Source organism: Lacerta agilis, chromosome 6 (assembly GCF_009819535.1).
Source record: "Lacerta agilis isolate rLacAgi1 chromosome 6, rLacAgi1.pri, whole genome shotgun sequence".
Taxonomy (NCBI): Eukaryota; Metazoa; Chordata; class Lepidosauria; order Squamata; family Lacertidae; genus Lacerta; species Lacerta agilis.
This window is the reverse complement of record NC_046317.1, coordinates 92,956,424-93,098,745: the sequence shown is the minus strand read 5'-3', so window position 1 is coordinate 93,098,745 and position 142,322 is coordinate 92,956,424. Positions and strand designations below refer to the sequence as shown.

General features: G+C 48.3%; 4 protein-coding genes across 4 annotated transcripts; all 4 read right to left on the bottom strand.

Annotated features, from left to right (window-relative positions):
- Positions 1 to 31,508: 31,508 nt before the first annotated feature.
- Positions 31,509 to 50,922, bottom strand: LOC117049263 (WD repeat-containing protein on Y chromosome-like). The gene is made up of 12 exons (XM_033154003.1): positions 50,875 to 50,922; positions 50,054 to 50,124; positions 49,118 to 49,325; positions 46,871 to 47,137; positions 45,687 to 45,824; positions 44,640 to 44,861; positions 41,981 to 42,145; positions 41,102 to 41,270; positions 38,741 to 38,873; positions 36,500 to 36,698; positions 35,207 to 35,302; positions 31,509 to 31,807 (listed from the first exon to the last, which is right to left on the bottom strand). The coding sequence occupies exons 1-12, from the start codon at positions 50,920 to 50,922 to the stop codon at positions 31,595 to 31,597; spliced, it is 1,929 nt and encodes a 642-aa protein (XP_033009894.1). The 3' UTR covers positions 31,509 to 31,594.
- Positions 50,923 to 52,023: 1,101 nt separating this feature from the next.
- Positions 52,024 to 78,688, bottom strand: LOC117049262 (WD repeat-containing protein on Y chromosome-like). The gene is given in 15 exon segments (XM_033154002.1): positions 52,024 to 52,064; positions 52,067 to 52,238; positions 54,250 to 54,345; positions 54,643 to 54,780; positions 55,350 to 55,498; positions 56,499 to 56,566; positions 58,924 to 59,054; positions 60,184 to 60,257; positions 62,117 to 62,229; positions 65,161 to 65,245; positions 66,507 to 66,612; positions 69,059 to 69,227; positions 75,453 to 75,556; positions 76,629 to 76,747; positions 78,520 to 78,688. Coding segments are annotated over 15 exon segments (1,722 nt in total). The 5' UTR covers positions 78,677 to 78,688.
- A 9,784-nt stretch (positions 78,689 to 88,472) lies between these two features.
- On the bottom strand, positions 88,473 to 103,569 carry MAPRE1 (microtubule associated protein RP/EB family member 1). Its single transcript, XM_033153889.1, has 7 exons — positions 103,479 to 103,569; positions 101,182 to 101,305; positions 96,738 to 96,883; positions 94,461 to 94,668; positions 93,442 to 93,560; positions 92,405 to 92,557; positions 88,473 to 91,457 (listed from the first exon to the last, which is right to left on the bottom strand). The coding sequence occupies exons 2-7, from the start codon at positions 101,300 to 101,302 to the stop codon at positions 91,401 to 91,403; spliced, it is 804 nt and encodes a 267-aa protein (XP_033009780.1). The 5' UTR covers positions 101,303 to 101,305; positions 103,479 to 103,569; the 3' UTR covers positions 88,473 to 91,400.
- A 5,941-nt stretch (positions 103,570 to 109,510) lies between these two features.
- DNMT3B (DNA methyltransferase 3 beta) lies at positions 109,511 to 138,500 on the bottom strand. The gene is made up of 20 exons (XM_033153888.1): positions 138,356 to 138,500; positions 135,548 to 135,630; positions 134,091 to 134,243; positions 133,118 to 133,264; positions 130,891 to 131,049; positions 127,468 to 127,575; positions 125,759 to 125,900; positions 125,216 to 125,365; positions 123,734 to 123,778; positions 122,603 to 122,682; positions 120,960 to 121,072; positions 119,376 to 119,559; positions 118,896 to 118,980; positions 117,577 to 117,722; positions 115,916 to 116,006; positions 115,657 to 115,805; positions 113,718 to 113,803; positions 112,862 to 112,931; positions 111,228 to 111,346; positions 109,511 to 109,788 (listed from the first exon to the last, which is right to left on the bottom strand). Exons 1-20 carry the CDS (start codon positions 138,492 to 138,494, stop codon positions 109,647 to 109,649), a joined length of 2,391 nt encoding a protein of 796 aa, XP_033009779.1. The 5' UTR covers positions 138,495 to 138,500; the 3' UTR covers positions 109,511 to 109,646.
- Between the last annotated feature and the right edge of the window lie 3,822 nt (positions 138,501 to 142,322).

Genomic DNA, 142,322 nt, shown 5'->3' with positions numbered 1-142,322 from the left:
ATCTGGAGGCAACAGGAAAGTCACTGGCTGGAAGAGGACCCAAGGCAGGTCCAGCGGCCTTTCAGAAGGCAGGTAGGAAGGTCAGAGCACCAACAGCTAAAGGAACTGCCGGCCCGGAGAGCAGCAAGCTGCGATTCCTGCACTGCAGCCGGTTGAACTAGATGACCCTTGGGGCAGGGGCATAGCATGGGTTGCTGGCACCCGGGATGGGGCAGGTGTTGCAGCCCCCTGGTGGACTGGTCAGTCCCTTCACCGGCCAGCGAGTCTCTCCTTGCAAACTAGCCCCAACCTGGGAGATGGGGGCTAGAGCAGAGATAAGGCAGAGAAACGCCAAGCCACACCCTCATGTCCTTGGAGCGAGGTGCTCTGGGCAGCTGGCTCCGACAGTGGTTTCCCACCTTCCTCTTCCTCCACCCCTCCTTCCTCGGTGTTGTGGCAGCGGCAGTGGTGGCACCCTCCCTCTCCCTCCCTCTCAGCGTGGCCAGCCACGAGAAGGAGGCCGAGGCGCAGCTCCATCCACGGAGGTCCGGCCTGGGCACAGCTTGCCGCCCCGCAACTCCGGCATCAATGAGGAATCCTGTCATTGTGCCCGGGGCCATGGTCCTCCTGGGCCCCCCCCCCCCCCAAGCTATGCCTTGGCGTCCCTTCCCACTACAATTCTATGAGCAAGACAGCTCCAGCCTCTGCAACAACAAGGGGTGACCCTATTATAGTGGTACGCACCACCCCAATCTGCTAGTGAGAAGAGACTCCAGGGGGTTCGAGGCGCTTCATAGAATCAGAGAATTGTGGCGTTGGAAGGGAACCCAAGGGTCATCCAGTCCAGCCCCCTGCAATGCATGCCCAGGTTCAGTTTCCTTGGAGCGAAGTTCGGTGGCTTTATGGCTTTAATTTCCCTTACATGCAATCCGAATCTAAGACGCAGCGGCTCACAGCATTAGTTATGGCTCATTCTTTCGGAATGCTTTGGGGAAGCTTGATTGGCAGTAAAGGTCCTTGTCCTACAAAGACTAGTTCAGGAATTGAATCCTCTGGTTCTAACTAGGGCTGGGCAATATATCAATATATAATCCAAAACCGGTTTGAAGTCCATATCATGATGCCGGTTCCATAATTTTTGGCCAGGCAATTTATCGTGAATCATGATGTGTCTTAGCGCTGAGTGATGTGTCATCCAAAACTGGTTTGAAGTCCATCTTGTGATATCGGTTTCGTAATTTTTGACCTGCCAATATATTGTGAATCACGATCTGTTTGCGTTATGCAAAAATCACGATGCAGGGGAAACCGTGAAGCCCGCCAATGCGTCTACATAGCTTCCAGGTCATGTGGCCAGCATGACTAAGCCACTTCTGGCGAACCAGAGCAGCACACGAAAACGCCGTTTACCTTCCCACCGGAGTGGTACCTATTTATCTACTTGCACCTTGTCATACTTTCGAACTGCTAGGTTGGCAGGAGCAGGAACCAAGCAACGGGAGCTCACCCCGTTGCGGGGATTCAAACCGCCAACCTTCTGATCGGCAAGCCCTAGGCTCAGTGGTTTAACCCACAGCGCCACCCGCGTCCCATTGCAATGTTTAGCTGGCGATATATCACAATCTTGAAATCCAGATACCGCCCAGCCCTAATTCTAGCCCTCCCTCCCTGCGTCCATCATCCAGGCTGACCCCCCCCCCCATAGCCTGTAACAAGCCTCCCAGAAGATGAAGCCACTCACCGCAAGAGGGAAATCCAGGAAGGAGTTGGTGAATTGAGGAAGGTAGGGCCTTGCCCAGGTGTACTGGCAGCCAGTAGGGAATGGCAGTGACTCTGGGGGAGAAAGATCAGGAGTTTTCCAAAGCTGGACCACAGCAGAACAGAAGCACAAACAGGGATGGCTGGAAGCCCTTGGGACTGATGGGGCAGGAGGCAGGGAGTCGGGCAGTAGGTGGCGCCAGAGAGCCAATGTCAGGCAAAGGCAACAGGGTCTGGTCTCCATCTTGCCCCCCACCCCCGCTGAGTTCTGCAAGGGACAGCCCTAAGACTAAGGAGGGGGGAGCCGAGAGGCTGTACTAACCTCTGGGCTGGGAGTACATGAGAAAAATGCTTTTGGAACCAAATGGCCACACCTTTAGCATTCGTCAAAGTATCTGTGAGGTATACCTGCCCCCCCAAACTTTCATTCATAAAGATTTATCCTGTTCCATTAAATGAAACTCCTGTAAATAGGCAATGTCTGCCCTAACCAGGGACATGGCAAGGGGGCAGGGGGGTGGGCTGCCCCGGGTTCCATAATGGAGGGGGTGACAAATTATCAAGGAACAATTTTTTTTGAATATTTTTTTTAATGCCTGCTCCGAAGGTCTTATCTTACCATACTAGGGATTATATAGCTATATATGAAATTTCATGCATATCGGTTAATATCTTGACCCTCCTCCACCAAAATAGCTGTTCACTTGGCTATTATGTCATGAAGGCTGAAATTTCAGTTCAGAGAACACTTACTGTTCCCAACCCTAACCCTGTGGAAAGCCATCTAATTAGACTTTAATTTGATTTTGAGATGTTTTTAGGAGGTAATTTAATTATTGTTTGCTTTTATACCAATGTTATGTATCTGATGTTAGCCACCCTGAGCCCGACTTTGGCCGGGGAGGGCGGGATATAAATAAAAGTTTTATTATTATTATTACTTGTTATTATTCCTTTGTAAGAAAATATGAAATAACGTAAAACCATTTTTGTGGGGGGGATCAATGGGGGGGTTGACAAGAAATTTTCCGCACCGGGTACCACCTGACCTTCCCATCCCTGGGGGGGGGGGGGGGTTTGACACACACAAAAAATTGCCCCCGGGTACCAATTCACCTTGCTACGCCCCTGGCCCTAACAATTTTAAATTACGTTAAATTACATTTTGCTTCTCAGATCCTCACAACCCTTTTACATTAAGACTAACTGCATCCATTTATTTGATCTCGCCCCCTTATCAATGTTTCCCCAATACCAATTCATGTTATGACTTGTACCATTAAACAAATATCTAATAATGAACTTCTCTATGTTTGAACATTTATCTTATTTTCTTATTTTCTAAGTGTACCCCATTAGCACTTACGTATGTTGAGGGCAACGATGAGGTTCAGTTGCGTGGCTATCCTCCGGCCATGGTCACAAACCTGCAGAAAAAGAGAAGGTCCGGTGGGTCAGAGACTTGGAACTCCCTGCCTCTTGATATCAAGTAGGTGCCTTCATTTACTCTTTTGGGGACCTCCTAGATGTGGGATGTAACCCACTGGAGCAGTCAAGTGCAACATCACCTGTATTGCTAGAGTGGACATGCAGGGGATGATCGTCCAGCCAGTCGAACTTCCTGTTACACCTGGCTGGAGCATCCTTCCTTTGCAAGTGACCAGGAAGGCGGGTGTGACCTTTGCAGACCTGGCCAAAGGCCAAGTCACATGGCCACCTCCTCCTCCTTCCTTCTTTTCTGTCCTGCCTGCTTCCAGCTTCACCTGGACTGGACTGCTGGCTCTCAGCCTGCAGTCCCATGGTCATCTCCCATATGGGGGTAAACCTGTTTGTATATGTTTGTAACTTTAAGTCTAAAGCCTGCTTCAGGGATCACACTGTGCTCTGAGTAAACTTATTTTTGTTACTTATGAAAAAGACTGTTGTGTCTTTATTCTTTTAGAGGGGATTCAAGGGGTCTTACCAGGAATAGTGGGACATATTTCAATCTGGGCAAGCCAGATTGAATTGCTTATTATCTTAAGAGATTCTTAACGAGTCTGCAACCAGCTTCCTGGCGTGTAAAAGGGGGAATGCACTCTGCTGTATGAATAAACTCACTAGCATGAGTTAAAGGTAAAGGTAAAGGGACCCCTGACCATTAGGTCCAGTCGTGTCCGACTCTGGGGTTGCGGTGCTCATCTTGCTTTATTGGCCGAGGGAGCCGGCGTATAGCTCCCGGGTCATGTGGCCAGCATGGCTAAGCCGCTTCTGGCAAACCAGAGCAGCGCATGGAAATGCCATTTACCTTCCCGACGGAGCTGTACCTATTTATCTACATGCACTTTGATGTGCTTTCAAACTGCTAGGTTGGCAGGAGCTGGGACCGAGCAACAGGAGCTCACCCCGTTGCGGGGATTCAAACCGCCAACCTTCTGATCGGCAAGCCCTAGGCTCTGTAGGTTTGACCACAGCGCCACCCACGTCCCAGCGTGAGTTAGGAAGGATAATATTAGTCAATTAATCAATATATCCTCTCCTGTTACCCACAACATTCCCACACTAGAAACATTCTTCTTTAGACAGGCCTATCCAGATGCTTAGAAAGTTGAGGTGAATTTGTACCCGCTTTAGTATTTTAACTTTCTGCGTGGTTTAAAGTTAGGTTGCGATTCGCCCCTCAAATTTATTGCTTCATCTTTCCGCAAACCACTTTGAGGTCTTTTACGGTGTGCAGATTTTACAAAGTAAAAATAATAATAACAAATCGAATCTGTGATCCTTTGTGCTCGTGGTGATCTTGGGGCATTCACGCAGAACTCTGCTTTCAATGCTCTTTCTGCTTGCTAAAGCTTTGAGCTGGGTGCCCTTCTGGATTTCCAGCTTCTGCAAGCCCCATGGCCTCCAGCTGAAATCCCATAAGTTTTCATAGCACACATGTTCAGGGGGTCAGGGGGGTGTCCCCCTTTTGTTGTGCCCTATAGTATAAAAGCCCCTGCCCAGCCAGAAAGCAACAATGCCTTGGGGAAGCATCACTGGTCAAATATTAAAACCTGTGAACAGTTAAGGTGCAAGTCCACATTTCCATGTACTTCCCTTGATCTTCCTTCTACTTCCCTTGATCTAGATGCTATACTCCTATTGATGCAGCCCAGAATTGCATTGGCTTTTTTAGCTGCTGCATCACACTGTTGACTCATGTCAAGTTTGTGGTCTACCAAGACTCCTAGATCCTTTTCACATGTACTGCTCTCAAGCCAGGTGTCGCCCATCCTGTATTTGTGTCTTTCATTTTTTTTGCCCAAGTGTAGTACTTTACAATGAATAGCAGGAGAAAAAGAACCCCAAGATCTCGCAGAAATAAGGACCAGAACAATATCAGAGAGCAATACTACTAACAGACAGAGGCCACCAAGGAAGCAGCTGGATATGAAAGGGGAAAGTTTTAACTCTCTGTAAGAAAGCATAGATGCACAGAGACACCAGATTCCCCTGAAGAGAGCATTGGAGAGGCCTCCGGTCAACTGACTTTGATTCCTGCTTTTTGGCACTACTCTGTTGATGTGGGGCTGCTAGCAGAGGAAAGATAAAATGCTCTGTGAGACCTACCACAGGATTCAGCACAGGGGCCAGAGCTTCCGCCAAGACTGGCAGCTGCAGACTACAAAAAAAGCAGGAATTAAATTAGCAGAGAGGTTCTTTGGAATTATAGAACGATATATCTAATATCGTTCTAATAACGTTTAAAGTATCAATGTAGATACTCCATAGTCTCCAACTTGTCCCCCAAATGCCGGGATTGTCAGAAACTCCTTAAGCCATCACGGCTTCAAACTTTGCTTTCGTTTTTCCCCCTTTTATTTCTTTGAAATGCAAATGCTGAAACTTTTTGCTAAAATATTATGTACACCAAGAGTTGCTTCAATTCCTGTTTGGTTGCCCCTTAGTCCGGTCTGCTCTTCTCAGGGTGCCTCTGCCCACCATGGGGGGGGGGGGCATGACCCCAGACCTAGGAAAAACTTGGGGAAAGCCATACAGCAACAAGTTCTCCCTTTGTCATGCAGAGTCCTGAATTACTAGAATCCTAGAGTTGGAAGAGACCACAAGGGCCATCCAGTCCAACCCCCTGCCAAGCAAGCCTTTTCTCCCCCCACCCCCCACCCCCCAAAAAAGTCTAGCGATAGCTGTTAAAACCAAACAAGTCTCAAGCATGGGCTCATCCACACTTATTTTTTGATACCAAGAACAAACTTAGTTGGTCTCTAAGGTGCTACTGGAAGGATTTGTTGTTGTTGTTGTTGTTTTATACCCTGCCCATCCGGCTGGGTTGCCCCAGCCATTCTGGGCAGTTTCAAAAAGAATAAGAAATTTTAAAAATATATATATATTAAAATTTCTGTATACAGGGCAGCCTTCAGGCGTCTGCAGAAAGTGAGATAGTTGTTTATTTCCTTGACATCTGACGGGAGGACGTTCCACAGGGCGGGGGCCACCACCGAGAAGGCCCTCTGCCTGGTTCCCTGTAACTTGGCTTCTCGTAGTGAGGGAACCGCCAGAAGGCCCTCGGAGCTGGACCTCAGTGTCCGGGCAGAACGATGGGGGTTGGAGACGCTCCTTCAGGTATACTCGGCTGAGGCCGTTCAGGGCTTTAAAGGTCAGCACCAACACTTTGAATTGTGCTCGGAAACGTAATGGGGGCCAATGAAGGTCTTTCAAGACCAGGCAAAGGTATTTAAAGGTCTTTTAAAGCACAGTGGGTTGTTGTTGTTTTTCCCTGCAAAAAACCACGCTTTAGCACTCAGTAGCACTCTTTTAACAGCGATTCAGGTTTTTTGCAGATGGATATATGCTAAAGGCTTTTTTATGGAGAAAGCGCCAGGGATAATCATCATCATCATCATCCGCCCTTCTGGAAGGGTATAAAAAGTGCTCCGACAGAGAGCTTCAAAGCGCAAACCTATGCCTGGATACAAAGCACCAAAGGAAGTCTGGATGAGCCCTAAGAGGGCTTTTGGCATCGCAGCCCCTGTTCCGCAGAACAGCGATCCTGCCAAATGATGAATAGCACCAGCCGCCTGCACTTTCCAGAAACAATGGGAGACATTTCTCCTCTGACAAGCTTTCCTAACCAGATGGATAGGTCAGTGCCAAGGGGTGTCTACTTTGTGGTGGTTGTTTTTTTTTTAAGTGTGTGCTGCGATTTTTAAAATTAGTGTTTTAATTAAGTTTTGCAAATCGCCTCGAGACACTCATTTGGAAGGCAATGATCACGATGTAAATGCTTGGGAGCAGAATCGGGGTGAACAGAGTCCTTACCCTGAGCTACCTCCGCAAGCAACTTCTGCCACCTCCCCCTTCCAGGGCTCCCCAACTCCAGTATCTTTTCCTGGGGGGAAAGGCAGCTTCAGAGCTTCCCTAACCTTCCCCTGGCAAGTACTGCACACATGCACCACACCCGTTCCCCACTGGGATGCTGTCTGGCAGAAGTTCCTGCTGGAAGATGCTCCCCCCCCCCCGCAGTGGTGTAGCAAGGTCAGGTGGCACCCGGTGCAGAACAATTCTTGTCACCCCCCAACACTGGAATTATTTAAAAAAAGAAAAAATAAGATACTCCCCCCTCCCAAAACAGATCCATGTAAATCAGACGTCCTGCAATGCTCAGTTGCTAACCAGTTTCCACTAAGAGCATGAAGGGGCCATGGGAGCCATTGCCCGAGACGCACAATGGGGGGGGCACAAACCAGCCCCTCCCTGGGAGAGATCCCCCTTGTGCTGGAGAGCATGGAGGGTGAGTGAAAGATACTCGGAGTCCAGTGTGACTTTCATGCTCTTTATTCAGCTCATAGTAGTGAGGAATGTAGTTCCCCCAAAACGTTTGCTTTATATACACTATTTACACAATGGGCCCCACGTGATTGGCTAATTCCGGGATACTCTTGTATGCCAATCAGAGTGTGGATTCACTTCCACCTGGAGCTGGATTGGGTGGCTCCTGCAGACCAATCAGACTGCTGCAATCTCAATCCTATTGTTCTGGGACCAATCAGACTGCTGCAATCTCAATCCTATTGTTCTGGGACCAGTCAGACTGCTGCAATCTCAATCCTATTGTTCTAGGACCAATCAGACTGCTGCAGTTTGGATCCTATTCAACTCAGTACATAACAGTGAGGATCAGTTCCTGCTTCCTCACGGCCGGCCCAGCAGCTCTGGCAGAAAGTGTGTTAGGGTTGGGGTTGCCACTCCCCAGGACTGGGGTGCGTGAGTGAGCCCCCCTTGTGCCGAGGCTGCAGCAGGCTCCCTCTGCACCACGCCCCTTGCCCACCCCACCTGGGCAGCATTTGCATACATCCCACCACTGCATGGAAGCTGTGGCCCTTTGCCTTCCCGGGTCCTCCGCCCCTGAACATGCTGCTTTCCTAGGTCTGGTGAGAGACTTTGCTGGAATCTCACAAACCTTTGACGGCTCAGGGCATTTGCCCTTGTTGTGGGGAAGAGAGGCGCTCGACCGACCGACCCCCGCCTCCCCCGCCCCCGCCAAGGAGAGGAAGGTGTGCATCACCTACCTGATCAGTGGATCCACAGTGGCTTCCACGTACTCCGCAGAGCAGCTGTCGACGTTCAGCCCCGAAGGTACCACCTTCAGCCCGATGGTAGCACAAAATCCGATGCGCACTGTGGCCGGTATCACCCTATGCAGAGAGGAGAAGAAGGGCGTCTGCTATCCATCCCTGATTCGAGGGGCGAGGCCTAAACGAGGGCTGGGGGGCCAAGGGCCTGGCAGCTGATGATGCAGCACAATGGCCGCCCCCACCCCAGACGAGGAACGGCTCAGTGGCCCAGCGTTCGCTCTGAACACAAATGGTTCCAGGTTCAAATCATAGCATCTTCAGGTAAGACTGGAGAGCCACTGCCAGCAATGTGGCAGAATCAGATTTAGGGCATTGCCGGCGGTTCCTCCGCGCAGGGTGCCTAGCCAAGGGGGCACCGAATTGTGCAGATCTGTAATGGGGAAGATCCATCTGGGGCAGCCAAATTTGGGACTTTTACAGGGCACCATATTACAAAAGATTACCTCCCCCCCTTAAAAATTTAAGGGTTTAATTTGAGTCAAGAGTGCAGAACTATCCAAGTCCGTTAAACACACAAGCCAATATTTGTAGCCTATTGAAGTGCTCAAGGAAATGGAATCTGTAAAATGTAGCCACTAATTTTACTCTTCGGTTTAATTTGCATGCAAAAGCCCGGAAAATGTCATTAGAAATACTCATCTAGACAAAGATGAGAAACGTCAAACATTTTATTATTCCCTTCTCTTGTGCTCAATATTTCTTAGAAAGATAGAAAGATAGATAGATAGATAGATAGATAGATAGATAGATAGATTAGATGATAGATGATAGATAGATACTTATTCAAAGACATACAAAAATACAAACCCACAGCAAATATCTTTTTATAACATATGGAATTAAAACAGCTCCTTAATTGTGGGGGGGGGGGGAGAGAGAGAACAAAGGCAGAAAGAACAAAAAGAAAAGAAAGACCTTAAGAGAAAGAGAAAGAAGAGAACTATGGCAATATTATCAAAGGAGTGTGGACAGCATGCAGTTAGATGACCAGGCAAAAAGCAGCTCCTGGTGTTTCTATGCGCCCTTAGCCATGCTGTCAGGGGATGGTGTGAAATGAAAAATCATCTGGAGAGCCACCCTCCCGTCCGATTTTTGTTTAGTGCTCTTAAATGCAAGACAGGGGGTGCAATGAGCCAGGCCATGTATTCCTTTCCTTTCATTGCCGTGCATATTTCTTGTTGGCATGTGGAGATGTTCCTTCCCTTGCCTACAGAGCAAACCTTTCTCTTTGCAACTTTCGGCAAACGAAGGGTCTCCCAAATCTGCCCAGCGACCCACGACGCATCTTACTCACAGCGCAAAGCACTTGATCTGGAGCGCGAAGCACACAGCAATGTCCACTCCGTAGGGCGGCCTCATAACCACCCCCACGCGCTCACAAGTCAGGATATCGAATCGGCAGCTGCACAAATGGAAAAGACGAAGCATGTGGATTACAGCATGTGAGGAGGCCTGGGCTGTTTGCTCCAGTCGCATGGCTTTAACTTGCCCCTTTTGTTTCACAAAGAATGGAGTCTGGAACTAGCATCCCTGCCCTCCACTTTTACCTTTTGTAACTAAGCAACATTTTAAACTGCCTGTGCATCTTTTCTGATTGCTGTATGGAAAAGCACATGAACCTGACCTTTGGACAGTTTGTAAGTAAAGCACTTGATGACTTACCAGGCATGTGGCCTCTCTCTGTGCTAGGGAAGTGGTATAGCTTGGGGAAAGCTTTTAAAAGGGGACATTTTGCGACTCGCCAGAAGGGCACATTTGAAAGGTTTCATAGCCTGTGTTTCTGCACTTCTCTTTGCTGCATGTTTTGCCATGCTAAATCTCTGCTGGGGGTCTTCTCGCCAAAGAGCGCTTGCCCCAAACTTTCTTGGCTTCCAGAATTCCAACAGAAAAAAAGAACCCAGAGCAACTTGGAGAGGGGAGCTTGTCTCCCATAAAAGCATCTAAACTTAAGACTCCCCAGCAGGAAGATTGCTACTCACCTAACCAGGCCAGGAAGGGTGGGGACAGGGAGCTGTTGGATAGGACCTTGCAGGGCATCCGCCCACTTATTTTTTGTGGAAAGGCCATCTGTAAAGACAACACAAACAGGAGATTATTGGAGATGGCAGAGGCAAGGATCAGGTTCTTCAATGCCCTGGGACAAGCCAGGGTTGGAGCAAGCCAGCAGTCTCCCACCTCCAGCATTGAGAAAGTCGTGGCCGTCAGGCAGAACACGGATTAGTCATCTATTTATTATAAAACATATTTATATGCTGCTAATCTTCTTTTTTTAACGGAGCGGTTTACAACAGTTATATATAAAGCTGTATAAAAAAAATTAAAATCAGAGATCAGCTAACTCTTACAGAAAGGTGCAATTCTTAATTGCCTGCTCAAGCCTGATGGAATAATTGCAAGAGTTTTCAGCAGGAATCTGGGAGTTGGAACGTCTGGCTGAACCTTGCCAACCTGGGGAGGGAGCCCATCTAGGAGAAGGAAAACTCTCATCCTAAACCCCCACTGCCTTGCATTGTATCTTTGGGAGAAGACTCAAACACATTGCTCTGCTTTCCTTTGGACCACATCGGTGGGGCCATGAGGGAGGCCTTGTCCTCTGGGCCTCCCAGGACCTCCATCCCCACTGCCCGGCCTTGTGCCCCAGAGAGGTCGCTTTGTTGCAGCTAATGCAGCTGTTTGATTTCACCCCCGGAGACACACTCCATTGTCTCTGAAGGCAGACAGGTGCCATTAACAAGCCTACAGATGCCACACACCTTCAGAATGTCTTAAAGGTCGTAGCTGGTGGTGCACAAGGAAGGAGTCCTAGGAAAGAACTCTTTGCACCCTCACAAAAACTACAGTTCCCATGGTTCTCTGAGGGAGGGGAGGCATGGCAATGAACCATGTCTGGAACCTGTTCCTATGGGTTGTTGTTGCATCCGAGAAACACACCAAGCATTGAGCTACCCGGGGGTTTTCTGCAACATAAATGAATTGTTGGCTTGGGGATTTTAAGTGTCACATCAGATCAGCAGGGGCAGATTCCCTTACAGTTTTCCAGCCCTCTTTGACTGATTCTGCAGCCACTGGTGCCCAAGGCGCCATGGAAGGAGAGGACGGCACTCAGAAGGGCGACACTCAGAAGGGCGGTCTGGGCCATGGCGGCTTCTGCAGCAACCTGGAGAAAGAGAGACAGCCAAAATGCATCAGTGGGCTTTGTTTGGCCTCCTTCATTAAAGCAGCACGTCTCTATCTCACAATTTTCCCAAGCAGAAACGGGGTGCAGAAAAGACAAATCTTGATGGGCATGTAAGCTTTTATGGGGTGTGCCTTTGAGCTGGTCCAGACTGATGCTTCACAGCGTCAGTCTCACTTGCATTTTGATATTTAGAAAAGACACTGTGGCCTTCCACGACCTCCTGGAATTCTTACTGTACTTTATGCTGTTCCTCACGCAGGAAGGCCATGGACTTTCTGGATCAAATTGATGACTATTCATCTAGCAGGAAAAAACGACTTTATCAGTCGTTCCTCCACCGCTACCCTGAAGGAGGAGGTCTGGCTTCACACAAACAATAAAAAACGTAAAGGTAAAGGGACCCCTGGCCATTAGGTCCACTCGCGGACGACTCTGGGGTTGTGCGCTCATCTCGCTCTATAGGCCGAGGGAGCTGGCATTTGTCCGCAGACAGCTTCCGGGTCATGTGGCCAGCATGACTAAGCTGCTTCTGGCGAACCAGAGCAGCGCACGGAAACGCCGTTTACCTTCCCGCCGGAGCGGTACCCAGTGGCGGAGGAAACCTCTTTGCCGCCCGGGGTGGTGGAGCAGAGGCATCCCCCTGGGGGCGGGGCATCACGATGCATGCATTGTGACATCATGATGCACGTCGGCACTGCGCATGCGCAGAATTTCTGGGCATGCATAGTGCATCCGGGCCAGTGCTGCGGCGAGCCGGCAAGTGAGCGGTGGGTCGTGGGGCTGCCCTGTCCGTGCTGCTTTACGGACGGGGCACCACCATGACCCGCCGCTCACTCGCCAGCTCGCTTGGTCGCCATGGGAGCCGCAGAGCCAACTCGGATGCGCTACGCATTTCTGGGCATGCATAGTGCATCCGGTCCGGCGCTGCTGTTCCCTCAGCGAGCCGGTGAGCGAGCAGCGGATTGTGGGGCTGCTCTGGCCGTCCGTAAAGAAGCACGGATGAGGTGCCAGGCGGTGGGGGTGTGGCGGGAGGGGCCGGGGAGCGTCACCCCCCTCCCCTGGAACCCAGGGCAGCCCGCCCCCTATGCCCCGCCCTCCCTACACCACTGGCAGTACCTATTTATCTACTTGCACTTGACGTGCTTTCAAACTGCTAGGTGGGCAGGAGCTGGGACCGAACAACGGGAGCTCACCCCATCATGGGGATTTGAACCGCTGACCTTGTGATCGGCAAGCTCTAGGCTCTGTGGTTTGGACCACAGTGCCAGCAGCGTCCACACACAAACAATAAAACCTGCTTTATTCCTGACTTGCGAATCAGGATACGGCTTGCTTTCCCCAAAACGTAACGTTCGCCCTCGTCACCCAAAACTTATCTCATGTAGGCATAGTGGCAATTTGCAAGAAGCAGGCATTGAATGGTGCATTTCAAAGGGAACTTGCTATGTCCTTTGCACAAGTTAGCAAGGAAAGAATGGATGTCAAGGGTGGGTGCTGGAGCTAGCTGGGTTTGGGAGGTTTCTGTATCATGAAAAACTTTAATTTAAAAAATGTAACATGCAAAAAAGCAGGGCGGCAGTGATACTGATGCAGAATACAATGTCCCTATTTTCATCTGAGGACTGTTGCAGGGAATGGGCATGGTGATTAGAGTGTCAGACTGAAACCTGGGAGAGACCAGGTATGCCACCTTGAGCTCCTTAGAGGAAAAGGTGGGCTGTAAAAGGTAAAGGTAAAGGGACCCCTGACCATTAGGTCCAGTCGCAAACTACCCTTGGGTTGCGGCACTCATCTCGCTTTACTGGCCGAGGGAGCCGGCGTACAGCTTCCGGGTCATGTGGCCAGCATGACAAAGCCGCTTCTGGCAAACCAGAGCAGTGCATGGAAACGCCGTTTACCTTCCCGCCGAAGCGGTACCTATTTATCTACTTGCACTTTGACGTCGTTTTCGAACTGCTAGGTTGGCAGGAGCAGGGACCAAGCAACGGGAGCTCACTTCGTCATGGGGATTCGAACCGCCAACCTTCTGAACCGCAAGCCCTAGGCTCAGTGGTTTAGACCACAGCGCCACCCGCGTCCCTTCTAAATACAGGGTGTAAATACAGCAAAATAAAGGAAGAAAATAAGACAGACGAAAGAAGGAGAGGTTTTGTTTTCGTGGGGAAACAACCACCAGCCTCGGACACGGCGGAGCTTTTAAGCTCAGGCTTGTGCCCGGAAAGAGCAGAGCAAGAGGCAAGTGTGGGTGAGCCCTGAGTCTTGACAGTCTGCAAGATAAGGTTGATCCCAACAGCTTGGTCTGCAGCTTGATTTTGCCTGCCTGTCGGGGATATCCCAGCTCTAGATTTCCTCCACTGAGCAGGAGCTGAGACTAGATCTTGGGTAGGTTAAGCCTGGACAAGAGGGGACAAGAGAACCATCTTCAGATGCCTGAAGATCTGCCACACAGAAAACGGAGCAGAAATTGTTTTCTCCTGCTCCAGAGAGGAGGACCTGGAGCAGCAGATTCAAATGGCAAGACTCGACATCAGGAAGAACTTTCTGGTGGTAAGAGCTGTTCAACAGTGGAATGGGCTTGCTTGGAAAGGGCTGGACTCTCCCTTCACTGGAGGTTTCTAAGCAGAGGTTGGGTGGCCACCTGTCAGGGTGCGATTCCTGCATTGCAGGGGGTGGGACTACATGGCCCTTGGGGGATCCTTTCCAATGCTACAGTTCTATGATTGTGCGATCAAACACAAGACCCCCTGTCTGCCCCACCACTTCATATCGAATCACCCCTCCTCCCAGTCTCCTTACCTTCCGTTTCTGTTTGATCTGGGCTGGATGGTTGGTGGCTGCCTTGGACAGCCCTCCCCCAGGTGGCAAAAGGTGTGCATTATATAGGCCAGTAGGGCAAGGCCAGTGGAGCCTAAAATTAGGAAGGCGTGGCCAAAATAAAAGCTCGGATAGAGGGGCGGCCCCACAAAGAGCCAAGCCACTTCCGACGGTGAGAAAAGGTTGAAGGTGCTCCTTAGCTATGAACAGGCCATTCAAACCAGGAGCAGCCTTGCTGGTGCACAACATGGGCTCTGAATTCAATGCTTGTTGAGTGTGCTGTCTTTGGTGAGCTTAGGGTAGAAAGAAAGAAAGAAAGAAAGAAAGAAAGAAAGAAAGAAAGAAAGAAAGAAAGAAAGAAAGAAAGAAAGAAAGAAAAGTCAGGGTTTTTTAAAAACAAATTTCCTCCCCCAAGTTCTTCAGGTTGTTTGGCTGCTACCTGCAGATTATGTTTCTATCCATTAAGCCTGATGATGTTTTTCCGCTCCAGCTTCCAGTGATGCCATTTGTTCTAGATAAGAATCAGCAGCGTTTTAACTTTGAGGTGGCATCACCAAGCGCTGCAAGAATGACAAATGGAGGCATTCCTTAGTTGAAGGCAAACCTATAGAATCCACACTTTCCGAGACAGTGCGCAAACAGAAATGCTGGAGCCAGGCTTTGGAATTTGCACTTTCCTGACTGTTGCAGTGCTGTGTGACAACCCAGCGATGAGTGCGAAAGCGAATATGCCAGGGCTAATTGTGCATTAAAACTACATGCAAAAAATATATTAGTGGGAAATGTGCACGGTAGGAGAACCTGACACTAAAAGGTTGGTGTATTTTCATGAGGACTTAAAAGAAAAGATCACATGGAAATGTGCACAACTGAACTCAAGACTGAAAAGTCAGAAAGATTCACCCATCCCTAATTACGTATTGTATAGTTACAGACCTTTTGTGTTTATATATAGTTTTAATTCTATTGATGTTTAGCTGTTTTTTAGTGTTTGGGTTCCCCCCCCCCCCAGGGCGGAGGAAGGGGTGTGTGGTGGGGGCGATCCGCCTCGTGTGGCACCACTGAGGGGGGTGACAAAATGCCGGGCGGCACTCACCGCAGGGCCTGCAGCACGCCCGAGCCACGCGTCTCTCCTGGTCCGCCCGCTGCCTCCCACCCACCCCCCCCCCAGCTGTAGGGCGGCTGAGTGGGAGGAGGCAGGCAGACTCCTCGGAGGCCCCACAGAGCATCCTGCCCCGGCTCACCCCGCCCTGAGGGCGACTGGCCCCTGGCACCGCCCCTGGGCACAGGGCACACGAGCCGCCCCAGGTGCCCAATTGGCTTGCTCCGCCGCTGTCCCCCACCCCCATGCTTTTAGCTGGCTCTGTTTCATGTGCAAGCCGCCTTGAGTCCCTGTCGGGGGGGGGGGAGGCAAAGCATAAACCACTATATAACAAATAATGATGTTAATAATCAATACCACTGCTGTGACCAAGAGCAAGACCCCGTATGCTTCAGAATATTTTGGAAAAAAAGCAAGAAATGTTTGGGATCTGATTGCAGACCTTCTGCATCACACCTGCTTTGATGCTAACCGGCCAGGCATGCTTCATTGTGGGGGAATGAATAGGGTTGGACTGGATTCTGTTAGCAGCTCCGAGAGCTGACGTTGTTCCGTGCTCAAGGTTGCGCACGCCAGTTTTTCATTAGCCACAAGTGTCCCTCTCCAGACAGATGACAGATTGGACTTTGATCTGTGGAGTTTAGCAATGCGCCAGAAAAGGCCACGCGGCCGATAGCATCTCCAGCCGGGAGCACTGCACGCCACCTGCTCTGGGACTATCAGCATGGACCAGCTCAAATGCACACTCCATAAAAACTTGCATGCCAGAATATGCAGGCTTAACATACAGAATAAGAGAACAAGAAGAACATACGTTTAGAAAAGATTGGAAAACGTTTATTGAATATATTAACACAATAGCAGGTTTTTTTAAAAAAAAAATGCAACACTTGTAATATTAAGCAGAATGTTTAAATTTGGAAATAATTAAGGATAAGTAAATTACAGACATGTATAATAGAAGATGCTCCAAAAGAACCAGGGGCGGGAACGGAGGGAAGTCGATTGGATATGAGCAGTCCCAAAATGTGGATCTAATACGGTGAGAAAATGTTTTCTTTTCTAATTTTTTTATTATTATTTTTCCCCCGTGGTTTATATTTACTGTTTAATTGTGAAAATTCATAAAAAATATTATATAAAAAAGAGAAGATTGGGAAAAGTTTATTGAATATATGGGGGGGAATTGTGTACACACAAAAATGCGGGCAGCATTAAGATAAATTCAACAGTGTAAATAAGTTTTCTTATTGTTTAGTCATTTAGTCGTGTCCGACTCTTCGTGACCCCATGGACCAGAGCACGCCAGGCACCCCTGTCCTCCACTGCCTCCTGCAGTTTGGCCAAAGTCATGCCAGTCGCTTCGAGAACACTGTCCAACCATCTCATCCTCTGTCGTCCCCTTCTCCTTGTGCCCTCCATCTTTCCCAACATCAGGGTCTTTTCTAGGGAGTCTTCTCTTCTCATGAGGTGGCCAAAGTATTGGAGCCTCAGCTGCAGGATCTGCCCTTCCAGTGAGCACTCAGGGCTGATTTCCTCCAGAATGGATAGGTTTGATCTTCTTGCAGTCCATGGGACTCTCAAGAGTCTCCTCCAGCACCAGAATTCAAAAGCATCCATTCTTCGGCGATCAGTCTTCTTTATGGTCCAGCTCTCACTTCCGTACATTACTACTGGGAAAACCATAGCTTTAACTATACGGACCTTTGTCGGCAAGCTGATGTCTCTGCTTTTTAAGATGCTGTCTAGGTTTGTCATTGCTTTCCTCCCAAGAAGCAGACGTCTTTTAATTTTGGGACTGCTGTCACCATCTGCAGTGATCACGGAGCCCAAGAAAGTAAAAATCACTCACTGCCTCCATTTCTTCCCCTTCTATTTGCCAGGAGGTGGTGGGACCAGTGGCCATGATCTTAGTTTTTTTTTATGTTGAGCTTCAGACCATATTTTGCGCTCTCCTCTTTCACTCTCATTAAAAGGTTCTTTAATTCCTCCTCACTTTCTGCCATCAAGGTTGTGTCATCAGCATATCTGAGGTTGTTGATATTTCTTCCGGCAATCTTAATTCCGGTTTGGGATTCATCCAGGTCAACCTGTTCCTCACTTCAACTGTGTATTCATAAAGGATTTGATTTAGATTGTATCTGACTGGCCCAGTGGTTTTTCCTACTTTCTTCAGTTTAAGCTGGAATTTTGCTATAAGAAGCTGATGATCTGAGCCACAGTCAGCTCCAGGTCTTGTTTTTGCTGAGTGTATAGAGCTTCTCCATCTTTGGCTGCAGAGAATATAATCAATCTGATTTCGATGTTGCCCATCTGGTGATGTCCATGTGTAGAGTCGTCTCTTGTGTTGTTGGAAAAGAGTGTTTGTGATGACCAGCTTGTTCTCTTGACAGAACTCTATTAGCCTTTGCCCTGCTTCATTTTGATCTCCAAGGCCAAACTTGCCAGTTGTTCCTTTTATCTCTTGACTCCCTACTTTAGCATTCCAATCCCCTATAATGAGAAGAACATCCTTCTTTGGTGTCATTTCTAGAAGGTGTTGTAAGTCTTCATAGAATTGGTCAATTTCAGTTTCTTCACCACTGGTAGTTAGTGCATAAACTTGGATTACTGTGATGTTAAAAGGTCTGCCTTGGATTCGTATCGAGATCATTCTATCATTTTTGAGATTGCATCCCAGTACAGCTTTCGCCACTCTTTTGTTGACTATGAGGGCCACTCCATTTCTTTTATGGGATTCTTGCCCACAGTAGTAGATATGATGGTCATCCGAACTGAATTCGCCGATTCACGTCCATTTTAGTTCACTGATGCCCAGGATGTCAATATCTATCTATAAGGGAATAGAAAAATGTTTGACATTTCTCATCTTTGTCTAGGTGAGTGTTTCTAATGACATTTTCCTGTCTTTTGCATGCAAATTAAACCTAAGATTACAAAAAACATTGTGTGTGCATGTGTTTTATAGCTTGTTTGAGCAGACCATACCAGAGTTATGACCCTGCCCTCATTTTACAGTTTCTGACCTTCTTGTCCAGTGTTTCTCGTTTTTTATAAATAATAATAATTTTTATTGGTTTTTACACATATTTTCCAGCATATTTTCATTCTTTTAAACATCATTTCAAAATCTTTGGCTATCACAGCCTAAAACTTCCTTCAGCCTCAACTGATGGTTTTCTAAAATCCTTTCTAATTATGCGTTTTGTTACTACAGTTATTGCTATAAATTCAAATCTTATTACCTATTCTTAATTCTTTTCACAATAATTTCTATATTACTCCTTACAAAACTTCTTTTAACCCTACAAGCGATGTCAATTGGTTACATTTGCTTTCCAAATATATTGAAAACGTCTTCCATTCCTTTAGGAAAGTCTGGTCCTACTGGTTCCGAATTTTCCCAGTGAATCTCACCATCTCAGCATAGTTCATCAATTTCTCTTGCCACCCTTCTTTAGTTGGCATTTCTTCTTGCTTCCATCTTTGGGCTAACAATATCCTTGCTGCAGTTATCACATATAAAAACATTTTTTTTATCATTCATATGTATTTCTGTACCCACAATACCCAATGGAAGGGCTTCTGGTTTTTTACCAAATGTATATTTCAACATATTTTTCAATTCATTATAAATCATTTCCCAGAAGTCCTTCACTTTCTTACATTCCCACCACATATGGTAAAAAGTACCCTCCTTTTCTTTACATTTCCAACATTTGGAACAAAATAGAAAATTCTTTTCAGTAGCACCTTAGAGACCAACTGTGTTTGTTCTTGGTATGAGCTTTCGTGTACATGCACACTTCTTCAGATACACTGAAACAGAAGTCACCAGATCCTTAAATATAGTGAGGGAGTGGGGAGGGGTATTACTCAGAAGGTATTACTCTTTAATTATAATGTCTGGGTTGTTCCTGAGATTATCTATGGCTCTCCTTTCAGCATGGTTTAGATTTTGTTGTAAGCGGTGGTGTTTTCTGGTCACATCTGTTTGGATTCTGCGGCAGAAGCAATCGATTTACAGATCTAGTGTGGTATTGCGTCCATCAGGAGGGGTCCATGTGGAGTCCCTTTTAGTGTAACATTTTTTCGGTGGTGGTTGGTGGTCAATGTTCTGTTCATTAATGTGTTTGGAGGGTGGTGGATGTTCCCCAGTAGGTTGAGAGATGTTGTGCTGTGAAGATGTTTGTTCTTTGTCTTGTTCTTGTGTGTGTTGGAAGTACTCCTTCAGGCGTAAACGGTGGAAAAATGCTTCCAAGTCCCCATAGAACTGAATCATGTGTGGGGATTTGGCAGGGCAGAATGATAGTCCACGTGAAAGGATTGATTCCTCAGCTGGGCTGAGAGTTTGCTGTGAGAGATTGACGATATTGTTGATCTTGTTGTTTTGATTGGTAGTGTGCTGGCCCCAAGGGTTTGTCCATGAAGCGAGGTCCAAATCCAGTCCTGGGTCTAGGGGTCCAAAGGAGGTCAATCCGGCAGGGAGCGAGGCAGGGAGCAGATCAAGGTCCAAGGCAGGTTCAGGCACAAGGTTGCAGGTTGAGCACACGCTTGCAACTAAGTTGCTCACGCAACTTGGGCTGGGTCTGGCTGGCTTTTATCTGGCCCTATGCTTAGGGCGGTCCCGATCCTCCGGAGACTCGCCTCTCCTCCGGGCCTGGAGGCGAGCACTCCTCCTGCAGACACTTAACTCCCTTCGCCTCTCTGCCCTGAGCCTCTGTAGCTCAGGAGAGGATGGTGGGTTACTGGACCCAGGGGATGCCTCAGCTTCCTCTGCAGAGGCTGGGAGTGGAGCACCTGCAGGCAATGGGTCCTCCCTCCCATCAGGAGCCAGAGCAGACTCTGCTGATGCCTGCACCTGGGGATCCAGCACAGGTGGGGATCCTTCAGGCTCAAGCCCTGGCCCCGGCTCAGCTGGTTCTGGAGGCGGGGAATCCCGTGCAGGCTGGGATCCCTCAGGTTCAGCATCAGAGTCTGACTCCCAGGCCATCACACCATCCCCCCTCCCAGGCCCCCCCCCTCAACCGAGGGGCCGGACCAGGCTTGCTGGGGTAAGCTGCATGGAAATCACGGAGGCAGGCAGGTGCGTGGACGTTTTCCGCTGGTTCCCATGAACGATCCTCAGGCCCATACCCCTTCCAGTCGATGAGGTATTGGAGCTTCCCCCTGCGGTATCGTGAGTCGAGAATGCGCTCCACCTCGTACTCAGGCTCCCCCTCAACCAAAACTGGCTGCGGTCGTGGATTGTCTGGGTGGAACTCGTCGGGCGGGGTGACTGGACTAAGTAGGGACCGGTGGAACACTGGGTGAACCTTGAGCGATGGAGGTAACTGGAGGCGAAACGCCACCGGCGACACCTGCGCAGTGATGGTGAATGGGCCGGCAAACCGTGCATCCAGCTTTCGTGAGGGCCGAGAAGGATGCAGGTGACGGGTAGAGAGCCACACCCGATCGCCAACATGGAGTTCTGGCCCCTCCTGACGATGTCGGTCAGCCTGGGCCTTGTATGCGTCCTTGGCCTGGCGCAGTTGCTCCATCAATAATTGTTGCTGGGACTGAAGCTCCTGAAGCCAGCCTGTCACTGCGGGGACCGCGGAAGCTGGCAGCACGTCCGGGAACAAACGAGGATGGTAGCCGTAGGAGGCCTGGAACGGGGTCTGCTGGGTGGAGGCGTTCACTGCATTGTTGTAGGCGAACTCCGCCAATGGCAAGTGATCGACCCAGTCATCCTGCTGGAAACTGCAGTAACACCGGAGGTACTGCTCCAGCACCGCATTTGCCCGTTCCGTCTGGCCATCGGTCTGCGGGTGGTGGGCCGAAGATAGACAGACCTCCGTCCCAAGGGTCTGGTGCAGGGCTCGCCAGAAGTGGGATGTGAACTGGACGCCGCGGTCAGAAACCACACGCTCGGGCAGGCCATGCAGGCGGAAGATGTGCTGCAAGTACAGTTGAGCCGTTTCCTTAGCTGTGGGTATGGACGGGCAGGGGGCACAGTGCACCATCTTAGTGAAATGGTCCGTGAAAACCAGGAGGCAGGTACAGTGACGAGATGGGGGCAAGTCCACCACAAAGTCCAGCGAGACCGTGTGCCAGGGACGCGGTGGGACTGGTAATGGCTGGAGCAGACCGGGGGGTCGCCCGGTAGGACCCTTGGCCCTCCGGCAGACATCGCAACCAGCAACATAGCGTGCCACATCAGCCTTCAGGCGGGGCCACCAGAACTCCCGGCTTACCAGATGGGTGGTCCGGTATCGCCCAAAGTGCCCTGCTGCTGGGGCATCGTGGGACATCTGGAGAACCTCAGCCCGCAATGGTCCTGGTGGGATGTATAGACGACCCTGGTGCAGCAGTAGGCCCTGGTGCAGGGCCAGCCCCGGATATCGAGGGCATGACCCGTCAGACAGTTCCCGGAGCCGTTCCTGTGCCCAAGCGTCGACCCGTTGCTGTTCTCGCACCCGAGCCTGCAGCGGCTTGGCCTCCTGAGTGGCCAGGAATGCGGCTGGTGGTAAGATAGTCGTCGGTACTGCCTGCTGTACAGTGTCTGCGACGTCCTCAGGTTTCCGGGACAGGGCATCCGCTTTCCGGTTTTGGGAGCTAGGGATGTAGCGGATCCGGAACTGGAACCGGGAGAAAAACAGCGCCCACCGGATCTGCCTTTGGTTCAACTTGCGGGTGGTCTGGAGGTACTCCAGATTCCGGTGGTCCGTTCTCACTTCCACCGGGTGTCGTGCCCCCTCAAGATGATGGCGCCAGACCTCAAAGGCCACCTTGATGGCCAGTAGTTCCCGCTCCCACACGGTATAGTTACGCTCCGCCGGAAGGAGCTGCCGGGAGTAATAAGCGCAGGGTAACAGTGGCGCATCGGGTCCTTGTTGCTGAGACAGGATGGCACCGAGAGCCGTACTGGAGGCATCAGTCTCCACCACGAAGGGACGAGAGGGATCAGGATGCTGTAAAATCGGCGCCCTCTGGAAACAGGCTTTCAACCCCTGAAATGCCACTTCAGCCTCCTCATCCCAGGAGAAGGGCGTCTTGGGGCGCAGCAGTCGGGTTAATGGGGTGGTGCGATGAGCATAATCTGCAATGAAGGTCCGGTAATAGTTGGCGAACCCTAGGAACCGCTGTAAGTCCTTGCGGTTCCGGGGCGCTGCCCACTCTCGAACCGCAGCCACCTTCCCAGGGTCCATCTGCACCCCGTCAGGGGAGAGTCGGTGTCCAAGGAAGTCTACTGACCGCTGGTGGAACTCGCACTTGCTGAGCTTGGCGTACAGTCGGTGCTCCCGCAAGCGCTGCAACACGGACCGAACATGACTCTCGTGACGGGCTGGGTCACGGGAATAAACCAGAATATCATCTAGGTACACCACCACGTATTTGTCTAGCAAGTCCTGGAACACGTGGTTGATGTACCGTTGAAACACGGCGGGCGCGTTGCATAATCCGAACGGCATAACCAGGTATTCAAACTGCCCATACCGGGTCCCGAATGCAGTCTTCCACTCGTCCCCGGCACGGATCCGAATCAGGTTGTAGGCCCCTCGGAGGTCCAGTTTGGTGAACATCTGCGCCCCCTGCACCCGCTCCAGCAATTCTGCAATAAGGGGCAAGGGGTACCGGTCTGGGATGGTGATCTTATTCAGGGCCCGGTAGTCATGGCAGAGGCGAAGCTCCCCACACTTCTTCTTAACGAAGAGTACAGGAGCGGCAGTGGGTGAGGTAGAGGGCCTAATGAACCCGCGTTCCAGGTTCTTGCGAAGGAAGTCCTGCAAGGCTTCACGCTCTGGCTCCGAAAGAGAATATAAGCGGCTCACAGGCAGGGGCGCCCCAGGCTGTAGGTCTATGCCGCAGTCGAAGGACCGATGAGGCGGCAGCTTGTCTGCTCCCTGTTCCTCGAACACGTCTAAATAGTCCTGGTACACAGCAGGGAGCGTTGACAAAGCCTGACCCATGGGGGCAGCTGCTACTAACTCGGACTGAGCATGGGAACCCGGGTCTGGGAAGCGTACCGTCCGATTGACCCAGTCGATCTGAACATTGTGCGACTCCAGCCAGTCCATCCCAAGCACCAGGGGAAACCGGGGCATGGTGGCAATGTCCAGGGTTCGCACCTCCCGGTGCTGCTGGTAGCACAGGACCAAGGGCTGGGTCTCCCGAGTAACAGCGCCCGAGCGTAGGAGCCGTCCGTCAATTGCCTCCACCTGTACTGGTTCCGGCTTGTTCTGAAGCGGCACCTGATGCTGAGTGGCGAAGGCAGAGTCCATATAGGAGCGGGTTGCCCCCGAATCCACCAGAGCGTGGGTGAGAATCCAGGGCCCACCGGGGGGGTATAGACGCACCGGTATCATGAGGTGTTGCAATTCCACTGGTGAGGGCCCATCATGCGATGCTTGGGACCCCAGGTAGCCTGGGCCATCGGCTACTGGGGTTGGCCGTTTTCCCTGCGGCTGGCGTTTCTCAGGGCAGGTTCGGGCGTAGTGTCCACTCCCACCGCAGTAGAGACACAGGTTCCCCTCCCGACGCTGAGTCTTTTCCGAGGGGGAGAGGCGAGGCCGCGCTGCCCCGAGCTGCATCGGCTCCTCCAATGACTCAGCTCTGGCCACGGAACTGCAGGGAAGCACCGGCGCCGGGAGGCCGGAGTGTCGGCGGCCCCGGGCCTGGCGACGGTCCTCCAACCGATCGTCTATCTGCAGACTCCGTTGGATGAGGGCATCCAGTGTGGCAGGGCGATCCAACGTGGCCAGCTGATCCAGTATCTCGTCTGAAAGTCCCTCGAGATACTGGTCCCGCAGGGCAGAGTCGTTCCAGGTCAAGTCCTGCGCCAGCAGCCGAAATTCCGTGGCATAGGTGGCCACTGTGGACTTGCCCTGTTTCAACCGCCGAATTGCCCGATTGGCTTGACTCCCCTTCTGAGGGTTGGCGAACGTGGTTTCCAGATGATTGCAAAACCCCGTATAGTCTGTCAGCAAGGGGGAGTCTTGCCGGAGCAGCGGCAACGCCCACTTGGCCGCCTGGTCCTTCAGCAAGCTGATCAGGAAGTGCACCTTAGTGCGATCGTCAGGGAAATCCCGAGCTCGCCCCTGAATATACAGCTTGGCCTGGGCGAGAAACATGGGAAAGCTGGCTGGGGACCCATCAAATTTCTCTGGCAGGGCCACTGGGTACTTGCCAGGAGCTGGGGCGGCGGCCCCAGGAGCCAGTAAGGCATCCAAACGCTGCTGAAGCGCCGTAACCACATTGCTTAGCTGCTGCACGGTGTGGGTCAAGGCCTGGTTCTCCTGGGCCAATGCCACCAGCGCAGCCGCCTGGTCAGCCATGGCTACTAGTTCCTCCCGAACGCACCCCAGCGAAGGGGGAGTGCGGGTGTGGCGTGAGCAAACTGTGCTGGCCCCAAGGGTTTGTCCATGAAGCGAGGTCCAAATCCAGTCCTGGGTCTAGGGGTCCAAAGGAGGTCAATCCGGCAGGGAGCGAGGCAGGGAGCAGATCAAGGTCCAAGGCAGGTTCAGGCACAAGGTTGCAGGTTGAGCACACGCTTGCAACTAAGTTGCTCACGCAACTTGGGCTGGGTCTGGCTGGCTTTTATCTGGCCCTATGCTTAGGGCGGTCCCGATCCTCCGGAGACTCGCCTCTCCTCCGGGCCTGGAGGCGAGCACTCCTCCTGCAGACACTTAACTCCCTTCGCCTCTCTGCCCTGAGCCTCTGTAGCTCAGGAGAGGATGGTGGGTTACTGGACCCAGGGGATGCCTCAGCTTCCTCTGCAGAGGCTGGGAGTGGAGCACCTGCAGGCAATGGGTCCTCCCTCCCATCAGGAGCCAGAGCAGACTCTGCTGATGCCTGCACCTGGGGATCCAGCACAGGTGGGGATCCTTCAGGCTCAAGCCCTGGCCCCGGCTCAGCTGGTTCTGGAGGCGGGGAATCCCGTGCAGGCTGGGATCCCTCAGGTTCAGCATCAGAGTCTGACTCCCAGGCCATCACAGGTAGCCTGTAGGTTGGAAAGGTTAGAAAGTTTTTTGTTTTTCTGTTTTTTCAGTAACTCCAGTTGAGAGTGGTAAATGGTTTGCTTTTCCTTGTGGAACTCCTGCCAAGCTGGGTGAATCCTAATAGAGTTGTCCAGTACAGAGAGTTCCTCCTTTATTATCTTCTGTTTGGAGTACAAACATGCACACGAAAGCTCATACGAAGAACAAACACAGTGGGTCTCTAAGGTGCTACTGAAAAGAATTTTCTATTTTCTATTTTCTATTTTGTTTCGACTATGGCAGACCAACACGGCTACCCACCTGTAACATTTCCAACATTTGTTATCTGTTTTGTACATTTTAGCTAACTTCACTGGTGTTACCGTCTTTTTTGCTCCATAAGACACACTTTTTTCCTCCTGAAAAGTAAGGGGAAATATCTGTGCGTCTTATGGAGCGAATGGTGGTCCCTGGAGCTGAATTGCCCTGGGGCCAAAAGAGGATCATGCTTTTTATTTTACAAAGAGAAAAGGGGGTGTTGAAAGGACCCCGCTCAGCAGCTGATCAGCAAGAGATCAAGAGAGGGATAAGAGTCCCGGCTCCCTTTTGGCCAGCCAGGGAGGTTGTTTGTTTCCCCAGCGACATGTGACTTGCTGATTAGATTATGTCTGGAAACTGTAGAAAAGGCTCCCTTTCCTTTAGAAGCTACAGAAATGTGAGTTGAACCCCATAAAAGGGGGGCTTTTCCTCTTTGCTTTTTCCCCTTTGCAAAAGGAGCTTTGCTTTTCCCCCTTTGCAAAAAAAGCTGCAAAACCTTTAGCTGATCCTCAAAAAACCAGGGCTTTTCCCTTTGCCAAAAAAGTTGTGAAACTTTTAGCTGATCCTAAAAAAACCCAGGGCTTTTCCCTTTGCAAAAAAAGCTGCAAAACTTTTAGCTGATCCTCAAAAAAAACAGGGCTTTTAGAGGAGGAAAACCAGGAAAAAGAAAATTCCCTGGGTTTCCTCCTCTAAAAACAAGATGCGCCCTATGGTCCGGTGCGCCTTATGGAGCGAAAAATACGGTATATACCACCTGTACATCATTTTCATAATGTTTTCTTTCAATGCACTGCAAGCAGTAAATTTTATTCCCTCTTTCCATAATTTTCCCCAATCCTCTATTTGTATATTATGACCAATATCTTTGGTCCAATGAATCATAACCGATTTAACTTCCTCATCTTTCAAATGCCATTCCAATAGTATTTTATACATTTTAGATAATATTTTAACTCTGTTACAGTGGTACCTCGGGTTAAGAACTTAATTCGTTCTGGAGGTCCGTTCTTAACCCGAAACTGTTCTTAACCTGAGGTACTACTTTAGCTAATGGGGCCTCCTGCCGCCGCTACACAATTTCTGTTCTCATCCTGAAGTAAAGTTCTTAACCCGAGGTACTACTTCCGGGTTAGCGGAGTCTGTAACCTGAAGCGTCTGTAACCCGAGGAACCACTGTATTTAATAACTCCAATTCAAATCTTGATTTTGTATATCCAAATCCATTTTTATTTTTATCTTCTTTAAACATTTCATTGACTTGACAATAATGCAACCAATCATTCACCATACATTTTAAATCTTCATATGGTTTTAGCTTCCATTGGTTCTCCATCTCTATTACTAATTTTTCGGAGGTGGCCCAATTTTTACTCATATTTGTCTTTTTTACACTCATTGCCTCAAGCGGCGAGAGCCACCAGGGTGTCTTACATTCTAATAGATCTTCATATCTATCCCACACCTCATACAATGACTTTCAAAATATGTGGTTTCCAAATCCTTTATGAACTTTTACTATGCCATACCATAGATATGTGTGCCATCCGAATCTGTTGTCAAATCCTTCTAGATGTAAAAGATCTGTATTCTCCAACAATATCCAGTCCCTTAACCAACAAAGGCATGATGCTTCATAGTACAATTTCAAATCTGGTAGGGAGAAGCCTCCTCTTTCTTTTATATCTGTTAACAGTTTAAATTTAATTCTTGGCTTCGTCCCTTGCCAGATAAATCCTGAAATTGCTTTTTGCCACTCTCTAAAGATACCAACTCCGTTAATTATCGGGACTGATTGAAATAAAAACAACATTTTTGGTAGGACACTCATTTTAATAACTGAAATCCTACCCATTAAGGATAGCTTCATTCTTCCCCACACTTCTAAGTCCCTTTTAATACCATTCCATACCGGTGTGTAATTGTCTTTAAATAAATTTATATTTTTCAAAGTTAACCAGATTCCTAGATATTTAACTTTTTTAACAACCTCTATTCCACTCTGATTCTGTAATGTATCGATCGAATCTCGGTTCATATTTTTCACTAATATTTTTGTTTTTTTCTTATTTAATTTGAAACCTTTCTTCTATTCTTTCTAGTGGTTTTGTAGCACTAGCTAATGGTTATTTCACCGTTCCGAAGAGTAAAATTAGTGGCTATATTTTACAGATTCCATCTCCTTGAGCACTTTAATAGGCTGCAAATATTGGCTTGGATAGTTCTGCACTCTTGACTCAAATTAAACCCTTAAATTTTCAAGGGGGGGAGGTAATCTTTGTAATATTGTTGCATGGTATATGAGCATGTCCAGAGCAAGATTATAATTCTTTTGCGAGCAAGCAAGATCACAAGAATCCCACCGCACCGGTTCCTCCCCTGGGGAACATGATTTACAAGCAACTTTCAAGATGGGCCCCCCTCTCAAGATAACCTCGCTTCCTTATTCCTTTCTCGTAAACTCCTGTCTTTTGCAACAATTCGCCCATCACAGGAGTGGGGTCGGTATGGGTGAAGGGATGTTTTAAACAAACACTGACTGTCCCATTTGGGGCCAGGGACGCTGGGGCAAGTAAATCCCATTTGATTTATTTGATTCCTCCAATATGGCGCCCTGTGAAAGCCCCAAATTTGGCTGCCCCAAATGGATCTTCCCCATTACAGATCTGCACAATTTTGTGCCCGCTTGGCTAGGCACCCTGCATGGAGGAACCACCGGCAATGCCCTAAATGTTTGACGTTTCTCATCATTGTCTAGATGAGTATTTCTAATGACATTTTCCAGGCTTTTGCATGCAAATTAAACCAAAGAGTAAAATTAGTGGCGTGCTCTGGTCCATGGGGTCACGAAGAGTTGGACATGACTGAACGACTGAACAACAACAACAACAAAAATTAGTGGCTACATTTTACAGATTCCATTTCCTTGAGCACTTTAAAAGGCAGCAAATATTGGCTTGTGTGTTTAACGGACTTGGGTAGTTCTGCACTCTTGACTCAAATTAAACCCTTAAATTTTCAGGGGGGGTGGGTACGTAGGTAAACTTTTGTAATATGGCGCCCCTGTGCAAGCCCCAAATTTGGCTGCCCCAGATGGATCTTCCCCATTACAATCTGCACAATTCTGTGCCCCCTTGGCTAGGCACCCTGCGCGGAGGAACCGCCGGCAATGCCCTAAATCTGATTCTGCCACATTGCTGGCAGTGGCTCTCCAGTCTTATCTGAAGATGCTATGATTTGAACCTGGGACCATTTGTGTTCAGGGCTGGGCCACTGAGCCGTTCCTCGTCTGGGGTGGGGGCGGCCATTGTGCTGCATCATCAGCTGCCAGGCCCTTGGCCCCCCAGCCCTCGTTTAGGCCTCGCCCCTCGAATCAGGGATGGATAGCAGACGACATTCCTCTCCTCTCTGCATAGGGTTGTACCGGCCACAGTGCGCATCGGATTTTGTGCTACCATCGGGCTGAAGGTGGTACCTTCGGGGCTGACCGTCAACAGCTGCTCTGCGGAGTACGTGGAAGCCACTGTGGATCCACTGATCAGGTAGGTGATGCACACCTTCCTTTCCTTGGCGGGGGGGGGGGGGAGGCGGGGGTCGGTCGGTCGAGCGCCTCTCTTCCCCACAACAAGGGCAAATGCCCTGAGCCGTCAAAGGATTGTGAGATTCCAGCAAAGTCTCTCACCAGACCTAGGAAAGCAGCATGTTCAGGGGCGGTGTAACCGGGAAGGGAAAGGGCCACAGCTTCCATGCAGTGGTGGGATGTATGCAAATGCTGCCCAGGTGGGGTGTGCAAGGGGCGTGGTGCGGAGGGAGCCTGCTGCAGCCACGGCACGGGGGGGGGGGCTCACTCACGCACCCCAGTCCTGGGGAGTGGCAACCCCAACCCTAACACACTTTCTGCCAGAGCTGCTGGGCCGGCCATGAGGAAGCAGGAACTGATCCTCACCCTCCATGCTCTCCAGCACAAGGGGGAGCTCTCCCAGGGAGGGGCTGGTTTGTGCCCCCCCCCATTGTGCGCCTGGGCCATGGCTCCCATGGCCCCTTCATGCTCTTAGTGGAAACTAGTTAGCAACTGAGCATTGCAGGACGTCTGATTTACATGGATCTGTTTTGGGAGGTGGGAGTATCTTATTTTTTCTTTTTTAAATAATTTCAGTGTTGGGGGGTGACAAGAATTTTTCCGCACCGGGTGCCACCTGACCTTGCTACACCACTGGGGGGGGGAGCATCTTCCAGCAGGAACTTCTGCCAGACAGCATCCCAGTGGGGAACGGGTGTGGTGCATGTGTGCAATACTTGCCAGGGGAAGGTTAGGGAAGCTCTGAAGCTGCCTTTCCCCCCAGCAAAAGATACTGGAGTTGGGGAGCCCTGGAAGGGGGAGGTGGCAGAAGTTGCTTGTGGAGGCAGCTCAGCGTAAGGACTCTGTTCACCCCGATTCTGCCCTGTTTTATGATTATTGCCTTCCAAATGGATGTCTCGAGGCGATTTGCAAAACTTGCTGTAATTAAAACACTAATTTTAAAAATCGCAGCACACACTTAAAAAAAAAACGACACAAAGGAGACACCCTTTGGCGCAGGGAAAACCTGCTCCATCAATTGGGCTTCCTCTGGATTGACATTTGCCCCGATTCAGTAGTAAAGAGCAGGATTTCCAGGGGGGAGCAGAGTGGCAAATGCAAAACCACTCAGACCTCCTTTTTCTAAGCACAAGATTAGTGTTAGCGTGGAGGAGCCCTAGATTGGTGGCCACCTCTGCCTCCTGGGGGAAGCAAGTTCCCTAGTTTGACCATGTGCTACGTGCAAAATTGCTTCCTTTTGTCTTCCCCAGATCTTCAGCTTCTGCCGTTATGAGAGGAGAAAAACTTTGCTCCGTCCAGTATCTTCGTTCCATGCACGATCTTACAAACCCATCAGCTGGCAGAAGTGGCTGCTGCCCAAGGCGCCAGCTTCCGAGGTAGAATGTCTGGGGACGTGACGTCGCTGGCATGGCATCGGATGTTGGAGGAGCTGAACGCAGTGGCAGTGTAGCTTCCACGGTCGGTCAGCGCTCCTCCTCTGCCACCACCAGCCGAGCTGCTTCCATTTTCCTTCCCTGCCATGGCAGAAGGAGGGAGAGGAGGAGCCGGCTGCCGATGCCCAGCTTTGTTCAGCTTGGCCTCCTCCACCCCTTCTGAACATTGGGGGGGCAGCCCCCTTCCCCAAAGTATCGGGGGGGAGGGCAAAAGGACTCTGCCCCTAGGAGATGGTGCCCATCAGGTGGATCAGGCCTAGAACCAGCGGCGGAGCATATGCCCGCGCTGCCCAGGGCAGACACACTCCCGAGGGGGGCAGGGCACGGAGGGTGCCCTCCCAGGTGCAGGGTAGCCGCTCGGGTGCACAGAACAGCATGCGCGCCCTGCAGCTGGGGGCGGAGCGAGCCGCCCATGGTGGACATTTAGACAGCTTGGGGTCGTTTCGACAGCTTAGGGTAGGCTTGGAGTCGCGGGCGGGCAGCGTGCCAAATGTCACCCCCTTCAGCAAAGACACCCAGGGCAGTAAGCCCCCACCGCACCCCCCCCTTCCTCCGCCCCTGCCTAGAACATGCCCCACAGCCTTCTGTATCGAAGCGTATCACCCGTTTGTTACCAGAACTCTCCACTGCAGAAAGCTCCCCACCCCATACCTAACAGGGAAAAGAACAAGCCATCAATTTCCAACAATTTGTTTATTTCGAAGGGTCGGACGCACCAAATGCCAGCGTCTAGGATCTGGAAACGGGGGGGAGCCGAGGACGGGAGAGGGCTTCGAATCGCTCCCAGCCTCCCCAAGCCAGCAGCGGCCCTTGGGACGAGGAAGCCGCTGCCTCGCGCCTCGGAGGGATCGTCGCAATGGGCAGCTCATTCCTTGGGATCCACAACTCGCTTGCGCAACAGGAAGCTCTTGAGGGTGGGCTTGACGACGCCCTTGAGGGCTGCCCACCGCTTGGCCCTCCGGGTTGCCCGGTGGTCTATCGCGGCCTGGGTCTGCTGGGCATCCAACACCAGGTCCGGGACGTACGCCTGGAACATGGGCTTGAGGTCTGTGTACTGGACGCAGCGGTAAATCCGGGGCTGAAGGGAACAGAGAGAGGAGGACTCAGTCAGGGAGCCCAAGAGAGCCATGCGGATCTCCAACCCTGTTTTAGCCCTTCTTTTTATTTAATTCTTTGGTTTATTATTGCATGAGCCAAAGGCCATAACGATTTCATTGCAATTTTGCAGTACAGCAACCTACAGGCTTAGCATTAATATAATTACTGATATATCATGCAAAAGGCTGGACTGGATGAAACCCAAACTGGAATTAAGATTGCCAGAAGAAATATCAACAACCTCAGATATGCTGATGACACAACTTTGATGGCAGAAAGTGAGGAGGAATTAAAGAACCTTTTAACGAGGGTGAAAGAGGAGAGCGCAAAATATGGTCTGAAGCTCAACATCAAAAAAACTAAGATCATGGCCACTGGTCCCATCACCTCCTGGCAAATAGAAGGGGAAGAAATGGAGGCAGTGAAAGATTTTACTTTCTTGGGCTCCATCATCACTGCAGATGGTGACGGCAGTCACGAAATTAGAAGACGCCTGCTTCTTGGGAGGAAAGCAATGACAAACCTAGACAGCATCTTAAAAAGCAGAGACATCACCTTGCCGACAAAGGTCCATATAGTTGAAGCTATGGTTTTCCCAGTAGTAATGTATGGAAGTGAGAGCTGGACCATCAAGAAGGCTGATCACCGAAAAATTGATGCTTTTGAATTATGGTGCTGGAGGAGACTCTTGAGAGTCCCATGGACTGCAAGAAGATCAAACCTATCCATTCTTAAAGAAATCAGCCCTGAGTGCTCACTAGAAGGACAGATCCTGAAGCTGAGGCTCCAATACAGGGGTCCCCAAACATACCCGGCCTTGGGCTAGTTCCTGTGGCGCTGATCGTACGGTGGGCTGGAGGGCGGCGGAGCGTGCGCCCATACACCTGCACACTCACTTTTCCCAGTGCACTTCCGGGCCGGCGCGGTACCGGAAAAAGCTTGTGCGCATGCGCACAGGCCTCCACAGACCCGAAAATGTGTCAGAAATGACATTCTGCGCATGCGCAAAAGCTATTTCCATCGCTGCGCCGGTAAGAGCGGGCAGCGGGGGTTGTCGGGGCTGCACAATTGGCTTGCGCGGGCTGCATCCAGCCCACGGGCCTTAGTTTGGAGATGTCTGCTCCAATACTTTGGCCACCTCATGAGAAGAGAAGACTCAAGATCAAACCTCTCCATTCTGAAGGAAATCAGCCCTGAGTGCTCACTGGAAGGACAGATCCTGAAGTTGAGGCTCCAGTACTTTGGCCACCTCATGAGAAGAGAAGACTCCCTAGAAAAGACCCTGATGTTGGGAAAGATGGAGGGCACAAGGAGAAGGGGACGATAGAGGATGAGATGGTTGGACAGTGTTCTCAAAGCTACTATCATGAGTTTGGCCAAACTGCGGGCGGGAGGCAGTGGAAGACAGGAGTGCCTGGCATGCTCTGGTCCATGGGGTCACGAAGAGTCGGACACGACTGAACAGCTAAACAACAACAACATAATTATGACAGTATATACATACATACATACATATATATATATACATACATACAGTGGTGCCCCGCTAGACGAAAATAATTCGTCCTGCGAAAATTTTCGTCTAGCGGGTTTTTCGTCTAGCGAGGCATTCATCTAGCGGGGCACCACTGTGTGTGTGTGTGTGTGTGTGTGTGTGTGTGTGTGTGTGTGTGTGTGTATATATATATATATATATATATATATATATATATATATATTTGCATTATATAATCACATGATTACATCAGTAATATTAGGGGGTGGAAGCAGAGTTGCCATCAACAAGCTCAAACCTAGCTCAGCTTCAGATTAAACCTCAGAATCTCCAAAGCAATTTATGGCAATATAGGTTGATTCATAATGAAGTATACAGTTTCCAGATGCGACTGCAGTGGAGAAGTGGGTGAGTCGCGTTTGGGCAGAAATGGATTACCGATTCGATGTGTGTCTTGTCACAAAGGGTGCACACATAGAACATCTGTGACTGTTTCTTTAAAAAAACTTGAAACATTCCTCTACAATTCTGTTACAGGTAACATAAGATGTAACTGTATACTTCATTACTTTCCTCATCTTTTTATGTGTCACAAAGCTATTAGGGTCACTCAAAGCAAACTAAACCTTTTTCCTGCTGAGTTTGCCCACTTCCGCGTTTGGGAAATAGATCTCAATCTCTCTCTTTATTGCATGCAAATAAAAAAGTGTAAACACAGCAAAGAGCAGGTTAACCAACAAAGGAAACAGTAATGCGGAATTGTGGAATTCACACAATCGCAATCAATTTGCAACCACAGTTCACTGACTTTCAGGTGGAATGCAGATACCCACAGTGAAGAATGATAAGCCAGAGGCGTAAGGGAAGCTCCCTCCCTGTTGCTGTATTTGAATAATCCATTTTAGCCTCGCCCCAGAGCCACCCGCCCATGTCTTGCCAAACGTTCTGATGCAGCGATGTTCCACAGATTTGGGAAGCAGGGGGCAAAGCAGGAAGTTCCCAGGAACAGGCAGTAACTAACACAGACCCTCCAAGTGTCCCTATTTTTCAGGGGCAATCCTGGATTTAGAGAAGCCGTCCCGGTTTCCGATTTGATCCCGGAATGTCCCACTCTTTGTTGTTGTTGTTTAGTCATTTAGTCGTGTCCGACTCTTCGTGACCCCATGGACCAGAACACGCCAGGCACTCCTGTCTTCCACTGTCTCCCGCAGCTTGGTCAGACTCATGCCGGTAGCTTCGAGAACACTGTCCAACCATCTCATCCTCTGTCGTCCCTTTCTCCTTGTGCCCTCCATCTTTCCCAACATCAGGGTCTTTTCCAGGGAGTCTTGTCTTCTCTTCTCATGAGGTGGCCAAAGTCTTGGAGCCTCAGCTTCAGGATCTGTCCTTCCAGTGAGCACTCACGCTCTTGTTTAAGACGTTGCTATTTTCATCAGAGGGACATGGGTGGTGCTGTGGGTTAAACCACAGAGCCTAGGGTTTGCCGATCAGAAGGTTGGCTGTTCGGATCCCCGTGACGGGGTGAGCTCCCGTTGCTCGGTCCCTGCTCCTGCCCACCTAACAGTTCGAAAGCACATCAAAGTGCAAGTAGATAAATAGGTACTGCTCCAGTGGGAAGGTAAACGGCGTTTCCGTGCGCTGCTCTGGTTCGCCAGAAGCGGCTTAGTCAGGCTGGCCACATGACCCGGAAGCTGTACGCCGGCTCCCTCAGCCAATAAAGGGAGATGAGCACCACAACCCCAGAGTCATCCATGACTGGACCTAATGGTCAGGGGTCCCTTTACCTTTACTTTCATCAGAGGCATGTTGGAGGGCATGGGGTTATGAGAGCTCCCCACCACCCCTTCACCCTGCCAACTCCTCCTTCTCCTGGAGCTCACTTACCTCCTTGTGGGCTACGTAGGCCTTCATTTCTGGGAGCTGCTTCAAGACGGGGCGCGGAAACTTCTGCTTGTAGGCGGTGCCCAGGATATCGCTCTTCTGCGCTCACCGAGGGATTTAAGCCAGAGAAGTTGCTTAGCTGGGCCCTGCTCCCTTCCACTGCCTCTGGCTCCCCTCCCCTGAGCTGCCCAATGGTCCCACCTGCCTTTCCTGCCCCTGCGCTGCCCTGCATGCCTTGGAGTCATAGAACGACAGAATTAGAAGGGACCCTCAAAGGCCATCCAGCAGGAGCGACAACTAAAGCATCCCTGACAGGTGACCACCCAACATCTGCTTTAAAAACGTCGACAAAGGAGAGCCCACCCCCTCCCCAGCGAGTCCGTTCCGCTGTCGAGTGGCTTGCAGCATCAGAAAGCTCTTCCTAATGCTTGGGCTGGAATCTCCTTTCTGTGAGATAACCAGCGTCAGATAACCAACATGCTTAAGTCCAATTCCTGCATGAAGGGGTTAATACCATAGAGCAGCGGTCCTCAAAGGGTGTGACGCGCCACCCTGGCGTGGCAGGAAGATCCAAGGACAATCAAAAAAAACATTTAAACATTTCAGTATAGGATAGTATCAATGTAATTTTTTTATTTGTATACATATATATATATATATATATAGAATAACTTTCTGACCACAAGAACTGTGCAACCAATTCCCTCAGAGGGTGGTGGGCTTCATTCGAAGGTTTTAAACGAAGGTTTAAACAAACCTGCCACGGATGCTGTAGTTGTGAATCCTGCATTGCAGGGGGTTAGTCTAGATGACCCCCAGAGCCCCTTCCAACTCTTCAATTCTACGCCACATCAAGGCCTTCATCTGGAAGCCCCGTCCAGCTCCATTAGTTGTAAGTTTCAATGGGTGGGTGGCATCGACTGACGTTCTAGCGCTCATTGGCTGGGCATAGCCAGGGGGACGGGGAGGGGGGGCAGCTGTCACCTCCATCAAGTAAATAAATATAAAAACTTAACTAAAAGGGGAAATAATCAGAATATTTGAAATTGAAATGCTCAGGCCACTCGGATGTTATTGTGGCGCCTTCTAGCGATGCCACTGACAACCCGACTGAGAGATAGGCGTGGATTCCGCAAACTGACCCATCGCGTCGCAGGCAGCTCGGTTCTGGAACAGGACAAATGGGTACCCTGCCCCCTCCCCACATAAACCCTGGCTATGCCCATGTGCTCCGGTCACTTTTTAGGCAACAGAAGACCCGCCCCGCCCCACCAAGAAGCAAGAGATCTTCCTCACTAGCTTCCCGTGCTCTTCCCACCGCTGATAAGAGGCCTCCACTTGCTCGTCTGTGACCGGGATGATCCGCGTCTCTTTCTGGATCATTTCCTGCATCTTGCTGGCAGCGTCGAGGGACGACTTGACGTGCAGGAAATCCATCAGCATGGACTGCTGCCTCCTCTGCTGGCTCAGCGTCTGCACGATGCTGCGGGTGGTCCTGCAAGCAGAAACCGCGGGGGGTGGGGGAGAGGAGAGAGAGAAATAATGACCCCGGTGCATGCAAACAAGCACCTTCTCCACGTGCCTCTGTGAGAGGTCCCTCAGTGGCAGAAGCCAAATAGGGCCTTTTCTGTGGTGGCTCCTCACTTGTGGAATGCTCCACCCAAGGAGGCTCACCTGACGCCTTTGTTACCTCTCTTTAGGCACCAGGGGAAAACATTCCTCTTCAACCAGGCCTTTAACTGTTAATCCCAGACCCTCCAAGTGTCATATTTTCCAGAAGCCACCCTGCTTTCTGATTTGTGTGGGATGTAATCCATCGGTACAGTCCCTGCATGTGACCTGGGAGATGGGCATGGCCCGGACTGACTCCATAAAAGAGCTGGGTCATGGAGCCGTTTTCTCACTTCAGTCTAGTTTTGTCTTCTTGTCGTCTTGAAGTTGTCTTGTTCTCTCTCTTGCTGCCATGCTGCTCTCCTGCAGCCATTTCTTATTCTATTAACATAATTTTGCTGTCTGCTGGCTCTCAGCCAGCAGCACATGAGTTCAGTCTCCCTATGAGATCTGTTTCTTGATATAACTACTAAATAAAGCCTGCCTTTCAGGAATCAAATCGTGAACTGAAATGTGAGTAAACTTCTTGTTACAGTGGACCCTCAGGTTACGTTACCTTTAGATTGCGAATGCGGCAAACCCGGAAGTGTATACTCTATCACACTGCTCATGTGCGCAGAAGCAGCGCCTCATGTTGCGGACTTTTCGGGGTACGGACGGACCGCCAGAACGAATTAAGTTCGTATCCGGAGAGTCCACTGTACTTTACTCAGAAAGACTCTTGTGTCTTTATTCTTTTAAGAGGGATTAAAGGGGACACCAGGAAATAAACTTAACTAGCAGATTCAAGCGAATCTGCAGACTAGCTTCCAGCTATATTGAGGGGAATTTGCTCTGCTACATTACTCACTGGGGTGAGTGAAAGAAGGATAATACTTATTCAATATATCATTTCCTACTATCCTTAAAGGTAAAGGGACCCCTGACCGTTAGGTCCAGTCGCGGACAACTCTGTGGTTCCGGTGCTCATCTCGCTTTACTGGCCAAGGGAGCCGATGTTTGTCCGCAGACAGTTTTTCCGGGTCATGTGGCCAGCATGACTAAGCCGCTTCTGGCGATCCAGAGCAGCGCACGGAAACGCCATTTACCTTCCCGCCAGAGCGGTACCTATTTATCTACTTGCACTTTGACGTGCTTTCGAACTGCTAGGTGGGAAGGAGCAGGGACCGAGCAACGGGAGCTGACCCCGTCGCGGGGATTCGAACCGCCGACCTTCTGATCGGCAAGCCCAAGGCTCTGTGGTTTAATCCACAGCGCCACCTGCGTCCCATACCTTTTCCTTAGAACAGGAGAGGCCAACAGGTCGGTCGCGATCTACCTGTCAATCGTGAGGAAGTTCCTGGTTGATCGCAGGTAGATCTTGGGTTGCTTAGCGATCGGCAGCCTAAAAGGGGGGAAAAGCTCTCCAGGGAGAGCTCCTTCCTCTTGCCGACACACAGCTGGCCTCTGTCTGTGTGTGTGTGTGTGTGTGTGTGTGTGTGTGTCTGTGTGTGTGTGTGCCAGATGGCTGGCTGGCACCACCCATTGGAGCCACCTGCGGGGGGGGCAGCGAGGATGGGGGGGGTGTCACCCTTGTGACACTCCTCCTCCTCGCTGGCCGCCCCTGCAGCGGGGAGAAAAGTCCTTTTAAAAAAGAAAAGCCAAGGCAAGCAGCTTGCTTGCCTTGCCTTTTCTTTTTTTAAAAGAGCTTCTCTCCCCGCTGCTGGGTGGAGCCGCCTGCGGGGGGGGGGGGCAGCCAGGATGGTCCCTTTTTTCATCGGGGAAATGTTGGAGGGGATGCTGTTTCTAGCTGCTGTGTTCTCCATAGTGCTCAGGGGGGGGGGGAGAGGCACTATCTTCTGTGCTGCAGGTGCAAGAGTGCAGCAAGGGGGAGCTGCTCCCTCTCAGCTGCAGGCCAAGAGAAGGCATCCGCCTCTGTTTACTCACTCCCAGTGGGGCTGCCGGCCTTCGTTCAGGACCTTCAGGGTCTGCAGGGAGCCTGTTCGGCGGATGTCCTCGGGCACTTCTGCCGTCATCATGGACTGAAATTCGAGCCTCCACACCGTCTGCCCAAACGTCCCTGCGAGGGAAGCCAGGAGGAGGAGATCTGGGCTTTGCGGCCGCGGACCCTTGACCCCGCCGCTTTTTCCTAATCTGAGCACCTTCACTTTTGCCAAACCCCAACCCATAACCCAAAGCAGAATGCGGTGTTGCAAACTAGACACTGGATTTTGGTACAGGTGACAAAACTCAGCGCCTTTGGAAATCTCAGCCCGATGTTATTTTTAGCAGGTTTCTGGTCCCTAATGGCCAAGGAAAATAGACCAAGGTTTCAAGAGAAGCTTAGGACTTGCCCCTAGTGATATCCCTGAGGGCAAATTAGAGTCTGAGCATAACTTCCAGCGGTGAAAAGGAGGCTGCCCTTCATAGTCCGTTGGCCATTTGCCTAGCTAGCTGAAAACAGTTTGCAATCTAAGAAAATGCATGAAAACTTTCTTTGTTTGCACTGCATGCATTAGTCAAGAGAATCCAGCTGTTCTCAGGGCGGCAGAAGCAGGATTGCTTTGCTGTGGAAAGTGCCAAAGGGGTGTGTGTCAAGGGTTCTATCATAGAGTCGTGGAGTTGGAAGAGACCCCGAGGGTCATCTAGTCCAACCCCCTGCGATGCAGGAATATCAACCAGATCGTACATGGCAGATGAGCACCCACCACCTCTCGTGGGAGTCTGTTCCACTGTTGGATAGCTCAGATATAGTCCTGCTCACAGCTCACCTGAAGAGAGACCAAGAAAAGCAAACTGCCTGACATGTGTCTGTCAGGGTTGCTTTAGCTGAGATTCCTGCATTGCAGGGGTTGGACTAGATGACACTTGGGGTCCCTTCCAACTCCACAGTTCTATGATTTTATTATTCAAAGCAGTGCTGGGTTTATGTATAAGCTAAACAAGCTATAGCTTGTAGCCCCACTCTCTTGGGGGCCCCAAAAAAATTCAAAGGGGAAAAAAACCTGGATGTATATTTCCAATATATAATACATTGACTTTGATAAAATACATATTTTGTTATGTGCAAATGACTTTAGGTACCCATTAGGGCCATAAATTACCATATAGCATATAGTTACAGGAAGGTAGCCATGTTGGTCTGCCATAGTCAAAAAAAAAAAAAAAAAAAAAAAATTCCTTCCTGTAGCAACTTAGAGACCAACTAAGTTTGTTCTTGGTATGAGCTTTCGTGTGCATGCACACTTCTTCAGATACACTGAAACAGAAGTCACCAGACCCTTATATATAGTGAGAGAGTGGGGAGGGGTATTACTCAGAAGGGTGGTGGGAATGGGGGATCGGCTGATAGGTGTGGAAAACCTGTTGGCGATTGTTAACGACTGCAATTGGTCCTACAGGAAAAAGCAAGGGGTGAGATGGCTAAAGATAGCTTTGTCATGTATAATGAGATAAGAATCCAATGTCTTTGTTCAGACCAGGTCTCTCCATGGTTTTAAGTTTGGTGATTAGTTGCAATTCAGCAACTTCTCTTTCCAGTCTATTTTTGAAATTCTTTTGTATTAAGACAGCTACTTTGAGATCTTTTATAGAATGTCCTGGGAGACTGAAGTGTTCTCCTACTGGTTTCTCTGTCTTGTGATTCCTGATATCAGATTTATGTCCATTTATCCTTCGGCGTAGGGTTTGGCCTGTTTGTCCAATATAGAGAGCTGAAGGGCACTGTTGGCATTTGATTGCATACACAATGTTAGAAGATGAGCAATTAAATACTCCTGAGATGGTATGTTTGATGTTGTTGGGGCCAGTAATGGTGTTGTCCATATATTCAACACAAAAAACAGCAACAATTTGTAGTTGACAAATAGGGCCCCATTACCTTCAGGAGCTGAGGGCCTCATCAAACCTAAATCCGTTCCGGATTCAAAGTGCAAAGAAGAAAACTTCCTGGGCCCCCAGGAATCACTCACTGTCAGAGATGGGGTCCTCAGGGCCCTAAATGTGGCCCTCCCAAACCCTCTATCTGGCCCCTGAAACCTTCCCCAGGCCACACACATTCTCCCTACCCCAGAGTTACAGGCGCATAGACGTGGTGCAGATTTGGAGATGGGGGCAGGCCCTTTTCTCTCCACTGCCCAACTGCAGCAGCTCATGGCCAATGGACTTCCTGCTTTGCAGGGGGGTTGGACTGGATGACCCTCGGGGTCCCTCCCAACTCTACGATTCCATCGCTCTGCTCCCCTGCCCTGGACCAGCCTCCTGGTCTCCCGCGACAACAGCCTGGGGATGCAAGAGAAAATGCCTCACCCACATGTCTCCCCGACAGCATCCAGAGCTTGATTGTGCTGTCGTGGCTGGAAGTCAGAATCGCCTTGAATCTCTCCACGTATCTGATGCTGCCCACGTTCTTCAAGTGTCCCCTCCAGGAGCTCAGGCAGACGGGGGGAATCAGAGAGGTGACCCAGCCCTCGTGTTCCTGACGCAGAAATTAAAAAAAGGACCCTGTTACACCATTGCCAGGAAGGTGGCAGACATGCCATTGCTTGCTGGGAATGGTTCCTGGTTTTTTTGGGGGGGGAATCTTGTGGGGTGAGGGAGGGCCCTTCTGAGCCTTGTGGGAGATGGGCTAAAGGTAAAGGTACCCATGACCATTAGGTCCAGTCGTGTCCGACTCTGGGGTTGCGGCGCTCATCTCACTTTACTGGCTGAGGGAGCCAGCGTACAGCTTCCAGGTCATGACTAAGCCGCTTCTGGCGAACCAGAGCAGCGCACGGAAACGCCATTTACCTTCCCGCTGGAGTGGTACCTATTTATCTACTTGCACTTTGACGTGCTTTCAAACTGCTAGGTTGGCAGGAGCAGGGACCGAGCAACGGGAGCTCACCCCGTCGCGGGGATTCGAACCGCCGACCTTCTGATCGACAAGCCCTAGGCTCTGTGGTTTAACCCACAACGCAACCCGCTACAAGCTACCAAAACTTGTAGACTTTCTGTTTGGGCTGCATGAGCTAAAGAAGTGTTCTGGGGTCAGACACTGAAGTAGAATTAACAATAAAATGGAGAAAGGTGTCGCTATTAAATAATCAAACAATCCCACATGTGCCAGGATGCCCAAACACTTCCTCTCACGCAGTCCCGTTGGTACAGCTTGGTACCGCTCTGGAAAAAGGACGCCATGCTTCTAACCTCTTCGATCATACCAGAGGCACTGAAGTCCGAAGGAATTCTGCAGTAATCGGGGATTAAGCTACGAAAAACGTTCTGGCTGGGCTCAGGAAGATTCTCGTCGCTAATCTCTGACTCAGGGTCTATCTTCCCTCTCGGTGTGCAGTAATTCATGATATCCCAGATCTAGGAAAAGGGGAGGGAATGGTGATCAGAGAAGCCCGACCTTTCCGCGCTGGGCTGCCTCCAGCCTTCTCAGTATTTTGCTTCCGCAGCTAAAAGTGGAATAAAAGGTCTCTGTTGCCCTAGTGCAACAAATCCGCTGTTTAAAAAAAGAATAAAACTGTTTGCAGTCTGGCAAGCCACCGGGAAATGTATTGGGAAATGTGCAAGGAACAAGAGGCTAACAGAGAGATGTGTGAACGCCCTGCAAGAAAATCCAGAGGAATGGTAAAAAATAAAAAAGACCAAATATAATGCGAATAAATAATTGTTTTGAAACTGCCCTGGTGTTCCATCAGGAGGAAGGGCAGGATATGAAATACTGTCGTACCAAATGGAATCTTCATATATCTTCAGATATCTTCATGAAGATATGAAGATTTATAAAGTTGGTATATGTTTTAGATGATTTACTTGTCAGATATGTTTTGTTTTGTAAGTTATGTTTTAAGTTAAGTCCTGTTAACTTATTTTGTGTTTTGTAATAATATGAAAAATCAATAAAGTTTTCTATTTAAAAAAAAAGTTGAATGGAATCCATTCCAGAAGTCTGTTCGACTTCCGAAATGTTCGGAAACCAAGGCGCAGCTTCCAATTGGTTTCCAGTTGTGCAGGTGTGCTGGAAACAACTGCGGAAGCCATGCCAGACTTCCCAAAAAGCGTTCAAAAGCTAGAACACTCACTCCCATTTTTCGGTTACAGGTGGGTAGCCGTGTTGGTCTGCCATAGTCAAAACAAAATCGAAAAAGTATCTGAAGAAGTGTGCATGCACACGAAAGCTCATACCAGGAACAAACTCAGTTGGTCTCTAAGGTGCTACTAGAAAGAATTTCCCATTTTTCGATCATTCAGGAGCCGGAACGTTTGACTCCTAAGGCATTCAGGAGCCAAGGTACGACTGTATTTCAAAAAGCTGTTTGCAAATTGTGACTGCATCATTAAAATGCACAATAATTAACATGCACAATAAAAAGAATCCCATTAAAATAGAAATGTCTACGGTGTGCTTTGCTCGCTCCCTGTCTGGAGCGCATTCACGTGGAATCAAATCGTGGCGGCCTTCTGTTTCCCCCTTGGCTGTGCCACCCTTCTCACAACGCAGAACGTCTGGCTTTTTTCGAAAAGGGCAGAGCAACCATGCAACAGCCACAGGCACGGCCACCCTTGGTGCAAGCCACCTTCCTTTCCTTTTCCACGTGCGCAGGGGACATTCAGAGGGTGGAGCCATGGCCAGTACCCGAGCAAACATTTCATATCCTGCTAACTGCCTTCACAAGGTTACAGTATATACCTGTTACAGGTAGGTAGCCGTGTTGGTCTGTCATAGTCATAACAAAATAAAAAAAATTAAAAAATCCTTCCAGTAGCACCTTAGAGACCAACTAACTTTGTTCTTGGTATGAGCTTTCGTGTGCATGCACACTTCTTCAGATACACACGAAAGGTCATACCAAGAACAAACTTAGTTGGTCTCTAAGGTGCTACTGGAAGGATTTTTTTTTTTTTTTAGTATATACCTGAGCAGCTGTGTCAAGCACAGAAACCCAGTGGCGTAGCGTGTGGGGAGGACAGCAGGGGCGGGGGGCCCGGCACATTTTGAGGAGGGGGCAGGGATGGTTGCCAGCACCCAGAGCATGGAGGAATGAGCTCCATTAAAGGCAAACCTACTTAATTCACACCATGCCAACTGAAAACACAACCATCCTTTGAGATTCGCACTCCTCCAAATTGTCTGAACTTGCAGTTCTCTGTGTTGGAGATGAAGAAATTTTCAGATATGGAGGGAAAAAAACATTTGAGCTTCAGGTCCCACCAGCCTCAGGCATCACAGCTGCGATGGGAGTTACTGAGAGATCTGCATTGCCTCCCAGTACGTTTTCAAGCACAATTCAAAGTGTTGGTGCTGACCTTTAAAGCCCTAAATGGCCTCGGTCCTGTATACCTGAAGGAGCGTCTCCACCCCCCATCGTTCAGCCCGGACACTGAGGTCCAGCTCCGAGGGCCTTCTGGCGGTTCCCTTACTGCGAGAAGTGAGTATACAGGGAACCAGGCAGAGGGCCTTCTTGGTAGTGGCACCCTCCCCCTGTGGAACGCCCTCCCATAAGATGTCAAGGAAATAAGCAGCTATCCTATTTTTAAAAGACATCTGAAGGCAGCCCTGTTTAGGGAAGTTTTTAATATTTAATGCTGTGTTGTTTTTAACACTGGATTGGGAGCCGCCCAGAGTGACTGGGGAAACTCAGCCAGATGGGCGGGGTATAAATAGTATATTATTATTATTATTATTATTATTATTATTATTATTATTATTATTACTACTACTACTACTACTACAGTCCAGAACATCTGGAGGGCACCGAGGCAAACAGGCAGCCAGGAGTTGGAGGTGCCATGCCAGAATATGGAGCCGTCAACCGTCTAGTCACTAATCCAAAGGGAAGTGGGAAGGAACACTGACCTTCAAGTATCCCAAGGAATCCCCAGTGAAGAGGACTAGGTTCTTGTCATCTGTGGTCATGGAACAGACCACGGTGTCCTGGGCATGCCCGTGGCCTCCTCGGAATTTGCCCAGCATCCCTCCTTTGCCACCAAATGTCCACGCGTAGATGTTCCCGTCGGAGCAGCTGGTCAGCATAATGGCTGTGTTGGAGTCTCTCTCGCGAGCGTTCAGAAAGAGGAGCTAGAAAGGCAAAGGTGGATGAAGCGAGAGACCTTTCAGAATCGCAGTGGCCGCGAGGGGTTCCCCGGTGTGGTGCCTTGCAGAGGACGTGGTCCAAGACTGCCCACATCCTTGACCACTGGGTGTGGCCGATGGGAGTTATGGTCCACAGAATCTGGAGGGCACCAGCTGGTTGGTAATTGGTCTCAGGGAAGGGCCCAGTTCTTTGGCTAACACCCTCTTGGAAGCTGCTAGGAAAACCTCTGGGTGGTGGAGAAGGGATTCTCCAGATGTGATTTCAGGGGGTTGGACTAGAGGACCATTGGAACCCCTTCCAAGTCTGTGATTCTATGTGACAGTGCCGTACAACGGCGGCAGCCAATGAGAACCGTAAGCGTGGAGCGCGTTCCTGCACCGTGCGGAATATTCACACCGTTATTGAACACGGCAGGCGCCAATATGGATGACACCCGAACAACGAGAGCAATTCCATCTTATCATCGTCGCCCAGCCCTTCCATCTGCTTCCAATCTGACAGCTCTATTGCCGCCCTCGTTTTAAAGTTTCCCTTCCTTGATCTCGCCGTACATCTCAATCTCAAATTTATGTGGCTTTTTGGCAAAAAAACCCTAGGTTACGAACGCTCCGTTCAGAGTGAAAAGAAGCATTTAGCGGACGAAGGGGCAAGGTGGAAGACTGTGACGCACTCTGGGGAAACGGCAATCCCGCGTTGAGTAAAGAAACGAGCGCTGTTAGAAATTGGGGTTGGATTTGTGCAGGGCTGCTCTTGGCCTAACCCAAACCCCACACTACCGGACCCGTAGCAGAGGAACCGGTGGCACTAACCTTCTCCACACCAACCCGGCTGGCGATGACTTCTTCCTGCCAGGTAGGGATCTCGGCCTTCGATGAGCCAGTCTCAGGAGCTGCGTGAGCATGAGGAGCAGCCGCAGTCTTGTCGCTTGCTTCGGGTTCCCAAGCTTCCTGCAAAATCGCGAGAAACATCATCAGGCCTTTCCTAAGAAGGTCCACCTGTCTTTCCAGTCCTCTGGCCTGGCTTCCTGTGAAGACCTCTCGAATCTGCAGCATGTGCCTCACCAGGGACCATCGGTGCAGATTTTGTAGATTCCACCACATTAACAGATTAACCCTGTTGCACCCTGCTGAGATCATAAAAGTGATACTGGGCTGTTATTAATTTTATTAATTTTTTTGCATTGCGTTTCTCTCCTTCCTTTGATGTTTTTAAGCAGAGGTCAAATGGCCGTCTGTCAGAGACTCTTTAGCTGAGATTCCTAGGTCAGTGTTTTTCAACCACTGTTCCGTGGCACACTAGTGTGCCGTGAGATGTTGCCTGGTGTGCCGTGGGAAAAATTGAAAAATTACTTTATATATAGTCAATATAGGCACAGAGTTAATTTTTTTTAACATTTTCTAATGGTGGTGTGCCTCGTGATTTTTTTCATGAAACAAGTGTGCCTTTGCCCAAAAAAGGTTGAAAAACACTGTCCTAGGTGACCCTTGGGGGTTCCCTTCGAATGCTACAATTCTATGATTCCATGAAATTAGAATTCTTCAATGGAAATCTAACCATGGGAAGAGCAATTAATCAGCTGGAAATAAAGAAGGCAGAAGAGAGGAAGGAATCTTGTGGTTAAAAAAAAAAACAACCCACTGCCAGCAAAACCAAAAAAACAGCTGCAGAAAGAGCAAACTCTCACACACTCGTGCTTAAGAGCTTTAAGGATCAATATAGGAGGAGCCTGAGGTGGAGAAGACAATTGGGGGTTGCACAATGCACGTAGGTCTGACTCCAGGCCAAGACAGGAAGCGCACTGAGGAGGGAAGGGTGCCTAACAGAGAAAGACCTGCCTGGGTTCCCTGTCTTCAGGCACAAGCCGGCAGCATAATGCACCATGCCATGTGCTCACCAACACTGTGCACATTAGCCGAGCAGAGAAAAGCAGGGCTGCCCACTCCCCTTGCCCCCCACATCAGCCCCAAGGAGTTCCCCCCCCAAAAAAACCTACCTGGGGCTGCATGATGTGGCTTCCGGGAACGGACGTAGCTGGGCGCATGATGCGGTTTCCGGGCATGGCTGAAGCCGGGCGCCTCTGGGGGATAGGAGATGTCACCTGATGAGTCTTCGCGCTGGCCGGCCGCTGAGGGATGGCGGTTTTGAGTTGGGCGGCCTTCCTGGAGCAGGCAAAGCACTTCTTCATTGCCATCCGGTGGTTGCAGCCTGTCTTCTTGGGACCCCTGTTCAGCTCGGGGATGTCTGGGTCCGAGGAGAATTCCTGGTGAAAGGGGACGCCGTTTCCACTTCAGCACAAGTAGGCGCACCACTCGCCCCACCGCCCTCACCCCTAAATATTGGAGGGTGGGAGCAGGCCAGGCCAACTGCTCTCCCTTGGGAGAGGCGGGCTTGGGCTCCGGGGCTCAGCTCCCCTTGGCTTCATCCCGGCAAAGGGATGGGGTGTTCCTTCCCACCATCAGGAAAGCCCACTCTGGGTCAACAGGTGTGAGAGAGCATCTTGCTAGACGCATCCCACGACACAGGGAAAGAAATTCCCTTTTGGAAAGGGGCCTTCAAGATTTCCAGTGCAGAAAGATTAGAAATCCAAATGCAATAGAAGCGATTGTATGAATTTTGTTACTTTTTTTTATTATTCAATTGTTTTTATTTACACATTAAAAATTACACATAATCAAAGACAATGCTCTGTTAGGAAAGAAAAAGAATTTACACAAGAAGATAGAAAGGAAAAACAAGGAAAAAAGATGGAAAAAATAGAAAGTTTGACTAAAAATCTTATCGACATACAGTTTTTTTAGGAATTACTAACCATCATGGACATTACAAGGTATTTTAAACATATAAATCCAATAATAATTCCTTTTATCTTCACCTTATCGATTTCTCCTCACTACTATTACTCTCTTATATGTGCTTATTCTCTGGTTTTATTCCCCGATTTGTTTAATGACTTCTGTAATGAATCGGACCTAAGTTAAGGGATTTTCAGAAACCCACGGTGTTTTATGAGTTAATGGGCACCCCAGTTTGAGTGGCAGATATCCCTTGGGAGGCAGGACATTCCGCTCTTTAAAAAGGAGGGAGCAGCCGTTTGGTGACTGGAAGAAGGAGGGCGTGGGGCCAGGATAGTGGTGGGTAGGTTAGGATAGGTTAGGATACGTTGAAGATGTGTATATGATGCTGAAAGAAAGAGTTTACACTGTTAGGAAACTAAGCTTATAAACCATTACTGAAACTGTTATGTTCTGAAAGAAATAAAGACTTTTTATTGTTGAGCTAAGAAAATATCGTCGTTCATTTGGTCCAGCGAGTTATGTATGCTCATGAGGAGGTGAACTCAGGGAAAGGACAAAACTGACCTGCAGGGTGATAGTTTGTGTCTTGGAGTTCCCTCAGGAGGGGCTAGCGGGCGGAAACCCTGGTATTGCCACAGAGTTGCTAAGAGGGCCGTCTCATCCATAGGGGCTAGTGGCACGGCGTGCCAGGGCGCCGGGCCCCCCAGGGGCGCCCCGTGAGCCCGCCGGCATACCGGGCGCCCCCCTCCCCAACCCGCCCCTGCCCCCACGGGCGCGCCGGCAGCGCAGCCTCTGCCGCCCATGCCACTCTCGGGCGGTCTGCGAGCTGGCCGCCCTTTCCTCCTGTCCCGGGAGCACTGGAAGGGCGCGCAGAGCCCCGCGCCGCTCCAGCGCCACGCCCCTCATCCCCGGCTCGCCCGCCATCAGGGAGAAGGCTGAAGGCAGGAGGAAGCGATCGGTGCGCAGTTATCAGCCCTCCCTCCCTCTGTCCGCCCCTCTTTGGCTGGTGTGCGCGCCCCGCCTGGGAGGCGGGTGTGATCCCCGGCGGCCGCCCCTCCTCTCAGTGCCGCAATTGGTCATCGGGGCGCTTCTCCAGCCTGCCGCTACGCAGGACTGGAGTAGGGCGCGGGGCAGCGGGAAGGAACCCGAGGGGCCCCGAGCGGGCGCTGTTTGCCAAACAACAACAAACGACTGGGAATCAGACGCTCTTGCTGATCTCCGGCAAACCTGCCACCCAGAGATCTATCTTCTGCCCCATCCCTGAAATCTGTCTCGGGGGGCATTTTCCCTGAGCGAAACTGCACAGCAGCCGGCAGTGGCAGACGGAAAAGGCTATTGCTCCCTGGAGTGTGAGGTTTCACTCCTCCGCAGCCCCAGGGAAATGCCACCCGCCTTGGGAATTTACAAAAGAGAGCCTTTGTGGCGTATGGGGTCTTGAACGTTACCCTTCGGGGAGCAAGGACCAAGGGGCTCTCGGATGCGTTGAATCGGCAGAACGCCTGCCCAGAGTGGACGCTCCACAGGACGATGTCCCCGTTGCAGGACGCGGTCGCCAAAAGATTTTTGCCGTGGCGGTCCATGCACGAGATGTCGTCGGAGTGGTACGACTTCCAGTGCTTGCACTCGATCACTTTCTCGTCTTCCTTGTTGTCTCTGGTTAGGAGAAATTAAGTAGCCCCATCGTAGCTGTCCGGGGAGAGGAGAGGGGCAGGAGGCAGAATCCTCCCCTTACATCACAGAAAAGGCGGGAAGCCCATGAGAAAAGCCTGCTGGATCAGTCAAATGGCCCCTCCAGTCCAGCACCCTGTTCTCACAGTGGGAAGCCCTCTCCTCCATGGTTTTTTTTCCAACCAAAAGCCATCTAGGTTAGTGGTCATCACTGCCTCCAGTGGGAAGGAGTTCCATAGGTTAACTAACTTTCTTTTACAAGTCCCGAATTGTCCAACCTGCAGCTTCACTGGATGCCCGTGAGTTCTGGTGTTATGGGAGAGGGAGAAAGAAATTCTCCGTCCAATATATTCACTCTTTGTTAAGATCTTAGAGCAGCCCCAACTGCATAATGGGGTAATGTTATCATCGCTGCAAATGGAACGAAAACAGACAGGGCAAGTACGAACAGGCTTTTCCCTGCATGTTATTCTCCCAATCAAAATGCCCCCACCCCGAAGCTGCTATTGACCTCAGAGGGGAAGAAAGGTATATCAGCCAAAATCTCCTTTCTCATACTGGAGGGTTTTGTGCAAATGTTAATTTATATATTGGGCCTGTGCCCGAGTCTTTAAGTGCCTAGCTATGGCCTGGCCTTGAAGTGGAGAACATTGGAAGCCCCCACCACCCACCGCCCACCCCCAGATGCCCACCAGCACTTGGTCTCTACTTACAGGTACCAGGTCACTCGCTTGCTCCACCCAGACACAAAAATCTTCTGGTTCATGTACAAGACGCAGCTGATCTATTGGGGAGACACAACAGTAAAAGTGCAGAAAGCCGGTTATGCAGACACACACAAAAGCCCGAGTGGAGGCGTTTGAGAGTGAGAAGCAGGCTGGGCAGATGAGAGACAGAACCACGCCTGATTTCTGCTGGGATTTCCAAGGCTTTGGCTATGGGAGAAGCAAGTCCCTTTTGGGGTGCTACTGTTAGAGATTCATTCCCTGTGTGCAGTCATGGGATTGTTGTCTATCACATGACTGGGTGTGTGTTTTGATTCCACCGGAATAGGATGTGACGAAGACAGGATGTTTGTCTTACTGTGTTCCCTGAAGTGGGACTATTGTCCTTTGTTCTTTCTCTTTGCTGCCTGATGCTAGAGAGAGAGGGGAAGCCATGTTGAAGTGCTCTGTGTGTATTTATATGTAAATAAAGTAGATGCTGAGTTCTGTTACACAACTGCGCAAACCTCTGCAGATCCCTAAGTGTGCTGGCGTCTTCTGGCATCAGTCGCTGTGATGTTCGGGCTGAGGAATGCTTGAGAAGCTCCCGAATGATCGTCCAGGAGGGAGGGAACATGCCATTCGGGCATGTGTCTCTGCCAAGGTTCTACTCATGTGTAAGACGTATCCTCACCAGAGCTGTCAACCTTCCTTTTTTGCATTAGGAAACGGCCATAGCTGTCAACTTTTCCTTTTTTTTGCAATGGGAAACGGCGCTGGAATAAGGGAATTTCCCGCAAAAAGGGAAAGTTGATAGCTATGGTCCTTACAGTTATTGTGTCATCGGTGCAGGTTGTATACATGTGCAAATAAACCATATACCCTAAAGACACCACAGTCTCCCCTTTCCCTCATCCCTGCCAGGTCAGACCCAGGAGCAGAACTAGGGGTGCCAATGCCCAGGCCAAGAGGGCAGGGCAGCTCCTGCCGCATAGATCAGCTCAGCCATTGCCCAGAATACTGCGGGGCATGGACTGGGCAGCAACATGTAAATGCTGCAGATTCATAGAATCTGTGAGGAGCTGAAAGGGTTACACACAGCTCAAGCTGCGCCGGCCCACGGGAACTGACGTTATGTTTTGCTATGCATATGGAACTTCTGTAATTCTCAGACCGAGTGTGTGAGTTCCTTCGTTGCTTGTAACGGAGATGGTCATGTCTGCCAAATCTCCATGAATTTAATGCTACGCTGTAATAAATCTGCTTTGCTGACAGAGAAGGAGTCAGTTTAAATTTGTTACAGACTGCTGTTTTCACAAGGACGATATTGCAGAAGGTATGCTTCAAGAAGCTGCGTTTTGTTTGTTTCAACTCTGCTACTGTAAAAGTGAAAGTGAGTTTACGAACTGCGCAATCGGAAGCCTGTGGACACCATTTCGGTAATTTATGGCTTCAGAACGCGGGGGTTTTATTGCTCCTGACCCCTCGCAACACAAAAGAATCAAAAGAGGGTAGAGTTTGAAGGGACCCCAAGGGTCCTCTGGGGTCCTGCGATGAAGGAATTCGTGAAAAGTATCCCCAGAACACTTGGGAGGGAGTTGTGGGAGAGGCTTCCGAGGTGGCCAATCATTATCTCCTGCCTCCCCTCTGGAGGAGAAGAAGAGGAGTTTGGATTTGATATCCCGCTTTATCACTGCCCAAAGGAGTCTCAAAGCGGCTCACATTCTCCTTTCCCTTCCTCCCCCACTGTGAGGTGAGTGGGGCTGAGAGACTCCAGAGAAGTGTGACTAGCCCAAGGTCACCCAGCAGCTGCATGTGAAGGAGCGGAGACGCGAACCCGGTTCACCAGATTACGAGTCTACCGCTCTTAACCACTACACCACACTGGAGGAGGAGCAGCAAAGGTATCTCTGGCTGAGAAGGGTTATCCAACCAGCTTCTCTCCCCCACCCCCCCTTGCACTGACCTCAGCCTTGTCATCAAAAGGCAGCTCTACCAGGCAGGCGCCGTTGTTGAAGTTCCACAGTTTGATGGTCCCGTTTTTCAGGGCTGTGATCAGCCGCCTCTCGGGGGCATCAAAGGTCATTGCCGTGATTTCCACCGGCTGCCCTGATGAGGTGGAAAACTCCATCACTTTCTGCCCAGTCATGATATCCCAAACGGTGATGACCCCGCTGTAGCAGCCGCTGACCGCCTGAGGGAGAAACCAGAGGGACGGTTAACTCGAGGAGGTTGGCCTGCTTCCTGGGCATCAGATTCACCAAAATGCATTTGCACACATGCTCTCCGTTCGTTGAGAGTTCTCGCAACAAGAAAAAGAATTAAAAGCAAGCAAGGCCACCCTCTTCAAGCACGAACACGCCAGCAGGCCAGCCTTCAAAAATGCAGGACACGGCACTGTTTTGTTGCTCTTCCCAACTCTAAAACAATAAAAGCAGCAGGGTACGAGATAAATACAGTCATCCGGAAAAACATAAAGGGCAGCAGGGGAGAATTTAAATGAAACCATTGCAATTCAAGGCTGCAGCAAAAAGTCACAGAGCTGTTTCAAGCCTAGGGGAGCAAGCATTGTTCTCCTGAATAATAATAATAATAATAATAATAATAATAATAATAATAATAATAATAATTTATTTCTACCCCAGCCACTCTGGGCGGCTTCCAACAAAAGATTAAAAATACATTAAAACATCAGTCATTAAAAACTTCCCTAAACAGGGCTGCCTTCAGATGTCTTCTAAATGAATGGTAGAGAGGTTGCCTTGCTTGTCAGGGAAGTGTATTTCACAAACAGGGAACTGCAACTGAGAAGTTGCTCTCTCCATTCTTACGCAGCTCTTAAACTCAGGTAGGTTCATACAGAGAGAAACTGCAAGAAGGGCTTCTCCACACCTTCCTCTTGTCTCACTGCTTTCCCCCAGGGGAAACTGCTCTTTAGCGCTCAGTCAGAGCAAACAGCAAATTGGGTTTTTCCCGGATTGCCATTTGTTCCGATCTATCGCTAAAGAGCAGGTTTTCCCTTGGAAATGAGCAGGGCAAGAGGAAAACCGCTCTGACTTGTACCTAGAAAGCGCTGGTTGAGCAGAAAATTGCTTGGACCTGTGCTTTCTAGACACGGGACAAGCCCTAAATCAGGTACGCTGCCTCTGCCACGCCTCCAGGGCGGGGTGAGCAGGGACTATGAGTCCCACTGTGCCTCTGCCCCCTCTGCCGAGCTCACTTCCTCTGCAGGGCCACCTGCGGTGAAGCCAGCGAGCCAGGAGCCGAGTGCAACACCATGCCACATGGCTGGGCTCTGGGCTCAGCCTCCTCCTGATGCAACATACACACTGCATGTGCAATCATAGAATCATAGAGTTGGAAGAGACCACAAGGGCCATCCAGTCCAACCCCCTGCCAAGCAGGAAACACCATCAAAGCATTCCTGACAGGTGGCTGTCAAGCCTCCGCTTAAAGACCTCCAAAGAAGGAAACTCCACCACACTCCTTGGCAGCAAATCCCACTGTCGAACAGCTCTCACTGTCAGAAAGTTCTTCCTAATGTTTAGGTGGAATCTTCTTTCTTGTAGTTTGAATCCATTGCCCCGTGTCCGCTTCTCTAGAGCAGCAGAAAACAACCTTTCTCCCTCCTCTATATGACATCCTTTGATATATTTGAACATGGCTATCATGTCACCCCTTAACCTTCTCTTCTCCAGGCTAAACATACCCAGCTCCCTAAGCCGTTCCTCATAAGGCATCGTTTCCAGGCCTTTGACCATTTTGGTTGCCCTCCTCTGGACACGTTCCAGCTTGTCAGTATCCTTCTTGAACTGTGGTGCCCAGAACTGGACACAGTATTCCAGGTGAGGTCTGATCAGAGTGGAATACAGTGGTACTATTACTTCCCTTGATCTAGACGCTATACTCCTATTGATGCAGCTCAGAATTGCATTGCATACATGTGACATCACACATAAGCACCGGGGGCCACCAATGTTGGGCGCAACTTGGCGCCTCTGGTTCCCTTCCAGCACTCCTTTAAATATATGGAAAACTTTGAACATGCCCCTTTCTTCTCCCTCTCCTCTCCGCCACCGTTACTGCTGAGAACGTACCAAGCTGCCTTACAGCAGCTCTCATCATTGGTCCACCTAGATGGCCCACACTTTTTTCTCCCAGGTAAACATCCCCAGGTGCTTCCCTCTTCCCGGCCAGGTGTTCACCTGCTTAAAGTTCTTGTTGTAGAGCGCACAGCACACCGGCTGGTCCTGGGTCTTGGCATCCAAGTCGACATATTCCACGCCGTAGAACAAGCCAAGCTGTAGCAAAACGAGACAGGAGACTTTCCTACAGAAGCCAAGCATGGGCCAAGGCACCTGGGAGCAGCTTTCCGACAGGACAAATTGCCTAGAGATGACCTTTCGCCATTTGATGCCAACAAGCCCCACCCACCGCCCAAACAATGTGCGCTGCAAGCAACAGACAGGCTGCAGAAACCCCAAAATTGCCTCCCGAAATTCAAAACTATGCTAATAAACACAGTTTGCAGCCCAAGTTGAGAGAGGAGCCATTTCTCGCCTTCTGATCCCACAGTCCTTCCCCGGCCCCCTCCTCACCGTGTAAGTGGCGCAAATGATGTAATTGCACGGCCGGTGGTAGTAGGTGGCCGAAATGGGGTAGTTGCCCAGGGGGACGTTCCTGCCGTGGATCGACTGCAGGCAGAAGTGATCCAGCAGATCCCAGACGCGGATGTTCTGAGAGAGAGAGAGGAGAGGGGAAGGCAGAGGGCCTGAAAGAGCTGGAGCATGGATTAGACCCGTAAGACTGAGCTGTGCGGATGGCAGCAGCCGGGCTCAAGGGCTTTCTTAGCGCCCCCCCCCGTACACCCAAGCCAATGTCTGCCACGACTCTAACTGGGAGCCTGGTGCAAAAGGAGAGGGGTGGGGTGGGGGGACTCCCCTGTCAAGCCAGGGGGTCTCCGATCAGCAGTTGCTGGGAATCCCTGGTGGGCAGAGTTGCTTGGAGGTTTCCCATAATGGGCCCCTGCTCAGCCACTGTGAGCACCAGAAGATCCTGGTTGCTGGATCAGGCCAATGGCCCATCATGTCCAGCATCCTGTTCTCATAGCGGCTGTTGGAACAGTCAAACTCTGCTCCGGAGCGGGTTAAATTAATCTCCAGTTAAAAACTCTAGGCCTCCAGCCCCCACCCTTCCACTTCCGGGGGACGGACAGACAGGGATCCCCCCACACTTCCAAGCAGGTGCAACGGTGCCCCACCAGCTGCACGGGGCGTTTCCCCGCCTCTCGCACCCAGAACCCTACTTTGTCTTTGGAGACGCTGACGATGGTGTTCCTCTGCCCGTTGATCATGATGTGGGTGACAGCCGTGGAGTGGCCCTTCATCTGCGTGATGGGGCTGCTGGTTACATAGGGGTTCCAGATGCGGACCAGGGGCTCGAACCCTCCCGTCACTGGCAAAAGAGAGAACGCATCTCAGGAGCTCCGCTTTTGCCGTTTCGCTTGCGCGGTGCACGGACTGATCCATCTGCGGAATTGTCTGCACTGTCACGTCGCAATTGTGCAGAAGGATTGCAGCAGGCAGGTCAGAACAATGCAGGTCCCTCGCCCCTTATTTAGGGCCTTCAAATTGAAAATAAACACCTTGGATTAGGAACAGAAAGGAGCCAGGAGCCACTGCAGCTGTTTCAAGGGCAGTGTTGGCTCTGCTGTCCATCATCTCAGACCTGCAGAGGGATGCTGAGACATCTGGAGAATGAACTCGTGGTTTTTAAATTTTGATTTTGTTCTGTGAACCACACTGAGAACTCCGGGTATAGGGCAGTATCCAAACAGTTTATTTCAGCTTTAATTTGTTGAGAGGGCCATGAAATTGAGGGCTGCCAGCTGAATAACAGCGCCCCCTCATAATTAAGATCTCATTTATTCTTGTTTTAATTGTGCCGAATCCCGATTCAGCTCATTTTATTGGTTATATATGGTTTTTATCAGTATCTGTAATATGTGTCTTTCTGATGCAACGGCCTGTGGGCTATGCAAATAAATAAAGTTTGTTTGTTTGTTTGATTCATTCATGCTTTAAGCTCATAGCAAGACAAGACAAAAAACGCAGGAACAGCAATTACAATCACACAATTAAATTTTAAAAGGAAATTGGCGACAATAAAATTAGTGGAAATAAAAGGCTTAATAAGTATACAAAATAATGTGCATGTTACTATAGCGTGGTATATAAATTCAATAAATAAAATTATAAACTAACTGGGTCACACCCTTCTTCCCGGTTATCCACCAGGGCAGCAAGGCCATTTCGGTGCCTCAGCTGGGTTAGAGACAAGACTCGGCCGGATCCAAGTAAATCGTCGCCAGCTAAGAATACCTGAAGGTGCCACTTTCTCAGGAACCTGATCCCAGAAGGAGGCGGTTTTAAGGAGCCGTTTCTAGAGAACGTACCAAGGATGTTCATTTCGGACGAGTAGTCAAAGCAAAGGATGCCTTTTTTCAGAACGATCACCGCTGATCTGGGACAAACGGGAAAGGGGGGGGTGTCGATTAAGTACGCCGGTCTCTCTTCTTTTTCTTTCAGAAATAAATGAACGGCTGGCTTTCTGAAGAAACGGGCCAGAAAGGCATTTGCCAAAAGCATGGTGGGCTGCAGAACGTTTTTGCTAGAGACACTCGGCCATGATCCAAGAAGGACCAGACGCACAGAGCTCGACCTGGATTTCTGCAGCAAGTCTGCAGATTGCAAAGTGCACCACTGTCCTGTGTCTAGAAACCAAGGGGGCCAAGCGGTTTCCTGTGTGAAAACCCACTCTTGACTGCTGAATTGGAGCAAACGTCAATCTGCGGGAAATTTGACTGAGGTTCTCTCTGATTCAGTGGTAAAGGTGAGGGGGAAGATGCAAGAGGAGGGGGAGTCTGGATGAGCTCTGAACCTGCTATCCTTTAAATGCTTTCATTTCACACCGTTCTACTATGAACTGAAAACAGAGATGTTGGATGCACCTGTGTTAACTAAGAAAATCCTTTAATAAAAACATTTTTTAAAAACTAACTATTGCTCCTAAAGAGAGCAATGAAGTGCAACACCACCATCTGCTGTCCAGTTCTTGGAACTGCAACCTTGAACTTTTGGTGGTCGTAATTCCTGGCACTTGCAGGCTGTGAAATATACAGGTGAAACTCGAAAAATTAGAAGGTGGTGGAAAAGTTCGTTTCTTTCAGCAATTCAACTTAAAAGGTGAAACTAATATATGAGATAGACTCATGACATGCAAAGCGAGATATGTCAAGCCTTTATTGGTTATAATTTTGATGATTATGGCGTACAGCTGATGAGAACCCCAAATTAACAATCTCAACTTTGGGGTTTTCATCAGCTGTACGCCATAATCATCACAATTATAACAAACAAAGGCTTGACATATCTCGCTTTGCATGTCATGAGTCTATCTCATATATTCAACTCCAGCAGCTAATGAAAACAATTGCTTACATAAATGCACTTTTCCACGATATTCTAATTTTTCGAGTTTCACCTGTATATCACATGCACAATCTTGTTGCAATCCTTGGAACAACCCTGTAAAGCAAAAGGCCACTGACATTATCCCCCCCCCCCCCGGTTATTTCAAACTGTGTAGGCGGCTGAGACGGAGCTCGCCTAAGACCACTGAGTGTGTGGGGAAGACGAGATTCAAACCAGGGAATGTAGGATTCAGAGCTGGCTTAGCCACCACCAAACTCCCCAACCAAGTTCGCCCAAGTGAATCATTTGCCCTGCTTTGCCCCTGTAAACCAGAAACAGGGCCGCCCAGGAGGCAGGCTCCGCAGAGACAGCAGATCCCAAGGTCGATCTCTATTCCCTGCTTGTTCCCAAGGTAGATCTTCAATCACCCCTTCTTCCCTGGTGGAGAGCGAGTGCCATTTTGTGCCCTGACAAGAAAGGTAAGACATTCATGCAGAACAGGCACCCTTGTCCTGATTTTGCAGAGAAGGGGAGAGAACAGGGCAGATCTTCCCACAGGTCCTTTGGGGGGGGGAGGCCAGCTCATGTGTTCTCCCATGGGAGATTTAAGCATTTCTCAGAGAGAGGGAACCAGAGCCTTGTCGATTTCACTTCCCCGGATGAAATCAGATTGGAGGAGAAACTGGCTATACCTGCAAATCCTGGGAGGTTCTGTCCTCCCCAAAGTGACATTAAAAAAAAAAAGACCTCCAGATTTCCCAGAGGCCTTTCTGGGACCCAGGTTTCCCATTTGAAAGGTCCCTTGGAAACAGGGGCGGAGGAAGGGGGTGCAGTGGGGGTGGTCCGCCCCGGGTGTCACCACTGGCGGTGTGACAAAATGCCGGGCGGCACTCATCGCAGGGCCTGCAGCGTGCCCGAGCAACACGTCCCTCCTGGGAGTGACGCGGCGGCTTCAGGCTCCGCGCTGCCCCAAACAATCCACCTGCTGCCTCACCCTCAGCTGTAGGGCGGCTGAGGTGAAGAAGGAGGAGGAGGAGTTTGGATTTGATATCCCGCTTTATCACTACCCAAAGGAGTCTCAAAGCGGCTCACATTCTCCTTTCCCTTCCTCCCCCACAACAAACACTCTGTGAGGTGAGTGGGGCTGAGAGACTTCAGAGAAGTGTGACTAGCCCAAGGTCACCCAGCAGCTGCATGTGGAGGAGAGGAGAGGAGACGCGAACCCGGTTCACCAGATTATGAGTCTACCGCTCTTAACCACTACACCACACTGGCTCTCAGTGGCCCCACGGAGCCCCTTTCTGACCCATTCCCCACCCGCCTTCCGGTGGAAACAGTAGCGGCATTTTAATCCCACCTTGGGTTCATTTCCAGAACAGAGAACAGAGAGAAAAAGGCCTCTCTTACTGGGTTTTACCAATGTTATGCAGCGGGAGAGTGGTGAGGGCCATGGCAGTCTTGTCGGCTGGCGTGCAGGAGGCAACCAGGTTGAGCTGCGGGATGTACCTGATCTGTTGGCACCAGTCTCCGTGCAAATTCTGGAGTGGAGGGAGAGGAGGAGGAGGAGGAGGAGAGTTTGGATTTGATATTCTGCTTTATCGCTTGCTGAAGGAGTCTCAAAGCGGCTAACATTCTCCTTTCCCTTCCTCTCCCACAACAAAGTTCTTCCTAATGTTTAGGTGGAATCTTCTTTCTTGTAGTTTGAATCCATTGCCCCGTGTCCGCTTCTCTGGAGCAGCAGAAAACAACCTTTCTCCCTCCTCTATATGACATCCTTTTACATATTTGAACATGGCTATCATATCACCCCTTAACCTTCTCTTCTCCAGGCTAAACATACCCAGCTCCCTAAGCCGTTCCTCATAAGGCATCGTTTCCAGGCCTTTGACCATTTGGGTTGCCCTCTTCTGGACACGTTCCAGCTTGTCAGTATCCTTCTTGAACTGGGGTGCCCAGAACTGGACACAGTATTCCAGGTGAGGTCTGACCAGAGCAGAATATAGTGGTACTATTACTTCCCTTGATCTAGATGCTATACTCCTATTGATGCAGCCCAGAATTGCATTGGCTTTTTTAGCTGCTGCATCACACTGTTGACTCATATAAACTTAAAACCATATAATTTTTTTATTCTGTCAGGCCTCTGCAGGCAGTTAAGAGTACATCTCCCGGCAACAGCTTACTGGTGCTTAACCTTTTTTCGCTTTTATGGTCTACCAAGACTCCTAGATCCTTATTCTATAGTCAAAACAATATAAAAAAAAATCCTTCCAGTAGCACCTTAGAGACCAACTAAGTTTGTTCTTGGTATGAGCTTTCGTGTGTATCTGAAGAAGTGTGCATGCACACGAAAGCTCATACCAAGAACAAACTTAGTTGGTCTCTAAGGTGCTACTGGAAGGATTTTTTATTTTGTTTTGACTATGGCAGACCGACACGGCTACCTACCTGTAACTAGCCTTATTCTATTTTATTGTGATATTTTAATTGTTTTGGGGGGGTTTAATGCACACGTATTTTTTTATTTATTTTGATCGTTTTCACTGTGGTCCTTAAAAAAAAAAGGTTAGGATAGAAACATATTTAATAAATCAATATTAAAAGCAGGGAGCGCCTGGCTGAAATCACCCTGACTCTGGAGCAGGCAGGTTCATGGGGGAAACTCACTGGCACATGGAAATTCCTGTACAGTTCGGACTTGTTTTTCAGGAGGATGTGCACGGGGACTCTGGACAAGCCACCTGTGAGGACAAGATCCAGGGAAAACATTGCGCGCCAGCAGAGCTCAGCTTCACCAAAATATAATGCATTAGCCCTACTCCCTCGTTTGTGACAGTTAATCCACAACAGATTAGTAGAACAGGAAAATAATAATAATGTATTACTTTTGCCCCACGCATCTTGACTGGGTTTCCCCAGCCATTCTGGGTAGCTTCCAAGAGAATATAACAGAAAACGCAATACATCAGAAATTAATCATTTCCCAATACAGGGCTGCCTTCGGATGTCTACAAAAGGTTGTATAATGGGTTACCACTATGACATCTGACTGGAGGGCTAAAAGCACAAGTTGGCGTTCATAGTTCACACATTCCACTAATCCGTGGTCTGTTTCACAAACTATGAGCTGTCCCATAGGCGACTGAGGAAACATTGGCTTGTTTCTCCAGAGTTTGCTCTGTTTTCCAGCTCCTCTTACCTTTGTAGTTTAGTTTAGTGAATATCTGGGGTGGGGTATCCAAACAGTGGCGTGGGAAGGGGAGTGCGGTAGGGGCGGTGTGAGCCGGGTGTCACCCCGGAGGGGGGTGACAAACTGGGAAAAGTAAGTATTTTTTAAATGAGCTTATTGAAGCTCCTCTCCGAGAGGTGGGCAGAGCTTCCCGGGGTCCTGGGTGCCACCCTCCTTGCCTTGGGAACTTCGCCCCGCCCCCAACACAGCTGGCCAATCGGCTGCGGGCTGGGGGCGGGGCAAAGGCAAGGAAAGGGCTGGTGCTGCAGAGGCCGTCTTCCTTAGCCCCCCGCCAGCAGCGGTTGGGATTTTTGGGCCACTGCGGCAGCCTGCCAAGGAAGCAGCATAGGCACTGCGGACGACCTGGGCCGCTAAGCCAAAACTGCTTATGCTCACAATGTTCAGTAAATAAAACAAAAAGATAACACTTGTGACTGTATCTTATTTTTCCTTCTTTTAATAATTTGAATGGGGGGGTTGACAAGAAATTTTCTGCACCGGGTACCACGTGAGCTTGCTACGCCTCTGTGTCACAGAATCATTGGATTGTCAAGCTGGAAGGGACCCCACCAGTCATCTAACCCAGGGGTCCCCAAACTAAGGCCCGGGGGCCGGATGAGGCCCAATCACCTTCTAAATGCAGCGCGCGGACGGTCCAGGAATCAGCGTGTTTTTACATGAGTAGAATGTGTCCTTTTATTTAAAATGCATCTCTGGGTTATTTGTGGGGCATAGGGATTCGTTTATTTTTTCCCCCAAAATATAATCCGGCCCCCCACAAGGTCTGAGGGACAGTGGACCGGCCCCCTGCTGAAAAAGTTTGCTGACCCCTGATCTAGCCCAACACCCTGCAATGCAGGCATCACAACTCAAGAGTCCCAACTGGGTTCGCACACTACCGGTCAAGGTTTGTAAGCCAGCAACAAACCACGGCTTCAGATTGTGGTTTGTGGGCAGCACAAACAGTTAAGACACTGGGCAGGGTTCCCATATGGCGTCAGGCCATAGACCTGTAACTTGGTAAACCAATGGCATAGCATTGCATGTGAACAAAACCAATCTCTCTCTGCAACCTTGTCACAGTCCTTTCTTGGCGTTCATTTGCTACCACTGAAGCTCAGCTTATGAATAAAGAGAATATTGCAAAGGCATCCCTACCACTTTCTCTCTCATCAGAAAGGGAAGCTCTGCCCTGGAACATGTCAGTGCTCAGCAAAGGGGGAGCACCAAAGATCAAGCATCTCAACAAGGGTCGACTTGCACCCCTTTTGTGGAGGCTCAGGGACCCGCAGCAGAGACAGCTGCTCCCCCTCTGCCTGTGGCCAGTGTTGTGAACTGTCCCCCGCACTAGCCTGGACCACCTTGGCTCACCTATGTAGCCGCGGACATTGAACAGCCCATTCGTCACGACATCCTTTGAGGTGAAGATCAGGACGTTCCCTTTCACGTCTCCAACGGAGAATATCCCTTTGCGGCCATCTGTCCTAGTTCAGGTAGGAAAAGAAGAGGGATGAAGACCAAAACCTACAGGCGCAGCATAGGTGCCCAAAAGGTGAGAGCTTGGCCTACCTGGGAAGCAGGTCAGCCTCGGACAGAAGCTCTGCCTGCTTCTTTGCTCCACATAGCAGATCAGAGCGCTGGAATTGGGATCCAAAATGGGCATCGCTCCAGATTTCCTCTGGCCACAAGGCGGGAGCATAAAGTACGGGGTGTGTGTGTGTGTTGTTTTGTTTGTTGTTGTTATTTAAAAAAATTGTCCAGTAGCACCTTAGAGACCAACAAAGTTTGTTCTTGGTATGAGCTTTCGTGTGCATGCACACTTCTTCAGATACACTGAAACAGAAGTCACCAGACCCTTATATATAGTGGGAGGGTGGGGAGGGGTTTGTCTCAGGAGGGTAGTAGGAGATGGGTGATTGACTCAATGGGTAGGTAAACCTGTTGATGACTGTTAACAACTGCAATTAGTGCTACAGGGAAAAGCAAGGGATTGTATGCAGATGACCCCACCCTCCCACTATATATAAGGGTCTGGTGACTTCTGTTTCAGTGTATCTGAAAAAGTGTGCAAGCACACGAAAGCTCATACCAAGAAGAAACTTAGTTGGTCTCTAAGGTGCTACTGGAAAGAATTTTCTATTTTGTTTCGACTTCTGGGAATAGTTTGCAGCTAAGCCTGTCTTCCTTGTCCTCATTGCTGGACTGGAGGGAAGATGAGGGATGTGGCCAGCCAGTTAGTTGGTCTCTAAGGTGCTACTGGACAATTTTTTAATTTTTATTTATTTATTTTGACTGCGTCAGACCAACACAGCTACCTACCTGAATCCTAAATCATGTTACACATTTTTGCATTTCTATACAGTAAACTGCCCTGTGATCCTCAGGTGAAGTGTGGTATATAAATTTAGTAAATACAGTGGTACCTTGGGTTACGAACTTAATTTGTTACGGAGGTCAGTTCTTAACCCGAAACCATTCTTAACCTGAGGCACGCTTTCCCTAATGGGGCCTCTCACTGCCACTGCACCGCTGGCGCACAATTTCCGTTCTCATCCTGGGGCAAAGTTCGCAACCCGAGGTGCAACTTCTGGGTTAGCGGAGTTTGTAACCCGATGCGTTTGTAACCCGAGGTACCAGCCCAGACCTACCTGTGTCTACGAGTCACAGCAGCAGTATGGAACCTCCTTGTTCAGGAGCAGCCTATCCCTGAATACCAGTTGCCGGGGAGAGGCTGGCTGGTGAAAAGGTGACTCAGTAAGATTGCGGGGCAGAGTGGCTGACTGAATGGGAGGCGTTTGTAAGATTTAAAAAATGTTTTATTTATATATTGCTTTTCGGTGCAAAGATGCCCCATACGCTCCCCACAGACACAGCTCCCCAGCTTGGCACTTCTCACAATGAAGCCCAGTTGCTCCGATCTCCTACCTAGGAGTAAGCCCCATAGCAACCAATTGCAAACTTTTATTTTCCTTAAAATAAAATAAAAAGCAAGAAAAGCAACTTATAAAGAAAATACATCATTGGGCTAACACTGACCAACAACAATGCTGTTATGAGTTCGGGGTGTTAAAGCTGAGTGCCAGAACCCTCTAATCCCTGGATCCAGCAAGCGTTACAATTTAATCAAGGCTTCTATTTTTTTGGCATAGCCAGGCTAGGCTCCTGGTGAGCTGATAGTCCGGGTGATGAGCCATTAAGGAGGAATAAGGGGCCCTCCCTCAACAGATAAAACAAAATAAAAAAATCTAAAAAATCCTTCCAAAGCTCATACCAAGAACAAACTTAGTTGGTCTCTAAGGTGCTACTGGAAGGAATTTTTTTATTTTTTATTTTGTTTTAACTATGGCAGACCAGCATAGCAACCTACCTGTCAACAGATAAAGTCAGAGTTTAGAGAATTTTCAGGGTTAATTTAAAGGAGCAAGCTGGAAAGAGGGTCAGAGAGCGATGCTTGATTTCTGTTTGACTCCAAGGTTGCAGCTATGGGAGATCCTTTTGGGGTGTCGATGCTGTGAGCCCCTCCATCGTAGGCTCAGCTTGCATGTATGTGTAAATAAACCATAAATCCTAAAGACACCACCGTCTCCGCTGTCGCTCATTCCAAAGGAAACACGGGTAAGTGCAAGGAACTCCTGGAATCTCTCCCCTCTCGGAGACAGGGGTGGCAGGCAGCAATACTGAACACATCAGGCTGCTGCCGTAAAAATGGAAGGCTGGCCATACTTTTAAACATAGGATAATATAAAAACCCATCTCTGTCATGAGTGTGATGAACCTTAAAGAGGAATATCAGCATGTTATTGAATCAACCAAATCCACTGATAAGCAGAGGGAAGGGACAAACCTTGTTCTTCCGTATTGACATACACAATAAAATTAAATTAAACCAGACCTCTGCAAATCTATCCCTTTTTGCATTGTCCCCTGGAGATCCGTAGTTTGCCGCTCAACTTTTCTAATAAAGCAAGTTGCCAAACTGTGAAATGCCAAAATGAAATATTGGCTCCATTTAGATCTCTCCTGAAGCGGGTCATTGCAACTCTAGTGGCCACAACCCCCTCAAAAAAGAAGAAGGAACAATTAGCTCTTCGTTATGTGTATTAAGATCGGCCTCCTCAAAAAATAGATAGCAGTGCGAGCTGGGGAGAAGGGATAATGCAACAATTTGAAAATTGTATGGATTTCTTTAAAAACCACAGAACCGAAAGTTTGTGCTTTCCCCCATTCCCACCGTAAATGAATAGGGGATCCAGCAACTGGGCAGCCCCCGTAATTCCAATTGCCAAGTGTGCAACGGTTAGTGTCTGGAAACAGAGTGTGGGTTGTGGCTGCTGGGGTTGGTCCAGCCTGTGTCTGGGGAGATGGTGAGAGGAGGGTGAGAAGGGGAATGCCCCCAGGGTCTTCTCTTGACGTACCAGTAGTCCATAGCCGTGGCACATCCTTCCAAGTCGACGAGAGTGAAAATCCGGTCACATTTATTGCCACCAATGTCAAAGAACTCTGGGTGGAAAAAGGGAAAGGGGGACACTTTATTCGAGGGCTGTGCGTGCATCGCTACCTTTCCCAGCCTGCAGGTCTGAAGGGACTCCACTGAAAGGCATTGCGCTTTGAAGACATGATGGAAGCTGCATCAGGGTTTGACCTCCAGAGTCTCCATTCACAAATACTAAGCACCACTGGATGCGTCAGTCAGACATCTTCTCCCTCTCCCCTGTGAAACTGATGGGAAGTGGACTTAGAAGTCCAGAACACACAAAAACTAAAACAAAATAAAATTAAAAAATTCCTCCCAGTAGCACCTTAGAGACCAACTAAATTTGTTCTTGGTATGAGTTTTCGTGTGCATGCACACTTCTTCAGATACACGAAAGCTCATACCAAGAACAAACTTAGTTGGTCTCTGTCAGGTTTCTGGGCATCTTAGAGTTAATGATGCAAGAGGCGTTCTGATCCTGGGAGTCTAGCCTTGCCCACTGTAATACGGGCACTTTTCCTTTGTCTAGAAAAGGGGAGGTTTGGTTTCACTTTCCCCTTCGCCTTACTCTGTGTTCAGTGTACCGTTATTGCTGAATGTGAGTTTCTTAGTTTGCTGCAAGCATGCAGCTCAAGTCTGTAGGACTTGTGTATGTGCTACTAAATAAAGCCTAGTTTCGTTTAGTAGCACTGGCGTCTGTCAAGTTATTTCAGACACCACGGAGAAGCAGACCTAAAAGCCATCCCGACGCTGTGATTCACTCTGCAACTGAAGAACGCTCAGGGTGCAGCGAGAAGTGTGCCTGGGCGCCATTGATGTCGGAGACGATCGTAAAGGTGATTGATTGCAGTGCCGGCCAGCAGCACCACTTGGGTCAAAGGTTTTATGACCCAATATCAATACTACTAGAACAGTCTCCAAGGTGCTACTGGAAGGAATTTTTTTATTTATTTTGTTTTGACTATGGCAGACCAACACGGCTACCTACCTGTAACACAAAAAACTAAGTTCCCCTGGACACATTTCGGAACATAGCTGTCAACTTTCCTTTTTTTGTGGGAAATTCCCTTATTCCAGTGCGGTTTCCCATTGCAAAAAAGGGAAAGGTTGACAGCTCTGATTCGGAACCAACCTGTGGAACTCATGGCTGCATAGTGCGTATTTTGAGGGAAAGGGTTGCAAGCTCAGCATACAGAGGCACACACTTTATTTGGGGAAGCAGGGATTGCAAGGCAATCCGGGGGGCGGGGGGGACCTTCCGCTTTCCCCTTTGCGTTCTGCACTTACCAATATCCTGGTCTGTCGTTGCAATCGCCAGTAAGTTGATATTGGTAAGGACCACCATGTCAATCACCCAGAGTTTCAAACTGTGACGTCTTTTGCTCTGGTCCAGCTGCATAGAGAGAGGAGGGTTCACAGAGCAAATAATAATAATAATAATAATAATAATAATAATAATAATAATAATATATTTATACCCCGCCCATCTGGCTGGGTTTCCCCAGCCACTCTGGGCGGCTTCCAACAGAACGTTAAAATACAATAATCTATTAAACATCTGGTGGGAGGGCGTTCCACAGGGCGGGTGCCACTACCGAGAAGGCCCTCTGCCTGGTTCCCTGTAACTTGGCTTCTCGCAGCGAGGGAACCTCCAGAAGGCCCTCGGCGCTGGACCTCAGTTTCGGGGAAGAACGATGTGGGTGGAGACGCTCCTTCAGGTATACTGGACCGAGGCCGTTTAGGGCTTTAAGTGATGGGGGAGACAGAAGGAAGGAAGGAAGGAAAGAAGGAAGGAAGGAAGGAAGGAAGGAAGGAAGGAAGGAAGGCCTGCTGTTTGCACACCACGTATTTCATGTCAGTAGCCTCATACTGCTGGCAGGCTCCGAGATAAGAGGAGGAGGAAGATGAAGAAGAACCGGGTGGGTGTATGGTGGTGAGGGACCTGGCTCGGAGGGCAGGGAAACAAGGAAGCAGGGATGCTTCCTCCAACCTTCCTGTGGAGCAGAGAACCTCAGCTTCTTGGCTTTCATTGAAAGATTCAGGACAGAGAAATGAAAGCCCTTCTTCAAGCAACACACAGCGTTAATCTATGGAACTCCCTCCTGCAGAAGGCAGAGATGTTCTCCAACTTGGACAGCTTTAAAAGAGGATTCGACTAATTCATGGAGAAGAGGGCTATCGATGGCTCTGCCTCCACAGATGCTTCTGAATCCCAGTTTACTGGAAACCACAGGAAGGGGAGAGAATTGCTCTTGTGCCCGGATCCTGCATGCTGGTTTCCCACATGCATCTAGGGAGAGGCTAGGTTTGCACATTTAAAGTAGATTAAAGCACATCTATTGCCTTATCACAGCAAATCTGCCTTTTGGGGGGGGGGGTTGCTCTTTGGTTTGATTCTTTTTAAATACATTCTTGCAGTTTGGAAAATAAAGGAGAAATGTTTTGGCGAGTGCAGGATGACTAACGCGAAGAAGCAGCGTCAAACGCCCCTCATGCAAATCAGGATGGATGATCATTGTCATGCAGCCTTCACACATTCGAATCAGAACAAATGTTCAATAAAGACCAGGTGCAAGCTAACTTTCACCTGGTTTTTGTGAGTAGGTCTTCTAGAGGGGCCCTGAGAAGCATGTTAAGCCACCATGCGATTTCATTTGCTCTCCGCTCACCCAACCCCACCTTGGAGCACATCCTGGCTCTAAAAAGATGTCTCCGAATTCCACCAGCCATGGCAGAACAACATGCCCATTTAGGATTAACTGACCTACAAACTACCCTGATGGCAGAAAGTGAGGAGGAATTAAAGAACCTTTTAATGAGGGTGAAAGAGGAGAGCGCAAAATATCGTCTGAAGCTCAACATCAAAAAAACTAAGATCATGGCCACTGGTCCCATCACCTCCTGGCAAATAGAAGGGGAAGAAATGGAGGCAGTGAGAGATTTCACTTTCTTGGGTTCCATGATCACTGCAGATGGTGACAGCAGTCACGAAATTAGAAGACGCCTGCTTCTTGGGAGAAAGGCAATGACAAACCTAGACAGCATCTTAAAAAGCAGAGACATCACCTTGCCGACAAAGGTCCGTATAGTTAAAGCTATGGTTTTCCCAGTAGTAATGTACGGAAGTGAGAGCTGGACCATAAAGAAGGCTGATCGCCGAAGAATTGATGCTTTTGAATTATGGTGCTGGAGGAGACTCTTGAGAGTCCCATGGACTGCAAGAAGATCAAACCTATCCATCCTTAAAGAAATCAGCCCTGAGTGCTCACTAGAAGGACAGATCCTGAAGCTGAGACTCCAGTACTTTGGCCACCTCATGAGAAGAGATGGTTGGACAGTGTTCTCGAAGCTACTAACATGAGTTTGGCCAAACTGCGAGAGGCAGTGAAGGATAGGCGTGCCTGGCGTACTCTGGTCCATGGGGTCATGAAGAGTCGGACACGACTGAACGACTGAACAACAACAACAACGACCTACAAAATCACCTTACACCATATACACCCAAAGGCTTCGATCGGCAGAAATTCCACTACCAACAGGTCCCACTTGAAACCCTTTTTGTAAGAACTCAGTTGTTTAGTCTGGCAGCACCAAGACTTTGGAACTCCCTGCCTATTGATTTCAAGCAGGCACCTTCGCTGTATTCCTTTCGGCGCCTGCTAAGAACATTATTGTTCAGAGAAGCCTGCCCAGGTGCTTAGAAAGTTGGTGTGAATTTTTACCTGCTTTAGTACCTCAACTTTGCATTCCCCCCCCCCCGTGGTTTTTCTTAGAGACTTGAGAGAAAAGGGGAGGCCTCCATAGCAAACCACCATCCTGAGCTGAGCAGGCTACCTTACCACAACAGTACGGAGCCTTTTGAAGGTGTCGCTCCAGTATTGCAGGATCCCGTCCCTGCTGACGGTCAGGAATCGCCCAGGCGGCGAGCGGCTTTTCCTCGCCCTCTCCAAAAGCCCCCTGTTCTGGTTTGGGAAAAACTGGATCTTGATGATTTCCTCAGAGTGAGCCCTGGAGGAAAAAGAAGGAGGGAAAGAAAGAAAATGGCTAAAAGAAAAATATACTATGCTTAGGAACATAGCAAGCAAACTTAAAACCATATAATTTTTTTTATTCTGTCAGGCCTCTGCAGGCAGTTAAGAGTACATCTCCCGGCAACAGCTTACTGGTGCTTAACCTTTTTTTGCTTTTAAATAACAACAACAATTGTTATTATTATTTATTTATTTATACCCCACCCATCTGGCTGGGTTTCCCCAGCCACTCTGGGCGGCTTCCAACGGAACACTAAAATGCAATAATCTATTAAACATTAAAAAGCCTCCCTAAACAGGGCTGCCTTCAGATGTCTTCTAAAGGTCTGGTAGTTGTTTTTCTCTTTGACATCTGGTGGGAGGGCGTTCCACCGGGTGGGTGCCACTACCGAGAAGGCCCTCTGCCTGGGGTGAGTTAAGATTGATTACCGTATTTTTCGCTCCATAAGACACACCTGAACATAAGACGCACCTAGTTTTTATAGGAGCAAAGGGGGAAAGCCCTGGTTTTTTTTTGAGGATCAGCTCAAAGTGGTGCAGCTTTTTTGCAAAGGGAAAAGCCCCGTTTTTTTGAGGATCAGCTGAAAGTGGTGCAGCTTATTTTTCAAAGAGGAAAAGCCCCGTTTTTATAGGGTTCAACTCACAGTTCTGCAGCTTCTAGTCCTACAGCCATTTCTACAGTTTCCAGACAGTAGTCAGCCAGTCACATGTCGCTGGGGAAACAAACAGCCTCACTTTGCATTCAACAATGGAGGCTTGGGCAAGGGGGCAGGGCTGGAAAGGGAGCCTTATCTCTCTCCCCGATCACTTGCTGAACAGCTGTTCAGCGGCTTCCTTTCAACACCTTCTCTCTTTGTAAAAAAAAAAGAGCACGATCTGCTTTTGGCCCCTGGGCAGTTCGGCTCCAGGGACCATGCATTCGCTCCATAAGACGCACAGACACTTCCCCTTACTTTTTAGGAGGAAAAAAAGTGCATCTTATGGAGCGAAAAATACGGTAAATATGTGCATGAAACAATTAAACATCATACATTCTTTCACCACCACCCCATCACCTGTTGTTGACTTCCAGCCTTTTCTTTTATTGCGGTTTCTGTAACTTTATTTCTCTGTATACCTGAATTTGTTGATTCTCCTTATTTGATTTGTTTTTGGGCCCACTCAAAAGGTTGGCCCTTTCCACTGAATTCCCTACATAATCTTTAAATGCTTTCCAATCTTTCTCTATTTTCTGATTGGTAAGAGACCAAGAACAAACTTAGTTGGTCTCTAAGGTGCTACTGGAAGGTTTTTTTGTTTGTTTGTTTGTTTTGACAAAATAGTGAGTACCGCAAGGACCACAACAGCTCAAGGACTGCCTCTCCCCAGATGAACCGGCCCAGACCCTGCGATCAACTTCTGCGGCCCTTCTCTGTGTGCCTCCTCCATGAGAGACCCGGAAGCCTGGCAACACAAGAACAGGGCCTTTTCTGCAGTGACTCCCTCTCTGTGGAACACTTTCCCCAGGGAAGCTCGCCTGGCACCTTCATTGTATACCTTCAGGCGCCAACAAGGCCTTTGTCTGACTGACATCTGGTGCTCTTTTAAAAATGTGATGTGGGAGGGGTTATTGGTATGCTTCTGTTTCTGTTGTGTGCTTTGTGTTTTTTACCTTGCATTTTTACGTTGTGAACCGCCCTGAGGTCTGAACAGCAAGTGAGATTTCAGGTTCTTGAAATTTTATTAAGTTTTGATATTCTGCTGGGGGCTGCCCAAAGTGGTGGGGGGGGCAGCCAGATGGGCGGGGTATAAATAGTGGGATGGTGTTGTGGATGAGTTTGTTGTTTGTACCCCACCCATCTGGCTGGGTTGCCCCGGCCAATCTGGGAGGCTTCCAGCACATATAGAAACATAATTAAACATTAAAAACACGCACAAACCTTCACCTGCCACAGATGTACCGCAACTATATTTTCGTGTTTTTATTTTGTAAACCGCCCTGTGGTCTTCGGATGAAAGGTGGTATACTAATTAAATAATAATAATAATAATGTTGGAAATGTAAGGAAAGTGTCAGTACCTTTTATCATATGTGGTGGGAATGTAAGAAGGTGAGGGCATATTGGGACAAGATATATCATGAGCTGAGAAAAATGTTGAAATACAATTTTGTTAAGAAACCTGAAGCCTTTTTATTAGGTATTGTAGGTACAGACATTGAAAAATAAGATATTAAACTTTTCCAATACGCAGTGACTGCAGCCAGGATTTTGCTAGCACAAAGATGGAAACAAGAAGAAATACAGACGAAAGAAGAATGGACAGTGAAACTGATGGAATATGCAGAACTGGATAAAATGACGGGAAGAATCGGGGAACAGCGAGACCAGAAATTCATCAAAGACTGGTTTAAGTTTACGAACTATTTGAAAGACAATTTGCAGTTGAATACGCTAGTAGGACTTCAAGAAGTTTTGTAGTTAATGCGTAGAAATATTATTGTAAGTATGATAGAGTATGTATGAGATTTATGATAATGTAAGCAATGGTAGATTAAAGAAGTATAACATTAAGATATAATTCTGAAAGCCATGTGGAAGGTCTGAGGGAAGTCACGGCTATGTTAGCCAAAATTGGAAAATATATATGAATGTATGTTTGATTTTTTCTGTAGTAGTATAGTATAAAATAATGAAAAACTTTTATAAAATAATAATAATAATAATAATACCGTAATAATAATGTCTTCACCAGGCTGCATGTCAACCAAAGCAGCAACTGGGGATACCAACGGGGGGGGAAAGGTTTGCCACTGACGCCACAAAGTCTGTAATTGTTGGCAGACTTAAGACGGGGTGTAGGAGGTAATAGCAGAGTTGCACAAGAAACTCAGGGCGGCCTTTTGCAAAGTCATGGAGAGCAGGGTTGGATTTTGCATTCATCCCTTGAGGGCGAAGAGCAACATCTGCATCAGCAACAGGCGGGACAGGAATCCTGGGGACCAGGAGCCGCAACGTCTGTCTGAAAGGTGAATGGCAAAACCACCTCCGTCAAGAAGTTAAACCAGGGGTTCCCAAAATGGGAGGTGGCACCCCACAAGGGGGCAGTGGGATTCCCGGGGGCTGGGGGGGGGACAAGGGCAGCAGTGGGGCGGCTTTCACGCTTTGAAAAGCTGGTCTTGCCGGGTCACTTTCTTCAGTTTTGTTAAATTAATTAAACTGCGTAGTTTCGATTGGGTTTTTTAAAAAGGGGGAATTTCCGCCCTTCCTTCCACACAGGTGGGCGGGGTTTGCGGCACCGAGCGGCACTTGCCTGGGCGGGTGCCACCCACCTGCTTAGGTTGGCCTCGGCCAGGTAGGACAATGGACAGTCGGCCGGGGGTGGGGTCAAGGGCCAAAGAAAAGAGGCTGAGCCTTTCAGCCAGGTCTCTTCTGGTCTTTCTTCCTTCCAGGATCAAGATCGGGATCCAGGAGCGTTTTCAGGTGGCCGGATTCTTTTTCTTTTGGTGGCGTTGGGTGGGCGCTTTGCCGACCCGGGCGAGTGACGGGCGCCCGGCTAGGCCGCATTTCGCAGCCTTTTACTAAAGGTATCCTTTATCATCAGGTTGGGGGGACGCATTCATGCTCCCTTCCCATGCGGCGGTGCTTGCAGGGCCCATTAAAGGGCAAAACCCGGGAGTCCCTGGCCCTAGAGCGGCGGCATGTAGGTCAAACTCCCGGGCCAAGGTTAGTGGGAGGGCATGCTGTGTAAGTTTGCGCTTTGCAGTCCCCTCCCACTGTGCCTCTTTAACCTGCATATCCTCAGCCAGGCGGGCTGAGAGGGTTACCTGCCAAGTTTCCCACTTCTGAAGCTCAATAAAGTTGTGGCCAATTTGAACCCATACTCTGGACTCTTGTCTTGTTCTTTAGGGAAGGGGGAGGCACCACAGACAGGGTTTCGCGTGTGTGTCCGCAGTGAATCGTTCGTGTCTTGAATTTGATTGTGCTATGATCTTCTTGAATTTGATTGTGCAAGCTGGATTTCAAAGGAGCAGAGGAACCAGAGACCAAATTGCGAACATGCGCTGGATTATGGAGAAAGCTAGAGAGTTCCAGAAAAGCATCTACTTCTGCTTCATTGACTACGCAAAAGCATTTGACTGTGTCGACCACAGCAAACTATGGCAAGTTCTTAAAGAAATGGGAGTGCTGGATCACCTCATTCAACTGATTGGTTCAAAATTGGGAAAGGAGTACGACAAGGCTGTATATTGTCTCCCTGCTTATTTAACTTATATGCAGAATTCATCATGCGAAAGGCGGGACCTGGATGAATCCCAAGCCAGAATTAAGATTGCTGGAAGAAATATCAACAACCTCAGATATGCTGATGACACAACCTTGATGGCAGAAAGTGAGGAGGAATTAAAGAATCTTTTAATGAGGGTGAAAGAGGAGAGCGTAAAATATGGTCTGAAGCTCAACATCAAAAAAACTAAGATCATGGCCACTGGTCCCATCACCTCCTGGCAAATAGAAGGGGAAGAAATGGAGGCAGTGAGAGATTTCACTTTCTTGGGTTCCATGATCACTGCAGGTGGTGACAGCAGTCCCGAAATTAAAAGACGCCTGCTTCTTGGGAGAAAAGCAATGACAAACCTAGGCAGCATCTTAAAAAGCAGAGACATCACCTTGCCGACAAAGGTCCGTATAGTTAAAGCTATGGTTTTCCCAGTAGTAATGTACGGAAGTGAGAGCTGGACCATAAAGAAGACTGATCGCCGAAGAATTGATGCTTTTGAATTATGGTGCTGGAGGAGACTCTTGAGAGTCCCATGGACTGCAAGAAGATCAAACCTATCCATTCTGAAGGAAATCAGCAGTGAGTGCTCACTAGAAGGAGAGATCCTGAAGTTGAGGCTCCAGTACTTTGACCACCTCATGAGAAGAGAAGACTCCCTGGAAAAGACCCTGATGTTGGGAAAGATGGAGGGCACAAGGAGAAGGGGATGACAGAGGACAAGAGGGTTGGACAGAATTCTCGAAGCTACCAACATGAGTCTGACCAAACTGCAGGAGGCAGTGGAGGATAGGGGTGCCTGGCGTGCTCTGGTCCATGGGGTCATGAAGAGTCGGACACGACTGAACGACTGAACAACAACAACATGATCTTCCTTAGCGGGTGGTGCAAGCCAGCATTCTGAATTATGCATTTTAATAGGGTAAAGTAGGAGGCACTGAGGTTGAGTTTATGGAACCGGAAGGGCAGTGCCTCAATAAAGTATAGGAACCACTGAGCTGAAGAGTGCCATTTGCTTCTCCTCTCAGTCTGCAGCTTCTGCCTTGGAATTTGGTCTCCAAGTTGACTTCGGTGCCACAGCTTCCAGCATCCTCATTTCATAGATTCATGGAGCTGGAAGGGAATCTGAGCATCATCTAGTAGTCCAGCTCCCTGAAATGCAGGAATATGCAGCTGCCCCTTACAGGGATCGAACCTGCAACCTTGGCGTTCACACCACGCTTTACCCGACTGAGCCCTGTACTTAAAAGAAAAATCCTTGTTCCTCCTCTCCCCCCCCCCCCGACTCCTTGCTTTGCATAACGTCTTGACTGATGACGAATCCTCTGCCCCATCCAGACTATTCATTTACAGTGGTATCATATCACTTTAACTATCATGGCTTCCTCAAAAGAATCCTGGGAACTGCAGATGATTAAAACTGCCTCGGCCCAGTGTACCTGAAGGAGCATCTCCACCCCCATCATCCAGCCCAGACACTGAGGTCCAGCTCCGAGGGCCTTCTGGTGGTTCCCTCCCTGTGAGAAGCCAAGTTACAGGGAACCAGGCAGAGGGCCTTCTCGGTGGTGGCAACTGCCCTGTGGAATGCCCTCCCATCAGATGTCAAAGAAATAAACAACTATCTGACTTTTAGAAGACATCTGAAGGCAGCCCTATTTAGGGAAGTTTTTAATGGCTGATGTTTTAATGTATTTTTAATATTTTGTTGGAAGCCACCCAGAATGGCTGGGGAAACCCAGTCAGATGGGCGGGGTATACATAATACTATTATTATTATTATTATTATTATTATTATTATTAGGGACACACCCCATTCCCCTCCAGAACTGCAATTCCCAGGGAATTCCCCTGGGAAGAGGGACTGGCCGTTCAGCCTCTCTGGGAATGGCAGCTCCACTTGGCCTTAACCCCTTCCCTCCCGCCTAGAGGACAAGGGGACCCTTACACAGAAACCGGTTTCATGGTCGTCTGGAACTCCGGAAGCATCTTATTTTTCAGCATGTCGTCTTTCCCTCTGTATTCACGTAGCATGTAATTCAGATACTCCTCCTGCAGGGAGAGAAATTGTCATTGCCATTCTCACTCTCTCCGCCTGCACGGAGCTTTTCCAAGGATTCTCTCCGGCCCAGCTAATATGTAGCCCAGCCGATCCCAGTCTCACACGCCACCCCAATCTTTGAGCGGCGAGAGACTGCAGGAGTTCCAGGCCCTCACCCAAGTTTGGTCTCCTTGGGATGAAGGTCAGCGGAGACCGTGGTATCTAAAGGACAGAATTCCCCAAACTTGGGTCTCCAGTTGTTGCTGAACTACAATTCCCTTCATCCCTAGCCAGCAGGACCAGTGGTCAGGGATGATAGGAACTGTAATCCAAAAACAGCTGGAGACCCAAGTTTGGGAAATCCTGCTTTAGGAGCATGTGGTGTCTTTATGATTGTTATTTTATTTACACATATATGGAACCTGAGCATAGGATGGGAACAGGCTTGTTTTCTCCTGCTGTGGACAGGAGGACTTGAACCAATGGCTTCAGGTTACAAGAAAGGAGATTCCGACAGAACATCAGGGATAACTTTCCAATGACAAAAGCTATTTGACTGTGGAACAGAAGGTTGTGGACTCTCCTTCCTTGGAGGAGGGACTAAGGCAGGGGAGGGACAGGGAGCTACAAACAAAAAGTCTTGCTGGGAGAGGGGGTTGCAGACCCAAGTGGGGAAAGACTACAAGCGTTTTAGAGTCTCCTTTCCCAAGCTGGTGCCCTCAAGAGGTTTTGGATGGCAACTTCCATCAGCCGAGGCCAAAGGATAGACCAGCCCATTTATAGGATGCTGAAGTAGCACAGAAAAGGCCCAGGGTGTGCAACGCAGGGCGTGCCATTCAGCATCCTGAGAATCTGAGCTATCATTTAAAAACAGCAGAGCGAGTTTCTAGCCCTGAGGGTGGCAATGATATTCATGAAGACCAGAAGCCAGAGGGTGGCCAAGTCAGATTCCTCAGGGCGAGCTGAGCATCTGTGCCCTGCAATAACTCCTCGCCCCACCTGTGCCATGCAAAACCAAAACCAAATGAGTTATGCAGAACAGCTTCTCAAAATATTGCAGAACAAATGCAAGCAAGCACTTGCCCAGTCCACGGCGCCATCACAGTTGGTGTCCACCTTCATGAAAATCACGTCAATATCTTCTTCGGAAACGTTCCCCATGATCTTCTTCATGGCGTTTCGGAATTCTTCCATGTCCAGTCCTGAAAGGCAGGAAAGCAGGAGGAGATAGAGCTCCCCACCCTCCGAGAAGAACGGCAAACCAAGATGAAGGACCACGCCGAAATGGCAAAATTAACTGGGAAGCTCAGACATCAAGAAGACAAGAACTTTTTTTAAAAAAAAAGTTTATCATTTACTTACGAGACCCCTGTGAGCGGGTTAGAACATTAGCAGGATTCTAACCACACTTGTAAAGTAATGGAAAGTATGGGAAATAGGATAAAAGTTTGGATAAATATTGGGGATGCGGGTGGCGCTGTGGGTTAAACCACAGAGCCTAGGGCTTGCCGATCAGAAGGTTGGCGGTTCGAATCCCTGCAATGAGGGGGTGAGCTCCCGTTGCTCGGTCCCAGCTCCTGCCAAACTAGCAGTTTGAAAGCACGTCAAAGTGCAAGTAGATAAATAGGTACCGCTCCGGCGGGAAGGGAAACAGCGTTTCCGTGTGCTGCTCTGGTTCACCAAAAGCGGCTTAGTCATGCTGGCCACATGACCCAGAAGCTGTACGCCGGCTCCCTCGGCCAATAAAGCGAGATGAGCGCCGCAACCCCAGAGTCGGACACGACTGGACCTAATGGTCAGGGGTCCCTTTACCTAAATATGGATATGCAGTCGTAAATATTAACATTAAGAGCCGTGAAAGGGATTGGTGGGGGGGGGGGAGTCAGGAGATTCAGAGCAATCTTGATATTTGGATTTTGAACTGATGTTTGCAATATGTTTATATTTTTTAAAAAAACTGATTAATAATAATAATAATAATAATAATAATAATAATAATAATAATATCAACAGCTCCCCTCCTTAGGCACAGAATGTTCCTCTGCAACCAGAAGGGGCAACAAGACCAGGAGGATGCTAAGGGAAATTCTCCCGGTTCTGGTAGGACACCTGCCTTGCCTGCAGAAGGACCAGATCCTCAGCCTCCCCAGGGGAAAGGACTCAGCCTGGAAGCTTAGAGGGCAGCTGCTGCTCCGTGCCAGAACAGCCAAGGGCCTGGGCTGAATTTAATCCATCTTAGTGTTTCAGCTTCTTGTAAGTTTTAAAGCACTGCTGTAAATATTTCTCGGGTTTTTCCGTTTTGCTTTTTTGTAAATCGCTTTGAGGTGTTGGTGTGTTATTGTTATTATACATGTTATTATATTTTTATTAATAATAATAATTTTCCAAAAGCAAAAAAAAAACATAAGAAATGAAAAGTAAAGAAAGAAATAAAAATAAAAATACAGAAATATCAAAATAATATTCACAGACCAAACCAAACATTCCCCTCCTTTCCCACCCACCACCTTGACTTATAACAAATTTTAAACTAAAATATGACTTCCTTCCATCGATGCTTGACCTTATTTTACACTCTTATCTTTATTGCTGTGTTGTTGTGTTGTTGTGTTTTGTTTTGTATTATTATTATTTATTATTATTATTATTATTATTATTATTATTATTATTATTATTATTATCACTGTCAATCAAATTTGTAAACCATCCTTCCTCCAAAGATCTCAGGGCAGCTCACAGCATAAACGTACAAGATAAAAACGCAATAGACAACCAAGTGGTGTATCCATTTCGGGAGACAGATAAAAATAAATCAATAGCCTCCCAACAGAGCGGACTTCCCAATCCACCAGAGACCCAAGTGTGGCTTCCCAAACTGGTAAGTTGCAGGTGAGGAATGGGGCAATGGCCCTGCTGTGTGGGGCACCTGCAAAGGTGTGCGTGTTTGAAAGGAGCCCACAGAAAGTAGCCTCACCTCCTCCGCCATCGACGTCCGCCTCGCGGAACATGCGCTCCAGCTTCCGCAAGTGGTCATAGTTGATCTGGTCCTCCACCTGCTTGGAGCGAGCCTCATCGTACAAGCCGGCAGCCTTGATCAGCTGCTTGTGGGATGAGCACACCGGGCCCAACATGCTCAGGAGACCAGGAAGCCTGTGCTGGGTGGAAGGAAGGAAGGAAGACAGGGTGTCAGTCCAGGGCAACCGTCACCGAAAACACCAGTATTGAAGAAAGGGCCTGAGCTGTCCGCCATTTCCCTAAGTTATTGGTCCATTTCTTCATGTTGGTGGGAATGCCCTTTCGTTTTAAAAAAAAAAAACTATTGGAAGAGAGTAATTTCCGAGGAACTGATGCTTTTGAATTATGGTGCTGGAGGAGACTCTTGAGAGTCCCGTGGACTGCAAGAAGATCAAACCTATCCAAAAGGGTTAAAGGCCTGGAAACGATGCCTTATGAGGAACGGCTTAGGGAGCTGGGTATGTTTAGCCTGGAGAAGAGACGATTAGGAGGTGATATGATAGCCATGTTCAAATATATCAAAGGATGTCATATAGAGGAGGGAGAAAGGTTGTTTGTCTCCAGAGAAGCAGACGCGGAGCAATGGATTCAAACTACAAGAAAGAAGATTCCACCTAAACATTCGGAAGAACTTCCTGACAGTGAGAGCTGTTGGACAGTGGAATTTGCTGCCAAGGAGTGTGGTGGAGTCTCCTTCTTTGGAGGTCTTTAAGCGGAGGCTTGACAGCCATCTGTCAGGAATGCTTTGATGGTGTTTCCTGCTTGGCAGGGGGTTGGACTGGAATCTTCTTTCTTGTAGTTTGAATCCATTGCCCCATGTCCACTGATCCTCATAAGGCATCGTTTCCAGGCCTTTGACCATTTTGGTTGCCCTCCTCTGGACACGTTCCAGCTTGTCAGTATCCTTCTTGAACTGTGGTGCCCAGTGAAGGTCTGGCAGAGAGGCCTCAGATATCCCAGATTACAGCTTGCTGTAAACCACTTTGATATATTTTCATGGCATACGTACATACGTCTTCTGATAGATACATCAATAATCAACAGTACATCTTCCCAACACATACTTACTGGGGCGGAGGCTGGTGCCGGAGGAAGCTGCTTAGTGGCAAGCTCTTTCTCAAATTCTAGGCCACCCCTAAAAATATTGGAAAGAAAGCAGAACCAATGAGCACTTATACGTATTTGAAAGACAAGATTCCCACTCCTCTGGATGGATTCAAGGCTGTGGGCTTTCAGCTTCTCTGAGATTTAAGGAGTGGTCTTGGGTGCGTTCCTTGTGCTCTGCCTCAATGCTTCCTTCTGTAAAATGGGAATGGTCACTCAACCAGGAAGCTCACACTTAGCTAGGAGCTAAAGGGCACATTAAACCGAGATTATGGGCACAACGCAATGTCTAGGCGCACTTTTTAATAACAAGAGTACAAAGCTGAAAATGAATTAACTGCAGCTAAAATATTATGTTCCTTTTTTACATGGTTGGTCTAGTCCTTCCCCAAATGGAGGCAGTGAGAGATTTTACTTTCTTGGGCTCCATGATCACTGCAGATGGTGACAGCAGTCACGAAATTAAAAGACGCCTGCTTCTTGGGAGGAAAGCAATGACAAACCTAGACAGCATCTTAAAAAGCAGAGACATCACCTTGCCAACAAAGGTCCATATAGTTAAAGCTATGGTTTTCCCAGTAGTGATGTATGGAAGTGAGAGCTGGACCATCAAGAAGGCTGATCGCTGAAGAATTGATGCTTTTGAATTCTGGTGCTGGAGGAGACTCTTGAGAGTCCCATGGCCAAACTGCGGGAGGCAGTGGAGGTTAGGGGTGCCTGGCGTGCTCTGGTCCATGGGGTCACGAAGAGTCACACACGACTGAACGACTGAACAACAACAGTTCTTCCCCTGCCCACCCCCCTAATATTCTTAAGAGGGTCTCTTCTACAGTCTTCAGAGAGTAGCTGAAACTGGGGAGGTACTCCTTTCCTTCCACTCGGCAGTTTTAATCTGAAATCTTAGGTGCATTACTGCACCCAGAACTCAAAAACTGCTTGCAGTAATGAAATTCATTATTGCAAAACATGCCTAGGACAGTGGGAATTTGGAGGGGAAGGGTTGCCAAATGACCTGAGAAAGGCCTCCTCCTGTGCCTTGAAGAACAGCTTGGTCAACAGAAATCAGTAAGTGGGGCTTTTCCCCAGCTTGCAAGAGAAGCACCAGTCCATCTTTCATTATGATCCCATGGCAAATAACCCTCCTTAAAATTAGTATGAGAGATTGGCACAGTTGCCTGTTAACAACAGCTGATCAAAACTGTTGTGAAAGGCACAGGAGCGGAAGCTGGGAAATAAAGTTGGCAACCTGAGCTGCAAGAGGAGCCTCAAAGAAGAGGCTTGCCAAGAGGCTAGAGAGCAGGCAGGTGGCAATGGGGACAGGTGTGCCAAGCAGTGAAAGCAAGGCCTGGAGTAGCTCGTTGCTGCTCCACAGAAGATGGGAGAAGGCAGCAAACAGAAGAGGAGAAGGCAGCAAACAGAAGGCAGAAGCAGATGCTTGAAAACGAAGAACATTTAAAAGCATTGGTGTGCACAAGCTGGCATCAAAAGGAGCAAAAAGCGGTACCTTTCCGTTCAGCTCCGGACCTTCAGGGTGCTACAGCCGCACTCTGTGCAGATCTGCAAAATTCTGGGAGATGCTTATGGGTGCCCAGCGATTAATCTGAAACTGATTTTTTTTTTTCTAATGGCGTTCACTACTGCCCACGGGGACGTAGGATCGCCAGCACGAGCCAGCATTTGCCGCTCTGCTCTGGCCAGTAAAACTGTTTTCTGCCAGGGATCTGAAAAGCCGGTAAACTCCAGGTTCCGTCCCCCTCCCCTCCCAGGCCCCGCCCCTGAGATCCACCTGCCCCTCCTTTGGGCATTCCAGGCAGGCTGCAATCCCCAAGGGCAAGCGGGTTGGAAGGGGCCAAAGCTCAGCAGGCAAACAGCAGCTCTGCAGGGCGAAAGAGGGGGCTCCATCCCTGGCATCGCCTGCTAAGCAGGTCAGGGAGCCTGAAACTACTGAGTTCTTGCCGGAAGGAGTTGCGGGTAAAGCCAGGCTCCGTAGACTCCAGATACAAGCACCACTTCCTATGCCAGCTCCCTGTATCCCCGGTTTCTTGACTGCAATCCCTCGCCCTGCTCCTTTTTTAACATAGAACTGTAGAGTTGGAAGGGACCCGAGGGTCATCTAGTCCCACCCCCTGCAATGCAGGCATCTTTTGCCCAGCATAGGGCTCGAACCCATGACCCTGAGAGCAAGTGTCTCTAGCGAATAAAGTGTCCCAGGAACATACAAAGAGCATTCGCCAGATCATGCCAATGATCTGCTCCCATCTGTTGATCAAAACCCCCTCCCAATCTCTGAGCATCTGCTGGATCAGGCCAGTGGCCCGTCTACTCCAGTGTCCTATTCTCACAGGGGCCAACCTGAGGACCCAAAGGGAAACCACCAGCCCCAGCAGGATCTGAACACAAGAGCAATTCTCCTCTCCTGTGGTTTCCAGCAATGGGGATCCAGAAGCATTGCTGCCTCCAGCCGAGGAGGGAAGAACACAGCTTTCATGGCGAGTGGCCATTGATATCCCTTTCCTCTGTTAATTGGTCTAATCCCCATCAAGGCTAGTGGCCCTCACTACCTCCTGCGGGAGGGAGTTCCACAATTTAACTATGTGCTGTGCATAAATAAGTACAGTGGTCCCTCGGTTTTTGAATATAATCCATTCCGGAAGACCATTTGACTTGAGAAACGTTCGGAAATTGAGGTGCAAAAGGGCGGTCTGCTAATTCAATCGTGAAAATTGTGAAGAACAACTGATACACACAGCAGAAGCCGTTCGACTTCCGAGGCGCGTTCGAAAACGGAAGCATTTACTTCTGGGTTTTCAGCATTCAAAAACTGAAACGTTCGGCAATGGAAGAAGAGAAGAAGAAGAGTTTGGATTTGATATCCCACTTTTCACTACCCAAAGGAGTCTCAAAGCGGCTCACATTCTCCTTTCCCTTCCTCCCCCACAACAAACACTCTGTGAGGTGAGTGGGGCTGAGAGACTTCAGAGAAGTGTGACTAGCCCAAGGTCACCCAGCAGCTGCATGTGGAGGAGGGGAGACGCGAACCCGGTTCCCCAGGTTATGAGTCTACCACTCTTAACCACTACACCACACTGGCTCTTAACCACTACACCACACTGGCAATGGAGACGTTGGAAAAGCGAGGTACCACTGTACTTTATTTTATGTGTCCTGTCCACTCACTCGAACAAAACTTACACACACAAACAACCCTGCTCCTCCCCATGTGCGAGCAACCCAGGCCCTCCATAAATCCGGGGGTAACACCAGAACAGATTTGGGGGCCACAGGAGGAGGATGATGAGGAGGAGGAGGGAGTCTCATTGCACAAGCAGTGATAGGACGCTTACTTAGCACAGCATTGAAAATAAACCACTCTCTCTTTAAGGCATAGGCTGCATCCTGTTCCTTTCCGAGTGCACTCAGCAAAGTCTTTGATGGGCAGAGGTTCAACAGGTGAAGCATTGCACAGCTTGGAAGTGCAGCAGATGGGGGAAGCTGCCCCTGTTGATTTCTTTGGCTTGCCATTGACAGTCCTTCCTCCCTGTGGCGGGTGGAAGCTAACTTGTTAAATCTGTAGGAAAGGATTCGTAAACTTGTTTTTATCCTGCTATATACTGCTTTGATGGCCGCAGGCTGTGAAGCGGCTTATAAATTTGCAAAACAAATTATAAATAAATAGCTGCTTTCCAGGGAGTCTATGTTATCTAGGATGTGCTTGCTACTCAGGGCATTGTCAGGGTCCAATGTTCACCTGGCTCTTGTGGGACAGCAACTCCCATAAGTACAGCTGTATCGGCTTGGGACTGATGAGAGTTGCACCCGGGCAACATCTGGAGGTCACCAGGTTGGCCGACGGTTGGCTGAACACACAGGATGCGACAACCTTGCTAAGGCAAAGCAGGTCAGGGTCTGTTCTGCCTGACACGCACACTCAAGATGCTGCCCTTCAATAAATCATGTAAGGTAGCCAAGATGGCGCTTTCCAAATGCTGTTGGAACTACAACTCCCAGAACCCCCAACTATTCGCTGAGCTAGCTGGGGCTGATGGGAGCTGGAGTCCAACAACACCTGGACACAAAAAGATGGAACAATGTCAAAAGAGCTTATGAAAGCTGTTTTAAGAGATGCCACACTGTGGCCAGAATTTTGCAGGCTCTGTTTTGCAGGATGTTGCCTTCCCTTCACCTGTAGTCAGACTCAAAGGGTGCATTGAGGAGCCATTGCTGCTGAGAGTGTGGAGGCATGAGCTGTCATGACACACACACGTGCGTTCGCATATCATGTCTGGGACAAACAAAACTGTGCCCGGCATCCTTGGCCCATCAAGCCCACTGTATCACCTGGTCTGACTGGCAGCAGCTCCCTCTGCAAGGGAATCCCAGGAAGACCAGAGGCTCTTCGGGTGGGTCATTCCCACGTTTGGGAAATTGGTAAGTTACCTGAAGGAGCAAATGCATAACTTGGAGGTACTCCTGGGAACATCTTCGTTGCTAGAGGCCCAAGTTTCCTCTCTGGCCAGGACTGCCTTTTATCAGTTTTGTTTGGTTTGCCAACTATGGCCGTTCCCAGACAGGCATAGCCTGACTACTGAGGTCCATGCACTGGTAACCTCAAGGCTAGACTACTGTAACGTGATCTCCGTGGGGCTGCCCTTGGGCCTGGTTCAGAAGCTCCAGCTGGCGCAGAAGTGAGAGCTTCTGGTCAGAAAAATGTGGCACCATTGTTAAAGCAGCTGCCCCGACTCCCCATCGACTACCAAGCTGATAGTATCATAGAAATGTAGAATTAGAAGGAACCCCAAGAGTCATCTAGTCCAAGACCCTGCAATGCAGGAATCTCAGCTAAAGCATCTGTGGCAGATGGCCATCCAAACTCTGCTTAAAAGTCTCCAAGGGAGGAGAGTCCACCACCTCCCAAGGGAGACCACTCCACTGTCAAAAAGCTCTTATTGCCAGAATTTTTTTCCGTATGTCTAGCCAGAATCTCCTTTCCTGCAATTTGAAGCCATTGGTTCGAGTCCTACCTTCCAGAGCAGGAGAAAACAAGCTTGCTCCCTCTTCCATGTGACAATCCTTGAGATATTTGAAGATGGCTATCATATCTCCTCTTTTCCAGGCTAAATATACCCAGTTCCTTCAACCGCTCCTCACTAGGCTTGGTTTACAGACCCTTGATCATCTTGGCCGCCCTCCTCTGCACATCTTCCAACTTGTCAATATCCTTTGTCTTAATTTATAAAGCCCTGAATAACTTAGATGCAGAGTACCTCAGGGATTGCCCGAGCCATTCTATCCCAGCTCGATCAGGGAGAGAGGACAGGTAAACAGGGCGTGACTGTAATACACAGGGACACCCTATTATCTACCAATGATCAGAGAGTAACAAACAAGCAGCAGAGAGGACCCTGCCTCCAAAGAGCCTACAATCCACATTTAGGATTGCCACCAGCCAGCTGGGTCTAGTGGGTGGGGAGGCTTCTTATAATAAAATAATGATAATGATAATGATAATAATTTATTTGTATACCGCCTTTCTATCTTACGATACTCAAGTGCCAGTGTGGTGTAGTGGTTAAGAGTGGTAGACTCGTAATCTGGGGAACCGGGTTTGCATCTCCTCTCCTCCACATGCAGCTGCTGGGTGACCTTGGGCTAGTCACACTTCTCTGAAGTCTCTAAGCCCCACTCACCTCACAGAGTGCTTGTTGTGGGGGAGGAAGGGAAAGGAGAATGTGAGCCGCTTTGAGACTCCTTCGGGTAGTGATAAAGCGGGATATCAAATCCAAACTCTTCAAGGTGGTTTACAAGCAGAAGAACCAAAAATTGTACCTCTTATAACAATCTAATGCAATACAAAAATGTGATAATAAAACAAAACTTTAAAGTAAGCAGCCTACACCAAACAGTAACATTCAACAATTATTAGAGTAATATAAAATATCAACATATGCTTTGGCCTAGGTGGAATGTGTCCCTGAACTGTGATAATACCTCGTTTATCTGGGTGGGTGGGTGGAGAGCGCCTTCTCCATGCACACAAAGGCAGGCGTTGGAAGGGGAGGGGAGAGGCTTTCAACAAAAACGCCCAAGCATATTCTGATTTAATGTGAATTTGCATTTCTGCTTGGTGCACAGGTAGGAAGTTGGGAGCAGACAGACACATTAAGGGAAAGATCCGGTGGCCCTGCCCCAACACTCACCAGCTCACGGAGGGATGGATGCTGAGTTTCCGGGGTGTGCTCAGCAGCGAACTTGTGGGCCTCTCCATGTTGCCATCTTCAAACCTATTGCTCTCAGTCTTCAGCAGCGAACTTGTGGGCCTCTCCATGTTGCTATCTTCATACCTATTGCCCTCCATCTTCAGCAAAGAGCTCAGCAGTCCACTTGCTTTGTATCCAACCTCTTCAGGACTCTGCAATCAACTTGCAAGTATTCAGCCGCCTGAGTGCCAATAAACTCAACTGTGATGTCACGCTTCAGAATGATTACCTCATTTCACTGAACTTCAGGAAGAGACAGCCGGGGCCTAGAAATCTCTCTGTTAAGCATGCACTTAACATATTGGTTTGGGGTGGGGTGGGGTGGGGTGATTATCAAGGACTAGTAAATGAACAGAATGTTAGATGGGATATTTGTGGAGGTAACAGGCAAAGGCAGACTGGAATGGTTCCCAAAAGATTGTGCTTACAATGGAGGCTTTGGGGTGGTGTAGGTCTCTTCTTCAAAGGAGAAGTAGCAGCTCCTGGTAAACAGAAATGGAGGCAATATTTGGGGCATATGGGCGTGCATAGGGAGAGGGGCAGGGATGCAGCTGCTCAGTTGGAAATGATCTTCCGGTGTACTTAGGAAAACAAGACAACCAAGGAAAGCAGATGAAATCAGAGCTGGGGCACAAAAATGTAAGTGCTATTTGCAAATTATAAAAGGGAAACAGAAAGAAGAGGAACCACAGTCAAGAGTATTGCTCAGATGTTTTAGTATAGATTGTGGCTCCATGTTGTGGTGGGTTGTGGGGACATTGGTGTGTGTGTGTGTGTTAGATGCCTTTGCAGGGCTTAACCTGAAAACAGAAAAAAAATATTCCAGTAGCTATCAGCGGCTACTAGGCAGTATGGCTTTGCTCTAACCTCCACTGTCAAATACCAGTTGCTAATGATATTCAATTTCTGCTCAGTATAGCCCTATTGGAATTAATAGACCCAACTTTGTGGGGTTCGTTAATTTCTTTGGGTCTACCCTGAGTAAAACTTAGTTGACTACCAACCACCCATTCTCCCAAGTTCTAGTTAAACACTCAAGTGCTGCACCACATTGACTTTGTGTCCCCATGAATCCTTAGTCTTTAAACGGCTTTGCCACATTAGGCAGGGCAATGTGGATGTCCCGTAGACGGGGACAACCAAAACCTACTTCCCAAACTGCAGGTCCCTTTTTCTTCTGCAGAGCGTTTATTTAGGAAATCACAACTGGAAGAACTTTGCCCTGGATGACTACAAACCACATATTAGCTAAACTTGAACGTTGCTTGTCCAGATGTTGACCACGGAGCCCAACTATTGAGTGTACATCTGAGCAGGGAGAGTCCTGTCCATTCAAAATAGGTAGGATTCTGTAAGTGCATTCTCTTCCCCTAGGATGTGTGGGACAGACTGAGATGCTCATGGGGCGACTTCATGACATCCTGCGCTCTAAGTGAGGACATCCCTGTACCACATTGTGTTTACCTCTGAAGGCTGCCTCAGCTTGAATACTATCACGGCCACAACAGAGGAGGGTGGGGTGCAGCCCCCAAAAGGAAGGCGTGACACATTCCCAGAGGCTATTATTGCATGGGCTTTTCTCCAGCACTGGGCTTCAATTCTAAAAGCACTGCATTTTTATGCAGTGCCTTCCTTTCACTAGGAGCTCTCTTAAATGGAGGTGTGTCAATCCTAGATCTCCCACTTGCTTTGGCTAATAGCAAGCTGCAAGAAACACAAGGCTATGTATGGTCCACTGTGGTCTAGGTGGCTTACTCTGAAGAAAGTCAAAACAAAATTAAAAATTAAAAAAAAAATCCTTCCAGTAGCACCTTAGAGACCAACTGTTTGTTCTTGGTGTGAGCTTCGTGCCTATGCACAATTCTTCAGATCCACTGAAACAGAAGTCACCAGACCCTTATATATAGTGAGAGGGTGGGGAGGGGTATTACTCAGAAGGGTGGTGGGAATGGGGGATTGGCTGATAGGTGTGGAAAACCTGTTGACTGTTAACGACTACAATTAGTCTTACAGGAAAAAGCAATGGGTGAGTGTATCTGAAGAAGTGTGCATGCACATGAAAGCTCATACCAAGAACAAACTTAGTTGGTCTCCAAGGTGCTCCTGGAAGGGGGGAAAAATATTTTTTATTTTGTTTTGACTATGGCAGACCAACACGGCTACCTACCTGTAACTGGAACTATCTCAAGAAAGTGTGTTCCAGTTGGACAGTACTATGTCCATTTGAAAGCTGGGAAAAGGGAACTGGCTAATGCCTTGTTGGTTTAGGGAGATCCCATTTAATCACTGGGTATCATGGTAGCAAGTAAGTACCTTTGAGCCAATTCTCAAGTCTCTGGCATTAGCAAGGGCCATGACCTAGCTGTTGGCTTTCTGCCACTGGGAACAGGATGGGCATCTCATGGCCAAATTCTCTCCATTCCTGGAGTGGAAACATTTACAACCTACTTCAGGGTTGTACAGGCGACGATCTGTAAACAGCTTTGAACACTGCAAGTTTCAAACAAATCTTTACCCAGCCAGAGAAATCACGATTCTGTGAAGACAATAATTTAATTGAAATGCTTGTAGTTTTATTTTAGTCTTGGAACAGTTACAGTAAGAATTGTCATTGCAAGTAAGAAGGTTGACAAGACTGAACAACAAGAGTTAAGAAAAGATATCCTGCAAGCCCACTTGCAAGACCAGGCGTACGCTGTGGGGTACAGACAGGTCCATGTCTTACTTTTTGGTTGTTCTATTTAGTCTGCCTTCCACATATCTTCAAAAAAGGCCAAGATTAAGGCAGGCAGGCAGGCAGGCTTGCATTTTTATTTTTCCCCAAATGAAAGGATTCTTTCAGCAGGAGAGGACTTTGCATCAGGTACTGTACCAGGAGAGCAGATTTACTATCATTTTGGGAGGAGAGGTTGTGGCAGTTCTTGGTCCAGATGACACAATGAAGACTTCTTACATATTATACGCAACTCATTCAAATCTCAGCACTTCTCTGGCCAGAAAGTGGGAGTTCTACATGTGAAGCTGCTACATGCCAGATTTGGTATCTTATTCTGGTGAAGACACAGCAAACATCAACTATACGATGCCATAAAGGCATCCTCTCTAGAGCAGCAGCCGTGATTGTCACAGTTCACCAGGTAAACTGATCCACCTGCCTTTCTCCCTCCACCCGCCCTGCAGCAAAGACAACCCTGTGGCACAAACACAGCCAAAAGAATAATGTTGTCCTTGTGAGACAGGCATGAACTAGGTGGAGCCTCCTACTCTCAGAGCATCAATACCTTGCAGCCAATACATTTTCCTTCACGCGTGCAGGATGCCAAACAGCAAAAAGATTTGGTGTGTCATTTAAAAACCCCAGCTAACTTCAGTGGATTGCTACGTATCGTTTGCAAAGAGCTGTTACTCTTACAGTAGTCTTCAGAACCAGAGAAGGTATCTTGGGCAGTTATAAATGAAGAGTTGTCTCGCAGAACAAGCATCCTCCATTGCCCATCTGTGCAGGCACTCAAAAAGTTTAACATGTGATAAGACATCACAGCAAGCAACTGCCTCTACATAAGGCTGCTTGTCAAAGACACTGGCAACACACAGACAGAACTATCTACATGAGTCGTAAGGTAACCCGGTGTTTTGTGGGGAGCAAACCACCACAGAACAAGCACACAGAGTGACAGCAACTTTTGTTGAACAACCCTATTGCTAGCAAGGGATATCAGGAGGAACACACCGAAGCTCATCCTCAAGACGTTCTTTCACAACATTGGTACAAATTGTGTCCGCAGGGTTGCAGTGTGGTGCCCTTAGTAGCAATCTGATGCTGGGCAACTTCCAGGCAAAGAAACTGGGATCTTTGGGGGCCCAGAACAGAACCAGACCCACAAGAACATGACACTCCAGCAGACAGTTGCATTCTTGAAATAACAGAACTTTATTTAGAAACTGTTTAAAAGTAGAAAAAACCCTGTCAAGAGGAGTCTGGGTGGAATATGGTTTAGGGCACAAAGTATCTAGAAGGCCACAAGAGAAATAGCACCTCTGATGTTTTAAATAATGGCTTGCTTTTTTGGCATTTGATGAATTTGGGTCTTCCTCTGAATTTCCATAGGGATTCATGCACTACACAACAGTTACCATAAAATGCTTTGCTTTCTACACACATTTAGAACACATAACCACTGGAAGCAAATGAACAAGAGCACACCAAGCCCAGAGGCTCAGTCTTAGCTGTGGCTGTGGGCAAGATCTCAAAAAGGCCCTCCCCAAAGAGCAGCAATCGACAGGGGGGGTAGGTGGGCAGGATTTGCTCCACATAAGAGGGACAGGGTCAAGCATGAAATACTGTAATCAAGACTCATCTGAGCACTGTATTTTCTGCAATATTGGATTTCCTATTTAATGCACACCAATCAATGTTCTTTGCCAGTCGTCAGGAGCACTGGCAAAGGCTTAAACGTTGGGAGGCTAACTCAAGGAGGACACACACAAACAGAGAGACAGTCTGGAGATCAAGACTGGCCTCAGTGCAGCACTGCAAAACAAAACTACCCAAATCAATACAGTTTAGTCAGCAGGCTTGGAAGAGGAGGAGGAAGGGGGTGCAGAGAGGAATAGGACCCACAAAATTCAATGGACCAGAGACACAAAAGCAGGTGGTGGGTGAGGGAGGGGACTAGATGCAGGCTGTGAATTAGGTGAAGAGTTTCAAAAGGGATAGCCTTTTTGGTTTGGAAGACACCACATGCCATTGGCCACAGGACAGCAAAACTGAGAGGCCTTCAAGCACATCCGAATCTTACGCATTCTAGTCTTGCAACAGGCTACATACAATAAAGTATTTCCCCCTTACTACAGTCAGAGATCAGGAGGGCAGCTCTGAATAGATATTGGGCTGTTTTAATTACCCCTTACAGAGCCCTTGCTGACTTGAGGTGCCAAGCAAGTCCTTCCAAAACAAGAAAGCCAGATGCTCCAACCCCAATATAGAACACACAAAATCTCTCATCACGTTACTTCAATTTGGCATCTGGAAGCACATTTTAAGCCCCCTTAAGGCATCTCTTTAATTGCAGAACACATTTCATATTTGCTCAACCTTCCTGCGAAAAAGTCAATCCTGAAATTGCTCCACTACATACTCCCCACAGCCCACAAAAAGAAAAGAAAAACAGTACAGCAAACTCTCCACAAATCAGTGCCTTACCAGCAACCAAGCAACTCTGCAGACTCCAAATATTCAACCCCTTGCTTCCAAATTACACCAACTAGATGTTAATACTGCTCTGCTACAAAAGTGAGAAAAGAGCTCTCAAATTAAACCCATTGGAGGGGGGGAGTATTAAAACTTACGCAAAGTGCACTTCAAGAGGTACTTTTTTACTTATGAAAAGAATAAAATGGAGTATTTTAACCACATGATTGGGGAAAGCTGATTTCTGAATTCTGCTATTGCTGCTCTGCTGGTACAGTCGGTGGACCACTAATACTCCTCTTGCTCCTCTGGTGGCGCTCCTTCATCTGGTATGACAAAACCTTCCTGAAAGGGAAAACAGGAGAGGCAGAGACCATTGCATTAATCAGCAAGCAACAGGGGGCAAATGCAGAATGCCACCTTCCCTTAGAACAGGGGTTGCCAACCTTTTGTAAACCAGTGGGCACATTGAGATTTTTTCAGTGCGCTTTGGGCACCAGCCACAAAATGGCTGCCATGGTGTAACATAAAATTAGAGAGAGTACTGTGCTGGTAGGTCTTCCCTCAAAACTGCATACTCAAGGAGGTTTAACCTACTGAATTTCTGCCTGCCATACAGTTGCTAATGGCACAAGAGTCCTGTTTTCCCCCAGAGCCTAGCCTGGGCAGACGTGTATACTATTGTACTGCAAACTGACGACATGGTGAATCCTTAATGAGTGGCCGGCTTTTGGTTCTACACAACAAGAGACTTACCTAAGCTTCCCTGCAAAAGTCTGTACATTTTGCATTTGCCACTTTGCCTTTTTTGTAAAGTGGGTGAGAAGGGCGCCTTTTTTGTTGTGGCGCCCTCTCCATGGAACCATCTCCTTTCTGAATTATGCTGGGCGCTCATATGAATAGTATTTTAGCACCTGCTGAAAGCTCATTTATTCCCAAGTCTTTGCTAACAATTAACATCAGTCTGTTTGTTTTGGTTTTAGTATCTACACGGTTAGTTTAGGTGTTGGTCTTGTAATTACTGTACTGTGCTGTACACCACTTTGTGGTTTTTAAATGAAAAGTGGTATATTATTATTTTAAAATAACAGTTAAATAACTCCCACTGAAGCGAGTGAAAGCTGTACAAGAATACTACTGAGTGGTTGAGGAGCTAAACTTCTCTCCGTGGGGTTTGCTCAGGAGGGAACTTCCTAACTAAACTGTGTCCCAAACGCTGCTGTAGGAGCAAGCATAAGCATAATCTGGAATGTCTAAGCCAGAAATTGGGGGCGCATTCACCAGATACTTACATCCGTGGCATAAAGAATCTCAACAATCCTTTGAAGAACAGGGTCACTCTCTCCTTCGTTCTCCTGACAGATCAGCTCAATGTTCCTCAGTTTTCCAAAGTAGAAGTCTCTTTCCTTCTCCAAATCTTCCACAGTCATCTTTAATACATTGATCTGCCAAAGAACAATTCAGTGCTTCTTACAGAGAAAATGCTTGTGCCCAAGAAACAAAAAGGAGGCTTGCACATTTAAGGTTGCAATCTTAAGTCTCATTAAATTCAATAGGGCTTGCTACCAAGTAGATGTGCATAGGATTGCATTGCAATGTTGCTCTACCAATGAAATGCAAGCCATCTTTGTGGGTGAATAACTGTAAGAGACAACTTTGTTATGTTTTGAGGTTTTAAGCAACACTGTACTCTTAAGCTAGATGAACTAATGGTGTGCAATGTAATGGGTGGGCAGTTTAAGCAGCAGTTTTCAGCACAACTCTTGTGGTAAGAATGGCGTGGAAACAACTTCACCAAGACCCAGTCCCAAAACAACATCAGTAAGGCAGCCAGGGCAGTCACCAAATCATGTGGTTCTACTTACTAAGACCAATTTGAGCAACATAACCACTGCCAACAACTCTCTTCCGCTACACATTTGGAGTCTATAGCTCATGGATGTAGATTATGGGTGGAATTCAATGTCACGCTAAGGCATTTTTGCTTGTCAGGTAGAACAATCTCACTTCTCCCCCATGTGCTATTCTGGGGGGTTTCCTGATCCTCCCAAGAAGATTTAGGGAGCGCATGGGGGGTGGAGGCAAAGGGGAGGGGAGTCCTGTTGCACTAGCAGTACTTGTGCTGGCTTCTATGAGCGCAACCACTTAGCTGAATCTGGCCCGATGTCTAACAATACAGTTCACATCTCCATTACAAAGACATGATCAGCACAGAAAACTCCAAGGTATCTCTCCCACAATCATGTTACTTTGCAGCATATTTGAGAGTCAAGACCACCCACGCCGTTAGCCTCTGCTGATCAGTGCAGCCTACTTGCTGGAAGCCCACCTGTTGGATCAATTCAGCAGACTCTTCTTCCCCAATTCCTCCAGGAGCCTTTTTAACCATCGCAGGTCCAGTTTTATTAGCCACTGTTGTTCTCTGTGCAACCATGGGCCTCGCTGGAGCTGCAATGCAAAAGGGTGTTAGCTGCAGTTCCAACATGCCCATTCCACACACCTGTGCTCTACATACCGGTATTAGCCAACTAAAGTGAAACAGCACCCAAAGTGTACCATCCCGTGTGCAGGAAAGCACCCTAACCCTACAGCCTCAAAGAATGCCATCTCCCTGTGAAGTGCTTAGTACCGATCACAGGCTTTACAACCGCTTTCTGTACGGAAGCAGGGTGGTCTACTCTTGCAGCCTTCAGTTCTTGAGTTCTCACAAAACTGTCATCTACAAAAGGAAAGCATTTCTAGCTGTTATACGCTGACCTGAATTACACAGTATACCACCAGATTAGGAGCACCTGATCACAGGTAAGACACAAGGGAATCCCCTTTCTGCTGGGGAGGAGCAGGATTAAAGGGCAGTCTCAAACAGAGGGTGTTTTTTTCCTGTCTGGAGACTGGCACACCATTGTGAAATATAGGAAACGACAAGTTTCAACAACAGCCTGGATTTCAACAATGACTCGCAGGCATACATTAAAAGGGATGTGCATGCGCCAGAGTGTGAATACATCTTCACACAAGCACAACCCCACACCACCTCTTTGTGCTAAGCGTAACTCCAGATGTGAACCTGGATGGCACATGGATGTTCATGCTATGTATTCATACTGACACAAGAGGCATGAGGAGACTGAGCACAAAACAGTGAGTCTCTGCCTCCAACAGATACTTCCTCTCCAGGCTGCCTCCCAATCCTCAGACTCCTTGCTAGCAGCCTCTGGGCAAAAGCAGCCAGAGAATCTGGATCCCGCAAGTCCCTCACCCAACACACAACGCAAAGGCATCCGATTACAAGAGCCCAGAACCACAAAGCTAGCCTGGTCAGACAGATTTGTCAACAGCTTGCCTTACCTGTGCCAGTAGAACTAAGATTCTTTTTGGGTTTGTTGAGCAGGGGTACGACAAGAGCAGGGGCTGGTGCCGTCTCCTGGCCTTGCCGAGCTGCCACAGGGTCATAGTCTTTCCCATCGTAGTTTGCATCAAAGAATTTTTTGAACCACTGAACAAATTCAAAATTATCCTGGAATTTTCCTTTCACTAATTTGTCCACAGGAATTATCTGAGGGGAGAAAGGGAGTATATTTAGTCCAATGGGAAAAACAAAACACTCAAGATGTTTCTGAGATGAGCGGACAGAACTTGCAGGCTCCAGTTCAAGAAAGAGATTTCTCCAGAAACTTGAGCCAGGGGAGAATAGGTATGCCCAAGGTTTTCTGCACAGAGGTCATATTCCAACAAACTATGGAGTGCATGCAGAACGCCAATGAGGAAGCAAGCACAGGAAGGACATCAAAATAATGTTACAACAAGGAAAGCCAGTTTTTATAATATTCTCTCCCACTCAGAGTTTAAAAATTGTGATGCAACAATTGTGTCTGATGTTCTTCTGGCCCTGTCAGCCTCTTACCTGCAGTCTTCAATAGACACTGTACATGTTTGAATATGCTATTCTGCCATTTTTCTGCTTTAAAGTCAGGTGCAACTGGTAATTTTAAACTGATAATTTAAAATAATACAATTTTAAATTATGATTAAACTCAATCTGCCTTGCTCTCCACCACTGTCGGCCACAGTCTCTCTGCACTCTCCTCCACCTCTTATTCTTTCCCCACCACAGAGGTCTCTGCACCTCTTCCCTGTCTAGCCCTAAGCGAATCCAACTGCGGCTGAAAGCAGCACAACATGGTAAAGCACCAAATTCAATCACCATACAACATCACATAGCGGACAGATGGGCAAGGCTGGCCCCAAATGGCCTGGTGGGTCTAATTAGGCCTGTGAGCCAGAGGTTCCCCATCGCTACTTTTCCGCATGTATACTGGTATAGTTTATGTATATATCTGGAAAAACTCAGTACAATGTTAAAACAGATTTTTACAGAGTGAGGTAGGAAAGGGGATTTGGAATTTTCTGCTGAGGCCACAAATTATTTCAGAGTTGGCTGGCGCACAGCCTTTCATGTTCTGCATAACCGATACAAAAGTAAAAGTGCCAGAAACCTTTAGAAAATGTTACTATTTAGCCTTTGGTAGTGGGCTGAGTCAGGGTGGGCTGAGATGGTGCAAACTATCCACAGCCTTCATGGGGAAGCCAGAAGTCTTCCATTGCTATTTTCATCAATACAAAAAGGGCCTACTTGGCACATCACACATGTCCTAACAAAAGCTCAACAGCTTATTTTTTTTCCCCTAAGGGAAAGCAGCTTAGAGGAAGGTGCTTTCCCCACCAGACATTTCTCTGCTACAAAGTGCTCTTTTCTCCCACCAATTTCCTCCTGTGGGGCTTCAAAATGCATCTGTTCTTACACAGAGTTTTGGAAGCCATGTGTGTGCTGGGCTGGTGGAGGGAAGCATATTTCAGAACCAAAAAACAAGCAGAAGCCAAAGAGCCTCCTTTCCCTCCACTACCCAGAATTCTTACCCCTCTCTTGCACGCATGTTTGCTTCATGCAAATAGCCTCAAAGACTGGTTCCCACTGAGGGAAAGCAACTGCTTCCAGGCAAGTCACACGGGGATCTTTCGCTTAAATCTACACTATGACAAAGATACCTTCAAGACAAGGGGAGGCAGTTTTGCTGTTGTAGGCTGACAAGTGTTTTGCATTTGTCTGACTAGTTGCAAAAAGGGAGAGTTTGGATGTTATGCCCTTCTACAGAAGACTGTGAATTATTAGTCCAGGGAAATGTAATCCTGCTGCTTCTTGGAATTTTCCATTAATTCAGTGCTCTTATAGTTTTAATTCAACAATGATTATTGTATTTATAGATCTTTTCTATACAAATCAAAGAACTAGCTTTAAAAGACGAGAACTGCAACTGAGAACAAAATATGGTTAGTTGAATGCAGATGGCATTCAGCCTTATCTGAATAAATTCACCCAGTTTAGGCCGACCAATACTGTTAGGTGACAGAACTCCTGAGTTATCAACTTTTAATGAGAAACTGAGCAAGTGAACATTGCCTGATGAGTGGCAGCTGCCAAGAATAAGCAGAAATGATCAACAATTTAGGACAAAAGCAACACCAAGACTGTAAAAGAAAAGGAATATTTTAAGCCAGCATCCTGAAAACTGCATTTTTCCATAAAGGTGATTCAAAGCAAGTGCATTCCAAGACAAAAGAGCTTACTTTGTCAACACCCATTCGTTTAAAACCTGCTTGTAGGACCTTGTAGTTTTGGATGTATTCGTGTTCCAACTTTGCCTGGAATTTTACTTTCTTCAGTGTTACAGAACCAGGGAACAGCATATCCATAAACTGACAATAAGCAGCGCCTGAAAAGATAAATAAAAACAGGCACACTTGTGAAAAATTGAACTTGAGCAAGTGCAATGCGACGAAGGCAAGAAGTAATAGAAATGCTACCATGTTCACAACAGCAGCAATCGCCCTCCTGTAACCACATTTCAATAAGCCTGTGGAAGTGCAGTATGACCAGACATCCACTACAGCTGTCTCTGGTATTGCAAGCCCTTAGAGCAGTCACTTTTGTTAACAAAGTTTGAAGTTCTGCAAGAAAATTCATTCCCCCGAAATTCCGAGACCAGAGGGAGGAGAAGGTGCAAGAAGATTGGAAGAAATTTAAAGAATATTTGAAACAACGTGAAAAGTTAGATATTTGAAATTGAAATCAGAGTACATTTTAGGCGATAGTAATAAAATGTTAGGTGAAAGTAGGATGTAAGAAGTTAGAATGGTGTTATGTTTATTTTGTTAGGAATAAGTTTATGGATATATGATGATAGATAAGGATTAAGAATATTGGAGGAAGAGGAATCTAAAAATGTTATAAAGTTACTATAGTATATTTGAAATGAACGCAGAAGAGAGGACGTGAGGAAGTCCCAAAATAAGATTATAAATAAGGTAAGTATAGGTAAATAAATGTTTTTTTTTCCTTTTTGTTAGGTTTTGTTTTTGTATTTCGGTTTTGTAGTGTATTGTGGTAGTGTTTTGTATTTTGTATTGTATGTTTATTCTTTTTTGTATTCTTTAAAAATTAATAAATTCCTATTAAAAAAAAGAAAATACATTCCCCCATCTTCCACCCAATTCAACAAATAAGACAGGGGAGATCGTGAGTTCTACCGCCTTTACAGTTCATGGTTATCAAAACCAGACAACTGACAAGTCACTAGTCAACACGCATTATGGACAGACACTTCCAAGCTGTGACAATAATTTTGTCTCTTTGCTTGCTTTAGCAAGAGGCCCCTTTCCTCAACCCATGCTACTGCCACAATAAGACAACCACCCTTTGTTCAGGGATAGATATACCCTATTACCTGTGTAGGCAAACTAAGGCCCGGGGGCCGGATGTGGCCCAATCACCTTCTAAATCCAGCCCGTGGACGGTCCGGGAATCAGCGTGTTTTAACATGAGTAGAATGTGTCCTTTTATTTAAAATGCACCTCTGGGTTATTTGTGGGGCCTGCCTGGTGTTTTTACATGAGTAGAATGTGTGCTTTTATTTAAAATGCATCTCTGGGTTATTTGTGGGGCATAGGAATTCGTTCATTTCCCCCCCCCCAAAAAAAATATAGTCCAGCCCCTCACAAGATCTGAGGGACAGTGGACCGGCCCCCTGCTGAAAAAGTGTGCTGACCCCTGCCCTATTATCATTGGCATTTAGCTGCTCCCCACAAACTGGGACATGTCCAGGCAACAGCACCTGCTAAATAAAGGCGGTGCTATAAACCTGCAATATTGCTACTGAACACTTACCTCATTGCTGAGAACCTGTTACTGTGGAATGTGCAGTTGCCAACATTTCCACTTCTCCCAACACCTTAACACTTAAGTCAAACCCATGATCAAAGTCAGTCACAGATTCTAAGAGAACAGATACCACAAAAGAAAAAGCAGACATCTTCTGCAGGAAGGTGGCATGGAACATTAGCATCCCGGACTATAACATTCCCTGTACACAGTGGGCACATTCCACATGGAATATTACCTACACAAGGAAATTTATTTATAAGCAGCTTGAATGAAAAAGAATTCTCCAAGTTGTGCACAGATAAAATGAAAGACAAATCATAACTGCCCTACCGCATTCTCATAAGGATGTCAGCCTTCCCCAAAAGCAAAATACTTCAGGAGTTGAAAACAAATTCAATGCAATCACAACCTGAGGTAATTGTTATGCAGGACTTACTCATGGCATCTGAAAAATCACTTCACTTGCTGCATGTTTTTTGTTGTGTTAACAAAGCTCCACAGGTGGTACAATGAGGAAATTACTGTGACTGACCAGTTTGCTTCAGACAGTACAGGAGAATGGTAGTTAAACCAGACCATTAAGGACAACATCTCTCAAAGTCTAGTTCTCCTCAAGCATAACAAAGGTGTTTCCGATCACCCTGATGAATCTAGAGGATTTTATTGTGATTACTCAATGACTGTTAACCTTCAAGAATGAGAATTCCTCAGTTCCCATTTCCTTACATCTTGATCCTATTGCTTCCTCAATCACTTCTGTTCTGTGGCAGCCATCAAGTTGACTACTCCAAAATTAACACACCACTTTATTTTTCCACTTTGTCAAAGCAGAATTTTTATCTTAGCACTGTTCTTCGCTCTGAACTCGCTCTGTACCCCCTCAGCAGCACACATGTAGCCATGGATGAGGGCAGCACTGCTCCCCATTGCAGGTAATAAATGTTATGTATTAACTCTCTCAGTACACTTGCCCGGCCATGCACAGTGGTGCCTCGGGTTAAGAACTTAATTCGTTCTGGAGGTCTGTTTTTAACCTGAAACTGTTCTTAACCTGAGGTACCACTTTATCTAATGGGGCCTCCGGCTGCGGCCACGCCACCACCACACGATTTCTGTTCCCATCCTGAAGCAAAGTTCTTAACCCGAGGTACTACTTCTGGGTTAGCGGAGTCTGTAACCTGAAGCGTCTGTAACCTGAGGCATCTGTAACCAGAGGTACCACTGTACAGTATTCACTTATCCCATTCTTTACACCCTCCTTTTCTATCAATCAATTTTTCACAATGACCATCACTGCCTACACTGTGTAGTTCCTGAATCAGATCTGACTTGAAAGCCCTCCTAGATCTTCAACAAATACTGTGTCTGCACTAAGATTTGCTTCACTCTCCCTTTGCTTTTCCTATTTGTACTGTACATTACAAGTCCACAAACTCAATTTAGCATTAAAAACAAAAACAAAACAAAACAAGCAGCATTACAGCTTTGCAACGCAGAAGCTCTGCTACCATCACTATGGATTCATCTCCCTTGAGGTTTATCCACAGTGCAGAAGTCTTGTGCAAGCATTGCTAACACCAGGCAACCTTCCATAGGGATTAATATAGGATCTGCAAAAACAGAACCTAGTTTTATCTTCTGCAAAGCTCAGAAATTCCCTTAAAAAGAGGTGGCCCACATTGGAATTCAGGTGTGGAGCCCAGATGGATTCAGATTGTTCCACTGGATACATCTCTACTAGGGATGGATGATATATCAATATTTTGTCTCTTACCGGTATGAACTCCAGAACATGATAAAGGTTTCAAAAAATTTCACCCTGTAATATATAGAGAATGCACTGCCCAGCTGACCTTGCAGACCCAGCAGGAAGGAAGCAGCACTTTACTGCAAAGTAAATGGCCATTATCAAGGCATAAGCCCCTGCCTCCTCTCAGCTGGCACTGCAGAGTAAAGGGCTTTACTTTGCAGTAAAAGCTGCTTTATGCCTGCACAATCTGCAAGGCGATGGCTTTGCTCTTGCTTTAGTTATGCAGGTTCAAGGCACACACCTCATGTCTTTAAGGCACACATTTAAAGAGTAGACCCAGCACCAAATCAGGCTAAGCACAGAAATCAGGCTAAGCAGGATATCAGGGTCTCTATTCTGCCTGGTGTGTGTCTTAAAGCCCCGTGGATCTTGTCTGCAAAAAAGAAACTTTGTTTGCTTATCGGAATCTTCCTTCCTCAGCACTGCTGTGGGACGCAGATTCTGATCAGCAAAGAAAGTTTCTTCATCCAATAAGATCAAAGTGACCTGGGCTCCTGCTTCTGTTCAGGAAAATGATGCATCACTTTTGCAGTAAAGACTTTATGCATTTGGAAACTAAGGTGCAGACGATGCTGAAAGTCAAGACACGACTGGCTGTATGGCAGGTATGAGGAACCTTCCAGATGCTGCTGAAACTACGTCTCCCATCATTCCCGGCCACTGACCACGCTTGCTAGGCTTGAAGGGAGTTGTAGTTCAGCAACACCTGGAGGTCTCTATAGCATCTACCACAAAAACCCTTCTATGCCACAAGCAAGGGATAAGAAGCTGAATGTACCTGTAGAAGAGCATACATATTAAAAGCAGATGGTTCAAACAACCATGCCACTCCCTACACAGAAAGGCACAAAAACATTTGTACTCACTTGGCTGTGGAAATTTACTCTGAACTCAATATGAGAAGCAGTTAAGACAAGGCAAGCGAAGCAGAAACCCATCAAAGCAGCCTTCTTGCACCCGCCACTGATTTTTTGAAAGAAACTAGTAATGCTTTGGAAACCTCAAGCAGCAAGTTCCCCTGCTCTCAGCACTTTTCTTACCTGAGCAAAGCTGCTCTATCTTTGTCAAATTCAACTGTAAGGACTCATTGATCCAGGCGAGCATGTCATGTCGACTCAAGTTATCGCTTGTCACCGAAGTGGAATACACATTGACGGCCATTTTCTGCAAGGGGTAATAACCAAGAAGGGATTTAGTTTATACACAAGCTAGTGAACCAGCACCTGCACATCTTATGCTCCAAGGAAGCCTTTTCCAGACATCAAGAGCACAGTCACATCTGTTGGATGTAGGCCACCTTCTTAGTAAAACATTTACTGGAGACAGTCTGGTTATCAGAAATCTACTGTCTGAGTAATGTAATGAGACTATATTTATACATAGCTGGATGCAAATGCTATACTCACACTCAGGCACAGCAAGTAAACTTACTCTATTGTACCAGGAAATACACTGCAATAGGCATAATGATCCACTGCAGGGAAGTGTACTGTAACCCATTCAATTTAACAACTGCCTCAGAAACATTCTGTTTTACCAATAATGCTCATTCTCTTTCCGCAAAATAGCTAAAAGAGTAGAGATGAGATTTAAGAGGAACTCAGATGAATAAATAAGTAAAGGAAGAAGCAGAAACAAGATTAGGAAAGGTTGAATGGATGCACTGGGTCTTTTAGAAAGATGAGGTGATCCATTTTAGGCAAATACACATAACAGGAAAGTTTAGTGGTAGATTCTGAGCACTGGAGGAAGAAGTGGAGATGGCAAAATGCAGCCCACTGGTACATTTTTATGCCAAATATGAAGTCTGAAGCAGCTGTTTCAGGAGAGGGCATTAACTGCTTGTTCACATTTCACCCAAAATTAAATGGTAAGGTGTTTTTACACTAATGAAATTTAACTTGTGTGGTCAAAACTTATGTGGTTCAGAAACACATAACAAAGCAGACTTCCTCCTAATACAGTGGATGCTTGGGTTGCGAACATGATCCGTGTGGGAGGCACGTTCGCAACCCGCAGTGCCGCTTATGCGCGCATGCGGGTTGAGATTCGCGAAGCGCGGTTTAACGCTTCTGCACATGCACGAGCGCCGAAACCCGGAAGTAACCCGTTCCAGTACTTCCAGGTTCAGCGCAAGCGCAACCTGAAAAAACATAACGCGCAGTGTTCGCAACATGAGGTATGACTGTACTGGCAATGAACTCTAAGGGCCTAGCCAGTCACTTTGGTTTAGCAGGCCATATACTGAGGCTGCATTCGCTACAATGGCAGGGAGAACGTGGAAGCATCCATCTTGCTATCTTACCACAGATGCGTATCTATTTTATGAACAGGAGAACACCCCCAACCTAAGGACCGTGTTCCACAAAGGCTTGGGTGAGCTCTGCTTTCCAGATAAAAAATGTGGCATTGCTGCTTCACAGTGGGAGGAGGCATCGTGGAGGGGAGTTTTCCAGAAACACACCTGGGAGTCTCTGCAGCAGCGCCCCTGCTACGCTTCCCTTTTCCTTCTCACAGGGGAAGTGGCCCGACACCCCCAGCCCCCTCCCAGGCATGTGAATTGTCCGTGAAACTCGAGTTCCCCCTGAGTGGGAGGGAGCAAGCCTTGAACGGCTGCCAAAAATCCGCAGTGAACAGTAGCTATGTGCTCTTTCTTCCCAGGAGCAGAGGGAGAAGCTTGGAGGAGCAAAGTAGGCCAAGGCCGAGCGGGACGGGGTGTGACCCTCGCAAGGAGGGCTACGGGGGGGGGGGGCTTTGTTCCTTGACAACCGGGCCCAGGGGGCTCCCCGACATTTCCGCAACTGACCTATCCTCTCAAGTCCGGGGAACCCAAAGGTCCTCTAGACGCGGCAGGACCATAATGGCGATGGGAGCCGGAGAGCCCAAGCCCCCCGGGGGGCAACACGCCGGCGGAGCGAGGCGAGGCCGCCCCAAAGCCAGCCTCCCGCCTGCCCCCGTCCCCGGGGCGGGTCCCACCTCTGAGCGGAGAGCCTCCCACCCACCGGCGCCTCTTCCACAGACAACCCAGAGACCGAGAGGCGAGGCAGAAAAGAAGCGCTGCCTTATTTGCATAAAAACCGCACTCATCAGCATATGCCAATAGAACGCGGAAGGTTCTATTCCCCCCACCCCCACCCCACCCCGCGCGAGACGCGGCCTTTCGCTCTTGACCGGAGCGAGGAGGGCGGGGCCCGGCCCGGCTCAGACTCGCCTCGCCTCCTCGCCAGGCCCAGCCGAGCCGGCCGCCGCCCTCCCTTTCTCCTCAGCCGCCACCAACGAACGGACGGACGGGTCTCCGCTGCCGCCGCCGCCGCGCCCTGCCCTCAGAGCCCGTTACCTCAGTCGCTCGCCGTTCAAACCGGCCCCGCCCGCCTCGCCCGGGATATAACGTCACGCGAGTACGCCGGCGGGCTGACGTCACTTCGGTGGGGGAGCGGGAAAGAGGAAGGAGAGCCGCGTACGGCCGTGGGGAGGGGCTTCCCGAGGGGAAGAGGCGGGGCTTTTGAGCTCCGGTTGGATTCCACGCCCGCCCTCCGTTGCTGAGAGACGGCGATTCTTGCCCGCCTCCCGGCTTGAATGACAGAGCGGCTGACCACTTGGCGCAGCGGCGGGAGGGCTGTGAGGAAAAGCGCATGACGGTCCGCCCTTCTGGGAAGCCAGCCCCGCCTCCTTTCACAAAGCAGCGAGCTTGAGGGTCGTGGGTTCGAGCCCCACGTTCGGCTAAAAAATCCTGCGTTACAAGGGGCTGGACTAGATGACCGGCTGGCTCCCGTCCAACTCTTAAGATTCCATAAATGTAAGATTTGCTGTTTCCCTCAGAGGGCAACGCCCCCTTTGTGCCCAATTCTGTTCAGAGACTTTATTACGGCTGGTTTTTGTAACGGGTGTCAGGGAGTCCTCAGGCCTGCACGTGTGAACGCTCCCTGCCTGCGCGTACGGAGAGGAGCCGAGGGCTCCGCTTCAGAAAGCGCCCGCGGCTTCCTCAGCCGTAGACTATTAACCGCGTTCCTCTCACGCAGCAGGGACTACATTTCCCAGCGTGCCTCGGGGGGGGCGCACTTAATTCTCGGTTACGCGAGTCCTTTCCGGCCGCGCTTGCTGGGTAATGTAGTTCAACTGGGGAAAGCCACCCGATATTGCACGTGATGACGCGTCGGCAGCCGGAAGTAGTTCCTGAGGGTTGCTGGGTAGTGTAGTCCGATCAAGCCATTCATCTCTATGGAAACTATACATACCGCCCCCCCGCTTCGGGCCTTTGAGCATCTGCTGCCACCATTTGTCCAATGGAAATAGGACGTCCTATTCCATCATCATCATCATAAAAAATTATTATTTATATGCCACCCATTAAACATTAAAAAATAGATGGAAGGCAGGATAGCTGTTGGTCTCCTAAAGGTTGCATGGTTACTTAGACAACTCCATTCCTTCCAACATTTCTCCAATGGAAATAGGGGATTCCTAAGGAAAAGAGGGACATTCTGGGATCAATTCAGAAACCAGGCTGGCCTCTGTAAATTCGGGATTATCCCTGGGAAATAGGGACACTTGGAGGGTCTGCTGCCGCAGCAGTGGATAATGCTGTGGTTTTTTTTATTTTAAAATAAAATAAAAATGAGAGTGAGCCCTTATGCGAGCCCTTCCCTCTTCCCCCCAGCTCTCACCCACTGAAGGTGAAATACTGAGTTGCCTTACAGGAGGAACGAGAGATTTGTGGCACCTTCAATCTCTATTGGCACAAGCCAGACTTCACCACATGCTGTTTGCTGGGGCTGATGGGACTTGTAGTGCCAACATCTGGAGGTTACCAGATGTCATGGTTTGCATTTTTTAGTGCAGAAAGTATTGGTTTAAGGTGTAGGGATCTTTTCTATTCTATTTGATTCAAGAAGGTTCTGGGACTTTCTCTGTGTGACACAAGCTACAAGTTGGAAGTTTCTAGCTGAAAAGCAAGTTTCCATTCTTCCTGTAAACAAGCAGAAGGTTCCTGATGTTTGGGTTATTTCTTTATAGACGCTGTTAATCTCTTTCTCTCAAGGTCATGCTCACTCTGTCTATCTTTTCTTTTTGGTTCTCTCTATTTTGTTCCTGTGCAGTGATCTGTACATAGTATAAACAAAATAAAAAATAAAATATTCCTTCCAGTAGCACCTTAGAGACCAACTAAGTTTGTTCTTGGTTTGAGCTTTCGTGTGCATGCACACTTCTTCAGATACCATATATCTAAAGAAGTGTGCATGCACACGAAAGCTCATACCAAGAACAAACTTAGTTGGTCTCTAAGGTGCTACAGGAAGGATTTTTTTATTTTTTATTTTGTTTTGACTATGGCAGACCAACAAAGCTACCTACCTGTAATTGTACATAGTACGTTTAAGGGCTACGTCTTATTGTAAGTTTAAATTCAGTTTTTATTGCAACCGGATTTTTCTTAACAGAATATGCCAATCCTGAAGAGTTGGATTTGTGAGCCGCTATGCTCATTCCGCCTTCAGTAAATAATTACAGGATGAAGCTCATTGTCTCAAAACCCTGCATTGTGTTTACTCTGCTAACTAACATGGAGGTTTGTTTTGGATTGTTATGGAGCAAAACCATGTCACCAGATTGGATAAGGATGGCACACACTGCCGTGGGTTGCTGCCGCATGCATACTAACTTAAGGAAATTTTAATGCTTCTCCTTCCCTGCCAGACAGTGGTACCTCTGGTTACATACTTAATTCGTTCCGGATGTCCGTGAAACTGTTCTTAACCTGCAGCACCACTTTAGCTAATGGGACCTCCCACTGCCGCTGCACCACCAGAGCACAATTTCTCTTCTTATCCTGAAGCAAAGTTCTTAACCTGAAGCGTTATTTCTGGGTTAGCGGAGTATATAACCTGAAGCGTATGTAACCTGAGGTACCACTGTACTTGCACTTTGACGTGCTTTTGAACTGCTAGGTGGGCAGGAGCAGGGACTGAGCTCACCCCGTCGCGGGGATTCGAACCACCGACATTCCAATCAGCAAGCCCTAGGCTCTGTGGTTTAACCCACAGCGCCATCCGCGTCCCAGGCTTCTCCACCAGCTAATAAGTGAATTTTGAATTCATGAAAGCTTATGCCAGAACAAATGTGTGTTTAACTCTTTTAAAGTGCTGCAAACTGCTTTTTAGGAGTGTTGTGGAGATTGCAACTAAATAGGGAACACTAAGCCGTTTGATCACCTGAAAATGTGGTATTAATATTAAGCATTATTATATTGTGCCAATCTTTGTTACTAATCATTCAGTCGTATTTTTGAAAACAAGCAGGGTCCTTTGCAATCTTACTTTTGACAGCTTGCTCTTGGTTTCATTTTACAGATGGGGCAACTGCACCTGCGATACAGTCATGGCTGGATTTAAGAGCAATTCAAGAAACTGCCTGGGGTTCGGCTATGGGAAGCCCACCAGCATGACAGAACTGTCCCAACTTCTGATTCCCAGCAACATCCCTCCTGCTTCCTACAGATTTCTCCAAGCAATATGATCCTTAGCATGAAATAACCGAGACCGGATCTGCAGTTCGTTTTCCTTCTTTTCAACATTCTCGTGAAATGCCAAACTCTTGTGGCTGGACCGACTTTAATCCTATTGCCAACAAAGATGCAAACTTGTGTGCATTCCCAATATCCCCCAGCCACCCACTCCTCCAGGGTGAGAAGTAAACCACTCCCAATTAAGACGTGTCCTTAAATAAAGAGAGAACGAACAAGTGGGTGCTCAGTTATAGAACACTGACTTTAATTCAACAATGGAAAACGAGGTAAACTCTTTAGAAACCAATTATTTTCATTTCCAGTAAAAAAACAAAAACAAAACACACATACACAGAAAAACACAACAGCACCCAATTTCCCCCTTGCAAAGGCTCAGATGTTCACTTTGGTACTGAGCTTCTGCTTCATGAAGCTCATAAAAAAACCAAAACAATAGAAACAAACAAAAAGAGAAAACCAGTTTGTCATGTGTTTTTATAAAAACGATAGTATAAAAAAAACAGTTTTGGCATCAAAAATTCTAAAAATATAGCACCAACAAGAGACAGGAAAACCTTATAAAACATTGTCACAACAACATGCCTGAAATGCATCTTTAAAAAGAGGCAAAAATAGTGTAAAATAGTGAGTTTTGCCCAGGAACAGACATTATAGTTATTGCTACTTTTTGTGCAAGTTTCACAAGTAGACGGTCTCCTCAGTTTCTTTTTCTACCTTGCTTCCTACAACTTGTCCTCCTCTGATGGAGGGTCTTCCAAGTCTGTTTTTAGCAAAGAAGCCTAAACTTGTTGAAATGGCAGATCTGCTATTGTGGTCTGGGAAACAAAATAACAAAAGAAAATAAAGGACAAGAAGGCACATATGGTTAGCTCCCTTTCTTGAGTTACATACATTTCCATTTCCATTCCAGCCGTTTGGTTTCCATGGACAAAGCTTGGGCTCAGAGGAACCCCGTGCGGTTCCTGCTAAGTGGCTCACTGTTTTATCTTAAGATCCATTCATATGGCAGGAAAACCAGTGGAATTCCAGCACCTGGGAGGGTGGTGGTTTCAAGTCCAGGTATTCCAAATAAGCCAAACCTGGTACCCCCACCTGTAAAGGCATCTCTGCTCAAGATTACTGGCATTCTTTCGCAAGGAGAAAGCACAGGCTCCAGCTTATCGCCGACACTCTTCATGAAGACAGCAGTTCTCAAAATGTAGGAGCAATTCACTACTCCAGTGTTGGCACTTTCTTCAGCGGTAGCACAGATGAGAGAGATGATACCTGGGTCAAGCAAAAGGTAGAGAAGGAGGAAGAAAGCTTCCTTCTCTGGTTTGAATCGGCTTCCCTGAGCTGTTCCTTACTTAGTAGGTTTCCCGAGCAACATATTTTTGGCTGTTGTTTAGTGGGGGAGCTTGGAGCCCTTCTGCTTGCTCTCATTCCTATCAGTGGGGCTTCCTTTTCCCCAAATGATTCTTATTTCTTGGCCAGACTGCTACCCATTCCGCTTGACGTCAAGTCAAGTGATATGGCAACCTCCATAGCAGCCTTCCCCAACCTAGAAGCCACCAGGTTGGAGAAGGCTGCTCGAGAAGTTGTGGGCTAGAAAAAAGCACATCCCCACAGCTGCCGTGTGGATCTGCCCGATCCGAAAGAGGTCTCCTTTCTTTGGCGAGTGGCACAGAACCAGGAGGCGTGTGAAAGGATCTCTCCAGCTGCATCCTCCATGGGAAAGAACCCGTTGAGTTGTATCGTATCCACTGTATCAAACGCTGCTTCTTAGCACATGGCAGTGCCATGAAGGGTGGCAAGAGAGAGGACTTACAAAAGCAAGTTGCCCCAGCGAACAGGTGTCATTTCCTTTCCGTAACAAAGCCAGTGGTACGAGGTAATGCCAATTGAGGGGTGGGGAGACGAAGCTTAACATTCATGAGGAAAATAGCAGCATCAATAAGTTTCAGACCTGATGTCCCTCTGCATGAAGTCCTGTTGGGGGCATTGATCAATGTGTCCCTACAGGTTGTGAGTCCACAGCAGCATAGGCATTTGCAAAAAAAAAAATTGGGGGGTGGGGGCCAAATGTGACACTCTAATTCCCCTTTGCTCAACCCCGAAGGCCAAGAAAACAGCCCCTGAGATCTTCTTTGCCCCTCAGGTGAAACAAGAACTTGTGGGAAAGCTCAGAGAAGCTCTTGCAAAGGGGTCTGGGTCACTTCAATGGGTCTGTGCAAGAAAAATCCAGGTGGACGGTATGTTCACTTTAACAGCATATTTTTGAAGATAAATTAGTAGTTTAAAAGTATACCTGGATATTTTGTCGGTTGGTTGGTTTCCTTTTGCTCTAGCTACTATGATTTATCCCACACTTGTGTTTCAGCTAAATTCCTCTTGAGGAATTCCCACCATTCACACATAATGCTGAAAAAAGCAGCATCCATGTGTCTCGCTTAAAAAAAAAAGTTTTGTTATATATATTTATATATGAAGTTTAAAAAGAACGATAAAAAGGAGAAGAGTCTCCTCGTCTTATCCTGATTGTTCCAGTGTACAAAACGCAGCAAGGCAGGTTTGTTGCTGCAATTTTGGTTTCTTCACGATTGTCCCTGGAGAGATTCTGTCGCTCATCCTTTTTAAAATTATTTTTCAAGTTTGTGGGGTTTCTGTACTGCCCTTCAGAAAACCGCCTTTCAATCAGGCAGCGACTGACATTGATCTTAGGGGAAATGGTTGGCTAATGCTGCAGTCGTGTCCCTCCATAGACACAACAGTATTTTGCACGCTGAGTAAACAGGGGTCTTCTGACCTTTTTAGAAATGTCAGTATTGATGGAAAGGAACATTTCCATCCTTCCAGTCTCCATGGTGCTGCTTGCAGATGGTAACGAAGGGGAGATGCCGTGCTGTGGGTGGCACTTGCAGGAGGGTGTCGTTCCAAGCTCTTTGCTGCCCTCCTCTCCCAAGGCTGCTTGCTCAAAGGAGACCTGGGCACCCCACCTGCTCCCTAGTTGCAGGCAAAATAATCCTTGAGCGGAGCAAACAAGTGGCGGATGACCGGGACACTCCACGCCCTGCCAAGAAGCTTCTGTCGAGTTCCACGCCCCATGTTGGACAAGTCGGTGTAATGGTGGGGGAAGCCAAAGATCCTGTGTTAGCAGCAAAGAGAGTGGTTAGTTTAGTTTAGTTTCTGATTTGCCTTTAAAAAAAAAAGGAAGTCCCAAAGCAACGTACAGTGGTACCTCGGGTTAAGAACTTAATTCGTTCTGGAGGTCTGTTCTTAACCTGAAACTGTTCTGAACCTGAGGTACTACTTTAGCTAATGGAGAGGTCACTTTCCACGTGCCACGGGTCAGATCCTGCCTCCAAGGAGTGTGCCACAAGTGCCGCTGTGGTGGTAGCAGCAGCATGCAACGCAGTCCTTTGAGGCCGGACTTGCTGCCCCATGGATCCTGCCGCCCAAGGTGGTTGCCATAGCTTGCCTCTTGGATAGGCCAGCCCTGCAAGGGGGGCTCCTCAAAGAGAGTACTCCATAGACAGGGAGCAAGCACAGAAAAGGCCCCGTTTTCTCCTCAACGCCCTTTGGATGTTACGTGCAGAGAAGGGTCTCCGCGTATGGTGATGATTCCAGGGGCTGGGCAGGTTCACATGAGGAAATGTATTGTGGTCTCAAGCCATAAAAGCCATTAGAGCAGGGGTCAGCAACCTTTTTCAGCCGTGGGCCAGTCCACTGTCCCTCAGATCATGTGGTGGGCATTACTTTGGGGGGGGGGAGGGAAATGAACGAATTCCTATGCCCCACAAATAACCCAGAGATGCATTTTAAATAAAAGGACATATTCTACTCATGTAAAAACACGCTGATTCCCGGACCATCTGGGGGCTGGATTGAGAAGGCGACTGGGCCACATCTGGCCCACGGGCCTTAGGTTGCCTACCCCTGCATTAGAGGGAAAACCAGAGCCTTTAATTGCTAAAAACTTTTCTATTCTGCCAGGCCTATGCAGAGTGGCTGGGACAACCCAGCCAGATGGGCAGGGTATTATTATTATTATTATTAGGCAATTAAGAATACACCCATACCCCACACTGGTCCACTGATGTTTATTTTTAATTCTTTCGGTTTTAACTTTCTTTTAACATTTATGAATTTACTGTATGGTTTTATATAATTTTAAACCACTGCGATAAGAGATTTATGATGCCACGGTATATATAGATATTGTTCTCAAATAAATTTAATTTGTTTTGCCTCACTTTCCCCTCCCCCCCCCCCGGGGTGTAATGCGTTTACATTTATGTTTTCAAATGTAAGTCACTTGGGGACCTAGTTAGGTAACAAGCAACTGAGAAGTCTAATAATGAATAATAACAGGAACAATCATAACAATTTAAAGAGTGGTAGAAGTAACTACTCCATGACAAATAATCTTTAACATGCACCCCTTTGCAGGAAAACAAATATTTGCTCCTCCTGAAGAGAGGCTGGAGCCCCAACGGCTCTGAACAAAAGCATTTCCTGGGCAGACCCTGCCTGTTCCCTTTCATCTCTCCCCCCCCTCCCCTTTGCCATGCGCCATTGTCCCACCTTTCCAATTCAGTGCACCACAAATTGTCATCCTTGTCATTCATCCGCACTGGGAAAGTCAGGGCTTTCCCCTGCCTGATGGAATTGGACTTTGTGGTGATGGTCTGGACCTTTTTCAACTGAAACAGAAGAAAAATCAAACCTTTTTTTATAAAAAAAAAGCACACACACACACACAAATGACCACCCCCCAAATACACACACACACACGAGAGCCTCAGTGTGAAGGTTTCCAGAAAGTGGTAGCATTTATGCCGTCTAGCAGAGGAGGGGAGGGAGGCTGGCTCTGTCCAGTGGTTTTAGGCGTCTCATCCATCAGCCAGAAATGCGCTCAGATGTCACTGGTATGCCTTCCAAGTGTTTGGGGGGGGGTATTTTGCCCAGAAGGCAGCTAAAAATATCCAGCCGGCCCCCAGATGAAAAGCAGCCGCTGGGAGATCACTGCTGGGCCCTCAGGAATGTGAAAGAGGGTCTTTGCATCTCTTCCTCGGAGGGGACAAAGTGGCAACCCGCCCCCTCCAACCAAGAGATCCATTTTGGGCTTCATTTTGTCACATCTGTGGAATGTCTGAGTTCTTTGCTCACAAGTAGAGAAGGCAGCAGGGGAGAGACAGAAGGGAGAGTGTCTTGCCATTTTGTTTGGAATAAAGAGCCTCACATGGGTGGGGAAGGGGGGAGGGCAGCAGGAAAGAGGGGCTGGGGGGAGGGCATCCCAGGGTCCACTAGAGAGCATGCCAGCAATTTGGGATGTACCGTAATTTTCGCTCCAAAGGGCGCACCGGACCATAGGGCGCACCTCATTTTTAGAGGAGGAAAAAAGAAAAAAAATATTTTTCTGGTTTTCCTCTTCTAAAAGCCTTGTTTTTTTGAGGATCAGCTAAAAGTTTTGCAGCTTTTTTGCAAAGGGAAAAGCCCTGGTTTTTTGAGGATCAGCTAAAAGTTTTGCAGCTTTTTTGCAAAGGGAAAAACCCTGTTGTTGTTGTTTTTTTTTTGAGGATCAGCTAAAATTTTTGCAGCTTTTTTTGCAAAGGGGGGAAAAGCAAAGCTCCTTTTGCAAAGGGGGAAAGCAAAGAGGAAAAGCCCCATTTTTATGGGGTTCAACTCACATTTGTGAAGCTTCTAAAGGAAAGAGAGCCTTTTCTACAGTTTCCAGACAGATAATCTAATCAGCCAGTCACATGTCGCTGGGGAAACAAACAACCTCCCTCTGCAGCACATTCAACAAAGGAAGGCGGGGCTGAAAGGGAGCCGGGACTCTTATTTCTCTCCTGATCTCTTGCTGATCAGCTGCTGAGCGGGGTACTTTCAACACCCCTTTTCTCTTTGTAAAATTAAAAGCATGATCCTCTTTTGGCCCCTGGGCAATTCAGCTCCAGGGACCACCATTCGCGAAAAATACAGTAATTTGCAGGCCCCCTGCGGACGAGAAACCCAGGGGGCATTCCATAGCCCAGCCCTTCACCAACCCGGACCTTCCAGGTGTTGTTGGCCAACAACATCTGGAGGTAACTGGGTTGGCAAAGGTTGTGGTTACCTTTCTTCCCCCCTGGATCATTCATAAGAATGGAGGGCGGGAAATAAGAATGGAGGAACTACTTGAAATGGGGGAGAAAGTACCAAAAAAAAATAAGTACCTTGGCTGTTCTGCCGTACTCCAAGCAGTCCTGAAGTTCAAGTTTATCTGTCGTCGAAGCTACCAGGGGCCTAGGAAAAGACAAAGCGAATTACTCTCTAAGCCACTGCCCCATTGTCCTCCAAGCTTATCGTTTTACAGCAATGTGGGGGAAACTTTGGCCCTCTACATGTTGCTGAGTGCACGTTGTGGTTTGTTGTAGTGTTTGAAAAGGTTCAGAAGAGGACTCCCAAAACGATCAAGGGCATGGAGCGACTCAACCACAAAGGTTGCAGCATGTGGGACTTTTCAGTTTACAGAAAAGGCAATTAGGAGTCAACATGACAGAATTTATAAAATTATGCATAGCATACAGGGTTTCCCAAACTTGGGTCTCTAGCAGTTTTTGGACTACAGTTCCCATCATCCCTGACCACTGGTCCTGCTAGCTAGGGATGATGGGAGTTGTAGTCCAAGTTTGGGGAACCAGGGAGAGGGATGTTTTTCTCATTCATAACACGAGCTTATGGACATCAGATGAAGCTGAGCGATCGAAGGTTCAGGACAGAGAAGAGGAAGTCCTTCTTCATACAGTGCAAAAGTTAAACTATGGAACTCCCTCCCACAAGAGGCAGTGATGGCCACCCAACTAAATGGCTTTCGAGGATTGGACAAATTCGAGGAGGAGGAGAGGGCTATCGGCGGCCACTAGCCAGGCTGGCTATGCTCCGCTTTCACGGTCAGAGGCACTAATGCTTCTGAATCCGTGTTGCTGGAAACGACAGGAGGGAAGAGTTGCTCTTGTGTTCGAATCCTGCTGCCTCTTTGGAAGGGATCGGGGGTCCATGATGTGGCCCTGATAGGGGCTTCTAAATTACCTGTTCATCCCAGGCAGATTGCCCCAGAAGTATCGTGCCCGGTGTGCAGCTGAGACTTTGACGGCGTCAATCATAATAGGGTTACACTGAAGACAAAAAGGGGCGGCAGTTAGGGACGAAGCGGCAGGAGGACTGATTCACAATTCCTTTGACAGCAGGAACAGAATTAAACTGAGGCTTGAGGTTGCGCGAAGACGCAGAGAAGAGGAAACAGGTGTCCTGGTTGCAAATAGCACCGGATACTACCCTTATATTTATGACAGGGGCTGGATCTACATTGATCTTATAGAACGTTATAATTAATAACGTTTAGAACTCTTAATGGCAGTTTCCCATTGTCGGTGGCTCTCTGCTCTGCAGCACCCTCTGGTGTCACATTTTAATAACACATTTTTAACGTTATCCATGACAAGTGTAGAACTGCATCAGATGCAGGACAGTAGTAGCGGCAATGACAACAATAGTACTAATTCTAGTACTATGCTGTGAATGGCCTGTGATCTTTGGGTGAAAGGCAGTATTCAAATTGAATAAAAAACAAAACAAAACAAAACAAAACAATAAATACAGGCCTTTTCAACTGTGAAATGCTCTCCCCTTCCTTATTGACTTTAAGGGGGGGAAATTCTTTTATTTTGCATCATAATTTGCTTTGGGGCATTTTGTATAATAAGCAAAGAATAAACACAATAAATTACATATTTTTCCATCAATAAGATGCCCCATGTATAAGATGACCCCCCGTTTTTTTCTCCAAATTAAGAAATCAATATGTTAAACATCAAGCAGAATGACTTTGATATAGCAACCCCAAAATCACCCAAAGTTTTTGAGCTTTTTTGGGGGGAGATTGCCCAGTGGCTGCAGCCCCCTACCATATATTACCCTGATTTGCAGTTCCAGCAGCTTCTTCAATGCAGCCACGGAAAAGTAGCACCTCCCCACTGGCGCCTGAGATCGCCCAAAGCTTTTGGGGGGGCGGGGAGGACATCGTCGAAATTTGCTGAGATTTTGGGGGGGAATTTGTCCTACAGCCCCCGTGTGCATGTTTTTTTTAACCACCCGTGTATAAGAAGACCGCCAATTTTGAAATAGAAAAAATTAGGGGGGGAATCATCTTATACTTGGAAAAAATACAATATATGGATTCCTAGAATCGGTTGCACGCCGGTTGTGAACAGTCCGCTGCACAATCATCAGAGCAAGGCCACGCAAAGGAGCTGAGCAGCGGCGCCAATTGTGAAAAGAGAAATGGAACAGCGGTGGACAGTACAACAAAGGTCATTTAAAGGGTTTTGGATGAAACACAGGCACAACAGGGCTTACACAACAGGGCATCTGGCTAATGGGCATTCACTTAATGTTGCGTATTGATTCAGTGGTTTTTATATCTGTATTACTATTGTCTGTATTCGCATCAGGGTAAAGTAACTGCCTTTCTGTTCCAGAAGGAACAGCTACTATTGGTTCATTTAAGCTGCTGCATGTGGATCCTCAGTCTTATTGGTTTCCACCAAAAGGCAGCGTTGTGATTGCTTGAGATTGTTCTCTCCAAAATGTATCCTTTCTAGCCAGTCTTATGTCACTATAAATGTAGCTTCCCTCTCCTCAGTCTCCAGTCTTGTTTGCCTGAATAAAGAATTGTTACATGAAGAAACTGTCTCCTGTCTACTATGTCAGAGAGCTGAAATCACTAACCCCACGCTACAACACTTAACTTCTCAAAAGCCTGGTTCTACCTTCTAGTCTTCCCCGACTAGAACCCACCCATGCCAAAGCAGAATCCATGCCTTCAATAAAATAATGGCAAACACATTTTGCAGAGGTCAAGGGCATTCTCAGTCATCCTCTATTTTTTTCCTTTTGATACTTGTTTTTCAGAAGCTTCTGGCCCTTGAGGAAAAGGCGCACACACACACACACACACACCGGCCTTTACCTCCAGGAAACGAGAGATGTCCCTCTTGTCGTTGATGCGCATGGCCACGACGTTCTCAAACAGCCAAAAGAAGGGGCGCTCCTCTCCGGCTTTGGGGCGCGTGTAATTGAGAAGGTGGTAGAACTCGAAGAAGAGTCGCCCGGTCCCCTCTGCAAGTAGGAAGACAGGTGGGTCAAAGGAATGTGGGACATTTTAAAAAAACCTGGGGGGTTGAGGAGCCAAGCTGAGAGCCCCCATCCTTTCAAGGGCTGCTGCTTACCATACAGGCCCTTCCTGGCAGGGTTCACGATGGAGAGGTCGTTGCAGGGGCTTCCGCCAATCACCAGGTCAAAAGGGCCCCATTCGTCAATCTGCAACGGGGGGCAAGCAGAGCAATGGGTTTTGCAGGGTACGGAGGCTTCTGGGGCTTCACAAAACCAGTGCCGGGTTTATGTATAAGCTAAACAAGCCATAGCTTAGGGCCCCACTCTCTTGGGGGGCCCAAAAAAAATTTTAAGCAGGGAAAAACCAGATGCGCATTTCCAAAATATAAGATAGAAAACAAATAAAATAAAACCTACATACAGCAACAGTGGTTTGTGTTGTGTAGACTCCTATGGTGTAAGTACAGTGGTACCTCGACATACGAGTTTTTCCCCCGTTTCAAAGGTGCGCTCGTAAGTCGAAATCTTCGTAAGTCGAAGGCACCATCTCGGAACGGGGGGAAAAACTCGTATGTCGAAAAACCCGCATTCAAAACTTTGTAAGTCGAGGTATCATGCCGCCGCTTTCCCTTCGTAAGTCAAAAATTTCGGAAGCAGCGGCCATTTTTTCGCTTCTGGAGGTCATTCAGAAGTGGAGTCGCTCGTAAGTCAAGGTACCACTGTAATTTTAAGTTAAAGGTAAAGGTAAAGGGACCCCTGACCATTCGGTCCAGTCATGTCCGACTCTGGGGTTGCGGCACTCATCTCGCTTTATTGGCCGAAGGAGCCGGCGTACAGCTTCCGGTTCCTGTGGCCAGCATGACTAAGCTACTTCTGGCGAACCAGAGCAGCGCACGGAAACACCGTTTACCTTCCCGCCGGAGCGGTACCTATTTATCTACTTGCACTTTGACGTGCTTTCAAACTGCCAGGTTGGCAGGAGCAGGGACCGAGCAACGGGAGCTCACCCCGTGGCGGGGATTCAAACCACCGACCTTCTGATTGGCAAGCCCTAGGCCAGGGGTCAGCAAACTTTTTCAGCAGGGGGCCGGCCCACTGTCCCTCAGACCTTGGGGGGGGCGGACTATATTTTGAAAAAAAATATGAACAAATTCCTATGCCCCACAAATAAACCAGAGATGCATTTTAAATAAAAGCACACATTCTTCACATGTAAAAACACGCTGATTCCCGGACCGTCCGCGGGCCAGATTTAGAAGGCGATTGGGCCGCATCCGGCCCCCAGGCCTTAGTTTGGGGACCCCTGCCCTGGGCTCTGTGGTTAATTTTATTTCAGTTCAACAATTACTTTGATAAAATACATATTTTGTTATGTGCAAATGGCTTTAGATACCTACTACAGTGGTGCCCCGCTAGACGAAAATAATTCGTTCTGCGAAAATTTTCGTCTAGCAGGTTTTTCGTCTAGCGAAGCGGCAATGACAGCCCCGCTTTCGCTAGACAAAAAAAAAAGACGAAAAATTTTCGTCTTGCGAGGCAGCCCCATAGACAAATTCGTCTTGCGGGGCAGCCTTCCGCTAGACGAATGCCTTCATCTAGCGAGTTTTTCGTCTTGCGAGGCATTCGTCTAGCAGGGCACCACTGTAGGTCCATAAATTACCATATAGCACATACAGTATTCAACACAAAAATAAACCAGTGACAATTTGTTGTTGACAAAGGACAGCCAAGAAATCTCAACTAGACCACAGGGAACGTGCGCAGAGAATCTCCTCACATTTTTCTTGGTTATGTTCCTGACGTCATGCACGTATTGGATATTCCCTTCGTGCCGCACAGTTCCCACAGCTATGGACTCCTCGCAGATCTCAGAGGCGACGTATTTCTCCACCTGGATGCCAAGATCCCTCAGGACAAGGTAGCCTAAAGAGTCAAAGCGCCACGGGTGAGGAGATGGGAGAGGTGGCCCATTGAGATTCCTCGTGATTCCCCTGCCAACAGCTCCAACCGCGGGAGCCAAGATGCACAGGGTGTCCACATCCCGACAGAAACAGAGACTCTCGGGAGCTGCATTGTTGGTGCGCATGCTCTGACCACCACTGTGGCATGTAGAACGACCATTTCCCAGTGCACGTTTTGTTCTCACACACAAAGACACACAAGTCATGCATGCGCAACACCGTTTGATGAGGAACAACACTGCAAACAAAAGATCGGCGAAGGGACCAAAACAAAAACCACGAACGTCATGGGACAGCCTGGAAGATGCAGGACAGGGGGAGGAAGGTGGACAGAGGTAGACATGGGGTCAAATGAACCAGACTGGCCTTAAGGAAGGAGGATACAGGCTCGAACCACCACTGTGGGATGAGCTGTCCTTTAGCGGTGATGATGGCTGTTCTCGTCCATCCTCACTATGACCTAGCAAGGCAGAGCAGCATTTTTTTCTCAAGGGTTATCCATGAACATTTTCCACAGTGCCATTACTATGCTACAGCTTGTGCCCAGCGCAGGACCACCAGGGCATTCTCTGTGCAGGGAGGACCAGGGGTGGAGATAACACTCGTGGTTTTTAACCTTAAGGAAGGGTTAAGGAATGGTTTTGAGAACTATGGCTGGACCTCCACTGATCTTTAAAAAAAAACAACGCTAAGAAAAAGGAGTTATAAAACTCTCGATGCAATTTTCCATTGACTGATGTACAGCGCCCCGGTGTCACACTTCTTTAACGCATTTATAACGTTATAAGGCGCCAGTATAGATTAGTCCTGCATGGACACATGACGCTCTACTTTTAACATTCCTAATGCGTTATTAAACCAGCAGTAGGGAAACAAAATGGTGAGATTGACAAAGTGAATGATGGACCTGCCCATCAGTTAAATGGCCTATTCACTGCCCTGGCAATCCTGTGATTTGAACCCATCTCCTAGTATACTGGGGTGTGGCCCTCAGGATGTTTTGTGGGGTTCTTTTATATTCTGTTGGAAGCCACCCAGAGTGGCTGGGGCAACCCAGTCGGATGGGCAGGGTACAAGAAATAATTCTGATTCTCAGACATCAGAGTTTGCTGAAGTGCTTGAGGGGGTCTCTCACCTGTTGCGATTCCATCAAAGAGAGACAGCACTCTGATTGGCCTCCTGTTTGCCGCTGGGATGGCAGGGTAGATTTTTGGTGGCTCCTGTGAGAAGAGAAGGAGGGGGGGAGAAGAGAAGGAAATGGCACCAGCAGCCACCCGGTGCCCAACTCTCCCACTGGCTTAAGTTCATTGCAAATATAGGAAGCCTCTTCTAAGGTGGCCACATGCAAGAAGTGTGACACCTATCCATTAAGAAAATCCAATGCACAAGTTTCACATCACCAAGTGGACATAAGAACGTAGCGTAACAATAGCCTGCAGGATCAGGCCAATGGCCCATCTAGTCCAGCATCCAGGCGCCAGCCAGATGCTTCAATGGGAAGTCAAGAAGCAGGATCCGAACATCAGGGCACCTCTACAATTCTATAATTCTATTATTCTGCTTTGGGGCAGATGAGCTACCCTGCCCTCCTTTAACCACATCCCCATTTCCTTACGTATTCCAGCCCCTTCTCGTCCGTGAAGAACTCCTTCAGGCGGGTGTTCCAGTCGTCCCTCCTCTGAAGCATCCCGTGCCGCCCTTGCGGCTGGCACATGTAGCAGCTCCAGGGATCCTCCTTCCTGGCTGCGTCGGCCGCCCCGCGACCCACCAGCAGGTTCAAGCAGTCCACACAGAAGCACCTGGGTGAAACAAGGGAAAAGGGAAAGGGAAAGGGGGGTGTCCATAAGGCTGGGCAGCTCCTCTGTTCCTCCACGGCCAGGAGGTAGAAATTCTGCAAAACGCATTATCAGTAAGGCCGGTATTACTATGCAAGAGTGCGGCCTGACCACAAAACTGGAAGGAACCAGTTAAAGAGGAACCTAACAGCCGAATGTCACAAAGAAAAACAACTCCAGATAAAGCACAAGGAGGGTTCTGCATATACAGCAAAAAAGGAGGTATCTGAGGCATTTTCTTCTATACAGCGTGCATTATTATTATTGGGACAGTGGAAGCGCTGTGGTCTAAACCAGGGGTGGGCAACTTCCAAGAGACTGCGATCTATTCACAGAGTTAAAAACTGGCAGTGATCTACCCCCTTTGGGGGGGGGGGGTTCAGGTCAAAGTTGTTGAGTTTTTTCAGGGTGGAGGTAAAATGTTGAGCTTTTTTTAGGGGAGCAACAGTTGTTCATCTTCTTTGGGGGGAGCCAATGATCTACCAGTGATCTATCACAGACGTCCAGTGATCTACTTGTTGGACATGCCTGGTCTAAACCACTGAGCCTTGGGCATCCCAATTAGAAGGTTGGCGGTTCGAATCCCCGCGATGGGGAGAGCTCCCGTTGCTCGGTCCCAGCTACTGCCCACCTAGCAGTTCGAAAGCACGTCATAGTGCAAGTAGATAAATAGGTACTGCTCCAGCAAGAAGGTAAACGGCGTTTCCGTGCGCTGCTCTGGTTCGCCAGAAGCGGCTTAGTTATACTGGCCACATGACCCAGAAGCTGTACACCAGCTCCCTCGGCTAATAAAGCGAGATGAGCGCCACAACCCTAGAGTCTGTCTGCAACTAGACCTAAGGGCAGGGGTCCCTTTACCTTTACTTATTATTATTATTATTATTATTATTATTATTATTAGAAATGGACCCCTGGACGGTTAAGTCCAGTCAAAGGTTGACTATGGGGTGCAGCACCGAGGGAGCCAGCGTTTGTCCACATACAGCTTTCCAGGTCATGTGGCCAGCAGGACTAAACCACATCTGGCGCAACGGAACACCGTGACAGAAACCAGAGCGCATGGAAATGCCGTTTACCTTCCCATCGCAGCCGCACCTATTTATCTACTTGCACTTTGACGTGCTTTCAAACTGCTAGGTTGGCCGGAGCTGGCACAGAGCAACGGGAACTCACCCCGTCGCGGGGATTCGAACCGCCGACCTTCTGATCAACAAGCCCAAGAGGCTCAGCGGTTTAGACCACAGCGCCACCCGCGATTACGATTATTCCGCCCAATACAATCGCAGCTAGCTCAGGGGTCTGGTTCCAAGGGTTCTGTCATGGATGCTGTAGTTTGGATTCTTGAGGCAGACGAGGTCTCTCACCTGAAGCAGTTGGCATTGTCGCAGAGAAGCAGCTCGTTCCCCGCGCAACAAATGCTGCAGTAAGCCTGGTACCCGTCTTCATCGTACATGTAGAAAAATTCTAGGAACTGAACCTGCGAGGAAAAGAGACCTGTGGCAGATTTAAACAGTTTCCGATTGCCTTGGTGACCCTAGCCCCAAAATAAGTACAGTCGTACCTCGGGTTACGTACTTAATTCGTTCCGGATCGCTGTACGTAACCCGAAAAAATGCGCTTTGCACATGCGCAAAGAGCGTAGATCGCTTCTGCGCATGCGCGGATCACTTTCAGGTTACAGGAGTTCGTAACCCGAAAAGTACGCAACCCGAAGCGTACGTAACCAGAGGTACGACTGTATCAGAAGCCGCAGAGCAGGCTAGCCACCCCCCCAGCCTGGCCCTGTCCACATTTTTCGGACTACAGCTGAGGCTGATGGGAACTGTACTCCGAACCGTCTGTAAGGGGCAAGGCTGGGGACATCTGCAGTATTTTTTTTATTTAGCAAAATTCACATCCTGCTTGGTTGTACAAGAAAACTCAAAGCAGTTCAACAAAAAGAATAAAAGCACATTAAAAAATCTTTATTCGGCGGTTGGGACATTCCAAATTTAAGTAGCTATTGTGAAGCAAGCCAACTCAGCCATCCAGTAAGAGAATGCAGAATGGAGAATATAGAAATTGATGGTGGTATTAGCTTTAATGAAAAATAAGCTTTGATTATTGAGTTAGTTTACAAAACCCAATGCAGTGGTACCTTGGTTCTCGAACTTCATCTATTCCTGGAGTCGGTTCGACTCCCAAAACCATTCAAAAACCAAGGCACAGCTTCCAGTTGGCTGCAGGAGCTTCCTGCACTGAAACGGAAGCTGCGTCGGACATCCGGCTTTCGAAAAATGTTCACAAACCGGAACACTTACTTTGCGGCGTTCGGGAATCAATTTGTTCAGGAGCCAAGCCGTTTGACTACCAAGGTACCCCTGTACACTCACATGATTTAGAAATATGGTAAAAAAAGGGGGGGGGGCAACAAAAGTTTTAGCTCCAGGGCTGTCACCTTTAATTCCGACACAGCATCGTCCTCTATTTCAAAATAAAAACAGATTATATAATGTGAAGGCTGCAAGGACACCACTTATATTATTTGAAAGATTATTATAGGAATGGACAACTTCTTACAGCAGCAAAAATGAAAGTCCATTTAGAGAACAATCAGATTTCATGGCTGTTAGGATATCAGTGGAGACCAGCTCTTACAAATACACAAATTAAGAACGAAGTGACAAGGAAAGATGTCCCCTCGGACTGTGGTGGACTCCCCTTCATTGGGAGCTTTTAAGCAGAGCTTGGATGGCCATCCATCGTGGATGCTGTAGTTGAGATTCCTGCATTGCAGGGGGCTGGACTAGATGACTCTTGGGATTCCTTCCGACTCTACAATCCTATGTCTCTATGACTTCTTACGGATGTGGGACAGTGCCAGTTCCGCAAATTGAAGCGGCTTTCGTGGGGTAAGGCAATCTCGCAGGAAAACTGGTCCCATGTTGTTAAGAAGGCCAATGGCCCTGCATGAAACGGTTTGGAGGAAACACCCCCCCCCCCCGAAAAAAATCACCCAGCCGCTCACCTGGCAAGTCTCGCAGAGGCCCCCTTCGAACAGGGGGTGGGTGGTCACCGGATTCTTCTTCCCACACGACAAGCAGCTGTCTGTTCAACGAGCGAAGGACAGGTCAGTAGAGTTTTAATAAGCACTCCTTAGGGTCCATCTGACATAAGGCAGAATGGTCCCAGCGTTCAGTATTGAGAGACTCTACTGATCCCGGTAGAGAGCAATGAGCTAGAGAGGCCAATGGTCTCACGCGGCATTGATTGATTGATTGATTGATTGATTGATTGATTGATTTCTATACTGCTTAATATGTTACAAATATCTCTAAGCAGAGTGCAGAAAACTCAAGCAACAGCAGGCCTTCCAACTCTGTAATTCTATGATTCTGAATAAAATATTACAAAATACAGTTAACGTCTAAAAACACTGCATTGATACAAAGTTAATAACATATATAAATCGATTATCAATTCATTTTCCAATATCAATTCGCCCTTCCTCTCAGCCTCTGGGTTCTCACCCAGCATCCAAACAAACTCCTCTCACCCACAAAAGTCTCACAATGGGAAGAGTTCCTGGAACAGAGGACATCTCCCTAGGTTCCGACTCTAGACTTGTTTTTCATGTGGGGTTGCCATACATCCGGAATTCCCCTGACATAACCAGAATACAGCAGTCGGTAACAGTGTCCAGACCGAAATCGCTAAACATGTCCGGGAAAATCCCATGTTGGAAGTCTAGATGTTGGCAAATTTGCTTAAAAAGTAGCTCGAAAACAAAAAGCTCAACAACTTTGCGTCCAGATCTTCGCTTTTTGAAATAGGGCGACCCTATTTTCATGGGCAGCTCAAGGTGGATCCTCCTTCCTCTTCCATAAATTTGTCCAACCCTCTTTTAAAGTCATCCAGGTTTGTGGCCATCCCCGCCTCCTGCGGGAGGGACATCCACAGTTACCTGTGCGCTGTTTGGTCAGCATCAGCAACCTGAATATTATCCCTCTCCATCTGCTACTGACACGCCCACAACTACGTGGGCGAGTCTCAAATCTGCCCTGTCTATTGAGAGGGAGTATCTGGTCAGGCGGGGATGGGGGGGGCGGCCCTCTGGGCCTGATTCAGGCAAGGTTTCAATGCTGAAGATGCTCTTTACCTTCCAAGCTCTTCTTGCTTTGCCTGGCTTCAGAAGCCATCGACTCTGGAAAGAAAGCGGCAACGTTGAGTTAGCGAGTGAGATTCCTCACCTTGGAGAGGTCAGGACACAAACTCACAGGCGGCAAACTGTGTTGGAGATTTACTCCTCGTGTGCAGTCATGGGTTTGTTGTCTATCACATGACGGTATGTGTTTTGATTCCACAGGAATGGGATGTGACGAAGACATGGTGTTTGTCTTACTGTGTTCCCTGAAGTGGGACTATTGTCCTTTGTTCTTTCTCTTTGCTGTCTGATGCCAGAGAGACGGGGAGCCATGTTACAGAGCTCCATGTATGTTTTATATGTAAATAAAGTAGATTAGCCTAAATGCTGAGTTGCTGAGCTCTGTTACGCAACTGTGCAAACTTCTGCGGATCCCTACGTGTGCTGATGTCTTCTGGCATCAGTCGCTGTGATGTTCTGGCTGAGGAATGCTTTTAAAGCTCCTGTGAACGATCGCCCAGGAGGGAGGGAAAATGCCAGTCGGGCATGTGTCTCTGCCAAGGTCCTACTCGTGTGTAGGACATCCTGACAAACTGTGCCTCCTTGGAAGAGTTTCAGAGTTGTACGAAGAGCCGGCGTTATATGTTCTATAGGATTAAATGGCACATACCTGCACACACTCTATATCCCTGCCTACTGACATCAGGCAGGAACCCGGATGGTACTCTTTTCACCACCTACTAAAAACTTTGTTTGGACACTCCGACCCAGATATGCAGAACACTGACATCTGCTTTAATCTGCTTCTAGCTTATCACTTATTGTAAATTATGATCTGAATGCTGTTTTTACTTTTTGACGGGAGCCAGCCCGTCATGGGCGAAATGATCAGTCTCGCAACAGTGTGGGTTGAAAGGGTCTGATAAATTTAGGGCTGCAAGAGCCTTTATTTATACAAAAGCATACAGGAACATTTCATCATATTTGGACTACATTGCATCAGCCATAGGATATGGAAATGCCATATATGGGTAGGGTGGACTTCATACTTGCTTACGTAGGTTAACATGCCATTTTTACGTAAATCAATGGGCCTGTGTGCATGCGATGTTCACTGCGCCTAGTTAGGTGTGGTGCACATTGGTGCATGGTCTTTCTGATAAGGGCAGTTTGTGGTTTTGTGTCATATACGCCTAAACGGCAAGTTTCCCTACAACTTTTGTTTTATTCCTTCCGTAAACCACTATGAGTTAGTTAGTTAGTTAGTTAGTTAGTTTGCAATCAAGTGATATATAAAATTTATAAAATAATTCTTTCTTTTAAAAAAATCTCCCTGCACATAGAACACTAGCATGTCAGGGATTTTAGCCTTATACACTTTTATTATGTGCAGTAAGGGTTGTTGTTGTTGCTGCTGCTGTTGTTTCAATAAAATTGTACCTCTGCAGGTGCCTCTCCCTCCCTCCCTCCCTCCACACACCCCGGCCCCAATCCTACCTCTGCTCTGGTTCTCCTCCGCCTGCTCCTTGTTGCTCCCATTGCAGACATTAGTCTTGAGCCGCTTGGCAGGGGGGGCAGGTTCAGGGGAAGGCAGTTCGGGAGCGGCAGATTCTTCAGAGCTGCTACTCTGGCTGAGGAGACTGCTGTCTGCAGAGAAAGGACAGCTGGCTTTAGTGGGAACGGACATTTTCTTTCGCAGGCAGAAAGGGGAAAGGGGAATGGTTTGCGGGCAGGTTGGGGGTCCTGGAGTGGGGGGTTTGCCATCCCCACAAGGAGCCGTGGGGGCCTTATTCAAAGATTGCATCCTGCACAGGGAAAGCTAGTAGGAATCTCAAACACATGCAATCCTATGCTGAAAACAAGAGGGTCAAATATTCAAGCTGTGAACCCCATAATTCTGCACTGTGAACAAATCTGGAGAATTTGTGTGTAGGCAGCAGGCCACAATAATAGCCCTCCGAGTCAGGTCCCCCAGGCTCTCACTGCCCTCCTTGCTGGGTTTCCTTGCACAAGCCCCCCCCCCCCTGGCCAGCTCCTTACCTGAGGTCTTGGGGGGCTTCAGACCTTTCCCTCCGGTGGGCTTGAAGCCATTCATGGCCCACTCCACCATGGGCTTCAGCTTGTCTTCGAGAGAATCCCCCGGAGCGCTCGAGAACGACTTGCCTGCTCGGCTGCTTGCCACCTGCCAGGAGGAAGAGGAGAAGGCCTTACGAAGGTGTCGCAGAGCAGGTGGGCACCCTGGATTGCGCTAGCTAAATTCTCGCTCCTGGCTGCTTCACGGCAGAGCGGGGTGTGAAAGGCTCCTCGCAGCTCCTACCTGATATAGGTTAGGACCTATAAAGTCCCATATGCCTTGGGCGCAGGCTACCCAAAAATGTTGGTTGGCACCAATCTGTCTCGGGAGACAATGGAGTGCACCTCCGGGGGTGTCAGCAGTACTGAAGTGGCCTCTCCAGGGCATGAGCCTGGCCAGTGTGTGTGGAAGTCCTGGGCTGTCCAGATGATAACCCCCCCCCCGCCGGCCTCGCTGGTGAAGGTCCAAAGGAAAGCGGAGACGTTTGGCGCCAGCCTGGCTGCAGGAGTTGCCGGACGTAGGCAGACAAGGCTTAGGGGCACTCCTGAGTCTTTTCTGCTCCCAGAGATGTCCTGAAAGGCAGTGGGTAATCTCTCCCGAAAGCACTGGTTCCCAAAGTTGGGGGGTATTGCCACCTGGGCAGCAGCAGCATTCCCTTGGGGCATGTTAAGAGGCATGGGGGTGCCAGGGAGCTCTGGAGGTATGAATCACTCTCACAGAATCCTAGAATTGGAGGGCACCCCCCAATGGTTCATCTAGTCCAGGGCTAAGCAAGCTTTCTCAGCAGGGGGCCGGTCCACCGTCCCTCAGACCTTTGGAGGGGGCGCATGGACTATTTTGGGGGGGGGTGAACGAATTCCTATGCCCCACAATTAACCCAGAGATGCATTTTAAATAAAAGCACACATTCTACTCATGTAAAAACACCAGGCAGGCCCCACAATTAACCCAGAGATGCATTTTAAATAAAAGGACACATTCTACTCATGTAAAAACATGCTGATTCCCGGACCGTCCGCGGGCCAGATTGAGAAGGCCATGCCCCACCTAAGCATCTCTAAAATCCTGATGCCTCCCCCTATGACATACAGTGGTACCTCTGGTTACATACTTAATTCGTTCCGGAGGTCCGTTCTTAACCTGAAACTGTTCTTAACCTGTAGCACCACTTTAGCTAATGGGGCCTCCTGCTGCCGCTGCGCCGCCAGAGCACAATTTCTGTTCTTATCCTGAAGCAAAGTTCTTAACCTGAAGCGTTATTTCTGGGTTAGCAGAGTCTGTAACCCGAGGTACCACTGTATACTTATTGTTGTTATTATTCAAAAAGTGAGTTTCTATTCGCGTGGAGGAAGCCTAAAAGGCCATTAACTGTTAATAACTCATTCTCAAATTGCCCCCCTTAAAAACCAAATTGATCCCCTGTGGGGTGTGTGCCCCACGTTGGGAACCACAGTCCTAGTCCTACCCTAGGCAATTCAGGAATCACAGCTACACCACCAACCTTCAGGATGCTTTTACCTTAGAAGGTGGATGGGAGGTCCATTAAAGAAAGGTGGAGACCAGCACCCTCCCGCTTTTCCCTTGAGAAGGTGTATTGTAAGGTTATTTCCGCGGCTCCCTGCTCTGGGTGGAATCGTGCCAGGCCCTGCCAGCCATCTCTCTGCCTGACCCTTACCTCCAAGACGTGAAGGATGGCTTGCCGGTACGAAACCAACTTCTGGAACGTGGTGGAGTTGAAATGTTCCTGGAATGCCAACAGCCCCACCAGCTTGTCTACCGAGACCTGCGGTGGAAACGCCAAAGCTCAGCCACGGGAACAAGAGGGCTTCCTCCGCTATCAGGACGGGTCCACGGGGCTGCTTTGAGGAACATCACCCACCCACCGCCCACCGCCAAACTCCTCAAAAGGAGGGAGAGGGGATGCTGGGCATTTACATCTGGAGACCCAGACGGGTGAAGGCTCCTGCGCTAGTACAACTCCCGCAACCTGAAGATTGCAGTATTTAGAGGGAGTTCACTGTGAGCTTGCCATCCTATAGCATGGCATAAATGCTCAGCATCGCTGGGGGCACCACCATCTGCCATCGTTCGTTTCCCCCCCCCCAAAACACTTGGAAGATGCGACTGAGAAGTGCAAAAGGAGGTCTACAAATATTCCTTGTGTCTGTCCCAATGTCTGAACGGCTCAACTCCAGGAATCACGTTTCAAGGAAGGCTAAGAAATGTGGCTCTGGGAAGGACACACAAACACACAGCCCAGTTCGTATCTGGATCTGACGACTGAAAAAAATATTGGTTTACAGAAAATGGAATGGTCGGATAATAATAATAATAATAATATTTATTATTTGTACCCCGCCCATCTGGCTGGATTTCCCCAGCCACTCTGGGCGGCTTCCAACAGAAACCAAATACAACAATATCAAACATTAAAAACTTCCCTAAAAAGGGCTGCCTTCAGGTTTTTTCTGAATGTCAGGTAGTTGTTTATTTCCCTGACCTGTGATGGGAGGGCGTTCCACAGGGCGGGCGCCACTACCGAGAAGGCCCTCTGCCTGGTTCCCTGTAGTTTTGCTTCTCGCAGTGAGGGAACAGACAGAAGGCCCTCGGCGCTGGATCTCAGTGTCCGGGCTGAATGATGGGGGTGGAGACGCTCCTTCAGGTATACAGGACCGAGGCCGTTTAGGGCTTTAAAGGTCAGCACCAACACTTTGAATTGTGCTCGGAAACGTACTGGGAGCCAATGCAGATCTCTCAGGACCGGTGTTATGTGGTCTCGGCGGCCACTCCCAGTCACCAGTCTAGCTGCCGCATTTTGGATTAATTGCAGTTTCCGGGTCACCTTCAAAGGCAGCCCCACATAGAGCGCATTGCAGTAGTCCAAGCGGGAGATAACCAGAGCATGCACCACTTTGGTGAGACAGTCCGCGGGCAGGTAGGGTCTCAGCCTGCGTACCAGGTGGAGCTGGTAGACAGCTGCCCTGGATACAGAATTAACCTGCGCTTCCATGGACAGCTGTGAGTCCAAAATGACTCCCAGGCTGCGCACCTGGTCCTTCAGGGGCACAGTTACCCCATTCAGGACCAGGGAATCCTCCACACCTGCCCTCCTCCTGTCCCCCAAGAACAGTACTTCTGTCTTGTCAGGATTCAACCTCAATCTGTTAGCCGCCATCCATCCTCCAACCGCCTCCAGGCACTCACACAGGACCTTCACGGCCTTCACTGGTTCTGATTTGAAAGAGAGGTAGAGCTGGGTATCATCCGCATACTGATGAACACCCAGCCCAAACCCCCTGATGATCTCTCCCAGCGGCTTCATATAGATATTAAAAAGCATGGGGGAGAGGACAGAACCCTGAGGCACCCCACAAGTGAGAGCCCAGGGGTCTGAACACTCATCCCCCACCACCACTTTCTGAACACGGCCCAGGAGGAAGGAGCGGAACCACTGTATAACAGTGCCTCCAGCTCCCAACCCCTCTAGCCGGTCTAGAAGGATGTTATGGTCGATGGTGTCAAAGGCCGCTGAGAGATCCAGCAGAACTAGGAAACAGCTCTCACCTTTGTCCCTAGCCCGCCGGAGATCATCGACCAGCGCGACCAAGGCGGTTTCAGTCCCATGGTGAGGCCTGAATCCCGATTGGAAGGGATCCAAATGGTCCGCTTCTTCCAGGCGTGCCTGGAGTTGTTCAGCAACCACCCTCTCAATCACCTTGCCCAAGAATGGTAGATTTGAGACTGGGCGATAGTTGGCCATATTGGCCGGGTCTAAAGATGTTTTTTTAAGAAGCGGTTTAATGACCGCCTCTTTCAGCGGGGCTGGGAAGGCTCCCTCACAGAGGGAAGCATTCACCACCCCGCGCAGCCCATCGCCCAGCCCCTCCCAGCTAGCTTTTATAAGCCAGGATGGGCAAGGATCAAGGAGACAGGTGGTTGGTTTCACTCGTCCAAGCAGCCTGTCCACATCCTCGGAGGTAACAGACTGAAATTGATCCCACGCAACTGGACTAGACAGGACTCTGGCACTCTCCCGCCCTGGCCCTGCTCCCACGGTGGAGTCTATCTCTTTCCGAATCTGAGCGATTTTATCTGCAAAAAACTTTGCAAACGCATTGCAGGAGATCTTGGGGTCCCTACCAGGCCCCGATGACGAAGGTGGCTCCGATAGATTCCGAACCACCTGAAAGAGTCTCCTGCTGCTATTTTCCGCAGATGCAATAGAGGCGGTGAAGAAAGTCTTCTTCGCCGTCGCTATCGCCACTTGGTAGGCTCGACGTTGAGCTCTAACCTGTTTTCGGTCGGATTCAGAATGGGTTTTCTGCCACCGGCGCTCTAGCCGTCTCAACGATTGTTTCATCGCCCTCAGCTCCGGGGAAAACCACGGGGCTGTCCGGGCTCCATGCAACCGGAGAGGGCGCTTCGGAGCCAAACAGTCAATAGCCCTGGTTAGCTCCACATTCCAGCGGGCCACCAGGGAATCGGCTGAAAGGCCATCAACATGGGATAAAGTATCCCCTACCACTCTCTGGAAACCATTTGGATCCATTAAGTGGCGGGGGCGGACCATCCGAATTGGTCCCACCTCCCTGCAGAGGGGAAGGGTTGCGGAGAAGTCCAGTTGTACCAGGAAGTGATCTGACCATGGCACTTCTTTAGTTTCACTTTTTTTTAATGTCAGATCACCAATTAATGAGTGGACACTATATTTAGCTGCAGGACAGAGAACTGGGCGTCTTTTATCTTTCTTTAAACTTCTCTCTCTCTCTCTCTCTCTCTCTCTCTCTTGCTTCTTTCACTTTTTCTTTCTTCCTTTATTTCCCACTTTGCTTATTTCTTCCTCTGTTCCTTTTTACACTCTTTCATTTCAGTGTACTATAAAAAAAATGGGTATGATTTTTTGCATATTTTTAGAGAGATATATAGAGAGAGATAAACACAAACATACACACGCGTATATATACCGGATGAGTGCAGGTGATTTTCCTGGTGCCCACTGCAAGCATTTCCCTTGTGCATTCTTCATTTTACCTCAGGGACGAGATACCAAGTTCCCCGCCAGCATCCATCGGCAGCCCTCCCCCTCCTTTCCCCTCACCTCCGAAAACTTTCCATCACCAAACCACTGGACCCAACGTATCCCGGGGGCCGCCTTGCGGTTGAATGTGGCCCTCCATGACACGACGATGGCGGGCCACCAAGCGAAGCCCCGGATCTTGCCCCACACGAGCTCGCCGATCCGGAAACCCTTGCTGTCCTGGAAAAAAAACACCAAATGAGGTTGAAGGTAAGCAAGTGGAAAGAAACAGGCTGCTGGCGGGGAGCTCTTGAAATCAGTGGAGCCCCCAGGGTCACCAACGGTTGCCATCTTCTGCTGCCTCTGGACTCCCCATCAGCAATTTCGGGGCAGCCAAGATGCCGAACTAAGCATGCCTTTGGCCTGAAGCAACAGGGTCCTTTTAAGGTTGGCAAGCGGCTTTCAGGAAAAGGCTGGGACTGGCCTCAAGATCTGGAAGGGCCCCCCAGCGCAAAAAATAAAATAAAAATAAGGCTAGGGTGCCTTTTTTACTGTTGTTGGCATCTATCTCAAGAGACAATGGAGTGTGCCTTCTCTGGTGAAGTCCAACCGCTGGGAGAACCCCTAACTGCTGCCTCCTGCGTTGGTTAAGTGAGATCCTTTGGGGGGGTGCAAGCCTGGCAAGTGTGTATGAAAGTCCTGGGCTGCCCAGATGACAAGACCCCCCCCCTCTCAGCCTCGCTGATGTGGTCCAAAGGATGGCAGAGCAAGACATTTGGCACCAACTGGGCTGAAGGAGACGTTTTCCACGAATCACAGAATCGGTCACAACCGTATTTGAAGGCATTTAACCGACAAAACGCTCCTCTTTTTGAAAACCCGGCTGCTGTATGTTTAACCTGCTGTCCTATGGCCGCTGTTGCCGTCTTTTGAATCCGTTACCCACCCCTGAGAGCACTTGGGCAACAGCGGGGGTCTCCAGCGCAGTTTGCACAGCCAGCGTCGTGCCCGCCGGCAGCCCCAGCGGTGGGATTCAGTAAATCCACAATGCTCCAGGGACAGTTTGCTCTCCCTGCTCAGTTCCTGGTCCCACTAGTCACCCGCTTCAACAGGACCAAACATGGGCGCCAACCCTGCGCTTTACAGGTGAAACTCGAAAAATGAGAATATTGTGGAAAAGTCCATTTATCTAAGCAATTGTTTTCATTAGCTACTGGAGTTTAATAGATGAGATAGACTCATGAAATGCAAAGCGAGGTATGTCAAGCCTTTGTTTGTTATAATTGTGATGATTATGGCGTACAGCTGATGAAAACCCCCAAGTTGAGATTGTTAATTTAGGGTTCTCATTGGCTGTACGCCATAATCATCACAATTATAACAAATAAAGGCTTGACATATCTCTCTTTGCATGTCAAGAGTCTATCTCATATATTAGTTTCACCTTTTAAGTTGAATTACTGAAAGAAATGAACCTTTCCATGATATCTCTGTTTTCAGACATGGCAGCCATTTTGTGTGATAAGACGTCCCCCGCGACAGCCATTTTATGACTGGCGCCAGGGGCGTAGCAAGGGGGGCCGTAGGGGGCGGGCCGCCCCATGTTCCATAATGGAGGGGGTGACAAATTATCAAGAAACAATTACTGCCCTACTAGGGTGGTTCATAAAAAAACGCTCTCTTTTTTAAATGCCTGCTCCAAAGGTCTTATCTTACTATACTAGGGATTATATAGCTATATATGAAATTTCATGCATATCGGTTAATTTCTTGACCCTCCTCCACCAAAATAGCTGTTTACTTGGCTGTTTTCCTATGTCGTGAAGGCTGAAATTTCAGTTCAGTGGAGCACTTACTGTTCCCAACCCTAACCCTGTGGAAAGCCATCTAATTAGACTTTAATTTGATTTTGAGATCTTTTTAGGAGGTAACTTAATTATTGTTTGATTTTATACCAATGTTATGTATCTGATGTTAGCCACCCTGAGCCCGACTTTGGCCGCTTTCATCTCCATGGAGGGAAAAAGCGGGACACCCCCAATTCTATGATTCTATAAATGCAATGCATGAATGAAAATAAGGACGACGCCGGTGGGGTTTTAGTCATTATGCTGTAATCTCTCTCCCCCCCCCAATAATCCATGTGTGCTGCTCCAGAATGCAACCCCTTCCCAAGCTCCCCTTCTTCTGACCACCCTGGGTTTCAGAGCTGCGCAGTCTGCAGCCGACTCCTGCTGCCCACCCCCTTGCTAAGCTTCAGCCAGGTAGCCACGTCAGCCCCCTCCCCACCAGGCAAAAGCGGCCCCACCTGGTATTCCTCTGCATCTCTCGGGGTCCCTGTCAAGAGGCAGCCATTTGGTACCCCAATATTGCTGCTGCCGCTGCTCTGGCTGGACTGCGCAAAGTTCTCCTCTGAGTAGTCCACTTGGGCGAAGGCAGAGAGTCTCCTGGAAAACTGGTAGAGAGTAAGAGAAGAGCTGAGCTCCTTTAGAAAAGAGATGGGGGGCGCCATGGGATTTCAGTGAGGCCAGTGTCACAAAGGCCGGACCCCCCAAAAACGGGTAAGAACCATTTAAGGAGGTACCGGATGGCTAGATGCCAGGGAAAAACAACTCTGGGTGAGGTACAAGGAGGGTTCTAATATGTGCAGTAAAGAAAAAAATGGGTTGAGTAAGTGTTTCTAAGGACTGTGGTTTTATGAGAGAGTGGGGTGCTGGGGTGGTTAGATAGAGGACGAACCGCTAAGATGACATCTATTTGGCCATATGGGTCCTAATGGAAACACTCTCGCAACTCTTTGGACTGAGCAACGGGGGATTTTGTGTGAGCCTCTGTCCTTGGACCCCCCAAGGGGAATTTCCCCTCGCAATGTTCACGAGGTGATGGGGAGCATCACAACGAAATGCATCACCCGCGCATATTATGGTCCAGAAAGCAGGGCTGAAAGCAACCTGGTGTGTCCAACCTACTTCCCTGCTCATGAGGACTAGCGTAATGAGCTTGTGATGTACGCACACCAGCCGGGATGGAGGATGATGATGGGGTGGTTTGACTTCAACCAATTTGGCAGTTCAAAGGACCGTCAGTCAGCTACGCTCCCCCATCTGCTAAAGCAGGGGATGAAATCTGGGGTGCAACAGCAGATGAGCAGGACTGGCAAAGGGGTCGTTTTCCAGATCACAGGTTGACCAGCTCCACTGCCTCCCTGGGAAGGCCCGGCCTACAGGCTACAATATCCTTAGAAGACCACAGACAGACAGACACTGCAACCCAAGCCTCACCCTGATTTTGTGTCTCTCCTTGAAGCTCTCCACGCTCTCCACGTCGTCTTTCACATTCTTCTCCTGCACGGCGGGTCCGGCCTGGAAGACGATGCGGGGAGGGGGCTTCTGCCGCAAACTGTTCTCCCAGCCAGCGGATCCGCGCCTCCGTACCTGGGAATCGAAAAGGATTGGCGTCGCTCACTGCCTGGGTTTGTCAGGGGCAGGCGAGACGGAGAATCATAGAATCCTAGAGTTGGAAGAGACCCCAAGGGCCATCCAGTCCAACCCCCTGCCAAGCAGGAAACACCATCAAAGCATTCCTGACAGATGGCTGTCAAGCCTCCGCTTAAAGACCTCCAAAGAAGGAGACTCCACCACACTCCTTGGTAGCAAATTCCACTGCCGAACAGCTCTCACTGGCAGGAAGTTCTTCCTAATGTTTAGGGGGAATCTTCTTTCTTGTAGTTTGAATCCATTGCTCCATGTCCGCTTCTCTGGAGCAGCAGAAAACAACATTTCTCCCTCCTCTATATGACATCCTTTTATATATTTGAACATGGCTATCATATCCCCCCTTAACCTTCTCTTCTCCAGGCTAAACATACCCAGCTCCCTAAGCCGTTCCTCATAAGGCATCGTTTCCAGGCCTTGGACCATTTTGGTTGCCCTCCTCTGGACACGTTCCAGCTTGTCAGTATCCTTCTTGAACTGTGGTGCCCAGCCCTCGTTTCATCGGGGAAGGAGCAAGGGGTGACATGATCCTTCCACCAAAGCTGGCACAGCAGTGGACATTCAGGGGTAGAGCGATGGCCACCAATTTAGACAGCGCAAAAAGAGGATTCGACACGATTCGTGGAAGGCAAAGCTTTCAAGGGCTCTTAGCCGCAATGGCTATGCTGAGCCTCCATTTCTGGAGTCGGCATGCCTTTGATGCGGCTGGAAATCCAAAGCATTGCTGCCCCACTCAGGCCACGCATTGGGGCACCTGGCTGGTTATGGCGGCCCCAGACAATTTATACCACTGGTTCCCAAAGGGGACGTTGGGATAAGCTGGGAGGTGCTAAGAGGCAAGGGGGCAGCAGGGGGGCATTGGAGGTGTCAATGACTATCACGCTTTGATGAAAAATTCCTGCATTGCAAGGGGTCGGACTAGATGATCCTCGTTGTCCCTTCCAACCCCACAAGCCCAAACTCATCGGCTTTGTTGAATTAATTAAACTGAACCGTTTTAATAGACTTTCGAATGAATGTGCAATTAATTGTTACTGCATGGAATTTTACTGTGCTACTGTTTTCCTTATACTGGGTTGTGCAACCCGCTGTTCTGAGTCATGCTTTTTATAAGGGGGGGGACAGGGGGTGAGTTTATGGAACCAAAAGGCAGGTAGCCCACAAACGTTTTGGGAACCGCTGGTTTGTATTACAAGCAGCTGATAAATGTGGTGTGGCATTCAGGGTTCGGAAAAAGAACTCACCTCCTCCTGGCCTTCTTTGGGGACCTCCTCGTCCTGTTCCTTCCGCTTCGCCTTGCGAGGCACTTTCTCTGCGTCATCGACATCTGCACAACGGGAAACGTGGCCTCGATTCTGCTTCCTCCCATTTGGGCCAAGCCACTGGGGAACCCCCCCACCCCAGAACTGCTCACCTAATAGTTTATCCATAGGCAGCTGCAAGGTGCCACGATGAGTGAACTTTCCTCCAGGCCCCAGTTCTGCCTTCTTTGCTGCTGCCCATTGGATTAGTTATTATTTATTGCATTTACCGTATTTTTCGCTCCATAGGGCGCACTGGACCATAGGGCGCACCTCGTTTTTAGAGGAGGAAACAAGGGAAAAAAATATTTTTCTGGTTTTACTCCTCTAAAAGCTCAGTTTTTTTGAGGATCAGCTAAGAGTTTTGCAGCTTTTTGTGAAGGGAAAAGCCCTGGTTTTTTTGAGGATCAGCTAAAAGTTTTGCAGCTTTTTTTGCAAAGGGAAAAGCCCTGGTTTTTTGAGGATCAGCTAAAAAATTAAGTTTTTTTTTATTGCAAAGGGGGAAAAGCAAAGAGGAAAAGCCCCTTTTTTATGGGGTTCAACTCACATTTCTGCAGCTTCTAAAGGAAAGGGAGCCTTTTCTACAGTTTCCAGACAGATAATCTAATCAGCCAGTCACATGTCGCTGGGGAAACAAACAACCTCCCTCTGCAGCACATTCAACAATGGAGGGCAGGGCAAGAGGGTGGGGCTGAAAGGGAGCCGGGACTCTTATCTCTCTCCCGATCTCTTGCTGATCTGCTGCTGAGCGGGGTCCTTTCAACACCCCCTTTTCTCTTTGTAAAATAAAAAGCATGATCCTCTTTTGGCCCCTGGGCAATTCAGCTCCAGGGACCAGCATTCGCTCCCACCATTGATGGGACATCCAAACCCTGGTCTACTCCAGATCTTAGTTCTCAAAGCTGATGCCCAAAGCTGTGCTGGAGAACTGATGGGTCACCTCTCAACGCAGCCAGCAGCCACTCGCAACCTACCCATGCCCAGCCAACTCCTTCATCTGTCCTGAACAAAGGAGGGCAGACCAAGGAGTTTGGAGGCTGCCAATGGGCACCTTTGATCCCAACTTGCTGGCAAGGACCTTGCAGTTCCACGACTTGCTATTCCAACCCCACACGATCCAGGAAGTAGACATGGACCACCCCTGCCTTCCTCATGCAGTTGGTCATGGCTCCTTGTTTAGCCAAGCAGCTTGCGATACCACTGGAGGCCACCCCAGACTTCAGGGTGCCCTCAGTGCCACCTGGCCAGCTGGCCCCCACAACCAGAGCATCACCCCTGCGCTGCTGGCCACCGGCAGTGTTAGAAGCTCAAGTACGTTTCCGAGCACAATTCAAAGTGTTGGTGTTGACCTTTAAAGCCCTAAACGGCCTCGGTCCCGTATACCTGAAGGAGCGTCTCCACCCCCATCGTTCAGCCTGGACACTGAGATCCAGCTCCGAGGGCCTTCTGGCGGTTCCCTCATTGCGAGAGGTGAGGTTACAGGGAACGAGGCAGAGGGCCTTCTCGGTAGTGGCACCCAGCCTGTGGAATACCCTTCCATCAGATGTCAAAGAAATAAGCAGCTATCCTATTTTTAAGAGACATCTGAAGGCAGCCCTGTTTAGGGACGTTTTCAATATCTAACGCTGTATTGTTTTAACATTCGTTTGGGAGCCACTCAGAGTGGCTGGGGAAGCCCAGCCAGATGGGCGGGGTACAAATAATAAATTGTTGTTGTTGTTGTTGTTGTTGTTGTTGTTGTTGTTGTTGTTGTTATATAAACTAGGCACCAAATGGCTCTTTACAAGGCAACATGGAATGCCCAGTTGACATTTGAGGACAGTGGTGGATTCTCAGTTAAACATCTGGCTAGCTCATCTGGCTACCTTGAGCTAGGTTAAGAGCTTGGAGAACTTAAAGAAGAAAAGCCACTTCGTCCAGGGACAGTCCACATATATATGGGCCTATTCCAACCTCTTTTTCTGAATGGTGAAACGGACCACTCATAATTCACAACAGACCATTCACCAGTATTGTTCAGAACCGTGAGTAGGGCAGTAGGGTGGGTTAAGCAATGGCAAGCGACAAAAATTAACTATAATACCGTTCACTGCTCCTGCTCAGGCGGCACAGAAAAGCATTTTGGTTCCCCGAAATCCAATTCTGATTGCGCAGATAAAATACAGTGGTACCTCGGAACTCGAACGGCTCTGTCCTTGAACGTTCCAGCTCCCGAACGCCGAAACCCCGGAAGCAAGTGCTCCGGTTTCCGAACGTTCCTCAGAACACGAACGTCCGGCGCGGCTTCCGCTGTGCAAAAGTCTAGCTGTCGGCCAATCGGAATCCATGCCTCAGAACTACTCGAATGTTTCAGAAGTCGAACGGTCTTCTGGAATGGATTGCGTTCGAGTTCCGACGTACCACTGTACAGCTGACAGAATTCTACGGGGTGTGGCATTAGAGTGTGAAAACATTCAATATCCTAGGATCCCCAGATTTGCACCTCCGGGTGCTGGTGATGGGCTTAGGCATCACAACACCACCCACCCTATCCCCACTGGACCCCTGGAGCCATTTCAGTGCCCTCTATTTTTAGTGCCCTTCTGAGACGCAGGAGCTTCAGCCAGGACCCACTGCTGCCCATTGGCTGGCACCAAGCCTGGATCTAGAGTTCGCTTGGGATATAAACTGGGGTGGTCAGAGGTCCTCAGCCAAAGAGGTGCAAAAGCAGCAGCCTCTGTGAGTGAACCAGAGGCAGACTCCCAAGGATACCTGCATTCTTCTGCTTCCTTTTGACTTTCAAGGTAGGCTCGGCCTTCTCCTTGCCTGGGTCACCGCAGTTTCCATTGATCACGACCAGGTTCTCCTCCTCGCTGTCCGTCACCCACTGGGCCACCTTCTCCTTCTTCATGTTAACCTGCAGGATGGGAGGCACAGGTGCTTTAGTTGAGATACCTGCATTGCAGGGGGTTGGACTAGATGGCCCCTGGGGGGTCCCATCCAACTCTGTGGCCACAGGAGCATCAGATAGGGCTGCCAAATGTCTGGGTTTTCCTGGACATTGCCCGGATTTCAAAGGCAGGGGGGATTTCCGAAATGTGGGGCTTTCCCCTGGACCTTAGGGAAGTCAATCAAAAAATCTTGTTTCTGGCAAAATAAACTAAGAGATTATGTAGAATTAGCGAGACTACGTTACAGAGGGAAAATTTGCCAGACGGTGGAATATATACAGAGTCTATGTAGAAGAACATTGTCCAAATATCAATTCGTTGGCAGGTCTTGATTGAGCTTGTGTGTGTAAATAGAACAACTTGAAAAAAATCTTTAAGTAAGTTAAATAATAGGGTGAAAACAAAGTTAAGTGTGTATTTAAGGAATTTGACTCGAAACAGAATGGGAAGATTGGAGGTCATGTTAAATTGAATTTCAGAATGATCTGAAAAACAAGTATCAACCAAGGAATGAATGGATGTTTATTTTGATAACAACCTTTATTGATCATTTCCGTTGTACCGTTTTCAAAACCAATAAAGAAAAAGAAAACTTGTTTCTTTGGCGATTTGGTAAAACACAAAACAAAACGCACCACAATTATTCAGTTTTCATTTATTTTCATTTAGCTCCGTGCTTACCAACTCTTCCAAATGTGAGTCACCCAAGCAATGGTTGGGGGGGGGGGTTTGAGGAAATACTGCAGTCCCCTAGAGAACAGGCACAGTCAATTTCCAGGGAAAGATGGTCCTTTGGTTGCATTTAAATGCCGCAGGATTTACGAACAAGCAACCGTGGAATAGCATTGTCTTGTGGAAAGATTTCCCAGTTAAAAAAAAAAAACCATGTCAATTAAATTTGCATCCAGCTCTAAATATTTCTTTAAAAAAATCATGTCAATTAAATTTGCATCCAGCTCTAAATATTTCAGCATCTGGGCATGAGGAGAGCGGACCGCCTTTTCTGCGCAAAGGAATAAGAAAACACAGGCTGGCTTTTCTCAGTCTTCCTCTACTGAGGCTTCTCTCCTTAATCCTTTGATGTGCATCTGGCTCTGTATCCACCAAACCCCTTTATAACTGCTTTGTTTGCTTTTCATTACCTTCCAGGCATTCATCTCCCCACCTGCTTAATACGGGACATTGTATTGCATTGTTATCGTTATTACAAAAATGAAACCGCGTGTGCAGTTTATTTTAGTCTTCCCTATAGCTTGCTTGTACAAAACAGGCTGGCGTTCACAGTTCGCTCTTCTGAATGAAGAATAAATGAAAATTATCTAAACCCAAAATTAAATGGATGCTTTTCTAGGGTAAACTTGTAATCATAGGCAAAACAGATTTGTTTGTTTTTTTGCCAACAACTCGTTCTCAATGTAAAATCACGTTTTTAAAAAAAAGTCATCGGTGTTCAAAAACAACTGTGTTTGCTACACAACCTGACTATACCTCTTCTCTTGGTTTTAATGTATCTACGTGGTGCTTATAGTCTATTTGTTTTGTTTGTTTGAAGGTTACTTTGGGATAAAGCGACTGATAAATTTAACAAATAAATAAACCCAGTGGCTTTGAACCTGAGTTTCTCCCCAGTGTGACACTCTAACCACTATCCCAGCCAGCATTACTGAATAAGAACCACCCAAATATTTAGGTGGCCCTAAAGTGTGTTGTTGCCCATCATCACAGAATTGTAGAGTTTGAAGGGCACCCCAAGAGTCATCTAGTCCAACCCACAACAATGCACAAACTGGACCAAACTGGCCACTGAACCTTCAGCGCTGGTGATGGAATGGCCAGAGCAGGATGGCTGGGGGGCTCCAAAGGAGCAGCTGGGGGCTGATGCCGCTACTGCCCACCCCACCCCCAGCACCTTCTGCCAGATGGTGCACCATCCAGATGTTTCTGGACTTCACTGTTGACTGCATTTTATTTATGTTTTATCATCTCATTTTTATACCGCTCCTCATAACATCCCAGATCCGTTCGCAAGATATATAAACTACAAAAATAAACAAAACTAAAACGAAACAGACTGAAACCATCAGCAGCAGAAAAATATTTGTTCCCTGAATAAAGTAGTACACTGCCTCACAAAGACCCAAGTCTCTGACCACTTGGCATGCTGGCTGGGACCTAGAGAAGCAGGCATCCAACAACCTCAGGTCAGCCACTCTTGTTTCCGAGTAATATATTTTAAAGGTTACGGAGTAATTCAGCTGGGTCTTCCGTCACTCATTTTCACAAATGCCTCATGACATACACACATATGTCATGACATACACACATACCATATTGGCATATTTTTTTCTGAACTTAATGGGTTGTTTTTTTATTATTATTATTTAAAAAGTGGTCCTCGGTCGAACTGCACATCCACACAAGCCTTTTTGCTCCAGGCAGAGCGAAGCGAGAAAAGCCAAGGAAGGTTTGCAGCTGGAATAATGACAAAGGATATCCTCTTCCTCTCTGAGCTAACGGCTTAATTTATCAAAGTCCAAGGCGACTTGGCCTTCCAAAGCAATTGTTTTACGTGGGGAGAACGATGTAAAGAGGCAGGAGGGAAGAAGCGATAAAATAGATTTTCATTTACAAGGCCAGGGTTAAGTGTCACTCAAGGGCAGACGGCCTCCTCCCTCGACTACAGAACCTGCAACGGTCTTGCTGAAAAAGACAAAAGGCTGGATTTATGTGTCCGTTTATTCCATTTTTACGATGTCCCCCTAACTGTTAAATTCCACATTATATCTGAGCTTCCACACGATGCAAAAACAACTTCCAGGAACTGAGCGCAATGGTGCATCCACACAGTTTATTTCTGCATTATACACGTGGGCTTTTGAGCATCATAAAACCCACTTCCGAAAACAGAGTGGAATAGAGCCATTTCAGCACTTATTTCCGTGTTGCTTGCGTCCAGGAAAAAAAATCCAATTTGCAAGTTGAGATTCCTACATTGCAAGGGGGTTGGAACAGATGCCCCTTGGGACCCTTGAACCCTACAATTCTATGAACACCTGAAGGGCCACAGCTTCCACACTGCTGCTATACAGTCTCTTGATTAGTCCCAAAAAGAAATCGCCACCCCGCCAGCCCAGGCACTGTGCATGTGCACGGCATGAGTTTCATGTCGCCGCGTCTAGCACAACTTGTGGCAGACTTGCTAGGGGCGTGGAGGGTGGAATTGGCCAACATCACCAGGGCTGATCTCTAGACAAAAGTCTTGTGTTGGAAGGCGACTCCGAAAGCCGGCAATGCACTGTTTGGGAACAGGTGCTTGGCTCCAACCTGAGCCTGGGATGGGCCATGAAAAACACTGTGATTCTGTTTAATGAATGCCCTGTGATGCACAGATGACAACAAGCAGAGACAAGGGGCCTTTTTGGAGTGGCAGTCTGTGATTATAGCATTAAGCACATAGGAACATGAAGCAGAGCTGGCTCGATCAGGCCAGAGGCCCGTCTAGTCCAGCATCCTGTTTCCACAGTGGCCAACCAGATGCCCATTATAGGAAACCCACAAGCAGAATCTGAACACAAGACCCCTCTCCCTCCCTGTGGTTTCCAGCAACTGGGATTCAGAGCATTGCTGCCTCCAGCTGTGGGGACAGAGCAGAACCACTGGGGCTAGTAGCCATCAATAGTCCTCTCCTCCTCCACTGTTTCGTCCAATCCTCTTATAGACATCTAAGTTGGTGGTCCTCACTGCCTCCTGTGGCAGGGAGTTCCGCAGTCCAACTATATGCTGCATGT

Coding starts and splice junctions, on each gene's coding strand:
- LOC117049263 (XM_033154003.1), bottom strand. CDS start 50,922: ATGGTTTATTTGCACATGTATACAACCTGCACCGATGACACAATAACT. Junction 41,271..41,980: donor CCTCTGGTATGATCGAAGAG/GTTAGAAGCATG, acceptor TTTCTGCGTCAG/GAACACGAGGGCTGGGTCAC. Junction 35,303..36,499: donor GGGAAGAGCACGGGAAGCTA/GTGAGGAAGATC, acceptor CGGTGAGCGCAG/AAGAGCGATATCCTGGGCAC.
- MAPRE1 (XM_033153889.1), bottom strand. CDS start 101,302: ATGGCCGTCAATGTGTATTCCACTTCGGTGACAAGCGATAACTTGAGT. Junction 96,884..101,181: donor GATAGAGCAGCTTTGCTCAG/GTAAGAAAAGTG, acceptor TTATCTTTTCAG/GCGCTGCTTATTGTCAGTTT. Junction 92,558..93,441: donor CTGCTGAATTGATCCAACAG/GTGGGCTTCCAG, acceptor GTTCTTTGGCAG/ATCAATGTATTAAAGATGAC.
- DNMT3B (XM_033153888.1), bottom strand. CDS start 138,494: ATGAAGAAGGAGAAGGTGGCCCAGTGGGTGACGGACAGCGAGGAGGAG. Junction 117,723..118,895: donor CTTTGATGGAATCGCAACAG/GTGAGAGACCCC, acceptor TTGACTCTTTAG/GCTACCTTGTCCTGAGGGAT. Junction 113,804..115,656: donor ACATCTCTCGTTTCCTGGAG/GTAAAGGCCGGT, acceptor TTTTGTCTTCAG/TGTAACCCTATTATGATTGA.